Here is a 144,179-nt window from a genome sequence, read left to right as displayed (position 1 = left end):
CCTTCAAAGTATCTGCAGACAGGAGAGACAAATATATTAGCAACTCAGAGAATGGCTTCAGAAATAATCAAAGCATCACATGCAGTATCAGGAAAAATTTAGAGATGTTCTTACAGGGGCACAGACAGTGTTTTATGAGCAAATAAAAAACACACAAATATCAAAAATATTGATGTTGTGTCAAAAAGAGCTCTGCCCTGAATAAACGGATGTCATAGAATGACACCACATAATTTAGGGGCAAGCCCCTCCCCTCCACAGAGAAGCCTCTGATACAGACTTAGACCTAATTCATTCAGCACTGTTAACTGAAAGCCTTCTAGGCTTCAAGCACTGTTCAAGGTGCTGAAAATTCATTTGGGCAGAAAGTCCCTCCCCTCAGGAAGCTTGTATTCTTCTAGGAGAGACAAAAAGAAACAAATATTTACTCTAATGTGATGTAGTTAGAAAACAAACTTAGAGTTACCAAAGGGAAATGGTGGGGAGAGATAAATAAGGAGTTTATCCCTGGTGGCTCAGATGGTAAAGAATCTGCCTGTAATGCAAAAGACAGGGGTTCGATCCCTGGAATGAGAATGGCAGCCCACTCCAGAAGTCTTGCCTGGAGAATGCCATAGAGAAGCCTGGTGGACTACTGTCCATGGGGATGCAAAGAGTTGGACACGACTGAGCAGCTAACACTTTCACTTTCATATATAAAATAGATAACCAACAAGGACCTACTGTATACAGGGAACTATACTCAATGTCTTGCAATAACCTATAGTATAAAAGAACCTAAAAATTATGTATATATAATTATATAATATACACCCAATATGTGTATAACTGAATCACTTTGATATATACCTGAAACTAACATAATACTATTAATCAACTATATTTCAATAAAAAAAGAATTTAAAACATACTGTAGAGGGAAATGTTATTTTAAAATATAGCAGAGCATAGAGATAGAGTAAGGGATGCTGTTTGAAACAGTTGTCAGGGAAAGTTACTCTGGAAAGGTGATATTTAAACAAGAGAAATGATGGAGTGAGCCATGGGAGAGTTCCTATCTGGCTGACATAAACATTTCATCTCAGGACAAGAGACCTTCAGCACATCACCAAAAGGCGTTTGACTGCAGACAAGCAGTCTTAGAGAAGGCTGAAAACATCTTCAAAATGTGCCTGTGGACTGGGCTTATATTCTTGCACCTCTGCCATCATCATGACAAGAGCTTTCCCTTCGTCCTGACATGGTTGGGGCCAACCATGTAAGCCCCAGGATGGAATCACATGGAACCCACCTAGTCCTACCTGCCAGGAGAAGGACAGACCAGACCTACAGCTGGAAGCAGAGCTCAAAGCCAAACCCGGCCTCAGCTGACTCACAGATGTGCAAGCATGAAAAATAAATGACTGATGTCAATGAGTTTTGAGAGCCTCATACTCAGCACTAGCCAACTTTCATAGTATGAAGACAATGGCAAGATGGTGATAAGTCCCAAGATAAAAAACAAAAGAAGGAAGCAGAAAGGGCGGTTTTCAGTGGGAGCATGATTTATTGAAGATGACCAGAGATGGCCTCAATAAGAAAGTGACGTGGGAGCAAGACCTAAAGGAGATGAAAGAACAAGCCTCTCAGATTTCTGGAGGAAGAGGATTCAAAGAAGAGGGGGAAGCACATGGAAAGACCTTGAGGCAAGAGTGTGTCCCACTCCATCACAGAACAAGGCAGCCTGAGTGGCTGGAACAGAGTAAGTGCAGGGGACAACAGATAGAGGCGAGGTCAGGGAAGAAAGGGGTCATGTGGGGCCTCTTACGTCCCAGGTGTAAAATTTGAGCAGGGGAGTGGCCTAGTCTATCAATTCTAAGAGGATCATTTAACCCCCTTGTGCCATGAACAGGGTGTAGAGTGGACCTAGGGGAATTGGTTGGGAACCAATTACAGTAATCCAAGGGAGAAATCATGGCAGCTTGAATGAAGGCGGAAGCAGCAGAGGTAATAGGAAATGATCAGAATGTAGACACGGTTTCAATGTCAAGCTAATGAGACTGCAGTTGTCAGCAATATGGATTATGAGAGACAGACTTCAGAAACAACTCCAGCAACGCAAAGGCTGCAGCTAGCACTGACTACGATGGGGAAGACTGCAAAGAGAGTCCATATGGGAGAAGGACCTTAGCATCTTGGGTTGATGATATTAAATCTGAGTTATCCATTAGTCACCCAGTGGGAAAGAAAGGAAGGCAGTTTGACATCTGGAGTGAAGATGTCATTCCAACTGGAGAGTAATCAGCCTACGGATTAAGTTCTTTCCCATGCCAATAAAGAGCTGAGGAAAGGGAGGAGAGACCAAAATGGAAAGCTGAAATCTTCAAGAGCTGAATGGCTAGTATTTCTGCAGGCTCTTCTCTAGGCCATATGCAAATAGTTTAAATACTGCTCAGTTTAGCTCTCTTTCTCTGGCTTTGCCCTGGTCTGGGCTTCCCTTCCTCTCTGCTACACTTTGATGAGTTTCCCCCAGCCAACTGAGGCAAAGTCCAAACTCAGAGTTTATGAGACATGCACAACTCTGACTTCCAATGTCTTATTAATTAGGACTGATACACTGGGAGCTTCGTATTATATTAAGAGGAAAGAGAACACTGCCCAGCTATGTTTGGGGCTAGAAAGAGGGAAAAAGGGGTCTCTGGTTCTGTAGACCTTCCTGAAGAGGTGTTGTCTCCTCCGTCTATAGGGGTGGCATACCCTGGCTTTATTTGTTCAGAACCTATAATGGATTAGAGAGCAAGACACAAGGCAACATTGCCCTGTTTCAAAAAGTGATACTCCCAATTGAAAGATGGGGGTTGACATATACACACCAAAGGGAATGACAACCCACTCCAGTATTCTTGCCTAGAGAATTTCATGGACAGAGGAGCCTGGCAGACTACAGTCCATGGGGTCGCAAAGAGTCAGACATGACTGAGCAACTAACACTTTCACTCTCACTTTCATGTATAAAATAGATAACTAATGAGTAGGTGGTGGCTCAGCAATAAAGAATCCATCTGCCAATGCAGGAGATTCAGGTTGGATCCCTGGGTCAGAACAATTCCCTGGAGAAGGAAGTGGCAACCCACTCCAGTATTCTTGCCTGGGAAATCTCACGGACAGAGGAGCTTGGTGGGCTGCAGTGCATGGGGTCACAAAAGAGTCAGACATGACTTAGCAACTAAACAATGACTAGGTACCGTGTAGCACGGGGGGAAAAGGGAAGGTACAATCTGTGGGACATCTATTAAGTTAACCTTAAAAATGCATTCCAGTATACATTAGGTGTAGAAAAATACAGTTTGATTCCACTTATATGTGGTACCTAGAACAGTCAGATTCATGGAGTCAGAAAGTACATCGGTAGATACCAGGGGCTCCAAGGGAGGGGTATGAGGTGGGGATGGGGAGTTGTGTTTAATGGGGACAGAGTTTCAGTTAAGGAGTTGCACAAAATGTGAATGTATTTAGTGCCACTGAACTGTACAGTTAAATGTGGTTAAAATAGTACGCTTTATATTATGCAACTTTACCACAATAAAAAAAAAAGAAAAAAGTGATACTACTGTGCCCAGCTGAGACACCAAAGTTGGAGGAGAAATCTATAGAGAAAATAAAAATGACCAACCTATGGCATGAAATGAGAACTGCAAAATATATGCCCACAAGGTTGTAAAATCTCTCCAAAAACAATTGTTCAGTACCTCAAAGCAAGTTTTAAAAATTGATTCTGTTTTGCTGCCATAATCACAGATCTATTGCCAAGAAGCTTCAGCCTCATAAACTTGAAAATATTTTGTTTAGTTTTCAGACTTGGTGACCTAGTAAACAGAGACTACAGGGAACAAATGTTAAAAATTATTTATTTATTTATTTATTTGGCTGTATTGGGTGTTAGTGCATAGGTTCCTCTAGTTGGAGCACCCAGGTTTAATTGCCTCATGGCATATGAGATCTTAGTTCCCCAATTAAGGATTGAATCCACGTCCCCAGCACTGGAAGGTGGATTCTTAACCACTGGACCACTGGGAAAGTTCCACAAACACTGAAATTAAAATGATCAAAAATGGGCTACAAGCTTTGCTTTAGAAGTAGCCAGTGGACATAAACTCTATTGAGGGAATAGAAGCCACTGAGGAGATTAACTTGGAAGAGAAAGGTCACATTGAAGAAACAAGAGAAAAAGATGCTCAAGCCAGTTTTGGAATCACTGCTGAGAGGCCCCTTCACAAATCTCTAACACTGCTATAAACTGAATAGTGTGCCTATTTCCCATTCACCTTGGGATAAATAGAGACAATCTTAGAGTTTCATGGCTTTGCTCATACATTGTAACATTTCACCATTCCTAAATTATGACAAAATCCTTAAAGGCTTAAGCTAATCAGGGACTTTGCATTTCAGGTACAGGTGGGCGTAAAAATTGGTATTATCACCCAAAGATACTTTGTAACCAGGCTGCAAGATTACAGGCTCCGCATGCACTGGCCCCAGTGCAGGACGCCCAGTTAGGAAGCATCTCGGGTTTTCTTTGGGCCTTTGCCTTTAAACTAAACTAAACCCAAGTAAAGGAGATTCAGACAGCCAAGCAAGCCCAAGACTTTCACTCTCTGGCGCATCTTCTAAGGATCATTTCAGTCTCTTCCCTGGCCAACAGAGAAAGAGAAATATAAGAGGGGAAAGGCAAATAAATGTGGTTCTTGAAATCGTTCATAAAGGATGAAAAAATTTTTGAGAGGAAGAAAAAACAAACACTGGTCAGCCAGTATGTTTGTGTGGAAGGTGGAGCAGACAGAAACACAGAAATCATTTCAATAAGGAAAGAAAGATTTTTCTGAGAAAATTATTCAGTGGTGGAAAAGGCTTCTTCAAAAAGCAAAGAGCAAAACTACTGAGGGTGTGGGTTTCCCTGGTGGCTCAGTGGTAAAGAATGCAGAGGACACAGGTTCGATCCCTGATCCAGGAAGATCCCACATGCCTCGGAGCAACTAAGCCGGTGCACAACTATTGAGCCTGTGCTCTAGAGCCTGGGAGCCACAACTACTGAGCCCCCATGTCCTAGAGCCTGTGCTCCGAAACAAGAGAAGCCACCACAATGAGAAACCCGTGCAGGGCAACTAGAGAGTGTTCCCCACTCACTGCAACTAGAGGGAAAGTCCAGCAACAGTGAAGACCCAGCACAGCCCCCCCCAAAAAAAAACCTACTACTGAGGGTGTATTAATTCCTTTCTTTCTGGTTTTTAGACACAAATTCATTTAGTAAACTCTATCATGAACCAGACACTGTGCTTTCATCTATATTAAGTTGTGTCTATGTGGTTCTCGCCCCCCACTCCCACCCAGGATATATTGAACCACGTGAACTTCTATTAAGTCTTATTGCCCTGTCCTGAGCACATATATTAAACATGTCTATTGGAGGGGGAATGGCAGGCAGGGAGGAATCAGCTACAGATGGGATTTCTGCATTTGGTGAAATGATTGGGATTCGTTGAAACATTATTAATTTTAATCACATCCACCAACACAATATGGAAACTACTACTTTAAAAAAAAACACTTGAAATGATAATTTTCAAAACTTGAGTAAATGAAGGTGAAAGACCCCTTTCCCATTCCACATAGTTTGTTTAGATAGAGTTCAAACCCTGTCTGCCCAGATATCAAGGGAGAGTACTGCCTGTTGGACCACATTTGAAAATAAACAGGGCAGTATTTTGCTTCCTCCCCAGTTAATCAGATTGTCACCAAGTAGGAACCCCTGGGAAACCAGTCAGGCTTTTTTGCTCCTGTTTTCCTCTTCAAACTATGATCGAAGCCTCTGTAGCAGAAAAGGCCTCCATCACAGCCATAGAACCTCTTCCGCATCCTCCCTAGGTGATGGAGAATGAACCCCAATGAGCTCAGTAATCCATAGATTCACACCACGTGAGCATTAGAATAAGCCCTGAAGCCTTCTGTTCAGAGAGCATTAGAGAGCATGGAACTAAGACCAAGAATTGAGCATCTTTTCTTGTGCTACGGCAAAGCCTCATTTCCACACAACTTGGGCAAAGATAAATGGACCACCTGCTCTCCATGCGTAGAGCTTCCCTGGTGGCTCAGATGGTAAAGAATCTGCCTGCAATACAGGAGACTTGGGTTCAAGCCCTGGGTTAGGAAGATTCCCCTAGAGAAGGGAATGGCCACCCACTCCATGGAATTCTTGCCTGGAGAAGCCCATGGACACAGGAACCTGGTGGGCTACAGTCCATGAGGTTGCAAAGGGTTGGGCACAGCTATGCAACTAACACTTTCACTTTCCTTTCACCTTCCATTCACCCTCTGCTTCCTGACAACTTTTCCACTGTTTTCACCCGTCTCCATTTCCATCTCAGGACTTTTCCCTCTCCACGGGCACCTCTACATAGGCTGCTGAGAGCTGTCAGCACAGAACTGACTGCTATCAATAGAGTCAGGCAGTGATGAGGTGGATGTTGAAGGCGGGATGCTCTCTTGACCCCACCACCATTAGCAGCACTGGCAAGCAGGGGAATGGAAAGAGCCGTGGGTAATTGGCCAGAACTTCTATGTATCCAGCAAGCGGCCATAGGGATGTGTACGATTACTGTCCTCTGGCTTATCCCTTCATTTCCTAGCTCTACAAAATCCCCACCTCCATCTAAAAGAGTCTCCTCCCAGCCCAGCACAGAACTCATCTGCCTAAGCTAAGCCATTACTGAATTCTTTCAACTCACCCTTGGCAATCATTTTTATTTAAAATTATCTCCTGTTTCTAACCTGGTTGTTAGCCATCACTGCTGAGAGCAGACTGGCTGCTAAATGAGTTGGTCCTCACGGATCCTGTACTCCTTATGTCTCTTCCTGTGACAGAGGACTCATGAAAATGACTGCGTGCAGTGACACACAAGATGTAAGACCTCAGATCCACACCTTGATGATTCTGCCTGGCTGCATGAGTTTGGGGGTGGGCACAAAGATGTTTTTCTGTCCAATTAGTATAAGAAACATCACGAACAGCCTCCATCATTAGGCCACTTTATTCTGCCTTTTGGAGTCACCCAAACAATGGCACCCCACTCCAGTACTCTTGCCTGGAAAATCCCATGGATGGAGGAGCCCGATGGGCTGCAGTCCATGGGGTCGCACAGAGTCGGACATGACTGAGCGACTTCACTTTCATTTTTCACTTTCATGCATTGGAGAAGGCAATGGCAACCCACTCCAGTGTTCTTGCCTGGAGAATCCCAGGGATGGGGGAGCCTGGTGGGCTGCCGTCTGTGGGGTCGCACAGAGTTGGACAGGACTGAAGCAGCTTAGCAGCAGCAGCAGCAAACATTCTCAGGGCTTCCCTGATAGCTCAGCTGGTAAAAAATCCACCTGAAATGTGGGAGACCTGGGTTTGATCTCTGGGTTGGGAAGATCCGTGGAGAAGGAAAAGGTTAGCCGCTCCAGTATTCTGGCCTGGAGAATTCCATGGACTGTATAGTCCATGGGGTTGCAAAGAGTCAGACACGACTGAGTGACTTTCACTTTCACTTTTAAACTTTCTCAAAACTGGAAGATCTCAGAACACACTGTTTTGCATAATCTTCTTATTGTAGATGGGAGGAAATTTGTCTTTACAAGAGATCTTTTCAGAGATTTTGATCACTCAGGTTTTTAAAATTCCAATTGTGAATCCTCACACCCAGTTTAGAGGTGACTAATCTGGGAAGCAGAATAGAAGAATCCTGGGTTATTTTGGGGGTGCTACTTACCATAAAAGGTGAAGAAGGAGTACACACCCAGTATGAAATAAGTTGTCTCAGGCCAGATCTTATGGAAGTGGGGATTAGAAGGGATATCCTCTCCCTTCCCTTCCTAGGAGAGCAGGAGCACTGCTCATTTTTTGATACAAAAGTGGTGTCCACTCACTGTGATCTTCCCAAAGACCAGTTCGGATGAACTCATTTTCTGGCTCAAAACTTCAGTGATTCAATCCTGAAAGTGAAGGTGTTAGTCGTTCAGTCACGTCTGACTTTTTGTGACCCCATGGACTATAGCCCGCCAGGCTCCTCTGTCCGTGGAATTTTTCTGGCAAGAATACTGGAGTGGGTTTCCATTTCCTCCTCCAGGGGATCTTCCCGACCCAGGGATTAAACCCAGGTGTCCTGTATTGCAGGCAGATTCTTTACCATCTGAGCAACCAGGGAAGCTCTACATCCCAATTAACTTCCAAACTCCTTAGTCTTTGCAATCTAACCTTACGTACTCTCCCATCCCACTTCCTAGCCCATGTGTACAAACGGAACCAGCCAAACTGAACTATTCTTACTCTTCTTTCCTTTATTTAGGCTTTGTTCAAGCTGCCTGTAATGTTCTTCCTCACCTCTGGCGCATCTCTACAGGTCCACATCCCCTTGTCCTTCAAAAATAACAAGAAACAGAAACTGATTCAAAAGGAATTGATTGGAAAGATTGAAGGATATCTCATGAAAATGAAAAGGACTGACTACAATTACATCTTACAAGGGACTAGAAAAAGACACAAGAAAGCCTCAAGGAGCAGCAATTCATTTCTCTCACTCTGCCTCTTGCTCCCACCCCAGTTTTCCTTCCTCGCTAGTCACTCAGGCTCTATTTCTACTTCCTCCCATGAGTCTGCTCTGCTGCTTTCAGATTCTGCTTTTTCTAGCTTTCCATATATATTGATCAAACATGGCCTCCGAAGGCTTTTCCATGTTTCTCATCTCCAAGCCCACCAGCCAGTTAACCAGCATCCAGTTAATCCCATTCCCAATGGATGGGGAAGGAGGTGTCATTGAGTCAGCCTTCCCAATGGACTATCAGCTGTTGAACTCACCTGCCAGCACTGGCCAAGGAAGGGAGGATCATCAAGTATAATGACTGAGCTTCTGTACAAGTATACCTGTGATGCTATGAGGCAGACAGTCTCATAGCAGACTCCCTACTCTAGCTCCTTCTCAAAACCTTCTCTGATTCCGCCATCCAGTCCTCTCCTCCCTTTGAGCACCTGCATCACCTGTAGGTGACAGTTTGAGGTCCTCTCTCCTGAGATCTTTCCCTCCATGTTTCTTCTTCTATCAGATCCCTCCTCCACACCCAGACTCAGAAGCAGACCAAGCCCCGTGTAGTTACTCACCCACCTTCCCTTGGTATAGTGCCCAGAAATAGGCTGGTAGGAGTGACGGCCCCTGAGATATGAAATAATGTGAGCTGGTAAAATATATGGGGAGTGTAAGCTACTTCCTCCCAGGCTTGGATGTCACTACTTCTGGTAGCCTGTTCTAAGTTACTCTAAGAAAAAGGCACTGCAAGATTGGTGCAAGCAGACCAGGGTGGAAGAGAAAGCAGTAGCAAAACGATGTAGTTAGAGCTTAAGGCAGAATCCTAAAAGCTGTGTCCCTATTTAAGCTTCCCAAGAACTGTCCTTAATTCTGTCATTCAAAGCTTAATCTATGATCTCACAATCTTAACAAATCTTTTTTTGTTGTTTACAGAGGCCATAGTCTGCTTCTAGCCGATGAGAAGTGGGCATACACAGTTCTTTTTTTTTTAAGCTTTTTATTTTGTATTGGGCGTACAGTTGATTAACAATGTTATGATAGTTTCAGGTGCGAAGCAAAGGGACTCAGCCATACACACACATGTGTTCATTCTCCCCCAAACTCCCCCAGCCCCCATCTAGGCTGCCACATAATATTGAGGAGAGCTCCACGTGCTACACAGGAGTTCCTTGTCGGTTACCCATTTTAAATATAGCAGTGGGTACATGTCAACCCTGACTATCCCTTCCCCCATCTTTCCCCTTACACCCCCGTCCCACCCATAAAGGAAGTTTGTGACTTCATTCTCTTAAATTCCTAAACCTTTGGTATGATGCTAATTACTTTTTCCATTGAATTGTCCTTATTTGTCTGCTTGTCTTCTTTCTGCCATGAGCCTATAATATCCCTAAAGACAAGGCTTTCTAAATGTCTCCAAAGTCTCTATCACAGAACAAAAGGAAATTTTATAGTATGTTCACTAAATGAATGAATGAATGAGTGACTGATTAGAAAATGTACAGTGTCTTATTCCTATGACTGGGCGCCTCATGAATTTGGAGAATAGCTGTGAATAAAAGGAAGTGATCACTGCCTGAGTCAGTGTAGTAGAGGATGATGGTACAGTCTTCTCTCTGGTTCCTGAGTTTCCCTTGTCTGTCTCCTCCTCCAAGTCTGTGCCTGGGGAGATGCCAGGGTAAAGAGAGGTGTGGCCTTTTGCTGAATAAATCTAGCATTTGACATGCTCCTGGGAGAAATAAATGAGAGATGACCCTTTACTATGCAGAAGAGAAAGAACCTTTTTTCTGTTTGTTTTTGTTGTTGTTGTTGTTTGCTTGTTTGTTTGTTTTTAAACAGACTCCTGTGTCCATGGAATTCTCCAGGCAAGAATATTGGAATGGGTTGCCATTCCCTCCTCCAGGGGATATTTCCGACTCAGGCATCAAACCCAGGTCTCCTGCATTACAGGCAGATTCTTTACCATCTGAGCCACCAGGAAAGCCCAAACTAATTTTTATTGGAGTATAATTGCTTTACAATGTTGTGTTAGTCTCTATTGTACAGCAGAGTGAATCAGCTATACATACACATGTCTCCTCTCAGCAAGAGCGTTGCTATTTCCCCGTAGGCAGGAACATTGCCTCTTGAGAATCCCAGTCTATCGCATGCTGAGTACATGGGCTTGGTTTCAGTATGGTTCAAGATAAGCCCCAAACACAACCAACTCCTGTCCAAACACCACAGATACAATGGTTTTACCGAAGGACCTGGCCTTGTGTCCACTTGCTTCTGGAAAATTCCAAGGTCCAAGGAAAAGTGCACTGGAAATTTAAAACTGGGGGAGGAGTCCTAAAAATCCTAACTTTCAGCTTCCCACCAGCATGTGTTCCTCTTATCAAGTGTGCTCAAAACCCCATTGAAGGATTCAGATGTGTCCTTCTGGGTTGAGGAAGCTGCTTTCTCCAGACCCCTGGAGGTGCTATAGAACCTCCATGCCCGAACTCATCTGTCAGCCACCCTCATCACCCACAGAGCCCAGGCTGGCAGGGCCAAGCCACGAAGTTTAAAAGGAGCTTCACACCGCCCTTCCCCCACACCAGGCCTCTGCCCTCAGCTTGCTCTGAAACAAGTGCTCAGGCCATCTTGGGGGCACCAGTGGTGCCAGCCCCTGGCTTCCACTCAATCCCTGCCTCCCCAGACCTCAGCTGGCTTTATCTTCCCACACGCTTGGCATCTGACAAAGCTGTCTCCCTCAGGACCATTCAGCTGTGACATTTTCCCAGCGTGTCTTCTCCTTGTCAACATGACACAGGGCAGGCAGCCTTTCAAAGAGAGAGAAAGAGGCCAGAATGCACAGGCACGCGAGCACACATGGAGAAGGAAGCAGGAGAGAAAGACCTCAGTGAAAGAGCCGCCCAAATGGGAATGTGCCCTAAGTAACAACAGCTGAGCTCCGCACACCCTTCTAATGGAGAAGACAGGGCGGGTGGAACCTCTGAACACTCTTCCCCAAAGCCAGAAAGGGCCAGGAGCCATCTTGGTGGGGCTAAAACACAGCCATTCTTGGGACAAAGCTTCCACTGGCCTTAAGGCTGCTTCCCAAAGATGACGCTTCCTGCCCTCCAATTTCACACCCATGCCCCTGCCTCGCCCAGCCGAGGGGGAAGCCAGAAGGGCATGAAGGCTCTGGGGGTGGGGGACAGCATGCACAGGTGGCCCAGATGATCCAGAAATTGGATTAAGTCAGAGGAAGCAGAGATCTCAGAGTCTGAGGTAACCAGCAGAGGAGGAAGTTTCTGTCTAAGAATCTCTGGGGAAACTAGGAGAGAAAGTAGAGCCCCACTGCCCAAGGAATGAGGGTCCCAGACCAGTATTATTTGCATTTCAAAGGAAATAGCTAGCACCTGGGTTGTGGAGGTTTATAAAGTCCACCACTTACCTGTGTCTGTTCAGGTGTGTCCATGAGTCCTTAGAGTGGACTAGGGGAGGGACAGGGTAAGAAGAATCCAGAGTTAGAAGTTTAAACAGGTGAATCTGAGTCAGTTTGGCTTCCCTGGTGGCTCCAACAGTAAAGAATTTGCCTGCGATGTGGGAGGCCCACGACTGATCCCTGGGTTGGGAAGATCCCTTGGAAAAGGGAATGGCTACCCACTCCGGTATTCTTGCCTGGAGAATTCCATGGACAGAGGAGCCTGGTGGGCTACAGTCCATGGGGTTGCAATGAGTCCCATGTGACTGAGCAACTAACACTTTCAATTTCTGAGTCAGCTTGGTCACTAATCTTGGATGAACCAGTGAGTTAATCAGTCCTCAGCTGCCTCACATATAAAATATGAACCTGAGCTAGATAAACTTGATGATTCCTACCAGCTCCAATTTTTCAGGGGACACAGTCTTCCATCCCACTGTGCCCCGACCACTTGGTTTCATCCTTCCTCTGTTAAATGACTTCCATCTGCATTTTTGTTACGTTGGTGAGCAATGTCAGGGCGTCTCAATGCCCTGACATGAATCCACTGTTTCTCCCCCAACAGAGATGGAAAGTGGAAAGAACCCCTCTGCTTCGGGACCACAGAGCAGCAGGGCTGAGGCACAGACCAAGCTTAGAGCTGAAGTGGAGTAAGTCAAGTCACCGCACACAGTCATCTCCCGGGTTATCAACAAAACCAGCCCCAGACCCACGTCTGCTCTCTGAGTTCCCCACCCTGTGTCATACCATTAGCTCTCTTCCTTCTCTCATTGAGTATTTGTTTAATAGTTGCTAAGACTCAGGAATAAGGAATCAGGGAGGTAAAATTTTCAGGGATGAAAGAATGTAAGATAAAGCGCTTTGCTTCAGAATTTGCAATGGAATTGGAATCTCTCCATCTCCCACAATCGCTTTAGTAATATCTTCCTTAGCAAGTAGTGGGATTTTCCTGGAAAGCTATTAATTCAAAAACATTCTCATTAAGTGCTAACTCGATTCCAGCACTGTGCTATCCTCTGAGAATAAAATGGTGAACAAGATAAGTTCTTTATGGAATTTGTAGGCTACAAAGGGAAGACAGACCTTATAAAGTAGTAACTATACCACTTTAGATGATCAGTCACAGCTGTGGTGTGTTGTTATATTTAATAGGGGGACTGTAATGGTTCATTTTATGTGTCAGCTTGACTGGGTCATGGGGTACACAGATATTTGATTAAATTTATTTCTGGGTGTGTTTATGCAGATGTTTCTAGATGAGTTTAGCATCTGAATCTAATCCAGATTGCCTTCCCTATGGTGTGTGGTGGCTTAGATGGTAAAGAATCTGCCTGCAATGCAGGATACCCAGTTTTGATCCCTGGGTCAGAAAGATCCCCTGGAGAAGGGAATGGATACCCACTCCAGTATTCTTGCCTGGGAAATCTCATGGACAGAGGAGCCTGGCGGGTCGCAAAGAGTCAGACACAACTTAGCGACTAAACAATATCGTGCATGAGAATCATTCAATCCATTGATGACTTAGTTAGAACACAAAGGCAGAGGAAAGGAGAGTTCTTGCTCTCCTGGCTGACTGAGTTGGGACATCCATCTCTCCTGCTCCTGAATGAGGATCTACATCAGCAGTGCTCTTGGCTCTCAGGCTTCAGACTCAAACTGGAAATATACCACCAGCTTCCTGGGTCTCCTGTTCACAGACAGCAGATGTGACACTTCTCAGCCTCCATCATTATGAGATCCAACTCCTTTGAGTAAGTATCTTTCTTATACATTTGTTATTTATTTTACATACAGCTCCTACTGGTTCTGTTTCTCTGGAGAACACTGACTAATACTGCAGCACAGGGTGTCAGGAAAGTCTTCCTTTTATGCTGTTGTTCATGGACTGCAGCACACCAGGCTTGCCTGTCCTTCACTGTCTCCCAGAGTTTGCTCAAACTCATGTCCATTGAGTCTGTGATGCCATCCAACCATCTCATCCTCTGTCATCCCCTTCTCCTCCTGCCTTCAATCTTTCCGAGCATCAGGATCTTTTCCAACGAGTCAGCTCTTCACATCAGGTGGCCAAAGTATTGGAGCTTCAGCATCAATCCTTCCAATGAATATTCAGGAGTGATTTCCTTTAGGATTGACTGGTTTAATCTCCTTGCTGTCCAAGGAACTCTCAAGAGTCTTCTCCAGTACCACATTTCAAAAGCATTAGGAAAGTATTCCTTAAAAATGTAAATTTAAGCAGAGATCTACAGTGGAATGTGAGTTCGCTAGATGAAGGAGAGGGAAAGGGAAAGGGAATGAGCAAGGGAGAGGAATTAATGTGAGCAAAGGCCATGGCTACTTTGGAGAGCTGGAGGATGAGTGGCTTGGCTGGGCTGTTGAGAGCCAGGAAAATATTGATGAGAGAAAACCAGAGAAATAGACAGGGCCCAGACCATGCAGGACACTATGGTATTGTTAAGGATTCAGGACTTTATCCAGAGAGAAGTGGGGAGTCATTGACAATGTCTAAGGTCTCCAGGAGTTACAAGCATCCACCATGTTTGTTTATTTCATTGCAGAATCTAGGCCTGTCTTGGTTTGAAGCAATGCCAGATGTACTGTCTCCTGAAAAGCTCCCCTGGGCTTCTAGAAGGCACTGTGGACTTCCTCCTGTCACAGTCTGTCTTTCCACCACAGAACCCATTCACTGTGTGACAGATTGTGAATGGCAGGAAGGCGAGCTGTGAGGTCCAGCAGTGGGATTTCTCTTGACCTCTGTGGACTCCTGTCTGCTGACTGGAAAAGTCCAAGACCTCGGGTCTCTGTTTTTTTTCTCCACACCTGAGTCTGCTTCACATCCCTTGGATGCTGGGGGAATAAATACGTGAAAGGTGTGTGAGACTTTCCTGGGTGTTGAGGTTACAGCCAGTGCTCATGTAGAGGACACATGGCCACGGGGCAGCCCCGACAGCTCCCCCCAGTGGAGCCCACGAGAGCTGCCTGCTGGCCAGGGCCGTGTCTGTACGGCTGCAACCTCACTCACGCCCACAGAGAGGGCTAGGACAGTGGAACGGCTTTCCAATAAAATGTAGCACCAACTGTGTGCTGGGCACAGGAAGTGAGCAAACGGATAACTTCCCTGAGGTGCAGAGTGAATCGTGCTGAACCATAAGGCTTTCCTGGTGGCTCTGACAGTAGAGAATCCACCTGCAATGAAGTAGATCCAGCTTCGGTTGGTAAGATCCCCTGGAGAGGGGAATGGCTACCCACTCCAGTATTCTTGCCTGGGAAATCCCATGGACAGAAGAGCCTGGCAGGTTACTGTCCATGGGGTCACAAAGAGTCAGACATGACTGAGTGACTAATACTTTTTCATAGAAACCACAAATCAAAAAAAAAAAAATTTTTTTAAACAGGAATCAAATTTTCCCAGGAAGTGTGAATATATGTATACACACACACACACACACACACACACACACACACACACACACACACAGGTTTCCCAGGTGCCAAGTAGGAGACATGGGTTCCATCCCTGGGTTGGGAAGATCCCTGGAGTAGGAAATGGCAACCCACTCCAGTATTCTTGCCTGGAAATCCCACAGACAGAGGAGCCTGGTGGGCTACAGTCCAGGGGTTGCTAAGAGTCATACAGGACTCTGTGACTATACAACAAAATATATTACATATTATATATATAGATAATACATATGTATGTGAATGGATAATATATCTGGATGGATGCTACATATGGATAATACATATATATATTTGGATGGATCATATATATATATATATATGGATAATACACATATACATGGGTGGATATATGTATATAAAATACATCAGATCAGATCAGATCAGTCGCTCAGTCGTGTCCGACTCTTTGCGACCACATGAATTGCAGCACGCCAGGCCTCCCTGTCCATCACCAACTCCCGGAGTTCACTGAGACTCACGTCCATCGAGTCAGTGATGCCATCCAGCCATCTCATCCTCTGCCGTCCCCTTCTCCTCCTGCCCCCAATCCCTCCCAGCATCAGAGTCTTTTCCAATGAGTCAACTCTTCACATGAGGTGGCCAAAGTACTGGAGTTTCAGCTTTAGCATCATTCCTTCCAAAGAAATCCCAGGGCTGATCTCCTTCAGAATGGACTGGTTGGATCTAATATGTGTTAAAATTAGGCAGAATAATGGCTCTGCAGAGATGTTAACATTCTAATCCAGGGAGCCTGTGATTTTGTGTCTTCCAATACAAAAGAGACTCTGCAGATGTGAATAAGTCCAAGGACCCTGAGAGGGAAAACTTTCCCCCTGCATTGGAAGTGCAGAGTCTTAACCACTGGACCACCAGGGAAGTCCTGGAAGGCGCTGAATCTGAATGGATATGATCGGTGGCTAGAGAGAGAAGATTCAGAACTCTTAGGGCTTTTCAGACTTGGACAACCAGGGAGTAGCTCTTGACAGTCCCTAAACTGGAAAATTTAGGAGGTTGGGAAATATAAGCAGAAATTTCAGGACAAGAAAATAATTTTGGCTTAAACCTAATTTCAGATATGTGTGGGACACACAGATAAGATGACCAGGAGGAAACTGGACACTGTTGTTTGGAGCCTGGTGGGGAGCTGGGCTGGAGGCATGCATTCTGGGTGAGCATAGGGATGATTGAAACCCAGGGCTTCAGTAAGATTTCTCAGGGAGAATCCGAAGAAAAGAAGAAGGCTGAAGGCGCATCACTGGGCAAGAGTGATACTTAAAGGCAGTAGAAGGTACCATGGACTTCAGGGGTCCTGGGTCTCACCCCAGGTTAACAATTTCAATTTTACACTAGACCCAAACAAAGGTGAGAGAAGGTTAAGGTGTGCTGTGTGAGTCTATGACTGCTTCTACAACTGAAGGCTTGCCCTACATGGACTACTGTTTCCTTCCCTGGACTCAAGTGGACCGACTACTTTGGCTCCTGGCCTGCCCTGCCCTGTGTCCCAATTATAAGAGGCACTGTGCTGCTACAGTGACCACAGCTTGTACCATGTAGCTCTTTCCAACTAGGGAAGACTGATGAGACAAGGGCTATCAGTATGGATCTGGCCCTTAGCGTACAGCCTTCAAAACTTCGCATAAAATACAGTAGTTGTGTGGGAAGGGGTGGAATAGACAATGCTGGAAGACTGGGCATTTGGTGTTTAGGACCAGTAAGAACACAATGACCAAGTGTAAAATGAAGCTCTCCAGCCCCAGAACACTACAGGCCGACAGAAGAACTGGTTAAAAAGAAAAAGGGACACATGTCAGAGAGAAACAGAGTTGCCATGAGCAAGAGACTCGTGGTCACAGGAGAGGAGGAAGAGCCTTACTTAGCTGGGTATGTGCAGGGCCAGATGTCAAGTTCATCCCGCTAAACCAGAACATATTAAAGCTTCATCATGATAGACCTGACGTACAGTTGCCATGGACAGATATTTACAGACAGTCCTCACTGGTATAAATGCAGGCACACACAGACATGCAGACTCTATTTTTTAAAATAATTTCATTTATTTTTATTTTTGGCGCTGCTGGGTCTTTGCTGCTGCACGGGCTTTCCCTAGTTGAGGTGAACGTGGGCTATTCTCTAGTTGTGGTCACGGGCTTCTCGTTGCCATGACTTCTCTCGCTATGGAGCACAGGCTCTCAGTGCTCGGGCTTCAGTAGGTGCACCTCACAGCTTCAGCAGTTGTGGCTCACAGGCTCTAGAGCACAGGCTCAGTAGCTGTGGTGCCTGGGCTTAGTTTCTCTGCGTCATGTGGAATCTTCCTGATAAGACTCTATTTTTAAATCTCCATGAAGTGATGCCTCAGTTTAGAATCTTGGTGGAGATGATATCACAGGTGTGTGTAACTTGTCCAAATTCATCCAACAGTTGTAGGATTATAATCCTCATGCAATGCTGCTCCATCCACCCCACACCCAATTTTGTCTTGCAGCAACTAAGTCCAGGCTGGTGGAACACCATGAAGCAGTTCTGTTTGCTGGAATTATGCCAACGTGTGGTAAATATCTCCCCACAATGACTTTTCACTTCGCCAGCTTTTGCAGCAGAATCCTTTCTGTAGTTAACACAAGGATAAATGCAGCTCAGATAGCCCTCTCCAAAGGAACCCAAATTCTAAATTAATGAAGTCTGAATTAATGAGGTTTTATAAACATATCACAGGCACGGGGCTCACCTCTGTAAATAGCAATTGGCAATTTCATTAATTGGGGTCAGGATCTGGTCTGTACTTCTCTTGTCAAATGTAATCAGTCATGGGAAGTAGGATCTTCATTTATCATAAACCTGGTGTGCTTCTAAGTCAGAAGCTGTGTACTTGAGTTTCCCGGGAATGTAGTAACCAGTCTCAGAGATCTCTTCCTGGAATTAAAGTTCCCACCAAAACATAGGAACTTTCTTGGGCAAGTGAGTAATTATCTTTCAGGAGAGAGGATAGACAAAGAGCTCTCTGAGAGATAGATGTGCAACAGTTAGTGCCAATTTATTTTGGATATTTGCCCAAAATAAAAGATGAAAATGCGGAAGAAGTTCTCAGTAAATGTTGCAGTTGAGAACATAGGACCAGCACCTCCCTAGGAAGTGAAGTGAAAGTCACTCATTCATGTCCGCCCTCTTTGAGACTCCATGGACTATACAATCCATGGAATTCTCCAGTCCAGAATCCTGGAATGGGTAGCCTTTCCCTTCTCCAGGGGATCGTCCCAACCCAGGGACTGAACCTGGGTCTCCTGCATTGCAGGAGGATTCTTTACCATCTGAGCCACCAGAGAAGCCCTAGGAAGCTAACTATTAAATCTGACTTTGGCAATAGGAGCCTATTATGTTCAGTGGGGAACAGGATTGACCTATGGTATATCTGAGTCGATAAGTATGAGTAGGTCTAATAAATATATGTACAACTTAACTGGATATGTTCGGGGCAGACTTCAAGTTTATCCCACTACACCAGGATGCACAAATGCATCATCATGACATACCCGACAAACACTTGCCATGAACAGATCCTTACCAAAAAAATCCTTGCTGGTATCAATGGAGGCACAAACAGACATGCAGATTGTATTTTTAAATCTCCATGCAGTGTTGTATCAGTTTAGAACCTTGATTGTGGTGATAATATCACATGTGTAGGTACATGTCCAAATTCATCAAGATGTGTACATTAAATGTGTGAAGTTTTTACATACCAGTTGTACTACAAGAAAGTATACAAAGACTCTTGAGGGTTCCTTGGGCTTCCAAGAGATCAAACCAGTCAATCCTAAAGGAAATAAACTCTGAATATTCATTGGAAGTACTGACGCTGAAGCTCCAATACTTTGGCCACATGATGCAAAGAGCTGACTCATAGGAAAAGACCCTGAGGCTGGGAAAGATTGAGGTCAAAAGGAGTAGGGGGCAGAGAGGATGAGATGGTTGGATGGACATGAGTTTGAGCAAACTCTGGGAGATAGTGGAGGATAGAGGAGCCTGGCATGCTACAATCCATGGGGTTGCAAAGAGCTGGACAGGACTTAAGGACTGAACAACAATTTTATATATATATATATATATATATATATATATATATAATGCTGAGCAAACAAAAGAAAGCTGCAGAATGATGTGTACAGTGTACGACTATTTATATAAAATTTAAGACATGAAAATCAAGTCCATGTATTTTTATGACCATATATATAGTAAAAGTTTATTGTTTTTTTAATGCGGAATGATAAACACCTAACTCAGGGTGTTGGTTATTTCTAAGAAAGGAAGGAGAGAAACAAAATTAGGGAGGAGTATCCAGTGGATTTTAACTGTATTTATAACATTTTCTTTGAAATAAATCCTTCTGAGATAAAGGAAAAAAAGTGTTTGTGTGTCTGAGTATATATTTCCACACACATAATGAATGTCTCCTCGATATTCTTCAGTGGTTGAGACATACCTGTCAGAACTGAAACCTTAAAATCTATGTGCAGGCAGAAATAGAATGCCTGGTATTTACATCTCACCTGGCACTTTTCAAAGCATTTTCATCATCTTAGATATTTTAAAATCATAAGTAGGCAAGTTCTGCAGATGTCATTATCCAATCTGACAGATGAAGTACAGAGAGGTAAAACAGAAGGATGAAGATGGAGAGCTGAGTGTTTCTCGACTCACAGGAGTTTTTCCTAAGTTGCCAATAATCACAAATCTCTTCCTTCCCATACACAGCCTTCGGCATCCAAGTGCCTCCAGAGAGGAAAGCAGGCCCATGGCACTCTGAACTCCACTCTAGCCTGCCAGGCTCCTCTGTCCATGGGATTTCCCAGGCAAGAATACTGGAGTGGGTTGCCATTTCCTCCTCCAGGGGATCTTTCCCAACCCAGGGATCAAACCCATGTCTCCTATATTGGCAGGCAGACTTTTTATGTTTTTTTTTTTTAAACCACTGAACCATCTGAGAAGCCCCAGTGATTCTAATACTGGGGGCCAAATGTCTGATTGGAAGCCACAGTTGACCCTTTTCCAATAGAGCTTCAAGAACTTTAGACGTATTTTGAAAGTAAAATTGTCTCTTAAAATGCCAGTGTGTGTTGTGAAAAGGATGTTACCGTGGAAATCGAGATGAATTAGATCAGTGGAACGAGACTGAGAATTTATTTTCCACATTTGGAAAACCTGCATTTATTGAGCACCCACTGTGTGCCTCACAGCCCTGAGCTACCTGGACTATATTATAGTGGAGGGGGGAGGTATTCAAGTGAAATAAGCATGAGTCTTGCCCTCAAAGGATGTTCATGCTAAAGGAAATAGGTTCATAAATAACCGGAGAACAGATGCAGTTGCCAGAAGGAGGTAGAGTGGATCCTCTAGGTTGGAGTCTGCAACCTCCAGGCCATGGACTGGTACCTCCTCTCAGATCAGCGGCAGCATCAGATTTGAAATAAAGTGTACGATAAATATAATGCACTTGAATCATCCCCAAGCCATCGCCCCACCTCCAGTCAACGGAAAAATTGTCTTGCATGAAATCAGTCCCTGGTACCTGGCTGGGGCCTGCTGCTCCAGGGCACGGAAGTGGGTACGAGGCAGGGTCTGCATTGTGTGCACAAGAAGAAGGTAAGAGGAGAGACTGACTGGAGAAAAGGCCTCAGCAGGACCTCAGAGTGGAGCCAAGAGAGTGAAGGTCCTGGCGTTTTCTCAGTCAGATTCAGGGTCCTCTGTCAAACAGGTGAAAACTAGAGCTTTGCTGTCAACAGAGACCAAAGCCACAGACCTGGACCCCAACAAAAATGCTCTTTGAAAAGGAATAATAATAATAATATATATATTATTGTTTTATATATATTATTGTCTTTTATATATATATATATATATATATATATATATATATATATATATATATATATATATATATATATATATATATATCATTAGCATCCTCATTTTTCAGTACAGGAAAGTAAACCCAGACTGGTTAAGCCATTAACCTCATAGCACACAGCTGGCAAGTGGTAGCCCTGAGGTTCCGCCTCCCTCTGGCTCTGGAGTCTGTCCTCTGGAATGGCCGCAGACACGTATTTGGGAAGCCTGCTCAACCCATGCTGTTTGCTTTGGAATTACCAACCTGCCCAAGACAACTGGACCTGGAGTGGACAGGTCCAGTCGTGGACTCAGATCAGCCAATCAGATTCTCACCATGAAAAACAGAGTATGATTTCAGTCCCTGACTTTCCAGTTTCAATCCTAACCTATCCTGTTCTTGGATATCTGTTAGACTGTCTGTGATCCTTAAAATAGCCAGCTGCCCTTCTCAGTTGAGTGGTTTCTGTCCCCGTAATCCGATAATGCCTGTTGAAACCACATCCTCACAACATCCCCAAAGCGGATTTCTTTTCAAGATTGCCGATCATCACCTCTTAACAATGGACTCCAGTAGATCTTAAAGGCTCTTATCACAAGGAAAAAAATTGTAACTGTGGGTGATGATGGGTGTTAACTAGACTTCTGTGGCAATCATTCCACAATATATACAAATATCAAGTCTTGTTTGCACACCTGAAGCAAATATAATATTTCAACTACATCTCAATAAAAGAGATTGACTCCAGGGGCCTCTTTGTCCTGTTCTGCAACTGCAGCTTGTGCCTAATCACTCTGCCTTACCCACTCTGTCTCTCCTCTGAGCCTATATGTCATCCTGTCACTGATTTCTTAGGCTGGCTACCTCTCATCATCTATATGGCTTAAGGATCTCTACCAGGAAAGATTCCATGATTCCTTAAGGCTGGACATGCCTTCTCCTGTGCTCCAGGGGCACTTCTGCAAAGATACGTACCTCCCATATGAAAGAGATATGACCAAATATTACATCCAGGCATGCACAGTCACTAAGTCATGTCCTACTCTTTATGACACCATGGACTGTAACCTGCCAGACTCCTCTGTCCATGGGATTTCCCAGGCAAAAATACTGGAGTGGGTATCCATTCCCTTCTCCAGGGGATCTTCCCAACCCAGGGATCAAACCCATGTCTCCTGAATTGGCAAGTGGATTCTCTACCACTGCACCACCCAGGAAGTCTGGACATTACAAACGCCTGAGCAAAACTAGCAAGCTACAGAAGACGGTGGGTCATAGGCCCCTGTTATGGAAAAAGTTTAGATGTGCATGTAAGAAACATAAGCAGGTCATGTCACCGCTTGTGTGAATCTTCCACTGATGTTCAATCATATAACAAAATGCAAAGGCCAGACTAGCTTATGAGACCCTGGGGGATAGAATGCACCCATCCCTTCATCCCCACCTCTATTTATTTATTTATTTTGCCTCACTGACTCCTTCTTTTTAAAGGCTCTTTGACTCCTTAAATTAATGGAGGCATAAGGAGATTAAGGAAGTTCACTACCTGATCTCACCCCTATCCCCATATCTAGGCTTTTGATTCTTGTGCAACCAAAATGCATTGTATTATGCTTTCCTCCTAGGACAATGGACAAATGTATACTCCCCTTAGATCCACTGTTGAAATGAACAGATGGCAAGAGGTTCTTCATCAGAAGAGGATCTGCTCCTAGGTAATGTGAAACAAAAATGCCCTGCAAATTTTAAATAAGTAAAGACACCAAAAATATACATACATGTACATGCATGGATACACGGTTACAAAAATATTACAGTAGGTGTTTTGGAGCAATGGGATCTCAAGAGATGCTTATTTTCTTTCTCTACCATTTAAAGATTTTACCAAAAAAAATTTTAGCACTTTATAATAGAAAAAAAAGTGTTTTGATATTAAAGGAAAAACTGCAAGGATCTGGAGAGTGGGCAGAAGTCTGTTCATGATACTCTAACCTCTTTGTGTGGTTGAGTCCTTTCTTGTTTTATTTATGTACTGATACCTTTTAATCTCTATTCTGTACTCCTGTTCTCCCCCACAGGAAACAGCTCTAATACACTTGACATATATCTTTATATCTGGATAGAATATTGGGGTAAGTAGCCATTCCCTTCTCCAGGGGACCTTCCTGACCCAGGGATCACACTCGGGTCTCCAGCATTGCAGGCAGATTCTTTACCATCTGAACCCCCAGGGAAGCCCCTTTCACTTTTCACTTTCCTACACTTACAAAGTACACAGGGCTATTTTGTGTCAGTACATAGTTTTTATTTACAGAATTGTTTTCACATATTTATTTGTCCTAAAGATTCTATAAACTCCTCCCCACAAGGAGTGAGAATTTATATTTGGAGCTCTGTGGTCCAGTATGGCATTTGGCATAGAGGAATAACACAATAAATATTAGTAGAGCTGAACTGAAATTTTACCACCCTTTTTTCTTAAAATCTCACCTTTTCTGAGCTTCAGGAATACTTCCTTCCCCTGGCTTCCCTCCTGCTTCCCTGGTTGCCTGAAAGACTCCTCCTTTCTTCCCATCCCTTAATTATGGGCCCTACCGAAGGTCCCCTCCTTGTGTCTCTCCTGCTTTCCTTCCACCTGACCCACCACCCTCCACCTCTTCCATGCCCGTGGCTTTCATTACGATGTTAGCATAGCTGTCTCTCAAACCTTCATCTCGAGCTATCGACCCACATCCTCATCAAACAGCTGAATGTCCCACAGGCAACTCACACTCAATGTGAAAGCATGACCTTACTCACCTCGCCACTTGAGACTCTACTTTCTCCTTTGTCCCTTCTCCTAGTGCAGGCATTAGCATTCTCCAGTCCCTCCATCTTTAATAAAACGTCTCCCTTCTCTACTCTGTATATGGAATAACTCACCAGAACCTTTCATTTCTACCTAACAGCTAACACTGTCATTCATAGCCAGGAGCTTTACTTGGTCCTGAGAATACAGGGGTGAGCAAGACAGGTAAGTTTCTGATTCTTGGGAGACAGACAATAGACAGGTAAATAAGCAGTGTGTCGCAGAGTGTGGTCAGTGCTGTGAAGGAAGGAAGCAGGGTGATGTGAATAACGGGCGATGAAGGTGGTCAGGAAGGGCATCTGAGTAGGATGAGTAGGGAATCTCTCATCAAAAGACCCAGGAAGAACAAGCAATCCAGGTTCCAGAACCAACAGATGCCAAGGCTACAGGCAGAGAAGGAGCTTCCCATGTCCAAGGAGCAGCAGTGAGTGCCTCGCGGCAGGTCTTATGGAAGGGGGAGTCCTCATATTTAGATTAGATTGAGGGGGACCTGAGATAAGAACAGAAAGGGCCTTGGAGTCCACTCAAGGCATTTGTATTTTCTTCTAAATGTGATAGGAACTCAAATGGCAGCATTTAAGTAGGGCATGGAGTCTGAGCTGATTTATGCTTTTCCAAGTTCACTTTCATGGATGGGGATTAGGTGGATTATGGGGCTGGAGTACAGAAGCAAGTTCAAAGCTTTTGCATAAGGCCAGGTAAGAGACAGTGACAGCCTGAACCACAGGATGCCAGTGACCGTGGTGAGTGGTGGACCAATTTGAGACACACGTTGGAGGAGAAATTGATAGGACTTGCTGATGGACTGAATATGGAGATAGGGAGAAAGGAGGAATCCGGGGTGACTCAGGGCTTCTGGTGTAAGCAACTAGGTGGATGATAATGCTGTTTCATGAGTTGGGGACATAGAAGAAGGAACAGGGCCAGCTGGCAGTCGAGTACAGCAGGGAATGAAGAGTCTGTTTTAGACATGCTAAATTTAAGATGCCAGTGAGACATCTTGGTGGTGATGTCAAATTGACGGTTGGATACAGCAAGCTGGAGCTCCATGGGGAGAGGTCCATTTAGAAGACATCATTGTAGAGATGGTATTTATACCACAGGAGCGCACTGATGAAGGGAAGAGAACAGACAAGCCAGGAAGAGAAGAGGAAAGGAAAGAGGATGAGTCGGCAAACTTGCACGAGAAGAAGAAGGCAGTGATAACAGAAAAAATCCAGAAGAGCTTCTTATAAACTAAGAAGAGTGTTTCATGAGGAGGAAGGGGCCAAGTATGCCAAATATTACTCAAAGACCAAGAATAAGCCAGAAAACTACCCATTTGGGATGAGGAGGATAGAGACTGCAAAGTAATTTTGGCAATGCAATGCTGTGAGCCAGACTGGAGCAAACTGAATAGCAATTTGTAGGTGAAGAAGTGGAAGCAGTACATGCAGACAATACTTTGGAGAAGTTTTACTATAAACGGGGCTAGAGGTAGGGAGGAATGTCATATCAGTCGAAGCCTTGGTGGAGATAGGGAATAACAGAGCAAGACTGTATGTTGGTAGGAATGAGTATTAAAGAGGGAGAGACTGATCATGCAAGAAAAAGGAACCACAAAGAAGAAAAACCTTTCAAAAGAGCACAAGAGAGGGGAGCTCCCTGGTGGTCCAGGGGCCAAGACTCCACGTTCCCAGTAGAGAGGGCCTGAGTTTGATCCCTGGTCAGGGAACTAGATCCCACGTGCAATGAACTAAGACCCAGCACACCAGATAAATAAAAATTTTAAAAAGCAGAGGGGAGGCACTGACCTCTGACAGGGGGCAGTTTTTGCCTCCCAGGAGGAGGAAAGATGGAGACAAAGGTACCTACACAGGTAGAGATACTGACCTGCTGGCTGGGAGAAGAGGGAGCGCTCCTCCAATAGTTTCCATGTTTTAATGAAGAGTGATGGGAGATCACCAGCTCTGATGACAGTGGAAGAAGGGAAAGAGATGGGGGAGGGGGAGGAAATGCAAGCATGAAGCCCCTGCTCTTGGTTTCTCTCATTCTCTTTCAACTCCTAGCGCAGCAGTTCTATTCAGGACCTGACTGTCTCCAGCTCTACCGCCATGATGCAAATCTTCCGTCCTGGCAACCTCCTAGTCTCTAGGTCCCTTATCTGCCAATCTTTGAAAGAATCCCCCTAAAGCACAGATCTGTTGTGCCATGGGAACCTTTGATAGACTTTACTGTGTAAAGGCAATCTTGGCTCCTCATCCAGGCAGGCAGAGCGCTCCATCTTCTGGTCCAACCTCCCTTCACTTCCTTGCAGTCAGTCCATCCCTTCCTCTGTACCTGCTGCTGCACCACAGCTGCCTACTCATTACTCTCCCCAAATGCTACAAAATCTCTCACTTTTATGTTTCTGTTCAAGCTCTTTTTTCCCTCTAGACAGGCCTTGTTCCCTCTTGCAGGAGCCCTACCCATCCCTCAAGATCCAACTTATACCTCACTCATTTCAGCAAAGTCCCCAGAGCCTTCCATTAAAGGAAATTCTCACAGCTCCTTACCCCAGTAAAACGTATTATCTGGGCTTCTCTGGTGGCTCAGATGGTAAAGAATCTGCCTGCAAAGTAGGAGACCCAGGTTCAATCCTTGGGTCAGGAAGATCCCCTGGAGAAGGGAATGGCAACCTACTCCAGTATTCTTGCCTAGAGAATTCCATGGACAGAGGAGTCTGGCAGGCTACAATCCATGGGGTTGCATAGAATTGGACAAGACTGAGCGACAGACACAACTGAGCAACTCACACACACACACACATAAAAGATCAAAGTCCATTTTATAGTGTCAACATGTCTTCATGCTTGTATAATTTTCTATATGAGTGCTCACATCCGTCTCTAAGAAAGGAAGAAAGAAACAGAGGGAAGGAGGGAAGAGAAGAAGGGACCAGAGAAATAAAGAAGGGAAAGCAGAGTTGCCTCTGCTGGTTCACCTCACTGTCTTGAATCAAACCACTCAGCAGTGCTTCCCAGGACTGGCAAAGCCTTGGCCAGCCCCCAGGCTCTCTTCATTGACAAACCGCTGGTATCCTGGGCAGCCACATTCTCCCTGCTCCCCTCTGCTCCCTTGCCTACTTCCTCCCGCCTTGTGCCTCCATCTTAGAAGCCCAGCAATTGCCTGAAATCTTAAGCATCTCCACCTCTGAAAAGAGCAGTGGGAGGGAATGGAGAGAAATAGGGCAGAGAGATGAAAATGTAGTGTTGAAAAATTCATATGTTAAAGGCAGCACGTGCTCCACCCCACCCCACCCCACCACCCCACCCTCCGCGCCCCTCTCCACACGCCTCTGCATCCCATCTGATAAAATTCTGGCGCAGACCAGGCGAGGCTGGGCCAAGTCTGTCTGGGGTGACAGAGCTGTCACTGGTGAGCTGCAAGCGTCCACGTGTGTGCAGGAGGGAAAGCGGGACTTCACTTCTGGGGGCCTGGGCTGTCTACCGGGATCGGGATGCCGGGGGACGGTAAGAAGGCAGGGCTGGGAGAGATGTCCTCCCCTCCTAGAGCAAGCGCAGCCTTCCTCTCCCCATGAAGTCAGGCCTGGCGGGGGTACTGCCCTCTGCTGAGTCACGGGCCCTGTGTTTTCCCACGCCTGTATTCCTTCAGGAATCCTGAAAAGGCAGAGCACGACCCTGGGCCAGGGCGAGGGGCTGGCCTCGCTCCTCTTGATGGAACCCTGTTTGCTCCGAGTCCAGGGCGGGAGAGTTGAGGCGGCTGGGCTCTAGGTACCTGAAAAAGCCCGATCTCCGTTCGCAGCCCTGCTCTGGCACTCCCCTCGCCGAGCACTGCAGAGCTGCGGCCTAATGAATGCCGCGAGCTGAGATCGACAAGAGATGGGCTTGCGATTCCAGGCAAGAGGTCCCTGCGGAGAGGAGGCTCCGCCTGCTCGACCGCGACCCCTGGCGGCCGCCGGAGAAACTCTCCGCAGAGCTTCCGAAGCCAACGGGGCGGCTGGTCAGGAAGCCAAGGGAGGATCTTCAAGAGAAATAGGGGTAAGAAATACACGCATACACACACGGACACACACTCCGCAGATGCTGCAGGCCAGGGAGGTGGAGAATGAAAAGAAAGCCAATTTTTCTTACTTGTGATCTAAACAAGAAGGCAGGGAACAATCTGTTAGAGATGGTGGGGGCTGATGGAGGGAATGGGGCGGGGAGGAGGAAGGTGGAAATGTGAAAATCTGTTTACAGTTGGAACAGAATCTGTTTAATATGATGCTTACACAAAATAAGACGTATAAGTTTTTCCCTGCTCTGAACTCTGCTTCCTTCTTTATTTCAACTAGCAATGGGCTCTGATCCGATTTTTTTTCGTTCACACTTGCAAACCAGCTGTATTTTGGAAGAGGCATCTATTCAGGGAAATCAAACATACTTTGGCTTCCTCCAGGGAGTCTGAGTCACAGGAGCCAACACAGGACAGGAGTCAAGAGCCTGGACACTGGAGCCACAGAGTAAAGCCTGAGTGTAAGTCCAACATAGGTCACTCACTAGCTGTGTGACCTTGGGCAATTTGCTCAACCTCTCTGAACCTCCATCTCCTTGTCAAGAAAATGAAGAAGCCAGATGCTCTTCCAGGACTGTGATGACAAAGAAGGAGTCGTGCCTGTGGTTCTTCCCTCATCTCAACATTCAGGACAGAGAAGCTACCCCAAGCTGGTTCTGCCTTCTCTTCCCAGGGAAGGACCCGTTTGAGCCATAACTATGGTACACTGAGTTCAAGAACAGGCCAAGTGCCTATGAGTACAGGCAGCTGAGTCCTCCATCACTTTCCCTGACTCCCTCCCTTTCTTTCCCATCAGTTCACGCAGCCCTCAAGCCCATGCCTTGGGGGTTGGGCAGCACCCACAAAATGGTAGGTGTGTGAGCACAGGTATGTCTGGTGAGCACAGAGCTGAACCCAGCTTTCAGTGGAGCCTGATGCCTTTCTCGAGGCTCTGATCAGTGTTAGCACTGCCAACTTTGAAAGGCAGGGCACCCTGCTAGGGGCTGCATGAAGAAGAGGTTCTGTGGGAGACCCCTGCCCCTAAAGAGCATAGTCTAGTCGGAGAGGTGTGATGTCCACACAGGAGAAACCAAGCAATAAATAAGGATTATACACAGCTTGTTGTTGTTCAGTCGCTCAGTCATGTCTGATTCTTTGCAACCCCATGGACTACAGCACACCAGGCTTCCCTGCCCGTCACCAGCTCCCGGAACTTGCTCAAACTCATGTCCATTGAGTCGGTGACGCCATCCAATCATCTTGTCCTCTGTCATCCCCCTCTTCTAGCAGGTGTTAAGGGTCAAATGAAGACATCACTCAGCACTACAGGAAACCAGAGGATGGAAAATGGATTCAGATCAAAGTTGAAGGTTTTCCTGAGCCCCAAGAGCCATGAAAAGTGGTCCTGGTGCTTTGATGAAGGGGGCGGGGGGCCGAGCTCGTCCCTCTAATTCAGGATACGTCCCTAGAAGGTTGTATCAGATAATCTACCATCCGTGGTGCAGGGACATGTACAGAAAGTCCAACTCCTTGAAGTCTCCCAAAGATGCTGGACCCTCTTGCCCCAGGGGCCTCAGGGCTAACTTTGGGACATGACTCTCTTCTAAGTCTCCATGGCTGACAGTGTGCACCCTCCTGCCCCTTCTTCTAGGTGGGGAAACTGAGTTGCTGCTAAATTCCTAGGGAGAAACAAGAGGAAAGAAGATGGGAAGCCAGTTCTTCATGATTCTTTATCCATGCATTTGTCATTTCTCTTATATAATCATCCATCTATCCATTTATTCACTCAATCCTTCATTCACTGTTATATTTAGCAATTGTTATATGCCTGGCCAACCCACTCCAGTGTTCTTGCCTGGAGAATCCCAGGGACAGAGCCTGATGGGCTGCCGTCTATGGGGTCGCACAGAGTCAGACACGACTGAAGTGACTTAGCAGCAGCAGCATTTGTCTGGCACTGTGTCCCAAGCTATGAGTCCAAAATAATTACTGATTTCCTCTCCTTCTTCTACTCTAGGCAAAAGTCTGTGTTGCCCCAGTTTTTAAGAATCTCTCTCCCACCCCATCTCAGGGACCAGATGTACCATGAGATTCACATGACTCACTCCATGGCACTGGCAGGACCCTAATAAATGCAGATCCCAATGCTCTGGTCAACAGACTCTCTCATATTGAATCGAATAGTGTCGGTTTTACAGATCCAGATCCACCCACTACTTCGTGAAGGGACAAAGAATAGGACCCAATATACTGGCTTCTTCGAATCAGATACAGAGCTGTGTCCAGCTCTGGCCTCTCACTGGGTGTCTGATGCCTGACATGCCAACTGATTCTAGCCTACCCTCACAAGCCCCTGCTCCCCGGGACTGCCCACCTAGAATCATTCCAGTTGCCTTTTATCCTTGCCTGCTGCCTCTCCCTCCCACCCCCTGACTTCATGGGTTTGTGACAATCGTGCTCTTTAAACTATTTCCTGGAGGATATTTGTGTATCTTTAGTGGTGGCAGAACGCTGTATAATTATCTCCCAATTCATCAGGCTCCTTAACAGGCAAATGCCTTTTTTCCCAATAAGTTTTTCTGGCTGAGGCACCAATAGGCCTTGTTGCTACGGAAACCAGAACGGTTCTGTCTCTATTTTAATGGTATGTTGAAAGCCCTGTGTGTCTGTGCATCACACATATGGCAGCTGTTCACTTTCTCAGTTCTTTTTTTCCTTTCCTTCCTCTACCGGCCTGTCCAGCAGTTCCCCTACAGCCCATGTTTCAGAACATGTCCTCCTCATCCACAGCCCCTGCCAGACCCCTTCCTGCCTTTTCCTGTGCCTCCACCTCCCCCTCCCCTTCCATCTGGTGTTCTCAGCTGTTTAGAAAGAGATACCAGTTGGCTTGCCTGAAATCTCAGAGGGATAGAGAAGAAATGGGTAATGGTGGGACACAAAGCTTTGCAAAAACCTTTGACCAGCCAGGTGTTTCCTGCTGGAAGACTCATGGCCTCACTTGGCCACCTTCCTGGAATAGGGGGGCTTCTTCGGAGGAGGAGAGGAGATGGAAAGTTCAGCTCAGGGCAGGAGTGATGGGAGGAGCATCTTCAGAAGTACCATCTGCTGCTGCTCCTGGGTGTGGACTAACACCCTCCACCCAAGTCACCAGGCTTGGTTCAAAGACTGTTGGAGGCGGGGAGGACCCTGCTGAAATGAACTGTTTATGACTTATTCCACAAACATTTACTGGACACTTAAAATATGCCAGACACTATTTTAGGCACTGGGAATATGCCAGTGGTCCCTGTCCTCAACCAGCAAGACTAGTTTACAGATCACTGTTAAGACAACATGGTCAGTGGTGAGAGGTGATGTCATAGTGAGGGACTTAGGATCTAGAATCAGACAGACTTGACTGTCAGCCTTGGGGCAGCATCTTCAAGCTGTAACCTTGGGTAAATAACTAAACCTCTTTAAGCTTCAAGCATCTCATCCATGAATGTAGCATTCTAATTAAATTGTTTTCAATGATGCTAGAGAAGACTCTTGAGAGTCCCTTGGAGGAGCCAGGAGATCAAACCAGTCAATCCTAAAGGAAATCAGTCCTGAATATTCACCAGAAGGACTGATGCTGAAGCTGAAGCTCCAATACTTTGGCCCCACTTGATGCAAAAAGCCAACTCATTGCAAAAGACCCTGATGCTGGGAAAGATTGAAGGCAAAAAGAGTGGGGGGCGACAGAGGATAAGATGGTTGGATGGCATCAGCAGCTCAATGGACATAAGTTTGAGCAAACTCCAAGAGACAGTAAAGGGCAGGGAATCCTGGCGTGCTGCAGTCCATGGGGTTGCAAAGCGTTGGACGTGACTGAGCAACTGAACAATAAACTGATGTTGAAATGAAATAATAAGTCTATAAGAGCACATTGCCCATCACACAGCCCACCCTCAGTCTATCCTCATTACCATGGTTGTCATTGCACTATGATTACCATTGTCGAGGTGGTCAAGGGATCACGATAACATGGGAGGTGGCCCAGAAGGGGGTTGGACTAGACATTTTCTACGTAAGAAAAGTGGGAAGAGCGTTCTAGTCAACGGGACCAGGAATGCAAAGGCAGGTGCGTGGACAGCAAAGTGCTTCTGTGTGGCTGCAGAGTCAGCTACCTGCATCTGGGGACAGGGACGCAAAGGACTCGTCCTGGGCTATGAGGAGATGCATTGGTACCCTGAGGGGACTAACCCGTCATCAGCCCCCTTAGTGGAAGCGAGCAGGAGACTCTTAGGTTTAAGAGTGACACAAGCAGATAAACTGTCCAGAGGGTTTTTCCTTGTGATACACAAAAATGCCAACATTAAGGGACTCTCAAGCCTTTCCTTGCTTTAAGAGCAAGTGGTTCCAGGTGATCATGCCCAGCACCATGGATCCGTGCATCCCTTGCTCCAGCACATTCCAGGTCACCTGTCCCTGGGCATCAGGACATCAGTGCAGCAGCCCCAGCTGTGTGGCCTTGAATTAAGCACTGATACCATGGGCGGAGTACAAAAGATGACCGTAAAAGGGCGGGGATATACATAGTACCATTGACTCATTGTGCTGTGCGGTAGAAGCTAACACAACATCGCAAAGCAACTATACTCCAACAAAAATTAATTAACAAAAAACTATGACCCTGAAGTCTCTTCTAACTCTTGATAACATGCCTCTACAAAGAATTTAAAGGACTGTTAGATGCCCCTGAAGATGGAATGATTCACAAAGGACATGTGTGTGTAAAGAATAGTGTGATGAAGACATAGAACACAGATTTGTGGTTGCCAAGGGGGAGAGAGGTGAGGGAGAGGTGGAGGGGGAGTTTGGTATCAGCAGAGACAAACTATTGTATTTTAGGATGGATAAACAACAGGTCCTATTGTATAGCACAGGGAACTATATTCAATATCCTGGAATAAACCATAATGAAAAAGAACATGAAAAATGTATAAAAAATAAGGCAAGTAAGATTTTGAAAAAAGAAGAGTAGTGTGATGATTGGAGAAGCAGCATAAAGGGTGGAGCAGATTTGAGGTGTAGAAGGAATAGGCGTGATTCAGTGACGGAGAAGGTGCAAGAGAGGAAGGAGGAGAAGGGTCAGGGATAACATGGAGGCTAATTCTGTTGTGCTTGGAAGCAAGTCAAGAGTAAGACTGGATGCTCTGGGTCTGGCCTTATTAAAAGAGAAACAGCAGAACTGCAAGATCTGCTTTGAGTCACGTGGTACATCCACTCTCCGCCCTCCACACTGAGCAAGCATTCTTGAACTTTGCAATCTAAAATGATGCCAAATTTTCTTTAATCTTGAGTTCAAAGTAAGACAATAATATCTGAAAATAAGTGTCAGCATGGATCTTCAGAATCAAAAGGAGATCAGAGCTGACCAAAGGATAGGACACAGGGTCACATAACCTACCTATCCACAGCCACCCACCCTTAACAGGGCTCTGTAAGGGTTACAATGAATGCTTATATCTCTTTATTGAAGTATAGTGGATTTACAATGTTGTGCTAATTTCTAGTGCACAGCAAAGTAATTCGGATATAAATGTGATGCTATGGACTGTAGTTCACCAGGCTCCTCTCTCCATGGAATTCTCTAGACAAGAATACTGGAGTGGCTAGCCATTCCCTTCTCCAGGGGATCTTAACAACCTAGAGATTGAACCTGGGTCTCCTGCATTGCAGGCAGATATTTTACTGTCTGAGCCACCAGGGAAGCCTGTATGTACATGTATATATATATTTTTTTTCTTATCATATATAGTTATCATTTATATATGATAAATGGTTTTTTATCATTTATAGTTCATTACAGGATGTAGAATACAATTCCCTGTGCCATACGGTGCAACTTTGTTGTTCATCTACTTTATATATAGTATTTTGTATCTGCTAATCCCAAATCCTAATTAATCCTTTCCCTTTGGTAACCATAAGCTTGTTGTTTATGTCTGTGAATCTGTTTCTATTTTGCAAATAAGCTCATTTGTGTCATTTTTTAAATTCTATGTGTAAGTGACATCTTTTGGTATTTGTCTTTCTCTGACTGACTTCACTTATTATGACCATCTCCACGTCCATCCAGGTTGCTGTAAATGACATTATTTCTGAATGTTTATATTTTCAGGTGTACATTTTCTCTTAACTCACAGGGAAGGGAGTTTTTTGTTTTTTGTTTTTGTTTTTTTTAGTCCATTGACTGATTTGTATTCTGCATTCTTTCAAAACCATTATAATGAATTACTTCTGGTGATTTGGGAAGAAATGTATACACGTATTTTTTAGTGGGCTTGATGAAGCTTCAAAAGATCTATGGTACTTGTGCATTGGAAACTACACCATATGTATTTATAGAATTAATAATCAAAGCTTAAGAAACAAAGATCTATGGTAAAATTGTCCCTAAAGTGAGGAAAGGAAGCTCTACCTCGTGCAGAGCATTTGATGACACTCTCCATTTATATAATCTCATTTTGACCTCACAACATCCATCTAAGATAAATATTCTTATACCTTTTGACACATCTGGTAAATGAAGTTAAGGTCAGTTGAAAAACTTGCCAAATGGGTGAGGGAACTGTGGTCACATCCATGTTTGCCTGACTTCAAAGCCTCCAGTAGATTCACCATGGATCCTACAGAAAAGAATTAGAGGACATTTCTTGATCAATAACAGGGTTGACCCTTGATTCAAATTCACAGAAATTAACACTTTCATACCCTGGGACCCCTCCCTAGAATCTGTTTGGTCACCAAGTCACTTCACCCTGTCCTCTCATCTTCCAAATTTCCCCGGCTCCAAAATTATTTTTCTCTTTCTCTGAAGTCCAGCTTATAGCTCTAGACTCCTGTTGTTAAAAAGTAAGTGAATTGATTTAACTGATACAACAGTGTGAGAATTTGTGGACTGTCCTTGTCCTTCCCTAGTAGTATTTACTTCGTGAAATCTGATAGAATCAAATGACATCTGATGAAAGAAGTCAAAGACAGTGAAAGAAAACAAAATGATAAATTTCAAGCAGAGGAAAGGGACATATTTGGGGCCCAGTGGGGTTTTTTTAATCAGCTTTTATCAAGATATAATTGACATACAATAAGCTACCTGTATTGAAAGTGTCAATCTGATAAGTTTGGGCATATGTAGACATACACGAGGGCTTCCCATGGCTCAGTGGTAAAGAATCTGCCTGCAATGTAGGAGATCCTGATTCTATCCCAGGATCAGAAAGATACCCTGCAGGAGGGCATGGCAACCCATTCGAGTATCCTTGCCTGGAGAATCCCTTGGACAGAGGAGCCTGGCGGGCTACAATCCATAGGGTCACAAAGAGTCAGACACAACTGAATCAGCAGAGCATGCACGCACGCTGACAACCATGAACCATCACCACACTCAAGATAATAAACCTCTTTGTCATGCCCCAAAGTTTGAATTTTTAATTTCCCAAAGTCAGACCAGTTTCTAAGCAAGGTGACTTTGTGGATAAAAGTGGTTCTGGTGACCACTGCAAAGCTCAATGACATTTTTGTGAATTAAACGTAACTTCCCAACCAAGTGATTTTTAAATCTATTGACAACTGTGGAAATAATTCTGGGGAAAAAAATAAATAGGCTGTGGACCTAAATAAAAATCATGTTAGGGTCCTAATCTCCAAAAAATACATACCGTACCTGATAACATATTCTACACAAGTGCTTGTTAAGAAAATGCATTTGTACTTAACATGGGTAAACTACACGTTGGAAAATTCTAGCAGAAGTGAGTCTGCTATCCAGGCCCCACGAGCCAACCCAGCAGATGTCAGGTTAAACTCAAGATTGAGGAAGAACCTATCACTGGACTGTCCATTCCTCAAGGACAGGAGGCATGCTTATTTAACTTGGTATTCCTGACACCTGTATTTCCTAGCCCAAGCCCAGAAATGTTTGCTGGAAAGAAATGCTGAACTGTTCGTTGAGATACCTAATCAGCTTCCCTATTGGCATAGTGGATTAGAACGCGGAGAACACAGGTTCAACCCCTGGTCTGGGAAGATCCCACATGCCACAGAGCAATGAAGCCTGTACTCCACAACTGCTAAGCCCACATGCTACAAGTACTGAAGCCCAGGTGCCTAGACCCTGTGCTGCACAAGAGAAGCCACCGTAGGAAGAAGCTTATGGACCATAGCTAGACAGTAGCCCCTGCTCTCCAAAACTAGAGAAAGCCCACGTGCAGCAACAACAGCCCAGCGCAGCCAGAAACAAAATAAAGCACTGAAAGTGAAAGGGAAGTCGCTCAGTCGCGTCCGACCCCATGGACTGCAGCGACCCCATGGACTGCAGCCTACCAGGCTCCTCCATCCATGGGATTTTCCAGGCAAGAGTACTGGAGTGGGTTGCCATTTCCTTTTCCAGGGGATCTTCCCGACCCAGGGATCAAACCCAGGTCTCCCACATTACAGGTAGACACTTTACCATCTAAGCCATGAGGGAAGTCAAAGCACTGGGTACATGTCAAAACAAAAGTTGTTTTAAATGGAATGCTCTCTGGTTTCATATAGGCGTGGGGATTCTCGGTGTGGCTACTCATAGAAAACAACCCACACACACACACTCTAGAGGTGAGCTGGAAAGAAACTCCTGGGAGAAAGGCTCTTGCTAGAATCTTGGGGTTCTGTGGATTCCTCACACTCAGCACCGACTACCATCAGATACTGTGCAAGGTTACGCTTTGGTGGGAGCAACAGCCAAGGACCCAGGCAGGGAGATGGGGGCCAAATGCAGGTGGAGCATCTAACCCACCATGGGGAGTCAGGGAGGACCTCCCAAAAGCTCTGACCTCCACTCCTGGACCGAGTGCTCCCTGATTCTCACCTTGGTCATTATAGAGTTTGTAGAACATCACGCTCTACCACTTAGCTTCCTCACCTAGAGTAACAGCCCACTCCAAGAATTAATACACTGATCTTAAGAAAACCAATCTTATTCTGGAGTGAAATAGCATGTTGAACAGATGCCAGGTGAATAGCAACTTGGGATGGGACATGAGAGCTACTGAGGGGCCCAAAGTTGAATACATGGGAGGTAGGTTCCTCAGTAAAATCCTTCTGAGTTGAGTTTTTGTTATTATCAGAATGCTGACATCTGTCTTAAAATATGTTTCGAGAAAGCTTTGTGGAGAAGAAAAACAACAAAATGGAGAAAGTAAGATGATAACAAGGGAGAGAGAATAAAAAATAAGATGTGCTTAGTCGCTCAATCCTGTCTGACTCTGTGACCCTTTGGACTGTACCCCACCAGGCTCCTCTGTCCATGGGATTTCCCAGGCAAGAATCCTGGAGTGGGTGGTCATTTCCTTCTCCAAGGGATCTTCCTGACCCAGGGATCAAACTAGTGTCTCTGGTGTCTCCTTCACTGCAGGTGGATTCTTTACCCACTGAGCCATCAGGGAAGCCCAGAGAATAAGATGGTGGGTAGGATACAGAGAAGAAAGGAATCACGAGAGAGAAGAAAGCAGGTTGCAGGGTAAGGATGGAGAGAAAAGGCCAGAAAATTGCTGAGAATTAGAGAATTAAAGAGACAACAGAGATAAAAGGAAGAACCTACATTGATGAATACACATTAGGGGAAAAACAGGACAAAGAACAAAGAAACTGATGGCGTGAGTGAGCTGAGGAGGAAGCGGCAGATCTCAGGCAGCCTGGTCCTCTGCATTGCCAGGGGAGCCATCTGCTGCCTCTAAAGAAAAGTGTGGAGCTCGGAGCACAAGAGGGCTTTCACAGATCCGTGATCACATCGGCACGACCCAGAGCCCCTCTGAATATTCCTGGGGGCAAACTGCAGACAACCACTTGTGTCACAAGAGCCTGCGTGAGCCCTGCTCCTAAGGACATCCTTATCCGTCCTTCACCAGCTCCAGCATGTCCTCTGGCATTTAAGACCAGATGGCCAAGAGAGGCCAGAGGCTTCTAGAAGTCTTCCGGGGCTGGCCTCTTGACACTGCGATGAAATCTCCACCTCGGCAGGCTGTGTCCAATCCAATCAGGCCAACCTTGAGAACAAGTGCCTTGTGAAGATTTTTCAAGTGTCGCCAAGACAGGATGACTGCCTGACACTAAACTCCTCCAACTATGCAAATCATGAAATAGCAAATGTTCCCCCTTAAGAGTCTGCTTAACTTTTTTTTTTTTTCATTTACTACCTCCTTAGCCTATTTGCGGTTAGAAGACATGAAAGGCATCTCCTGAATGGTGGTGCAGTTGATTGGAGAATGCCGGTGCTGATGTAGCCATCATACTCCTCATAGCCGAGGCTGCATTCCTAAGTCATCAGTACAAATAAGAAACTAATCGCAAGAGTTGAACGATATGGCTGTGTTTGAACAGGAAGCTAATAGGACCACTGCAATTAAACAGAGCACACTAATAGAATTAACCAAATTTACCAGCTATTATGAGGTCGTTGTTGCTCAAATCTAAGAGTCTCATGGGAGAACTCAGCTCTTCAATTCCCCTTACTTCACTGCCAGGGAGTGTGTGCTGTGTGCTAAGTCGCTTCAGTCGTGGCCGACTTTTTGCAACCCTATGGACTGTAGCTGGCCAGATTCCTCTGTCCATGGGATTCTCCAGGCAAGAATACTGGAGTGGGTTACCATGTCCTCCTTCAGGGCATCTTCCCGACCCAGAGATCGAACCCTCATCTCTTATGTCTCCTGCATTAGCAGGCAGATTCTTTACCACTAGCGCCACCTGGGAAGCCAGGGAGGATGGTAAACATCAAAGATCATATGACCTGCTGAGGGTACATATAGCTGGTCATCCGTCAGAAGATGGAGTGCTCAGAGGTCAGGGTAAAGGTGATACCATTTCTGTTTAATTCCATCTCTTGCTAAGGGTGGTTAAGACAATACCCAGGGCTGCCCTTTGGAAAGGATTGTCTACCCTTTGAAAAGTCAGATGAGACCCAGGGGACCTCAGAGGAAAGGGGACAACCCCACTAGAAGAAGGCTCAGAGAGGCCTAGACAGCCAGAGACAGGACAGGATAGAACCAGACTGACCTCCACCAGAAGAGGACACGGTTCTTTCCGGTGCTTCAATAGTCCCTTGGGAGGTATTTTCTGGTAGGATGATGATAACTCCTGGGATAAGAGTAACTCAAGTTCCACCTGTTGGATTGATCATGTTTGCTCAGCAAGAGAATGTAAGAAACCAAGACCAAGCATGTCAGGATGCAGAACACAGAGGTCCCTTCAACTCTAAGAATCTCTGACTGGAGAGGAGGGACACTTGACCTCTTCCCTAGATCCCAGGGAACCAGCAAGTATCAAGTCAGAGAAGCAAAGAGCATCAGCTCAGAAACAAAAAAGACACAAGTTGAAGCCTACATACTATTGTGACTCCATGAGGAAAGTTTATTTTTTAATCAATTATTGAGTGTCTTCTATATACTTTTAAAAATTGCTTACTTTACTAAAAATAGAGTTGCCATATGACCCAGCAATACAACCACTGGGCATATACCCAGACAAGACTATAATTTGGAAAGATACATGGACCCCTCTGCTCACAACAGCACTATTCACAATAGCCAAGACATGGAAGCAACCTAAATGTCCAATAACAAATGAATGGATAAAGAAGATGTAGTATACATACACAATGGAGTACTACTCAACCATAAAAAGAATGAAATAATGACATTTCCAGCAACATGGATAGACAGAGATTATCATACTAAGTGAAGTAAGTCAGAAAGAGAAAGACAAAAACCGTATGATATCACTTAGATGTGGAATCTAAAACATAACACAAATGAGCTTATCTGTGAAACAGACTCACAGACACAGATAACAGACTTGTGGTTGCCATGGGAGAGGGTTGGGGGTGTGGGGGGATGGACTGGGAGTTTGGAATTAGCATATGCAAACCACTATACATAGAAGGGATAAACAACAAGGTCTGACTGCATGGCACAGGGAACCGTAATCCATACCCTGTGATAAATCATAACGGAAAAGAATTTTCAAAAGAATGCATAACTGAGTCACTTTGCTATATGGCAGAAAGTGATACAACATTGTAAATTACCCGTATTTCAATTAAAAATTGTTTATTGAGTGTCTGCTAAGTACTTTATATACACTATATCATTTAGTATTAGTCACTCAGTCATGTCTGACTCTTGGACTGTAGCCTGCCAGGCTCCTGTGTCCATGGGATTCTCCAGGCAAGAATACTGGAGCAGATAGCCATGCCCTCCTCCAGGGGATCTTCCTGACCCAGGGATCAAAGCCAAGTCTCCTGCAGATTCGTTGCCATCTGAGCCACAAGCTCTACAAGAAAGCTATTATTATACTTAATTGACAGGTGAGGAAACTGAGGCACCAGGAATTTAAATATCTTGTCCAAGGTCTTAAATCAGTAGGTGGCTGAGCTGGGGTTGGTGTGACTTCACAGCCCAGGACTGCCACTCTGCCTGTCTTGGAGAACATCCACAGACCATGACTGAGCCTGTCATTCGGGTCCCAGAACATCCCCAGCCCAGCCCTGGACAGCTGCACACCCTTCTGACTCTCACTAAGGGAATTTTTCCCAGTCAGGTGCATCCTGGCTGGCCAAATGAGACATGATTGGGAATAATTGTGACATGACATGGTCTGGAATGAATAGCAGATGGGACTTGAGTGCACAAAACCTGTGGGGTCCAATTTCAAGGGAAGGAAGTGTGGCCGTCTTTACGATTTCCAGCACACTCTGGCAAGAGAAGTCAGAGAGGAGGGGTGACAGCCATGGCTGATGTGGTTTGCAACAGTCAGTGCCGAAAACCATCTTCTGCCTATCCTTGTAAGTCATCCTTCCAGGCGTGACTTGCCTGGGAGCCTGGAACCAAGAGGGGTCATGTGGAAGAGGCTGAGAGATGAGGCTAGGGGGAAGGGGCCTCTCTTTGGGAAAGTTCTAACCATTATCAAAACGAACCCACAGCATTTCAGACCTTGCAGCAGGGGTTGAACTGAAAGCAGAGGAAAGGGGCAGAGCTGTGTTGAAAAGAGCATTGAATTGGGGGATCTTCTGAAGACCTGGTCCCCAGCTCCTGGGGGATAAGTCCCTTATAAGTCTAAAATATTTTTTAAATCAATCTTTATTGGAATATAGTTGCTTTACAATGTTGTGCTATTTTCTGCTGTACAGCAAAGTTAATCAGATATACATGTACATTCACCCCCTCTTTTTTGGGTTTTCTTCCCATTTAGGTCACCACAGAGCATTGAATAAGGTTCCCTGTGCTGTACAGTAGGTTCTCATTAGTTATCTACTGTATACGCTAAAATATTCTAACCTGAGCCTATTAAATACTCTGTAGAAAGGTATCCTTTCTGTAGAAATCAAAACAAAGGTACTTCTTATAAGAAATAGAGAAATACAGGGGCATAGACGGGTGTCTCGCTTGCCAGCCTGCGAGCAGAGAGGAATGGGTCTCTTCCTTTTTTTCTCCCACATATCAGACAGGCTACCTTTGGTTGCAAGTAAAAAAATGCCCTGATTCAACTGGCTTAAATATGAAATCTATTTCATAAGAAGTCCAGAAGTAGGCCAGCTCCAAAGTTGGTCACATCCTCAAAGACCGAGATTCTTTCCATCTCTTCCCTCTGCCATCTTCCAGGTGTGACTTTGTCCTCAGAAGTAGGTTCCCCAGATGGTGACAAAGATGGTTGCCGCATTTTCAGATGTCATTGCCAGACATTACAAAGTCTAGTAGAAAAATTAAAACAGTCTCTTACCCAAATACCAAAACTTTAAGAGCAAAGAGACCTTTTCCAGAAGCTCTTTCATATTTCATTTTCCAAAACTAGTCATATACCTCAGGGGTCCCCAACCCCCAGGCCATGGACCAGTACCAGTCCATGGCCTGTTGGGAACTGGACCACACAGCAGGAGGTGAGTGGCAGGTTACTGCGCAAAGCTTTATCTGTATTTACGGCCGCTCCCCATGGCTCACATTACCACCTAGCTCCTCCTCCTGTAAGATCAGCAGCAGCACTAAATTCTCACAGGAGCTCGAACCCTACTGTGAACTGTGCACATGAGGGAGCTAGGTTGTGTGATCCTTATGAGGATCATCCCCAAGCAATCCCCACCCCAGCCTCCATCCATGGAAAAATTGTCTTCCATGAAACTGGCCAAAAAGGCTGGGGACCTGTGATATACCTAATCCCAAGCAATCACAGGGAAGGAGAGTGTACCACCATGACTGACATGACTGACTCCACCTATGCAGCTGTAGAACGTGGGGAAAGGCAGAAACCTGAATGAAATCAGGGCTCCAATAGCAGTAAAGAACTGGGGGTCTCTGTGGAGTTGATCCCTATGGCAAAGATAGCTACTCGCTGCCCAATACCCATTTTCCCTTTTTTCCTTAACAATATTAAACCCTAGTGCTTAACTGAGCAGTTAGTCAACCAGAATAAAGATAACATTGGTCAGCTTTACATTTTCACCCCTCTGTGTGACCGCCATGTCATTAAATTGTGGCCAATGAGATGTTAGCAGGGGGCTGTGTTGACATTTTGAAATGTTGTTGAAATGGAGTTAAGTCAGCTGAAGAGACCTGCCAACTGTATGTGTTTGCTTTCCTCTTTCTTCCAGCCGATAACCCAAATGTGATGGCTGGATCTCCATTTGCCATTTTGTACCATGAGTCATCCCTAAGGATGGAAACAACATCCTAGGAGATGGTAAAGCAGAAAGACAGAAGGCATTGAGGTCTCTGATGACTCAACAGCCTCCATGTCTGCCCTAGACAACCCATCCGCACTTATGAGAGGGAATATATTCATGCATGTTTAAGCCATTAGTGTCTGGCCTGTTGCTTAGCACTAGTGTGATTCTTAACTGGCGCAGTAACTGGCAAGGAATAGTATACTCCATCTACATAACTACTTATATTAACCCTGTGTAAATCATAGAGATTAACTGAGTTTATTCTCTCAGTTTGAGAAGGCATGCCACATAGGATAAGGCAGTGGGAAGTCTCAGACGCAAACTAATCCAAGTACAAATCCTGGCTTTGTCACTTACAACCTGTGTGATCACTGGTAAGTGACTTCACTTCTTTGAGCTTAGTTTCACCATCTCTAAAATAGAGCTGGCTATTCTCACTTCCAAGGGTGGACCTGAAAATTCAGTAAGAAAACATTTGCAAAGCAGCTTGTAATTGCATGTGGCAGACACATAGTAAGTGGTCCTGAATGTCTTAGGAAACACTAATAGCCTCTCAAAGACTTGGAGATCACCTAGCCCAATCCTCTCATGTTTGTAGAAAAAGAAACAGCACCACAGGGATGAAATCTGGTCCCCAAAGGGTCCCTGAGGTCCCCCGCTGAAAGGCACAGCTGCCATGATTAATCACACGAAGGATGCATTCATCATTGCGTGCCCTGCATAGCATCTACATCGCTGATGGCTCTGCTGCTACAGAACTTCTCTTCAGGCCACACAGCCCAGCCTCTGACGATGATCAACAGTGAGCACCAGCCACTGAGATGGTGTTCTTTTCCTGCACTGATATCATCGGTCTCATCATGTGGTACTACTTTAATTGCAGTCCTATTTTTGGAAAAATAGATGGCTAAACATAAGCAGCTTTTTTTCTTAGCTTTTTTTTTTTTTTTTGGTTACTGAAGCAAAGTGCTCAGTAAATAAGGACTGATTTGCATGACATTTTGCATGAATAGCGATGTTGAATGGACAAGGTAACAGACTTTGAACTTTCATAGGCATTCTATCCAATATTAAATTTTTTTTTTTTTTTTTTGGTTAACTCCCAGTAGATTTCCACTGACAGTAAAATCGACCACAATTTGGGAGGCCTCTGGTGGTTACAATGGGAAAATACAAAACCAATTATAGACCTGTGTGTGTTTGCTAGCTGGGTGAGGTGAGTGCTTGTTTATGCATGGGGGTTAGAAAGATTTTCGAGGCATGGGAACTCTGGTTATGCTTGAGGTACCACCAGAGTTTTGGGCACTAACAGGGTCTTGCTGGGAGCTGAAGAGGACCCATGCCATGCATCCTCAGGGCAGAACTAGAAGAAACAACACCCACAGACCTTCAAGGGCAAGAAACCAAAGTCCAAATTAACCACAAAACTTATATTCTAGAGATAGTGATCTATTCCATCAGGGTACAAAAAAGATAGCAGATTCCACTCAAAAATAACTAAATAAAAGACTTTGGGTGTCTTTTCCACATCCACAATCAGAACCCTCCATCACTTGATAAACTTACCAGCATGACTATTCACATAACTCACCCCAGGGCCTAATTGTAGCACGTAGCCATGACAAATAACTAGGAGGGAACAAATAAAACATAATCATAATTCTACTCTGGATTTAAATAATGCTTTTCCTCCCCAGAGGTCTAAGTGTTTTCACATAGATTAGAAGGTAGAGGTGAGTATTATGACCTCCATTTGTGGAGAAAGAAATAGAGTCAGAGATGTAAGCTGTCTGTCCAGAGATTTAGAATAAAAACCTATTAGATGTGAACAATCCCTTTTGACCTTATCTACACGTAACCCCCTCATTTCTCAGATAAGGAAACTGAAGTCAGGATGGTGGCGTGACTTTGCCAAGCCTGCGTCATTGGTGGCCACACCTAACCCATGGAGCCAGAAACAAAAGTTAAGTCTCCTGACAACCTGGTAAACAAGCTGTTCCGGCTTTTTCAGGAACACAGCACCAAAACTGGGATTTCCCAACCAGCAACCCAAGAGCCGAGTCTCCTCAGGGTCACCAGGGTCTCGGTCAGAGTTGACATCTACCTCCAGAAAATCGGAAAGGACCAACCAGGTAGGGAAGTTCCTTCACCTCGAGAGTAAGCAGCAGAATAACTGAAGAGATCTCAAGGGAGCAAACATGCCCAAAATTCATATAAGGATCTCCTCTCCAGGTCACCTCGGCTTCCCAGGTGGCTCAGTGGTAAAGAATCTGCCTGCCAATGCAGGAGACGCAAGCGACTCTGGTTTGATCCCTGGATCAGGAAGATCCCCTGTAGAAGGAAAGGGCAACCAACTCCACTATGAAGAATCCCATGGACAGAGGAGCCTGGTGGGCTACAGTTCATGGGGTCGAAAAGGGTCGGACGGGACTAAGAAGCTGAGTACCCACTCCATGTTAAAACACAGCATTCAAACTTCCCACCCAACTCCATCTTTCCACCAGCCTCAGAGTCATGCACATCCCAAAAGAAGATGCTGGGATGTTACTAAGAGTGTGGGATGAGCCTGGGTGGGTGTTTGTTCTCCGGGATTCTCTTCTCTGAGGCTCTGATTCACGTGACATGGAGCCCCAGGCACCCAGCCCACGGAAAGTCCCTCCAGGATCTGGAGATCCCCGAAGACTGTGCTCTAGGGTTGCGCCGGGTGTGGCAGAGCACTGCGATGGCTGGGGCATTGCTCATGGGCTCTTGGGCTGCAGGAGGCCTGAAGAGCAGCTGTCGGGGGTGAGCCGTGCGGAGGAACGGGCCGCACGATGAGATAAGAAAAGGAGCTGTGGCACCATCTTCTTCTGTGAGGTGCTGTTCCAACAGCAGATAAGGGTTTGAGCAGAGGCTGAACCCACACAGAGCCTGGCCTCTCTCCTCTTGCCAGGGGCTGGTCCTCTTTCTCCACATGCCCTGGCTGCAGACAGTTCTTTCAGCCCCGGAGCATCTCCCTGGGATCTGGGGTAAGCTCTGTGTGCCCCTACCATCGAGGAAGGTAGAGGACTTCTCTGGCAGTCCAGTGGTTAAGACTCCATGCTTCCGACGTCGGGGACGCAGGTCCCATCCTGGTCCAGGAGCTAAGCTCTCACACACTGCCACACAGTGCTACCAATAAATTAGTTAATTCAATTTAAAAAGAATACTAGAAAAGTAAAAAAAAAAAAGGTAGAAAATACGAGTTACTCTCTGCAGCCCCCTCACCCCCACTTGTGTGTGTGTATGTGTGTGTGTGCTCAGTCGCTCAGTCGTGTGCAGCTCTTTGTGTGTGTGTGTGTGTGTGCTCAGTCGCTCAGTCGTGTGCAGCTCTTTGTGACCCCATGTGCTGTAGCCCACCAGGCTCCTCTGTCCATGGGATTTCCCAGGCACGAATACCAGCCTCACTTACAGCCTCCTTAGTCAAACCCCATTTCCTCTACTGATAAAAGAAAGAAGGGGCACTCATGAGACTGCACACCAGGGCTTCTCTCAAATCTAAATGTTCTTCCCAGGGTCCTGCATCCTCACATCAAGAATACATCCTACTTAGCAGAAATGAAGATGATAAGAAATTTCCAACTAAATCACAGTATGTTCTAAGATACACAGGCATGCATGACATCACCACTAATTCAGATACGGGGCTTCCCTGGTGGCTCAACAGTAAAGAATCCGACTGCAATGCAGTAGACCCAAGTTCAGTCTCTGGGTCAGGAAGACCCCCTGGAGGAGGAAAAAGCAACCCACTCCAGTATTCTTGCCTGGGAAATCCCATGGACAGCAGAGCCTGGTGGGCTGCAGTTCATTGGGTTGCAAAAAAGTCAGGCATGACTTAGGGACTAAACAGAAACAACAACAGCAGAAACAGAGATGATAAAGGACTTCCAGCTAAATCACAATATGTCCTAAGTTACACAGGCGTGGATGATATCATCACTAATTCAGATAATTACATAAATATTTACCACCCGAAGTCACTCTCCAGGGGAACAGAAGAGGAGGGGAAGTGCCGGGGTCCAGCCCCGGCTGATCCAGGGTATTCGAAGGAGAGACGGCATAGGCGAAGATCAGGGAACAATTGCTTAATTAAACGTTAATTAAGAATATAAAGAGTAATAGAATGAGGATAGCTCAGTGAGGAAATTCAGTGGAGAAAAGAGGCTGAAATAAGGATAGCTCAGTGAGGAAATTCAGTGGAGAAAAGAGGCTGAATAATTCAGCCAGAAGGTAAGAGAAAGAACGACATGGTGAGACCAAGTTTCGGTGAACAAGGCCCGCACTTTATTTTTCAAAGTAGTTTTTATACCTTAAGTTATGCATAGAGGATAATGGGGGAAGGGGTAGAGTCATGCAGCAAGCCAGGCTTTCTTCCTGCAAACATATCATATGCAAAAGCTTAGGTGATTTGCATCATCTTCTGGCCCGGAGGCCTGTTAACATTTTAAGACCCTTTCTTCAGAAAACTTATTTTTCTCTAAAGGTGATTGGTCAGGAGCCACCCTCCAAAAGCATTAGATAAAGTTGCATTCCTACAGAGCAAAGGTGTGGTGGGCTATAACAAGAAAAAGAATTAACTCAAGGGTCCCAGGTTACAAACATTAAAGCTACTATTTACACCAATTATATTAATCAATACACTGCCAGGGACACAGCAGGTAAGGGATATGGAAACTTAGCAGCAAACATTGGCCCAACAAGTGAAAATCCCTTCACCAATACAATTTCTAATCAATCTTTTAACTACTCAAAAGAATCTGTGTTTAGACAGTTTAGAACATCTCCTGCCTCTCACAGTTGGGAGGCTCTGAACAATCACATGTGGCCAGAAAAACCTATTCAGGCAGGCTAGAGGATTTCCAAAGGAGTTTGTAGGTTGAAACACTGTCACACCCAGGAATTATTAACTGGAACTGTAAGCTAACTCTATTTTCAGAGAGAGGTAGTGGGGGACAGCCCCCCGTAAAGTCAGAGGTGTAGGTGAAAGCACAAAGCAGAAAGTAGGCAGACTCTGGTTTTGGGGCTAGATGCTCGAGAATTTCCAGAGGGACCCCTGAGGCTCGATCCTGCCTTTGCGTATGCCGAGCCTCCTTCCTCATGACCTTTGTCATGGGCAGGGTTCCTCACGCTGGCTCCTGGCAGTGACAGAATTCCAGTTGAGCTATTCCAGATCCTGAAAGATGATGCTGTGGAAAGTGCTGCACTCAATATGCAATATGCAATATGCACTCAATATGCAATATGCCGGCTCCCGGTAGGGAAGGATGATGGTTATGAAGTTGTTTGTTGAATTTCTTTACCCCACTAGCTCAGTTTAGCTCACCCCAATTTTGTTCCCATGTTCCCCTTCCCCATGTAAGCTTCCCCAACAGGGTATTTTGTCAAACTTCTCAAGACCTGTAGACTTCGGAGGGTGCCCTTGAACTCTGAAGTTCAATGACATCCACACCTATTATGCCCCAGAATTCTACCTCCCATCCCTTCTCCATGGGCTTCCCTGGTCGCTCAGCTGGTAAAGAATCTGCCTGCAATGCAGGAGACCTGGATTTGATTCCTGGGTTGGGAAGATCCCTGGAGGGGGGCATGGCAACCTACTCCAGTATTCTTGCCTGGAGAATCCCCATGGATAAAGGAGCCTGGTGGGCTACAGTCCATGGGGTCGCAAAGAGTCAGACACGACTGAGCAACTAAGGACAGACACACACACACACACACACACACACACACACAGAGCATACCCTTTCTCCTCGTCCCCACCAAAACGGCAGCCAAGATGGGAAGAACACAGACATTGCAAAGCTCATTCTGGGTTTCTTAGGAATTTAACATCTATGTGGATAGTTCTCCAAACCCCTGCTTTTCCTTTCTTTCCCTCTTGCTGTCCACTTTTGGGCCATTTCACTGTTTGTTAACACTTCTGGTAGAGGACACGAAAAATTAGATGCAAAAATCTGATCAGTCTATTGTGCTATTTTCCAGAAGCTGAGGTGAATGATGGGTTGCAAAAGAAAGCAAAGCTATTAGCTACTGAAATCTGTAGATTTCAGTTAACCTTATTTCCTCACAGATAATTGAGAATTGACAATAAAGTTATTTTTTTTTTTTGCAAAGTTCTTCAGAAAGAAAAAAAAAATTCATTTCTGATGTGGAGTTCCTGCTGGGTTGAGATGTCGACTTCCTGCTGGGTTGATGGAGACCCATTAACAATCCACACCTGCTGGTCAGAGCTGGGAGAGGGAGCCCTCAGTCGAAGACAACCTACAGTCTCTGGGATCCCAGGGCTTCCCTGGTAGCTCAGTGCGTAAAGAATCCGCCTGCCATGCAGAAGCCCACGGAGACCGGGGTTTGATCCCTGGGTCAAGAAGATCCCCTGGGGAGGGCATGGCAACCCATTCCAGTATTCTTGCCTAGAGAATCCCATGGACAGAGGAGCCTAGTGGGTTACAGTCCATAGGGTCACAGAGAGTCGGACACAACTGTATCGACTTAATACACACAGGGAAGTGAAGTCCACCCCACCCTCCCTTCACTGTGTTCTTTGTGTCCACGTGTGCCACCACCAGTGCCATGTCATTCCAGCCTGCCAGCTCCAGGCCAGCCCTCCTGCACGGCCTTGAGGCCCCCAACCCCTTCACACAGTCAGACAGGCCTCTCACTGCCCCTGATCACACCTTACCTGCTCCAGCCTCCACTTCTTTCTTCCTTCCAGGCCCCTGCCTGAAAAGCTCAATTCCTGGGACTTCCCTGGTGGCCTAGTGGTTAAGACCCCATGCTTCCAATGCAGGGGACATGGGCTTGATCCCTGGTCAGGATATTAAGATCCCACATCTCTGCTGCTGCTGCTGCTAAATATGGGCAAAAAGTGAAGAAAAGAAAAAAGAAGAGAAAAGAAAGAAAGCTCAATTCCTTTCCCAAACTCAAGTCATCAAGGCCTGGTTCAAGCTCAAAAGCATCATGTTAACCTCAGGATCATGCCAGTCAGCACTGCTTTGAATTCTCCCCAACAACCCCATCTTCTCCTTAGATGCATACCATGGGCAAGTCCCATTGTTGTCACAGATTCAAACAGGCACCAGAAAAAAGAAGAAGAAAAAACAGGCACCCAGGACAAGGGCAGCAGCAGCCATGTGCCCAGAGGCCAGGCCCACCTGGTGCAAATCCAGCCTGCAACTTCCTCAGTCCGCCCACAAGTTAAGTCCACCTCAGTTTCCTCTTCTGTAAAATGAGACTGGAGATAGAAATCTACCTTCCAGATTTATTCTGAAACCTAAATAAGAGAAGATTATAAAGCCCTTGGCAAGGGTCAGCCAGAAAATAAGTCCTGGGTACATGGTGATTACAGCCACTGTTGGCCATGTTCCCACCACCCCAGTGTCAGCTTCTGCCAGGAGAGCCCCAGGGTTGTATGGCTTGTAGGCTTGTACCTCCCTGCCTCCTGGGATTTTAGTAAACGTCTCTTCCAGTGGGGTGGGGGGACATTAACATATTCCTCTCTCTTCGCCCCTGCAAGACACAGGCATGTGTCATGATTCAGGAGCCACTTTCAAGTCATTCCAACACTGAGCAGGGATTCCCAGGTGGTGCTGCATCACCAGTGGTAAAGAACCCGCCTGCCAGTGCAGGAGATGCAAGGGATGGTGGTTCGATCCCTGGGTCCCGAAGATCCCCTGGAGGAGAAATGGCAACCCAGCCCAGTACTCTTGCCTGGAAAATTCCATAGGCAGAGGAGGCTGGCGGGCTAGGCAAAGAGTATGGACGCGTCTGGGGCATGCAAATGAGCACAAAGTGATCCAGGACCAAACTGGTCCTGCTCCTCAAAGTTCTGTCTTTCCTTGGGAGGAGTTCGTCCCAGAAGCGGCCTCAATCTCATGCAAATAGGCTACTAGGAGACCCAGCTCATTCAGTTCTGGCATCTCCAGATGTTCCCTATCTGAACATTCTTAGATTTTGTTCCCACCTCAAAACAATTCGAATTCAATTACACCCTCTTTGAAACTGACAGTTTGTTAGAACCATTAGCACAAAGCCATGGCCACTGCTCAGTCCTCCCCTCACCCCTCCACCCTACGTTCCCATCCTCCTCCCCCAGCTCTCTCCCAAGAACCCTTCCCATTCTCCCGCACTGGACCACCCTCCCTCCTGGGTTGTGCAGGCAGCGCCACCTCCTGGACTCAGGCTCAGCTGCACCTTCTCCTTCCAATGGCACAGGTCAGAGGTCAAGAGCTGGTCTGGACATCCCTCATATGTGGAATCTAAAAAGAAATGATGCAAATAAGCTTACTTGTAAAACGGAAAGAGACTCAGAGACTTGGATAATGAACTTATGGCTTCTTGCATTTAAGATGGATAGCCAACAAGGACTTACTGTGCAGCGCAGGGAACTCTGCTCAATATTATGTGGCAGCCTGGATGGAAAGGGAGTTTGGGGGAGAATGGATACATGTATATGTTTGGCTGAGTCCCTTGGCTGTTTACTTGAAACTATCATGACGTAGTTAACTGGTTATACTCCAATACAAAATAAAATTTTTTAAATATGAAATAAAACAATATTTTAAAAAGATCTGGCCTGGAATAAATGAGTCTTCTCCCTCCTGCTAGCCCTCCATTAAGTGGACAGTTCAGCTGCAGTTTTGCAAGAATTCATATTTTCTATTTAAAAAGCAACAAGAAACATATTGCAAGAGAAGAATGAAAGGCCACATATAAACAAGTCCTATAAATTAGGGAAAAGCGGTTCCATTTTAGACAGTCTTTTACCTTAAAAATGTGAAGTGTTAGTGATGACTACACATTTACATTTCTCTTTTCATATCTTTTTCTTTTATGCAACCTCCCGTGGGAAAGTATCAGCTTCATAATCTGACGTTATGATACACCATTTGCCTTAGGATAAGAATAATTATTGGGAGAAGGACATGGCAACCCACTCCAATATTCTTGCCTGGAGAATCCCTTGGACAGAAGAGCCTGAGGGACTACAGTCCATGGAGTTACAAAGAGTCGGACATGACCAAAGCCTCTTTGCATGCACACAGAAATAATTTAGTCTAGAGATGCTTCCTAAGAAAAAGACAAAAGGACATAAACCCCTCTAGCGATGTCTAGAAGTAGGCTTGGGTTCCTCCCTTAACAGTAAAGCCTTGTTAGTATGGGGGAAAAAAAAAAATCTTATACACAATGTCTCCTTCTTTCCACCAGGTCTCAAGAAAAAATCCAGGATGGTTTCCTAGCTACCCTGTTAAACCACAGTTTCTATTTAAGAGTCCGTCACCTTAGGGGTAGGCAAGGTCTTTTTTTCTGAAAAGAGGATTACTAGTTGCAGTTTTCCTCTCAGTGGTGTTGAATTTATTATTTGTAATGTATCATGCTTTGTGAATAAGTAATTATATTATTTGCAATTTTAAATTATCAGAATTGATGACAGTAGTAGCTGTTACTGAGCACTTGCTAAAGTATTTTATTCTAAAATCCATATATGTCTTGAGTGGATACTAAGTCCCTTCAGTTGTATCTGACTCTGTACGACCCTACGGGCTGTAGCCTGCCAGGTGCCTCTGTCCACGGGATTTCCCAGGCAAGAATACTGGTGTGGGTTGCCATTTCCTTCTCCAGGGGACCTTCCAGACCCAGGGATCAAACCCGCATCTCTTACATCTCTAGCATTGGCAGGTGGGTTCTTTACCACCAGCGCCACCTGGGAAGCCCATGTATGTCTTGGCTTATTTAAATCTTGCAACTCTTCACTGTGGTGGTACTATCACCTTAAAAACAGGAAAACTGAGAGGAAGACTTAATGGCCCTAAGTCCCACACAGCCAGGATCTGAACCCAGCCGTCTAGCTCCAGAGTTTAACCATCACCACATTCTGCTTTATACCAGATCAGCGAGGTGTGTCCAAGGTGACACACTACTGAACTTTCCAGGAAAAAAGAAGGGGCCGTTCTAACTCCATAGCTCTTTCTTGCCCTCTACTTTTCTAATCCATTCACCCATCTATCCATCCATAATCCTTATCCTAATCCTAAATACATTAGTTAAATACGTGAAAATATCCAGGAGATGGTGATAGACAGGGAGGCCTGGCGTGCTGCAATTCACGGGGTCGCAAAGAATCGGACATGACTGAGCGACTGAACTGAACTGAACTGATAGACAGCAAGGGAAAGAAAGACAGAAGGAGAATGTGAAGCAAGGGACAGAAGACAGACAGACAACAGATGAGATTCTGACCCAGGGCCCTTAATCTGGAACATATGTGATTCACGGATCTCTAAGATTGTATGCAAATACACAATGTATGTGCATATTTCTGGAGAAAGAGTCCTTCGCTTTCTGAAGCTCCTCAGAAGTGACCATGTCCCAGAGAAGATTAGGAGCTACTAGTTGGAGAAAAAACAAAATGGTGCACACACCAGGCCTGTTTCCTGTTCTTTCACGTGGGACCATCCCCTAAACCAAGGGTCCCCAACCTTCAGGATCTAACGCCTGACGGTCTGAGGTGGAGCTGATGTACTAATAATTGAAATAAAGTGCACGATAAATGTGATATACTGGAATCATCCCGAAACCTTCCCCCCACCCAGGTCCATGCAAAAATTGTCTTTCACTGAACCGGTTCCTGGTGCCAAAAATGTTGGGGATCACTGCCCTAGACAATCTAAACTCTCCCTCTCGGTCAAAAAGTGAAGGAAGACAAAAAAGAAGCTTATATTATCAAGAGACAGGAAGACTGTCTTAAGAACTCATCAACAATGTTCTTAGCTACTTCCAATGGTTAATCCAGTAGAGATAAATTTAAACATAAGAAAGAAAGAGGAATCAATGTTTACTAAGGAGCTACTCTATGCTTTTGTTGTGTAGTCACCATCATGTCCAACCCTTTTGCAACCCCACGGACTGTAACCCACCAGGCCCCTCTATCTGTGAGACTTCCCAGGTAAGAACGCTTGAGTGGGTTGCCATTTCCTTCTCCAGGTGACCTTCCTGACCCAGGGATCGAACCCATGTCTCCTGCTTGGCAGGCAGATTCTTTGCCATCTGAGTCCTGGAAGCCCAGGCACTTGATTTTTCTACCAACACTATGTTGTAGGTGTCATTATTATTGTTCTCACATGATTAGTGTTAAAAGGCTTTGAGAATATGCAAATCATATCCAAGTCCAGGCAATCAGCAAGGGGCTGCCACATGAACCAAAGGCAAATCTTTCCGAAGTTATAACCCTGGATGCTTTCCCCTGGTTCTTTATGCCCAGGAAGGCAGGAAGGGTTAACCACTGAATGCATCTCTAAGAACCTCAGCAGATCTTTTCAGGATCTGTCAAAATGAATATGGGTGTGTGTGTACATGCGTTCTTATGACAAGGTGGCCGTAATATCTCTGATGCAACAGATATTCAGAACTTAAATAACTTAAGGCTGTTATTGCTTCTAGCATCTGAGTCCTTCCATTAAAGTATCACCTGATTCCATAAACTATGCTAAGCAGCTCCCCATGTTAGGCCCTAGGTAGGCCTAGCGTGTCATCTTGTAACACCCCTTTCAATAGACCCCACAGTCCCTGCCCTCAGAAGGTTCAATGTCTAACCAAGTCCACAGCCATGTGACCAAATCATTACAATACTGTGGAATTCGAATTCGAACATAAGAATGTGCTGGGTTCAGTGGCAAAATAGAAAGGGAGTAAGATGTTTAGGCTAGACCTTAAAGAATTAGGAGGAGTTCACAGGCAAACAGTGGATGTGTCAATTTGGCTGGGCCTTGGTCCCCAGATGTGTGGTCGGACATTTTCTGGATGTTTCTGAGAGGATGTTTTAGATGAGATTAACATTTTAAATCACTGGACCTTGAGTAAAGCAGATTGTCCTCCAAAATGCAGTCGGTCTCATCCAATAAAATGAATACTTGAATAGAATAAAAAATTGATTTTCCTGAACAAAAGGGAATTCCTGCCTGCAGATGACCTGCAGACTTGAACTGCAGCATCAGCTCTTCACCTTGCAGATATAGGGCATGCCCACCTCCTTCCATAAACATAGGCGCCAATTCTTTAAAATAAATAAACTATTATATATAGAAGACAGACAACAAGGTCTTCTATATAGCAGAGAACTATTCAGTATCCTGTGACAAACCATAATGGAAAAGAATGCGGAGAAGAATATATATATATGTGTGTGTATATATATATATATATATAACTGAATTACTTTGCTATACAGCTGAAATTAACATTGTAAATCAACTATACCTCAATAAACTTTAAAAACAACCACTCTTGTAAAAATAAATAAATGAGAGAGGAAGGGAGAAATATGTATATATTTCAGTATATACATATATTTTGTTTCCATTGGTTGCGTTTCCCTGGAGAACCCTGATTAGTACACAGTGTGAGTAGGGATATTCTGGCAGAAGGAACAGCATGTGCCAAGGCACGAAGGCAGGAAGCTGCATTTGGCAGCCCTGGGCACCCACAGTAGTTCAATCCATTTTTGTTTTTTGGTTTTTACATGGTTGAATCTTTAATGCATATTGCTAAGTGAGTGAAGCCCGTCTAGATGGGATACATACTGTATGATTCCAACTTCATGACAGTCTGGAAAAGGTAAAATCAAAACCCTAATGTAAGCTATGAACTTCAATTAATAATAAAGTATCAGTATCAGCTCATCAATTATAACAAATGTACCACATTAATGCAAGATGTATGTGAAGTGAGGAAGGGATTTGTTGGAATCTCTATACTTTTGACATGACTTTTCTGTAAACCTAAAACTGCTTTAAAATATTCTATTAAAATTAAAAAACAATCAGAAAAACTATACTTTCTTGAAATTATCGACCTCTGTGTGTGCTGCATGCTCAGTCTCTCAGTTATGTTCAACTCTTTGCAACCCTATGGACTATGGCCCACCAGGCTCCTCTGTCCATGGAATTTTCCAGCAAGAATACTGGAGTGGGTTGCCATTTCCTACTCCAGGGGATCTTCCTGACCCAGGGGTCAAAGCTGCATTTCCTGCATTGGCAGGGGGATTCTTTACCACTGAGCCACCCAGGAGATTAGTTGACCTCTACGGCCATCATTCCCCTAACCCATTAGTGAAGAACCTCTAAGCTTCCTTCCTTGTCAGTCAGTGTATTTAATCCTGTTTTGAGGCACAGTCTTACTGATTGACTTGATCACTCTACGCTTTGCTCCCTCAAACTAGATTCTAGGAATTTGATCTTTTTAGTCTGATCATCCTAGTGCTTTTGAAACTGAATACATTGCTCAGATTTCCCTAAAATAATGCTTCTCAAGGAACAGTTGGAAGATTGATCAATTGGAACGAGCACAAATTTTATCCGTCACCTTGGCAGAGGCACATACAACTACCACTGCCAGGAACAAGATGTTCTCTGGACATCGTAGTCTTTTTGCCACAATTTTAGCATCAATGCCCCTTGAGGAAAATCTGTATCAGTCAAGATTCTCCAGAAAATAGAACCAACAGGATGTATGCAGTTTGAGTCCTGAGGCAGTCTTCTGGCAGAATTCCTTCTTGCCCACCATTAAGAGACCCATGGAGACAGTGAGATGAGTCACAATCATATCTTGTCAGAGAGTCTCTTTAAAGGTATCCAGGGACTTCCCTGGTGGTCCAGTTGCTAAGAATCTGCCTTGCCCTGTAGGGGACGCTCGTTTGATCCCTGGTTGGGGAACTAAGATCCCACATGCTACAGAGAAACTAAGCCTGCATGTCACAAGTGCTGAGTCCACACGCGCCAACTAGCGAGTCTATGCAAAACATCCCGGAAGCGGCAATTAAGACCCAACACAGCCAAATGAATGATATAAATAAATATTCTTTAAAAAGGTATCTGAATGTGTGCTTGTACTGTGAGTGAGATTGAAGAAGCTCATGAAACCCTTGAAAATGTTTGTAAAATTGTGAATGCGTGTACAAATATCCAGAGAAAGGATTACAGCTTTTATCATATCTTCAGTCTACACTCAACCCCATCCAAAGAAAATAGATACACAGGATTAAGAAGCTTTAACCGTGTATAGAATCATGTCATCTGCAAACAGTGAGAGTTTTAATTCTTCTTCTCTGATTTGGATTCTTTTTATTTCTTTTCATTCTCTGATTGCAATCGCTAGGACTTCCAAAGCTATGTTGAATAGTAATGGTGAGAATGGGCACCCTTGTCTTATTCCCGATCTTAGAGGAAATGCTTTCAGTTTTTCACCATTGCTGTGGATTTGTCATATATACTTCAAATAATTTTTTTTTAAGAAACTTTAACCAGCAAAAGATCATTTAGTTATATTATAAAAAGACAGACCAGAACTACAGCTCTGTGACCCAGGTAACTTGACATACATGTTCAGTGACGTTCCAGAAATAATAACTTGTGAAAATGGATTCCTAGATTGCTACAGCTTCATTCTTTTTGTTGGAGTCTGTCTCCTCTTGAAGCATTTGGCCAGATGAACACGTTTCTTTTCCCTGCCATGGCAGCATCAGGATCAAGGACCAAGCATTAGCAGACTTGCATTCAACCTGGTCTTGGCTCTGACACTCACCTGCTGTGTTTCTGACAGTTCTTTCCATTGCCCTGAGCCTTGCTACATCGCAAGTGTTGGGTTAGATAATCTCTCTAAGGTCCTACCTGACTCTCAGGTATTGTCAGCAGTGATTCTGAATTACTGTCATCTGCATGTTGCTGGCATTGCTTCAGGCTGCTCTTCAATTCTCTGGACAGGTGACATCTTAGGTCTTCCTTCTACCTGCCCCTCTAATAAAGCTAGACAGCCATGCCGATTAGCAAAAGCCATGCAAATTATTTTGACTGGGAAAGAAATGCTACTCTGCAAAAAGAAGAATTTTAATATAACTCAAAATTATGAACCACAGAATGTAGCCCAGGATTCTTGAGGCTGTGAATACTCACTGCTATTACAGGAGCCATCACTGAATGATCAGGAGTAGCGAAAGACCAGTGCCAATCTTGCAGGATACTTTGAAAAGTGTTCTGATTATTATTTTTATTTCATATGGCCCATTAAGTCTGTTCAAAAGAGTCCTCCACAAGAGGTGAACCGTAATGATTTTTACTAGCTGTTCCACATCTCATACATGAGCTTTATTTCACAATCAAGAAATCAGTTGCTACAATGAAAGCTATGGTTTGAGGCAATGGAAAAAAAAAAAAAAAAAAGTTAGATTAGGAGTTCTGAGACCTGAGTCATGATCCCAGTTCATCCATTAAATAGCTATGGACACAACTCCATGTACAATGACCAGCATGAATCCGATATCTTTCTCTCCTATTTAACTGGCAGTTCCTTGGGGTCAGAGGCCTTATCTCATCTAAACTCATCTCTGTACCCTGGCTTCTGGCACAGTATCTGTTACTTTGCAGGCATTTAGTAAACTTGCTGGCTGAGTGATAGAGAGAACAACAGATGAGCGAATAAAGTTGCACTTTCTTTAGGGCTCAATTTTCTTATCTATATAATATCTGCCACATAAGGGTGTCTGGAAAATCCAGGGAAACACTCTATGTAAAGCCTCATCCTGCCCTGGTATCAGAAGAGACAAGATCATCCGAGAAAACCAGTCTCTGCTGATGGACTCGTGGTTGATTACAAACCATGGTGTTGAGGTGTTAACCCTCCCAGAGGATGTCGGAATTTTTGAACTTTGTTCCAAAAGAGTCGTGAAGCTTGTATTTTCACATTCTCAGGTTGAAGGAGACATCTGAGGACAAATGTCTCCCATTCCCACCAATTACTCCATGGTGGACACCACCCTCTACCATCTTATCTCCGGATCCTGCATCATACTATTTTTTAAAAAGATTTTTTTCATGTGGACCATTTTTTAAATCTTTATTGAATTTTCAGGTGGCTCTAATGGTAAAGAACCAGCCTGCCAATGTAGAAGATAAAAGAGCTGCAAGTTCAGTCTCTGGGAGGGGAAGATACCCTGGAGAAGGGCATGGCAACCCACTCCAGTATTTTAACCTGGAGAATCCCATGGACAGAGGAGCTTGAAGGGCTACAGTCCATAGGGTTGCAACTAAAACTTTTTACAGAAAGTGATCCCGTCTGCTGGAGAACACATGTAAGTTGCAGAAATGACCTCTCTGGGGTGAATTCTCTGCAACTGCCACCTCAACCATTGCCAGTAGTGCTTAGCATGTCTCTGAATGCACCTCCCCATCTCTCCCCAAGGGCATCTTTGAATACAGATGAAAGTGTTCTGCATCACTTCCATTTTTCTGGGTGCATAGTTTGTACACATTTTTAACTATAGATTCATTCTCTCAGTGTTTTCATTCCATTCAAAGCAACTCTGTGACAGTGCATCATTTAATGTATTTTGGAGAATGACAGGCAGTATATTTTAGACCAAAGAATTTAGCTTGAAGGAGGGGCGGAGTGGCTAAGGGGGTGGAAGGAAGGGATGTGTCATTTCACTGACTTTGTAGAGGCCAGCTTAGCAGGTGACAGTGCAAAGTCAATTTTGGGGAAAAAAAGAAAAAAAGCAACTTTCTGATAGGCCTTGTCTGAACTCTTGTGGTGGGCATTTTGGTTGCCTCTCGACATCCTCTCAAAAATATCTATTCCAGGGATTTCCCTGGTGGTCCAGTGGTTAAGCCTGCCAGGGGGCACGGGTTCAATCCCTGGTCTGGGAAGATTCCACATGCTGTGGGGCAACGAAGCCCATGTGCCACAAAAAGAGAAGCCACCACAGCGAGAGGCTTGTGCACTGCTACTAGAATGTAGCCCCTGCTCATTGCAGCTAGGAAAAAAAAAAAACAACCCTCAAGTAGCAACAAAAACCCAACACAGTCAATAAATAAAAAAATGTTTAAGGTGCCAGTTTTTAAAAATTGCCAAAGAGGCCATCTGAAAGAACATTATACATACATACACATACACACACACACATATACACACACATATGTATATTTCAACCCCTTCCCTATTCCAACTGTGAAACACTCAGGGATTTTGGTTGAATACACCCAACTCTCGGCTATAAGGGTTAGCCTTGATTGGAGCCATTCACAGTGCCTGACTCAGTAATGGGCAATGAGTTGAGGTATTAAGTCAATTAGCACATGTCAATCCCCTGATCAATCAATTCTAGCACATGTCACCTTGGGCAGAAGATTAGAGGTAGTTTTAAAATAATAATAATAGAATAAACAAAAGGAAGCTACAGGACACTCCTTCCCTCTAGCCCTGGAGGAAGCTTTGGTCTCTTTGCTGCTGGGAGTCATTCCTTCATTCATTCTTCCCTCCAGCCTTGTTGTTTATTTTTTTCAATGACTTTTTACTTTATATTGGGGTTTAGCCAATTAGTAAAGTTGTGACAGTTTCAGGTGAACAGGGACTCACCTGATACATACAGGTGAGTATGTATGTAGTGAAGGGACTCAGTGATACATACAGAGGTATCCATTCTCCCCCAGACACCACCTCCTAACCAGGCTGCCATGTAACACTGACCAGAGTTCCCTTTCTATAGGGTAGGTCCTTGTTTGTTATCCATTTTAAATATATCCAGCCTTGTTTTATCAGTGATCTGTGTCTCAAGCACAGTTCAGTTCTAAGTGTTGGAGATATTGTGTCTTCAATCTCACAATCCAATGAAAGTGGCAGAAAATAAAGAAACATATACATTCATTGTATATTGTCAAGTGAGAAGGTCTTGGAAGAAAGAAATAAAGCAAGGTAAGAAAACAGAAAGTTATGGGGTGTGATACTTAAGTAATTTAAGAGAGATACAACCAAAGAAACTGAGAGCATGGGGGATTAGCCTGAGCTGAGTAATACAGGAGGAAACATTTGGAAAAGCCAGAGAGAAAATAGGAAAAAGAGATTGAACGTGCAAGACATTTTGAAAATAAGTCCATTACTTCATGACAGATTAGATGTGGGAGTTTAAAAAGAAAGATGAATCAAAAATTATTTAAAGGCAGTATTTTTAAAGCTGCCATTCATATATCTTTAGTGGATCATTGCCGGGGTCCAGCCCCCGTGGATCCAGGGAATCCAAATCGGGACAGCGTTGGTGACCAGAAAACAATAGATCAATTAAGCGTTAATTAAAGATATAAAGAGTGGTTAAATAGGGATAGCTCAGCAGGAAAATTCAGTGGAGAAAAAAGGCTGAATAACTTGGTTTACATGGAAAACCAATAAAATTTCAAGACAAGAAATTTGCGTCACTTACGTAGGCCACAGGCGTCCTTCCATTCTGCCGAAGGAAAGGAGACACTAAGGCCTCCCCGGTCAGATCTTAGAAGCCCAAGCATAATTAGTAGGTTTGACGAGCCTCCACGCTCCAGATGGGAATTCAGCCAGAAAGTGAGAGAAAGAATGACATGGGGAGACCAGTCTTTCTAGGAACTGATCCCATTCTTTATTTTCCAGGGTCTGCTTTTATACACAGAGATGTAATACAAAAGTCACGCGGGGTCAGCAGTCCTGACTTTATCAAAATCAGGTGCTTCATACAAATGTATACAAAGGTCTTAGGGGTGTTACATCATCTTCTGGCCAGGGGGCCTGCTAACAATTTATGACCCTCTCCTTGTGACAGCAGTCAGTCAACCAGAACACTTACTTCTCCAGGGGTGATTATTCTTAAAACAGATGCCACCTTCTGAAGGTACCAGATAAAGTTACATTCCTATAGGGTGAGGGTGCAGTGGGTTTTAATTAAGGAAAGAATTTGCTTAGCCTAAAGTCTAACATGATTAATATCAAAGGTTAATACTTATTTCTTCTATATATTCATTAATGTGTATAAGGGCAGGGGATGTGGAAACTTAGCAGCAAACATAGGCTCAACAAATGAAAAACCCTTCACCAATACAATTTCTAATCAGCCCACTATACTACACTAATAATATCCTAACTTCTCAAAAGAATCTGTTTTTAGAAGGTTTAAAGCACCTCGTGCGTCTCACGGTTGGGAGGCTGTGAACAATCACATGTGGCCGGACAAACCTGTCAGCCAGGCTAAAGAACCTTCAGAGGAGTTTGTAGGTTGAAACACTCCTGTCACGCCCAGGAATTATTATTAACTGGAGCTCTGAGTTAAGTCTTTTTCAGAGAGAGGTGGTGGGGGACAGCCCCCCCATAAAGTCAGAGGTGTAGGTGAGAGCACAAAGCAGTAACATAGGCAGACTCTGGTTTTGGAAGTAGATGCTCAAGAATTTCCAGGGGGACTCCTGAGGCTCGATCCCACCTTTGCGTATGCCGAGCCTCCTTCCTCATGACCTTTGCCATGGGCAGAGTTCCTCACGCTGGCTCCCAGAAGATCATAAAATCAATTTAATGGGTCACAACCAGATTTTTTTAATGGAGTAGATTAGAATAAAATAGATTAGAAAGAAACACACATAGTAAGGGTAAGTACTATTTTATGAAATTTTGTTTCAGTTGTATGTGTGTGTATGTGTGTGTTACATGTGAATGTATAACAGTCATGATGTAAAACGTATTTCTTACAGTGGATACGTTAATAAAAAAAATAAAACAATTGAGTTAGAGGTTTTTAACCTGCATCAATGTAAGATTCCGGTATCTTAAAAAAAAAAAAATAGACATTAACAAATGCCAGTGGCTTTGAAGATGAAAATTTTGAGTTTAAGGTTTCAGCTGAATATCTAAATAGAAAGGTGCAAAGGCAGTTGAAAAAGTGAGTCTAGTCAGGGGAAATATCAAGGCTAGAGATGGGAATTTGGGATTTCTTGCAGAGAAATTATATTTGAAAATGTAACAATAAATAAGGTTACTAGAGGAAAAAGTATAGGAAACAGGGGAAATGTCAAGGATAAAGCCTTAGGCAATGACAGCATTTGGAGAAAAAGGGTGGGAAGAGAAAGCTACAAAAGTGTTAGAGAAGGAACAACCAGAGAGTCAAGGAAAACCAAGAGATGAAAGACCAGGAGAGCGAAGAGAGAACAGAATCTTAATCATGTCCAATGTTCTGAAGGGTCCAGGAGGAAGACGTGAATTAAGAAAAGGCTGCTGGATGTACCACATAGCAACTTGCAGAATATTGATGGTTTTCAAGAGAACTCTTCTGCCAAGTGATGGAACTACAAGCCCGGGTGATTAGAAGACAGAATGTTTTGTAGCAAAGGGAAGCATATGGCTTCAATTTCCAGCTTCATCAGATGTTTCCAAGGAACAGATCTCAGAGTCATGGTCACACACTTATTTTGAGCCCTGCTGCTAAGTCACTTCAGTCGTGTCCGACTCTGTGCGACCCCATAGACAGCAGCCCACCAGGCTCCACCTCCCCTGGGATTCTCCAGGCAAGAGTACTGGAGTGGGTTGCCATTGCCTTCTCCGATTTTGAGCCCTTCTCCGATTTTGAGTTTCTTGAAGAACCTCAAATTTTTCCTCCAGGTGATGATCATCAACAACATCAAACAAGCTCCGTGGGCTCACAATAAGTGTGTCTCAGTCAAGGGATATGATTTTGATATGATTAATATTAGTGGAGAAGTCCTGAACCTCCAGAGGGTCTCCCATTTCCTGCAGCCCTAGATCCATCCTGGGAATGCAAGGGGAATTTATCTTTGCCAAGAGACTGCTGTTTTGCTTGGGAAATTCTCAAGTGGGACTTGTGGTCATGCAAAAGTGTACTTCAGTCCCCAAACTGGGTGAAGGGATTAAGATCATGAAGACCCAAGGCATCTACATAGCAAGAGTGGAAGGTTTGTCTACCTTGAGTGCAGAAACCGTCCTGCTGTTTCCTTATTCTTGGCTTCCTCGGAACTCAGAGATTGACCCTGTGGTCCAGGATGGTGGAGGAGGCGGGGAAATGGGAGATGAGAGAGAGGAGTATATAAATGAGGGAAGTGTGGGGCTCCAGCAAGACTGTGGAGGCTGAGGACTAAGGAGAAAAACAGCCCGTTGGAATCTGTGGATCAAGAGAGTGGCCAGTGATGGGCTAGAGATGAGCATACCAAGTGAAGTAAGTCAGAAAGAGAAAGACAAATACCATGTGATGTCACCTATATGTGGAATCTAAGTGAAAGTGACAGTGTCAGCCGTTCAGTCGTGTCCGACTCCTTGCAACACCCTGGACTGTGGCCCGCCAGGATCCTCTGGCCATGGGATTCTCCAGGCAAGAATACTGGAGTGGGCACCATTCCCTTCTCCAGCGGATCTCCCCTACCCAGGGATTGAAACTGGCTCTCCTGCATTGCAGGCAGATTCTTTACTGTCTGAGCCACCAGGGAAGCTAGACTATTACACAAATGCACTTGTCTACAGCACAGAAACAGACTTGAGAGAGCACAGAGACCAGACTTGTGGTCCCCAAGGTGGGAGAGGGATGGACTGGGACTTTCAGGCTGGCAGGTACAAACTCCTTTATATAGGAGGGATAACAACAAGGTCCTATTATATAGCACTAGAGACTATATTCAATAATCTATAGTAAACCGTAAGGGAAAAGCTATGGAAAAGAATACACATGTGTATGACTGAATCACTTTGCTGTACAGCAGAAATTAACACAGCATTGTAAATCAACCACACTTCAATCAAATTTTAGAGAGAGGCCGATGAATTCTAGCAGCAGCAGTGTCTCCTACTCAGTTTCACACTGTTCTTCCCAAAGCTATAATTTTCCTATAACCTAAAGTCTTCAGTAAAGTTTCTTCACAGTTACAACCTATCACTAGTAATAACTAACATTTATTGAGGGCTTACATTGTGCCAGCTGCTCTTCTAAGGGTTCCACATATTATTAAGCCATTAATCCTCATGGCAACTCTGGAAGGAACTATTATTATCATCCTCATTTCACTGAGAAAGAAATCCAGGTACAGAAAGGTGACATTACTTGCTTAAGACCATCAACCAGCAAGAGTCAGAGCCTGAATTTCAACTCCTGAAGTCTGACTAGAGAGCTACTTTCTGATCTTTGTTTAGAGTCATGTTTGCCTGGGAAATAAATAAAGGGAGGGTCTGTGATGCCATTTTGGGAAGGAATGTACCAGACATGTTGGTGCACCATGGAGACATAGAAATGAGTTGGCAGAGAAATCCGGGCTGATTTAGATGCAAGAGCTTGGCAATGACATTAGGAAAATATAAGCAATTCCTGGAGAAAGGGGGTACAGTGAATTGGGAGATTGGGGTTGACATACACTACTGATACTATATACAAAGTGGATAACTCATGAGAACCTACTGTATAGCTCAGGGAACTCTGCTCAAAGCTCTGTGCTGACCTAAATGGGAAGGAAATCCAAAAAAGAGGGTATATATGTATACATGTAGCTGATTCACTTTGCTGTGCAGTAGAAACTAATGCAACATTGGAAAGCAACTATACTCCAACAAAAATTAATTTAATTAAAAAAAAAAACAGACAAAAAAGCAATTCCTGGGAACCTCAGAACCCCTCGGGAAGGATGCTGAGCTCCCGCAGTACGTGAACAAGGACTTTCTCTGGAGGAATCTGCAGGTGGAACGGATGAGTACCCCCCGTCCCGCCCCATGAACTGTGATGACCCCGGCATCATGTCTGTCACAGGGCTCAGACGCTCAGTAATGGGTTGCTATGTATGTTAAGTCTTCCTGCCATTCTTGGAGCCTCTTTCTAAGATCCCTTGAAGAACAATCCAGATTTTCACTCAATTACTACGATTCAGCTCCTCTTCACTGTCGATAACTGGCAGGTCAGCAAGATGGCTCTGAGATGTGATGACTCCTTTTCTATCAGCATTACTTCTCAGGCATCTTCGCAGCCTCCTAAGATGCTTTACATTCTGCAAAAATAATTATATGTCTACAGAGATAAATCAACCAGGACAAAATCAGTTTTGCCCCATTAAAAAAGAAGATTCATGTAAATATGACTTTTGATCAAGGGAACTGAAAGCGGGTGGAAGGAGAGGAAGTTTGTATGAGCAGTGAATGGTCAATTCAGCAGAGGTGAAGTGTGGTGGACCTAAACAAAATGGGACAGAATAATATGTCTTCACTGCCTGTGTGTCTGTGGAGGAGGAATGCCAATGAGAAACTTCGGTGTGGAAAGTGAAGATAACTGCCTTCCCCCCAACCCAGAAGGAAAATAAACTGCTTATCAGGCAGGGTGAGTCTATGGTATATGGTCAGCCTTATTAGCATATCTTAATTGGAATTAGACTGTCATCACAGGACACATTGTACGTTAGAAACTTAGGAGACAACATAGTTCATTTAAATTCCAAATGCACATCTCCTTTCCTACCTATTTCTTGAGTGTTTTCCTTTCGCTTTTCCTTTTCCCCACTTTATTCATCTTCCTTCTTCCATCTACAATCACACTCTCACTGTTTTTGTTCACTGTTCTAATCCCTTCCTTTCTACCATTATATCTGTGATGTATTTCTGCAATTACCAGAAACCACTGCTTCATGTCTCTCCCTTCTCCGTTTTCTATTGCTTTTCTTTTATCTCTCCTTCCCATTATTCATCCTCATTCATCTTTCTGTTTGTCTTCCCTGCTTTCTCCCCTCTCTCTCCCTCTTTTCCTATCTACCCATCTGTCACTCATTCACTCAAGCTCAAGCTGACATAGGTATTAATTTATAATTTAAAAAAATTCTCTGCTGGTGACAAGTTCTATTCATGGAGCTTATACATGGGATGGAGGGTGGCGTAAGAGTGAACGCATCCCACAGCCATTGCTCTAAGATGCAAATGTTTTCTTTCTTTTTCTTTTCTTGGCTACACTGGGTCTCTGTTGTTGCACTTTGTTGCTGCACTGTGAACTTTCTGGGGCTACTCTTTATTTTGGTGCCCAGGCTTCTTATCGCAGTGGCTTCTCTTGTTGCAGAGCACAGGCTCTAGGCTGACAGGCTCAGTAGTTGTGAAGCACAGGTCTAGTTGCTCCACGACATGTGGGATCTTCCTGGGATCAAACCTGTGTCCCCTGCATTATCTTTAGAACAGGGCTGAGAGGATCACACCACTGAATACACATTTGGCTAAGACAGCGTCTTAAGGAAGACATTCTTTACCTTCAAAATGCAGCACACTGGCTCTAGAATCACAGCCTCATCTAACTGTGCTTGCATTGCTCTGCAGTTGGCTAGCTCATTGCAGCAAGTGCTTGGCGGGTATCCTTGATCCTGAACGCAGAGGAGAGTCGTGAAAGCTATTGAACTTGGCTCCTCTACAACCTAGGAGCGAGCAGCCCCAGTTACTCCAGGACCCACAGCAGTACTGGTGGGTGGCGTGTTTGAAAGAGACTTTCAAATAAAGCAGAATAACCATACACCATACAACTGTTTCTCTCATAGACTCAATCTGGCTGTAAGAAGAATGTGCTGAGACATGAAGCATTTGGCAGGGAATACAGAAATGCTATAAATGGAGGTTTCTGCTTGATCCTCCTGGGTGGTGGTCTAAACTCCAGAGCCATGCCCAGGAGCTTGTGTCTGCTGGGAACAGGGTATTAGTTATACACTGTCTTATGGGTAGAGAGTGGGGCTGTTGGAATAACATCCACAAGTTTGCATAAGCATGAAAGATCTGACCCAGGGTGGGTCTTCGGGAGCATTTACATCGTGGTGAACTTGAGGATGCCAAGTTCCAGCTAGTGCCCTCCAGGATCTCTGGACCTTGGCCCAAAGATGATTTTCAGGGTCTCCAACAGATCACTACTAAGTGAAATTTCTCCTGAACAGACACAGAGAAGCTTAACTGGCCTTTAAAGTACTTAAGATCCAAGATTGATTTAGGATTATTTAAAAGCAAAAACAAGGGACTGTGGAAGCCTGCCTTAAACCCACCAGACTCCAATTTCTCTAAAATCGACACTCAAGTATTTAGTTGATGGGGCTTCCCCGGTGGTGCTAGTGGTAAAGGACCCAGTGCTTGCCAATGCAGGAGACACAAGAGATACAAGTTCGATCCCTGGATGGGGAAGATCCCCTGGAGGAGGAAATGACAACCCACTCCAGTATTCTTGCCTGGAGAATCCTGTGGATATAGGAGCCTGGCAGGCTGCAGTCCATAGGGTCGCAAAGAGTTGGACATGACTAAGCTACTTAGCACACGCACATTTAGTTGACATGGCTATAAGTCATAGGGCTAAGTATTTATGTCTCACGTATTACATCACATGGGGCAAGTGGTTGTATATAGTATTTGTTGTTCAGTAGCTCAGACTCTGTGAGACCCCATAGACTGTTGCATGTCAGGCTTCCCTGTCCTTCGCCATCTCCCAGAGTTTGCTCAAACTCATGTCCATTGAGTCAATGATCCCATATGACCATCTCATCCTCTGTTGCCTCTATGGTTGGCCCCTTTACTCCTCAGTAGGACATGCCCATGAGAAAGTGTATTTCTCCACCCAGAAATGGAGACAGAGCCCAAATACTGGCTCAGTGGCTCCCAACAGTCTCTCCAGATGGTCTGGGTCTCCCATTGAGGTTGTGTTGTTGGGACCTGGCCTGATATTACCCTGTGTATGGAACCTAACAGTGGGTATTCCACAACTAGCCTCCTGCTGCTCCCTTATGAACAAGAAGAGGATCTTGTGCATAGAAATTAGGAATGTCAGCAATCAGAACAGTAGGAAGGCTGTTGTCTGAGTCCAGAAAAATGTCCTAAGAGCCAAGAAAAATGATAGAAGGCCATGCACCATATGATGCTGGTCTTGGAGTGTACAGATCCCAAATATATAACATCACATTTGATTTTTTTCTAAGATAATTGGCATTTTTCTGAAAAACAAAAAGTTCAGTTTTGTTGATGTGTTTCAATGACTTCATTAGAAGCCTAATTTGTTGGTGATATTGGAAATCAGATATTTCCAAGTTTCAAGTGAGAAAACTGAAACAAAGGTCATTAGGAGACACCACAAAGTGACTCAGGGAAAAGATAAACTTACGTATCTGGTTACTGACTCTCCAGGACTGTGTTGTGTTCATTGGATATTCCTGAGTCTTTTGTCTAAACATTAGTTGAGAGATTATACCATAACAAAGTCTTGTCCATCTCAAGTACTTGTAATATAAAGCTACCTTGGGATACGAAGTGAAGAAATATGAAACTCAGTTAAATTTGGGGAAAGATAGAGTGTTGCAGAAATGCAGTTTCCCATACATATGTGATCAATACCCTAGTAATATCACCTTTTACATTTCTCCTTTATTTTGGCTCCTCAGAGGATAGAAGACAGTATACCCAGATCTTCACCTCCCTCCTTTCAATAGAAAGAAGGGGATTCAGAAATGATTGTGTTCATCACTCCCTTAAGGAGGCAGGGCTCACAAGACCCCAGAGGAGACTCGACTTAAGGTGCAGGGTGACTGCGTATACCAGATTGCCCAAGGCACTTCTGTCTTCAAATATCCTGTTCCAATATCAGCATATGTGCCCTCTTACTTCTTAGACCAGCCTGGCCAGGCTCCAGAAGACATGGAACCCAGTCTCAGCGTTTATATTCATCTACACATTAAGCAAGTGTCTTTGACCAACTATGCCCATCGGTGTAATCGGCAAAGCAAACACCATCTCTGCACTAAAGGAACTTAGAAAAGTGGCAAAGACAAATCTGTAAAAAAAAATCATACCAATTATAAGGCATAATGTAGTTGTGATGATGGAAACATGAATAGTGGTGTATGGGCACCATGGATTTCAACACGAGGGTAGGAGTGATCAGTTCATGGGAGCCAGCATTTGAACTGGCTTTGAGGCGTGTGGGATTAACCTGGCAGGTGAACATGAAGGGAGAGCATTTCCAATGGGGAGAACAACGTGAAAGTCAATGAAGTAGAAGAGTGTTTTTGGAGAAAAGTCAAGGTACCATACACATGAGAATGTATATGAGAGGAAGCAAATGAGTAGAAGAGACTGTAACTGGAAAGGCAGATTGTGCTCAGACTTTGAAGTACCTGGGACGCCAGGCTGAGGTAATGAGACTTCATTCTTCATACAATAGAGAATCATTAAGTGTTTTCTAAGCAGACTAACGGCGCGTAACACAATCAGAACTTTAGAAAAGAGATAGGAGGAGAATGCGAAAGGGAGATCAATTTAAGGGTGATCTCTGCAATGGCCACCAGGGGGCACACTCACACTGACAATTTGGGACAGAAAAGCAGCAGGCCCAGGGTGGGAACAGGAGCCAAGAACTGGAGCAGAACACAGATGGGAAAGGGTGAAGGCGAGTAGGGTAATCTAGGGGGAACTTGGAGCTAGAGGCATGGAATTTTATCATTTTAGGCAACTTGAGATGGATTTGTTATATGGGCAAGAGATAATGGAAAATCACATTTATGGAATTCCTAATACATATCACTATTGGAGAAGGGAATGGCAACCCACTCCAGTATTCTTGCCCGGAAAACTCCATGGACAGAGGAATCTGGAGGTCTATAGTCCATGGGGTTACAAAGAGTCGGACACGACTGAGCGACTAACACTCAACAACAACACACCCCTAGAGAAGGAAATGGCAACCCACTCCAGATTCTTGCCTGGGAAATCCCATGGGTAGAGGAGCCTGGTGGGCTACAGTGCATGGGGTCACAAAGAGTCGGACACGACTGAGCCACTTTCACTTCGATACATACCAGAGACAGTTGCTAGGTGCTTTACTTTATATATATACATATACAATTTTTATTATTTCTTGGCTGCACCAAGCAACATGCAGGATATTTGTTCCCCAACCAGGGATCAAACCCAGGCCCCCTCTGTGGAAGCACGGAGTCCCAGCCACCGGACCACCAGGGAAGTCCTGGTTGGTGCTTTTCTACTATTTCTAATCTATACATGATTTCTTGGAGAAGGCAATGGCACCCCACTCCAGTACTCTTGCCGGGAAAATCCCATGAACAGAGGAGCCTGGTGGGCTGCGGTCCATGGGGTCGAAAGAGTCGGACACGAGTGAGCGACTTCACTTTCACTTTTCACTTTCATGCATTGGAGAAGGGATTGGCAATCCACTCCAGTGTTCTTGCCTGGAGAATCCCAGGGACAGGGGAGCCTGATGGCCTGCCGTCCATAGGGTCGAATAGAGTCGGACACGACTGAAGTGACTTAGCAGCATATTTCTACATGATGACTACATATAGTCTCATTTTATAGCCAGTAAGTCTATCTGAAAAGTTCATTCACTGAGACAGTTATTGAGCATCAACACTATGTCAAGCACTCTTCAAAGCCCTTGGGATTCACTAAGTGAACGAGATAACCCCGTCTCTCAGGAGGCATATGTGACATGGCGGGAGTGGGTGTCAAAAAAGCAAGTGAACAAATGAACGAAGTGATTCAGAGAGTGAGAATTGCTATCCGGATAATAGCCTGGTAGTGTGATCGAGTCCAGCAGAGAAGCACTTCCTATAAACAGGTTGATAAATGAAATCCTCTCTGTGCAGGGGCCATTGAGCTGAAATCTGAATGGTGAGAATGAACCAAGAAGCGAAGACCTTCCAGGAAAAGAGGATTCCAGGCAGGGAGAACAGCAAGGGCCAAAGATCCCATGGAGGGAATAAACTTAACATTGTCCTGGGACAAAAAGGCCTGAATACGCGCTGGGTGTGTTGAGAAGGGGTAGATTGGTAGCTGAACTGGAGATGTAGGTGGTAGACCAATCCCAAAAGGTCCTATAGGCTATTATAAGGAATTTGAATTTTATTTAAACTTATAAGAAGTGTCCGGGCCGATACTGAACATTTGCAGGGCTCAGGACAAGACTTTATTTATTTATTTTTGTCTGCACTGCGTCTTTGTTGCTGTGTGTGGGCTTTCTCTAGTTGTAGCAAGCAGGGATTACTCTTTAGTGGCAGTAGGTGGGCTTCTCACCATGGTTCACGGGCTCTAGAGCACAGGCTCAGTAGCTGTGGCACATAGGCTTAGTTGCCCTGAGACACTGTGGAATCTTCCCAGAGGAGGGATCGAACCCATGTCCCGTGTATTGACAGGCAGATTCATCATCACTGAACGACCAGAGAAGACCTGGACAAGGGATTAAGGGGAAGCCTCAAGCTTGCCAAATTTCTCTTCCACTCTGCTCCATCCTGCGCCATAAGTGGTTTCACAGACATGTGTGTGTAGACACCCTTTACCCCACGTGTAAGCTCTGTCATCTGTCCCCTCAAACAGACATCCCTTGCTCACCCCTCAAGCCAAGAGTCCAGGTGATCCATCCTCGGGAGGATAAACCTGGGGATGGGGAGGATGCATCCAGGAAGGACGCTTAGGTCTCTTTGGGCAGAAAGCCCCTCACACCCAAAGCGTGGTCTGGGAGGAGTCAGGCTGCAGGCAAGAATGTCCTCTCGGCCCCTTGGACTCCCCAGAACAGAGCCCTCTAGAATTTCAGGACCCAAGACACAGGCCCAGGTTGTCCAAGTCTAAAGGGAGATTACTCAGGTCTGTGTGACTTTAATTCCCAGCCGCTTTTCACTAAGCATGTTTACCATGTTAGTGGGATCTCCTCTGATACTCGGGTTCACTAAATCTAACGTGCCCAGACATCCCACAAGCACAGGAAGTTAAATGGTGGTGAGCTGGACATTCTGGGCCAACACCTAGGTCTTTACAAGCTTCTGGCCCAAATTACAAACTGGCAAAAAAAAAAATCTATGTAGGAACATAGGTATTACTCAGCCCAAAAGTGTTGACAGCTTTCAGTTTTTCAGGGTTTTCAAACCCTCAAAAATTCTTTTTTATATCCTACATTGTGAACTCATAGACGTCCTTGCTAATTAACACTCCCAGGAATCCTCTCCCTAAAAGTGACTTAGTAGGGGTCTCCTTCAAACCATCAGCCCCACCACTTGCCTCCACCCTGGCACAGATACCACACCACAAAGTCTTTTCTTCATCCATATCCACTGTTAGAGTTCTAATACCTGCAAAGAGACATCTCTACTAACACGTAGTGGGCAGCTGAATGCCAGTAAAAACTGGTTGACTACGTGAGGAAGCTAAGACACTTCCGGCTGTCAGCAACAGAGGGCGTTGCTCCATCACAGTGACCCCTGAGTTCAGTCTGCAGGGCAAACTTCATCCGCAAGACTTACATCAGACTATTCTGTGAGAAGTGGAGATCAGAGTCTTGATTGACCAATAGGTGAGGAAAGTATATTAGTTGCCTACTGCTGTGTAACAAGCTAGTGACCCAAAACAGTGATACTTACAATTTCACGTAATTTCTGAGGGTCAGGAATCTGGAAGTAGCCAGGGTGGGTGGTTCTGGCTCAAGGTCTTTCATAAGGCTGTGGTCCAGATTTTAGCCAGAGTTGCTATCAGGTTAGACTGGGGCTGCTTGTAAAATGGCTCACTCATTCACTTGACTGGTGAGGTGAGGCTGAATGTGGGTGGGAGGATTCGTCACTATGCGGAGCCTTCACTGGCCTGTTGGAGGGCCCTTATGACCTGGAAGATTGTTATTAAACTACATAAAGCTCCATCTCTGGGTGGAAGAGAAAAAGCACAGATGGTCCTGTGGGAGTTCAGGTTGGGTAGAAGAAAAGGTAAGTGAAATGAACCCACCAGATACCTGTCAATACTTGGGCAAGTTACTTAACATCTCTGCCACCGTTTACTTATCTGACACATCGAGCTCATGCTGCTGCTGCTGCTGCTGCTAAGTCACTTCAGTCGTGTCTGACTCTGTGCGACCCCATAGACGGCAGCCCACCAGGCTCCCCCGTCCCTATATGCTTAGTAACACATGCGTGCTCAGTATGTGTCCGACCGCAATGCCATGGACTATAGCCCACCAGGCTCCTCTGTCCATGGAATTTTCCAGGCAACAATACTGGAGTGGGTTGCCACTTCCTCCTCCAGGGGATCTTCCCAATCCAGGGATTGAACTCGAGTTTCTTTTACCTTCTAAATTGGCAGGCAGATTTTTTTTACCACTGTGCCACCTGGGAAGCCCCCATATACTTAGTAGGGTTGTTTTAAGGTTGGAATGGATTGACATCGAAAAATCCATAGAATGATGCCTAGCATATAGTATATGTCGTGTGTCTTACAAATAAATCAGTAAATCAGTCAGCAAATCCATCAATAAATCAATAATACTGATAACCCTTCGTATTTTTATTCTTGTCTGAGTAATCCTCTAATCCGAGTTCTACTGGGAAATTGCCTCTGCTCTTTGTCCCCATCAGTTTTTTATCTGAAAGTTCCAGGAGGATAGAGTTGTCAAGATTGCTATATAGGACAACTAGCAATCGTTGTAAATATCTCTCATGAACTTGGAATGATTTGCTGGCATGTCTGTATTCTGTCTTCATTGTGAGCTTTCACAGAAGCTCTGTTTTCTTTTCCATGCTCCCTGTGCTTTGTACAACATCCAGCTCACAAATAAATGGACACACCCATATGACATTAATAATGCTATTTTTGATGATGATGATATAAAGGCTTCCAGAATCACCAAGAGGCCTCCTGGAACGTCTTTCCACAGGCGAGGCTGCAACATCATGTCTGGGTGGACCCTTCTCCTGCTGCGGGAGTGCTATTTTTAACTTGGGAGGGTAGATGACTGGCTATTTCCAAAGGGTGGTTGAGAACACGGTGGCCATGACCCTTTAGAATTGGAGGTGGTGGGGGAATGTACATAATGAGGAAAACTATGTCCCTTTTTCTGGCTTTGTTCTTTGCCACTGTCCTGTCTGATTCCAGTTCCCTCATATTGCCTTCTTTCAGGTCAAAAATTTTAAAAAAGAAAAATAGAAACAGAAAAAAATGTTTTTGAATGGGGCATCCATAGTAATGAAAAGGCACATTTTTTTAATTACATCAGAAAGCCTGCTAAGGGGCTGAGAGCTTTGGGAATCTGGCGATATAACTAAAGCAGGTTAAGATTTAGCTATTCTGCAGTAAAACCACATTTTTACTTAATATCATTTAAAACAAAATACCAGTTTTACAAAATGAAAGGAACTACCACAGAGTATTGGAATGATCTTGTGAGACTTTCATGTAATTTTTAATTGGTTTGGCTGTTTCCTAATTCATTAATTAAAAGGATTATAGGAACATGACCATGCTATATCTACCGTCTTTTTTTCCTAAGTAAAATTGAATATCTTTTGTAATAAAGTTGAACTGATGGTTCTCCTCTCCCACTCCCCCCAAAAATATATATATTTCTCCGAAATGACCTTGATCTAACCCTTTCTATAAACTAGATCCAGCTGCAGCTAGAGTATGTCTAATAGAGCGCGAGCAGGGTGGTGATGTTTTGACATAAGAACCCTGGTGTCCCTAGTGGCTCGCGGTGGGAAATTTGCCAGTCTTCAACATCTGATTCCTCTCTGCAGGCAGCCTTCCTTTCTGCTGAAGTGGTGTAAGACCTGCAAATTAGAACACTAAGTCTTTCCCTGACATCTAGTGTCAATGTGTGAAATAACAGACCAGGAACCAGCCACACTTGAGAATGAAGATACTCATCACGGAGCACTCCTTAAGGGTTGGCTCTTGGCCCCAGCCCTGAAGGATCCATCAAGAAGCAGCTGGCAGCTTCACACCTCACAGGTAGCCCTAAGACAGAAGGATCGAGGTGGGATCCAAAACATGGAATGCATTAATTTCCTTCTTGTGAAATATGCCTGACTGACCCAAGACTGACATAGCATCCTTTGGGTTTACTTATCTTCTGGCTGGAAAAAAAAAAATCAGAAATCATGGCTTCTGTCTTCATAAACTGTTTTCTTATTGCAGGTCATTTTATTCTGAGTCCTCTCCAACTCATTCTCTACCTTCACCTGACCTTTTTACTCTTAATTTCTCTGCTATATGGAATTTTTACACAATGTACAATATAGGTCAACGGATGTCAATGGAGAAAAAGATGGGTGGGAGTAGTTTCTGACTTCTGTTTCTTGACACTTGCTATCTAGCACCAGGAATGATGTACTGCATTTTTTAGCAGAGGGATCATTGGCCCCTTATGTTTTAGTTCTTCAGCCTCCTTGGCTGATGACATCATTGATGTAATAGAGAAGGTATCATCTCTGCTCTGAAAATGACTGCCAGGACCATTCTGTCAAAAATGCTGCAGGACCCAAGGCTCCTGTACTGCAGTGACCATAAGGAAATTAGAATCATCTGGGAAATAGACACAGCCAGTTTGGGGAGCAGGGAAAGAGGGAAGCTTCCTGAGAATCAAAACCAACATCAGGAGTAGAATGAGAGGCTGTGAGTAACTAGTCCGTGCCCTCCTCCAGGCAGCCTACTGAAATCACTTCAGTACAGTTGACATGTGATCACGGGTCTCTTTAGATTACATGAAACTCAGTAACCCATAACAGACTTCAACAATATTCCCTGCCAGGAAACCCCCTGCAAATATAGCCTGTATCCCTGACGCTTCAATGGAAGTCTATTTCTCCTTCATCTTAAGTTAAAATTCTTTCATCCCTTCTCTTGTTTAATCTGTCCAATGAATATTTATTCAGTGTCTTCTTCTATATGAGCCAGGCAATGTGGTGGACTTCAGGCAAACAATGGAACAAAAAGTCATTGAACAAGCACTCCAGATACTTACAGTCAAGGGCGGCGATGGAGGGGTGGGGGTGGGGAGGGTTGGGAGGAAGTTGGGGAGAAATACCTGGGTTAATTAGATCATGTGTCAGTAGTTTTTATGATCTGGCCCCAACTCAGCCCCTCAAACTATTATTTCTCAGTTTCACAGCCCAGAGATCTCTAAGGCTCTCCTGGTTGCTATTTACAAATTTTGCTCACTTTCTGTCTCTAAATAATCATGATCAAATCTGGTAGGAGGCTCCACCAGCTTCTGGGCTCTGTCTATAGGTTGGACAGGTGAGCCCACGGTCCATAGGCAGGCAGCGTGGGTAGGGGGACAGGTTAGGCAAGAACTCCAACCCCCTCCCTCTGAGTTACAATGTTCCTGCCTGATGGGGAATAGGGTTGGGTCTATTCTCTCTGCAGTCTTGACTCTGATTGTTCTAGAAGTTACCCAATAGCTACTTCAGGTAAATATCCCTACACACCTGTGTGATGGGCCGCAAGAAGCCTCCTCCAATGACATCTCGTACACTTCTCCTGGTGATCAGCCTGATCTGCATCTATGACGCAGCGTGTTGCCTTCATGCATGTAAATAATAAATTCTTTAGCCTTTCAAAAAAAAAAAAAACAGCAAATTTCCTAACAGCAGCCTTGTTGCCGCAAATTTCAAGAAGCTAATTCCAAAAATGGGAGGGGGATGCAAGGAATATAAATAAGGAAAAGATAGGAAAATCAAAAAAAACTAAAGGTCAACAACTGTCCCCAGAAAACAGCAAAAATATCTTTGAAGACTGATTTTTTTTTTCTTTATTATTTTTCAGAGATGAGACTTCAAGTGAGTATATGTAAGTCTCTCACTTGGACGAACATGGTAAATTTGTCTAAAATATGGTGAAAATTGTGCTGACCTCATTGGAAGAAATACCTTTTTTAAAATCCCTCTGTATTTCAAATTTAGTGGCTCCAGAATGTATGTTTGTGAGCCAAATGGCACAGAGAAAGACGCCCTTGAAACTCAGAATAGGAAATTCTTATGGTTTTTTTTTTAAGCACAATTAGTTCTTTTTATTTTAGTTTAATCCATTTTGCAATCCAAAGGCTTTCCTTCAACAAAACAAATGATGCTAGCCATCATTAGAAAAGCTAGAGAAAGTAGAGAAGAAAAGACAGATATTAAGTTGAAGTACATGCCACTTTTTTAATTGTCCTGATGGATAGCCCCATATGTTTAGGGCATACATGGCAAAAATAGAAACTCAGATCCTCGGGGAGAGAGGAAATGTATAAACAACTAAAGTTCAAGCAGTGTGATTTGAGAACCAGCATCTGTCCCTCTTGTCCAGAGCTTCTCATAATTTACTACAGAGTAAACAGCAAGTATCGATTTCTGCCCTTCAGCTTCTTGATCTGCCATTTATCACTGTTCACCTCCCAGAGACTCGATGCCAGAAAAGCACTGTTCATCGGGTCTTTTCATAACAGCATATTAAAAGCTACAGAAAAAGCAGAGTTCAATTAGCTTCATGTCACGATGCCTTCCCCAGCCAGTAAGCATTCAGGGTCAACCTAAAGCCAGTTTTTCTCCTCCTGAACCACTTTTTCTATTTTTTTTTAATTTTTTTATTTCTTTCTTTATTTTTGGTTGCACTGCATGACATGCAGGATCTTAGTTCCCCCACTGGGGATGGAACCCACGCCACCTGCATTGGGAGCACGGAGTCTTAACCACTGGGCCACCAGGGAAATCTCACCTCCTAGACCATTTTAAAAGAGAAGATTCTTGGAGAAGCTCTTGTAACTAGCTCCAGTATATTTCTATTTTTTAATCCATATATTTCTTTTTGCTCAAGCTTCTCAGTATTATGAGACTTTCTAGGCCGACTCTGAAGAGCTTTCTTGAGAGGATAACTAAACTTTATATGAAAACATAGTAGCAACCCCCCCCCCACTCCTTAACTAAAAGCGTTTCAAAGATGTCCCACTTTGCTCAAAGGGCCAAGATCCATTATCATCTATACACTGTGTCCAGTTCTCACGAAACTCATTTAACCAAAGATTTAGTAGAATCAAAGTTATAGAAAGAGGGTGGAAAAAGCATCAGATAAAACTTGCCTCAGAAAGTTAAATGTCTAAACCTAAAGTCAGAAAGGAGTTTCTTATGCAAAAATTTCAAAGGACTGGTAGAGGCTCCCTGGAACTCCAAATGAAGGATGTTTGAGGGCTGGCCCAAGCCCCACAGACAAGAGTGATGTAATTCACTACTATATATAAAATAAATAACTAACAAGGACCCACTCGGGGCTTCCCTGGTGACTCAGCCAGTAAAGAATCTGCCTGCAGTGCAGAAGACAAGGGTTTGATCCCTGGGTCAGGCAGATCCCCTGGAGAAGGGAATTGCAATCCACTCCAGTATTCCTGCCTGGAGAATCCCATGGACAGAGGAGCCTGGCGGGCTACAGTCCATGGGATCACAAAGAATCAGACATGACTGAGAGACAGCAGAAGAAATTCTACTCAATACTCTGTAATGACTCATATGGGAATAGAATCCTAAAAGATGGGTGTATGTATAACTGATTCACTTTGCTGTACAGCAGAAACTAACACGACATTGTAAATCAACTATACTCCAATAAAAAAATTAATTTAAAAACATTTGAAAATAGACATAGTCAAACAGAGAGATATCTAGTCTTTTCTCTCTTCCAGAGAGATTTATACCATTCCCCCCAGAAGTGTATAAGAAGTCTGGCCACTCCATTTCCTTACCGGCATCTGAAAACGTTGTTTTTATCATTTTACCAGCCCTGTGTGAGTTGAATAGTATCATTTATGGTTTTACTGATTGTTTCCTCGCCAAATAAAAAATACTGAACTCCACCCCACCACCCCCTCACCAAAAGAAAAAGGGCGTTGTGATTAATTGGTAGTGTCTGCCAAGAGTAGGGCAAAATGTTGACTCTGGTCTAAATTACCCAAGATGGGGCACTTTTTCATCCCTTAAGTTTGCTCCCGATCTTCCTCCCTTTTGCATTCTAGTTCTATCTTTCCCTTATCCCTTATAAATCCTTTGTAAAGACCTTTCAGAATCATGCCCCACCTTAGTCTTCTCGTCCCGAGACATCAAAAAACCTTTTCCTCTTTCATCCTGGTACCTATTTTCCAACCCTTTAATCATCTTTGTTGCATGTCCCTACAGTCACACCAAACTCTTCACATCCCTTTGAACCGTGGTGACCGATGCTGAACACAGTCCTCTAATTCAGACTATAATCTGACTAATTCAGAATATAGGGAAACTATTGCACTCATTCGCACATTTCTCCATACATCCTAGTATCTCGTGGGCTTGTTCATCATATCACCAGATTCCTGTTCACGCCAGGTTCCTGTTGCCTGTGTCTAGGCATCATTCTGGATCCCCCATTGGTGAGATGGAAGTTCAGAGGCTTAACAGCAAAGTACTTTTTCCCAAGTAGTTTGTCTCCATTTTGAGGATAACAGTATTTGGACAAAAGTAAAAGATGTCTTTAAAAAGGAAAAACGACCAGCACTTCTAAAACAAAAACAGATGTTAAACATGTCCAAAGGGAAAGTTTGTAAAAGGTAACATTTCTGATAAGCAAATTTAAGCAAATCGGATATTTTAACAAGAAGTTTTGTAGGATGCCAAATTAAAACTCCGAGCGTGCCCTGGATCCATGCCCTGTTCTCTTGTCATCCTTCCATGATTACCCCATCTCAGTGGCCTTGTTATCCCACGGAGTAACATTGGAGCTAACACAAACAAAAAAATGACACTAATTTGAGGAAGCTAAATGTGGCCATAAAATCATTTAAAAGTAAAATTTTAAGGGAGGGACAGCTGAATTAAGAAGTGTCCCCCGCCCCAAGCAAGTTGATCCAGAATTGACAACCGTGCCCAGAAAAATATGCATGCTCCCCAGAGTTTTCTAGAACCTCTTTAGCATTGAAAGGGTGTGTGTGTGTGTGTGTGCACGCACGCACTCAGTCGTGTCTGACTCTTTGTGACCCAGTGAAGTCAAGAGCTTCCTAAATGGCCAGCTTGTTCCTTATACTTTTCAAGTCCAGATCTGAGTTTATCATCTTCTCCCTCAAATTAATTCTTCTTCCAGCTTTTCTGTTTCATTAACAGCATGGCCAGTTTCCCAAAGTCCAGCCTTGTGACATCAGAATAATCTTTATTGGCTTCTCCTTGAATTCCTGCTAAGTCACTGGGTGACTAAGTCATGTCTTCTGCCTAAATCTCTTCCATCCCCACCCATCCACTCTGTCCAGTTTCTTCAGTTGTATCTCTTTCATCAACCACGGCACCCATCTTTCCCCATCGTCTTTCTTTTGCTTTGGAACCCACTCAACCATCTGCCAAAGCCATCCTCTCAAAGCACACTCCAATTATGTCATGCCCCCCACCAAAAAAAAAAAAATTAATTACTTCCCATGATCCCACACAGTTTCAAATTCCTAACTCAGAGTTGGCCCCTTTTGTAACAGAAACCCCAATCTACCTTTCCAAATAAGTCACTTGTTCCAGCCAGCTTTCCCATCCCCATGCTTTTTTCAGCCCATCCTTCTGAACTAGCTTCCCTCTTTCTCCCATAAGTACAACTTCCAAAATTTTACCTGCCCTTCAAATTCATCTCAGATGCTCCTCAGAGGCATGAGCCCACAGAGCACAGGTGGGTGAGGGTCAGAGCAGATTTCTCTAAGACAGTCTAAAAGGATGTGTTATATAGGAAATCCATGGATGGCTCCAGGGGAATTTGTCAGTGTCCTAAATTTCATGGAAAAAAAAAAAAGTATGCACATTTTGTAGAGATGGGTTTTTTAAATCAAATTTAATGACCCCAAGAAGGTTTTTAAACACCCACCTAGGGGCATCTTTGGGCATCCCTGGTGGCTCAGATGGTAAAGAACCCACCTGCAGTGCAGGAGACCTGAGTTTGATCCCTGGGTCAGGAAGAGCCCCTGAAGAAGGGAATAGCTACCCACCCTAGTATTCTTGCCTGGAGAATTCCATGGACAGAAGAGCCCGACAGGCTTGAGTCCATGGAGTCACACAGAGTCAGACACGACAGAGCAACTAACACGCAAGAGCCTATATCCCCACTTCCTTCTCAGTATTAATCACACAACGCCTGCATTGGAACAACTTGTCCAGTTCTCCTTAGATGGGGTCTGTAACCCATCACGTTACCCCCCAGCACCTCTCCTGGCATCTCTCACACAATTATATTAAACATCTGCTAATTGCCAGGCAGAGTGCTACATGCTGACAGTAATAAATGATAGGTGGATTCCCTGCCCTCGAAAGGAAGCCGTGCAGTTAAACCCACAATTAAAATGGTTCGTGAAAAACATTCTGACGGAATATGCACAGGGTATTATGAAGACATTGACAAAGGGCATCCCAGTAGGGCCTGGGGTTTGCCTGGCCACTCTTCCAGAGATGAGGAATATGCTGAGTCTTAAGGAATCCGAAGGAAGCAGGGAAAAGGGAAGAGCATGGGGAAAGACTCCCCACAGTGTGGAGTAAGTAGTATGTTTTAGTTCCAGGATAGAATGAGGTTGGGGAGGAAAGGTGGTGATGGACGGGTTCTGAATTTTATCATGAACAACGTGAAGGCACCAAGGAAGGATTAAAAGCAGGGGAATAAGCAATCATCTTTGCAACAGAGTGGAAAATGAGTTAGAGCCGTGAATTCTTAAGAGACTTTTCAGCTACTTTAAATAAGTACTATTAAAGGTCTAAACCAATATCACAGCAAAATGGTTAGCAATAAAGGGAAAGAGTCTAGAAATATTTAGGAGTTAAAATCAACAAGATGCAGTTACTAATTGGATGTAAAAAATGAGGGCGAAGGCGGCATCATGAATGGTACTCGGGTTTCTAGCATCTAAAGGCATCTAAGCGATGGGTGGTTGTTTCCTGAGACTAGGGACACACGAAGGGGAGGAACATACTGGGTTCTGTTGAATTCTTGGTGCTTATGGGACTGGAGCCAGAAAACTGGTCTGAGTCAAGATGCAGATTTTGAAATCATTACAAGATCAGTGGTGATTCATTGTATGAATTTTAATTAAGTCCTCATACAGAATACAGAGATAAAAGGAACAGGGGGTCAAGAAAAACCAACTAACCAAACAAAAAAAGATTGTTCACTGGACTAGAGCATCTAAAGGATCCATTGACCCATAAGAGACCAATTGTTTCAGAATGAGGGGAAAAGCAGATTGGCTTGAGTGAGGCTGTCAAAAGTGAGTGAGGAGTCAGGCTGGAAAACCAGTGCCCTTAGACCAGGTGAGAAGGCCTTTCCCAGGCCAGTGTATTATGGCTCTGTCTGCCCCTCCCCTAGCCACATGTCTATGTTGACAAAAAGTCCTTGAACTTGGAGTTAAAGGAGCACTCCCAGTGGAGCCCACACTCTCCTTCCAGATTATATCTGATTATTCAGGACCCCAAGTTCCCGCCCAAAAGTCCCCAAGCTCACTTGTAGCCTCCCTCCCCTGTGCTTCTTCTCAAGTCCACTCCATACAGAGGCCAGACCATGTCACGAGTGTGCAGGCTCTTGGCCCAAGAACTGGCTGAGGGGTGGCCTTTTGCACGATAGAGAAGAGAGGAAAGCTGGACTTGGATGTGTGGGCCAGGGTCTCCACAGTCAAGCACTCAAGGACCCTCAGGATGATGGATGGAGTCATAAGTCAGGGGTAAGGAAGGCAGGCTGGGAAGCAGAGACCAAGCACCAAGCCTCCTCTGCAAAACCATGTTCTACCCCAGAACCTCAAGGACTCTGACAATTCTAAACCTCATCCTGACTTTCTAGACATATATTTACCAAGGTAGAACCATAGAATACACTCTTTATTTAGCAGCTCGTTAACTTGGACCTTCCCTAGTGGCTCAGACGGTAAAGCATCTGCCCGCAGTGCGGGAGACCCGGGTTCAGTTCCTGGGTTGGGAAGATCCCCTGCAGAAGGAAATGGCAATCCACTCCAGCACTCTTGCCTGGAAAATCCCATGGATGGAGTAGCCTGATAGGCTACAGTCCATGGGGTTGCAAAGAGTCAGACACGACTGAGCGACTTCACTTTAACTTGATGCGTAACGTTTAAATATTTAGACATGGGAATTCTCTGGCAATCCAGTGGTTAAGCCTGCACATTCTCACTGCCAAGGGCAATTCAATCCCTAGTTGAGTAACTAAGATCCCACAAGCCGCAAAGCACAGCTAAATAAATATTCAGGCAAGGTGTGCAGACATCCATTTCTACTCTCACTTGGGGCCCCACAGACAGCAAGAGGTAAAGTATTAGGGTAGAAAAGAGTGTTTCGTTTTCTTTTGCTTACAACAAGATAAAATTAAACATATTTTATCCACAAGAGAACATTTCCAGTAAAGAGAGGGAGAGAGGTTGGAAAAACGGGAAGAAGGGATGTGCCAAAAAGTATCCTTAAGGAATTAAGATAGCATGAAATTCAAAAACTAGAGGTAGGAATGGGAAGGTTCAAGGAAAGGTCATGGGAATGAGTGGCTGAAATGAAGTTAAGAGTTGTCTGCATTAAGGGTTGTCTGCATTTAGCACTATTCACAAAAGACAGGACATAGACAAATGGATAAAAAGATGTGGTACATATATACAATGGAATATTATTCACCCATAAAAGGAATGAAATTGCATTATTTGCATAGACATGAATGGACCTAGAAACTGTCATACTGAGTGAAGCAAGTCAGAAAGAGAAAAATGAATATCATACATTAATGTATACATGTGAAATCTAGGCGGCTGCGACGGAGCACAAGTGTGGCTGAGAGGAGCTAACCCATGCCCGAGGTCAGGGGTAGCAGCTGCGCTTTGCTAGAGCAGCCGTGAAGAGAGACCCCACATCCAAGGTAAGTGAAACCCAAGTAAGACAGTAGGCACTGAGAGAGGGGATCAGAGGGCAGACAGACTGAAACCACAATCACAGACAACAGGCCAATCTGATCACATGGACCACAGCTTTGTCTAACTCAATGAAACTAAGCCATGCCGTGTGGGGCCACCCAAGACAGATGGGTCATGGTGGAGAGGTCTGACAGAATGTGGTCCACTGGAGAAGGGAATGGCAAACCACTTCAGTATTCTTGCCTTGAGAACCCCATGAGCAGTATGAAAAGGCAAAGAGATAGGACACTGAAAGATGAACTCCCCGGGTTGGTAGGTGCCCAATATGCTACTGGAGATCAGTGGAGAAATAACTCCAGAAAGAATGAAGGGATGGAGCCAAAGCAAAAACAACACCCAGTTGTGAATGGGACCGGTGATAGAAGCAAGGTTCAATGCTGTAAAGAGCAATATTGCATAGGAACCTGGAATGTTAGGTCCATGAATCAAGGCAAATTGGAAGTGGTCAAATAGGAGATGACAAGAGTGAACACTGACATTCTAGGAATCAGTGAACTAAGATGGACGGGAATGGGTGAATTTAACTCAGATGACCGTTATATCTACTACTGTGGGCAGGAATCCCTTAGATGAAATGGAGTAGCCATCATAGTCAATAAAAGAGTCTGAAATGCAGTACTTGGATGCAATCTCAAAAACGACAGAATGATCTCTGTTCATTTCCAAGGCAAACCATTCAATATCACAGTAATCCAAGTCTATGCCCCAACCAGTAACACTGAAGAAGCTGAAGTTGAACAGTTCTCTGAAGACCTACAAGACCTTCTAGAACTAACACCCAAAAAAGATGTCCTTTTCATTATAGGGGACTGGAACGCAAAAGTAGGAAGTCAAGAAACACCTGGAGTAACAGGCAAATTTGGCCTTGCAATACAGAATGAAGCAGGGCAAAGGCTAATTAGAGTTTTGCCAAGAGAACACACTGGTCATAGCAAACACCCTCTTCCAACAACACAAAAGAAGACTCTACACATGGACATCACCAGATGGTCAACACCAAAATCAGATTGATTATATTCTTTGCAGCCAAAGATGGAGAAGCTCTATACAGTCAGCAAAAACAAGACCAGGAGCTGACTGTGGCTCAGATCATGAACTCCTTATTGCCAAATTCAGACTGAAATTGAAGAAAGTGGAGAAAAACCACTAGACCAATCAGGTATGACCTAAATCAAATCCCTTATGACAATACAGTGGAAGTGAGAAATAGATTTAAGGGACTAGATCTGATAGAGTGCCTGATGAACTATGGTTGGAGGTTCATGACATTGTACAGGAGACAGGAATCAAGACCATCCCCAAGAAAAAGAAATGCAAAAAAGCAAAATGGCTGTCTGAGGAGGGCTTACAAACAGCTGTGAAATGAAGGGAAGTGAAAAGCAAAGGAGAAAAGGAAAGATATACCCATTTGAATGCAGAGTTCCAAAGAATAGCAAGGAGAGATAAGAAAGCCTTCCTCAGCGATCAATGCAAAGAAATAGAGGAAAACAATAGAATGGGAAAGATTAGAGATCTCGTCAAGAAAATTAGAGATACCAAGGGAACATTTCATGCAAAGATGGGCTCAATAAAGGACAGAAATGGTAGGGACATAATAGAAGCAGAAAATATTAAGAAGAGGTGGCAAGAATACACAGAAGAACTGTACAAAAAAAATCTTCACGACCCAGACAATCACAATGGTGTGATCACTCACCTAGAGCCAGACATCCTGGAATGTGAAGTCAAATCGGCCTTAGGAAGCATCAGTATGAACAAAGCTAGTGGAGGTGATGGAATTCCAGTGGAGCTATTTCAAATCTTGAAAGATGAATCTGTGAAAGTGCTGCACTCAATATGCCAGCAAATTTGGAAAACTCAGCAGTGGCCACAGGACTGGAAAAGGTCAGTTTTCATTCCAATCCCAAAGAAAGGCAATGCCAAAGAATGTTCAAACTACCGCACAATTGCACTCATCTCACACACTAGTAAAGTAATGCTCAAAATTCTTCAAGCCAGGCTTCAGCAATACGTGAACCGTGAACTTCCTGATGTTCAAGCTGGTTTTAGAAAAGGCAGAGGAACAAGAGATCAAATTGCCAACATTCGCTGGATCATCTAAAAAGCAAGAGAGTTCCGAAAAAAACACATCTATTTCTGCTTTATTGACTATGCCAAAGCCTTTGACTGTGTGGATCACAATAAACTGAGGAAAATTCTGAAACAGATGGGCATACTAGACCACCTGACCTGCCTCTTGAGAAACCTGTATACAGGTCAGGAAGCAACAGTTAGAACTGGACATGGAACAACAGATTGGTTCCAAATTGGGAAAGGAGCACATCAAGGCTGTATATTGTCACCCTGCTTATTTAACTTATATGCAGAGTACATCATGAGAAATTCTGGGCTGGAAGAAGCACAAGCTGGAATCAAGATTGCCGGGAGAAATATCAATAACCTCAGATACAGAGATGACACCACCCTTATGGCAGAAATTGAAAAGAACCTCTTGACGAAAGTGAAAGAGGAGAGTGAAAAAGTTGGCTTAAAGCTCAGCATTCAGAAAATGAAGATCATGACATCCCATCACTTCATGGCAAATAGATGGGGAAACAGTGGAAACAGTGTCAGACTTTATTTTGGGGGGCTCCAAAATCACTGCAGATGGTGATAGCAGCCATGAAATTAAAAGACGCTTACTCCATGGAAGGAAAGTTATGACCAACCTAGATAGCATATTAAAAAGCAGAGACATTACTTTGCCAACAAAGGTCCATCTAGTCAAGGCTATGGTTTTTCCGGTGGTCATGTATGGATGTGAGAGTTGGACTATAAAGAAAGCTGAGCACCGAAGAATTGATGCTTTTGAACTGTGTTGTTGGAGAAGACTCTTGAGAGTCCCTTGGACTGCAACCAGTCCATCCTAAAGGAGATCAGTCCTGGGTGTTCATTGGAAGGACTGATGTTGAAGCTGAAACTCCAATACTTTGACCACGTGATGCGAAGAGCTGACTCATTTGAAAAGACCCTAATGCTGGGAAAGATTGAGGGCAGAAGGAAAAGGGCATGACAGAGGATGAGATGGTTGGATGGCATCACTGACTCGATGGACATGGGTTTGGGTGGACTCCGGGAGTTAGTGATGGACAGGGAGGCCTGGCATGCTGCGGTTCAAGGGATCGCAAAGAGTCGGACAGGACTGAGTGAATGAACTGAACTGAACTGTGAAATCTAGAAAAATGGTGTATATGATCTTATTTGCAAAACAGAAATAGAGACACAGACACTGAGAACAAATGTGTGGCTACCAAGGGGGCAAGTGGGTTAGGAGATTGGAATTGACATATATACACTGTTTATACTAAATATAAAATACATAACTAAAGAGAACCTACTGTACACCTCAGAGGTCTCTACTCGGTGCTCTGTGGTGACTTAAATGGGAAGGAAATCCAACAAAGAGGGGATACACATATACATAATGCTGATTCACGTCACTGTACGGTAGAAACTAATAGAACATTGTAAAGCAACTGTGTGTGTGCAGTTGTGTCCAACTCTCTGCGACTCCAAGGAGTATAGCCCACCTCTGTCCATGGGATTCTCCTGGAGCGGGTAGCCATTCTCTTCTCCAGGGGATCTTCCTGACCCAGGGATCAAACCAGGGTCTCCTGCATTGTAGGTGGATTCTTTTATTTTATTGTATTGTATTTTATTTGATTTTTAAACTTTACATAATTGTATTAGTTTTGCCAAATATCAAAATGAATCCGCCACAGGTATACATGTGTTCCCCATCCTGAACCCTCCTCCCTCCTCCCTCCCCATACCATCCCTCTGGGTCGTCCCAGTGCACCAGCCCAAAGCATCCAGTATCGTGCATCGAACCTGGACTGGCATCTCATTTCATACATGATATTTTACATGTTTCAATGCCATTCTCCCAAATCTTCCCACCCTCTCCCTCTCCCATAGAGTCCATAAGACTGTTCTATACATCAGTGTCTCTTTTGCTGTCTCGTACACAGTGTTATTGTTACCATCTTTCTAAATTCCATATATATGCGTTATTATACTGTATTGGTGTTTTTCTTTCTGGCTTACTTCACTCTGTATAATAGGCTCCAGTTTCATCCACCTGATTAGAACTGATGCAAATGTTTTCTTTTTAATGGCTGGATTCTTTACCATCTGAGCCACCAGAGAAGCCCTGTAAAGCAACTATACTCTACTAAAAATTAATTTTTTTATTTTTTTATCTTATAGTGATTGATTTATTACTTTTTTAAATATAAATTTATTTATTTTAATTGAAGGCTAATTACTTTACAATACTGTAGTGGTTTTGCCATACATGGATCTACCATGGATGTACATGTGTTCCCCATCCTGAACCCCTCTCCCACCTCCCTCCCCATCCCATCCCTCTGGGTCAACCCAGTGCAGTTGTCTGCATTGATCTTTTAGCTGGCCTTCCAGGAGCTCTGACAAACTTTAAATATAATGAGAGGTAAAGAATGTTAATTAGTATGGAGAAAGAAATTAGTAAAGTCAGTTCAAGCATGCCATGTTGAAGTGAGTTTGACAACTTGGTTTATGGAAGCAAATCTATATTTAAATATTATTGCCAGAATGATTTTAACTTTTTAAAAACAAGATGACCAAATGTCAGCTTCATTTGTGTAATCGATCACACTCATAAACCCAGTGCTATAATTCTCCAACTGATTTTGCAAGGCCTAGTTACCTCAAGAGCTCTTGCAAATTGTGTTCAAATACTCAAAACAGGTTTACTTTTGATTCATCTTCAAAATTATAGATATGTGTGCCCTTTGTAATTATTTTATGAGATCGAGGGAAAGTTGTGAAATCAAACTAAAATAGTAAGATTTCATGATTTCCAAAAGCCTGTCAATTATTGTACCAAGGAATAGGAATCATTCTAATGTTCCTAGGTAAACTGGATTTAAGCTATTGATATGCTAATAAACATGGGGAAATTAAGATTGATTCTAAATCTTGCAGTTGCAGAATAGAACAAGCAGTCCCAAGTTTAAGAACCTCCAGTTTAAAAAATTATATATTTGAAGCCAGTCAGAGTCATGCTACCTACCACTTTCTCCTATATTCAGTGGCAAATTCTGACATGACCAGGGAAGAGTGACTCCCAGGCAGCCATGCCCCCTTGGCGATTGACTCCTATTCATTTCCCATCTCTGCCTCTATCAGATACACTCCTGTTGCAATGAAGGGTCTGGAGGGGCAACAGAGGGGTCCAGGTTTCAAAATCTGACTAAGTCATTTCCATTGAAGATAACAATAATAGTTAAATCATTATTAGACTTATTTTCCAGGCTAGACTTACAAAAGTCATTTTAGCCCATATCATAAGTAAGATCATTTTAAATTATCTCTATGGACCATATGCTGTGAGTTCCAGACAATCAGCTTAGGAAGATAACTTTTGGAACCAACACACATAGGCCTCTAAGTGGCTATCAATAATCAATGCAATTTGATTAATTTAATTTAAAATATGTCAAAGTCTTATTTTCAGCTTTCATTGTGGGGTTTTTCTGTGTGTGCTTTACTCTGTGTAGTGATTTCATCCAAGGCCACCAGGGACTAAAAGATGACCTACTCCACATTGCAAGCACTCATCATATTGGTGTCACCATGAAACTGGGGTGTGCAGCATCAACTCTGCCTTCCACTCTTGATTCCAGGCCTCACTGCACCCAGAAAGCCTCAAAGCTTTCCTTCTGTCATACAGGTACATCCTAGGTTGTGCAATGAATGTGTTCGTGCAAATGTATGTGATACACACCTTTGCAAATTGCTTTATATGTTAAAGACACATTAGTGGAGTTGGCTATTTCAAAGAAAATTAGCAAGTGTCTCATTTCTTAATATCATAAGCCATTCTAATTCAAGATAATAACCTCTAATAGTTTGTGAAGTTCCTTTTTTTTTTTTTTTTTTGCTTAAAAGGCTTAATGAAAGCAAGATGAAAGTATAGTAACATTCAGTTTTCTGAAAGAGTTATTGTATAAATGCCTAATGCATAGGAAGTAGCTTATTATATTGGATAAATGCCAAGTTGTCCAAATCAAACTGATTGACAACTTAATTAGGGGAAAATGTCATACATTTTTAGAAAGAAAACACCCACACAGTATAGGGAATCAGAATCTGTTTTTATATGCCTAGAGCTATAAACATTTGTATCAAAATATTTACAATTATAGTATATGAAATATCAATCTATTAAAGAAGAAGCCAAATACAGTACTAGAACAACCCACCAATGTAATGCAAATTACATGAGACATAAATGGCACAGAAACAAAAGACCAGGGAATACATGGTTCACTCCAGTCATAGTTTAACTTTTTAACACAACGCTAGTATCTCTTTTGGATATACCTGATATGCAAATCTGCCTCTGCACTCAAGACAGCCTTCTATAATCGCATGATCATTAAATCATAATTAAAAAGTTCATCGTCCCACATTTTTTTGCTTCCCAACCCATTTACCCCTAGTCCAGATAATTTGGTGGCCCACCCTCCACATTCCCCTAACCAGAATGAACATAAAGAAATAAACTTAGTAATAATCCTTTTATATAAATACCAGCAATTGTGGCATAACAGCTCCCCAAAAGGAAAACTATATAAGAAATGGAATGAAGGGGGAGCTGGAAGAAGAAAAGTAGGCAAGATGTCTCAGATTCTCCCTCGGGTAGATCTTCTCAAATTGATAAAGGAAGTGTCTTCCACCAAAACAAACAAACAATCCCTTTAGCCAGAATCTGAGATGGCTTAAACATAGCTGCGCCAGGCCAGAGCAATGACTGCTTAACCAGGATTACCATACTAATACCATACTTCTAAGTCCTACAAAGAAACACTCTTGCGGCAACAGAGAAGCTCAGTGACCATCGGACTGGGCACCACAAGAGTTTTTAGGGGTTTTTGCTTTTCCCTTAAAGAAAATATCTGCCCATCACCTATATTTTTATTTCTCTCACAGAAATTTTCTTATTTTCCTGGAAGTACAGACACTCTGTTCTTACTGTGACTGAAATCTAGTATGCTTAATACTTGACAATTGTATAGCACCTTTCACCCAAGGATGTGTGGTTTGGTTTGCATGTGTTTTAAGAAGCTTCCAAAATTGCCTTGCCTCATCCGTATTGTGGGACAGGCAGGACCTCTGATAGGCGACCCCTTCAGCTCATAAAGCTAGAGCCATCTCTGAGCCTAGGAGTTTTGATCCCCACCTTGGCTAATTAGATAAAACTTCCTCAAAAGGGTATAATTTAGGGGAAGAGTAACAGATTGAGTTGCAAGGATCTATGTCCATCTCTCTCACATCTTATACAACATGATTGCACAGAGAGAGGTTCCTAATAACATAACCCTGATATAATCCTGCTGTAGGACTGCCCCCTTTTCCCATAATTTGTGTGGTGCTCCCACCACTGAATTGCTTGTTTGTGGCTTTACAGAAATTCCAGAGTGCTGCCTTGGCTTTAAGCGAGAGACCAAGCAAAGTCCACGGCAAGAGGTCTCCACAAGGGACAGCTGTGTGAGGCCTGGTCTGAGTTGTGACCACGCCCCAGGCCTTCCACTGTGAAAATTTCTTTCTCAGTTTAGCTAAGCCACCAACTTGGCCTTAATCACTATGTCTCTTCTTCCCATTTTGTCACAAATACCACAGAGTTAAATCTCTGCTTAACAAAGAGGGATCCTGGCACACTGGCCAAAGTCCTCCCTCGAGCCCTTCACATGGTGATGTTTTGCTCTGGGTCAGAAGGGCAGGATGGCTTCCAGGCTTGGCTTATTCCACACAAAAACAATATCTGCCCTGGCCGGAACTTGTACCGCTGTGATAACTGGGTGCAGTGAGTCTGAAGACTGAATTCACCCTCGGAAGTGGAGCCAGTGATGTGGCAGCTGCTGGGGCCCCAGGCAGTGTGTGTAACGGAGAACAGCTGGAGGCCAAGCCACATCCAGGGAGCACCCGTCCCAGCCAACGGCTTTCTCCCAGGGCAGGGGCTGGACAGTACAGGACCCCCTCCATCATGTTTGGGTTTCAGCCCCTCCCCCCTTCCATCCCCTCCCCCCCATCCCTCTCCTGGTTTTTCCTGCTTAGCAACTTCCACTCCCCTCCCAAATTCAAGGGCTCCCTCCTCCCCACCCCCCAGGTCCCCAGTAAATGTGTTCAGCCTTATTTCTTTCTCAGGACCAGATAAAGGATGCCGATGATGAAGCTGAAGCAGAAGCAGATCCAGGTCAGGATGAAGGAATAGCCGTGGTGACTCGGCTCGTAGTTGTTTATAGAGCCGTTGGCATAGTGATGAGTGTAGATGGAGGCCCCCACCATGACGCACAGCCCTGCAGTGGGGAGAAATGATTCACTGTTGGTTTGGTTTCTTAACATTCAAAGCGAGAAAAAGATTTATAACTTTAGAAAGATCCTATGTTCCTCGTGGGCGATGGGAAAATGAAATCTGAAATTTGGCCCCCAGCGGTGGTTCTGTTGATTGGCCCCGAACCAGGCTTGATGGTTATGTTGCTGTACCATTGGTGTTTGAGTTCTCACACCTGCACTGGTTTGTGTGGCTGTGAAGTAAAACACAGCTTCTCTGGTCTTCCCCACCTCCTCTCCACTGGCTTTCCCATCTAGACCCCAGCACACAAGGACAGGCTGCCCTTGGGGGATGCAAAAGAATACACCTTCCATCAAACTGTGTGGTGTATTGGGAGAGAGGGAATGGCCATCAGCAATTTCATCTATCTAAGGACTCCCACATCTCCTGCCCCTTCAACTGTCTTGTATACAAGCTCTGGCTTCCCAGGTAGCTCAGTGGTAAAGAATCCACCTGCCAATGCAGGAGACACAGGTTCAATCTTTGGGTCAAGAAGATGCCCTGGAGGAGGAAATGGCAACCCACTCCAGTATTCTTGTCTGGAAAATCCCATGGGCAGAGGAGCCTGGCAGGCTACAGTCCATGGGGTCACAGAGTCGGACACAACTGAGTGACTGAGCACGAACCCATACAAGCACTACAGCTGGGCAGACCCCGGCTCCTTGGTGTCTGCCCAGGAGCCCCAGGTTTAAACAGTGAAGCTGATGAGGGTTCTTATTTCAAGTAGCTATCAGGGGTTCTCCCCAGGAGCACAAATAACCAAGCCAGTAAATTGTACAAGGCAGTTTCACTGCTCCTAGTGCTCAGCTGTTCAAGCCACTGAGAGCCCCCAGGGTAAGATCTACAGGAAAGCTTTTTCTGAGTAAGCTGATACTCACAGCACACCAGCATGGTGGCCCCGGAGAGGAAGAAGCGGTTGCCTTTCTCCATGGTGAAGAGCTGGAACACGAAGACCACGAGGGAGATGACGGAGAAGATGATAGACAGGATCATGAAGGCCTGCACAGCCTTGAGGGCATCTGTGGACAGAGGGCAGGGGGAGTGAGGATGTCAGGCTACCCAGTCCCCAAGGGGCTGGCCATTCCTCAAGGGCACTGGGTACAATATCTTGGCACGTACCTTCACCAGCGTAGGAAAGGTTGTCACCACAGCCATCAATGGTACAGTTTTTCCAAAGACCTACTGATCCTGTTCCCAAATCTGACACCACCCAGACCTGAAATCAAAAAGACATAAAGGAACTCTTCTCAGTACTCTGTTAGGTGGGAAAAGAATCTGAAAAGGAGTGGATATATGTATATGTATAGCTGATTAGCTCTGCTGTACACCTCAAGCTAACACAACATGGTAAATCAACTACAGTCCAATTTAAAAAAAAAAGAAATTTAAAAAACTGTTTAAAAACTAACTCCCTGGCTTGAAAGAAAAAGAAACAATCATCAACTTGTGTCTAGACTAAATCTTATGGAAGATGCCATATTTAGCCATAAACACGGCTAAGAAGCTCATTTCTAGGTGGAAATAATGTCTTGCTAAAACTGAAGTCGCAGAGGTCCCAAGAAAAAAAGAGAAAGAAGAATGTACGACCGAGGAGAAGTTACCTCACTCTCTGGACTTCACATCTCTCATTACTTAAAAAAGAAAGACGTAATTCAACCATTGGGTTTTTGGGTTTTTTTTTTTTAAATCATTCTAAGGCTCTAAGAAACGGAAACCCTGCGTGAGGAAATTGATTTTAAAGATGTACAATTCATACACCCTACCAAGACTGTTTCCAATAAAGGGCCTGGCAAAGAAGGTGAAAAAAGTTAAGGAAAAAATGATCAACTGGAAAAAAAGGAAGAAACATAAAGGCAGCAAAGAAAACAGCCTTGAGACTGGGAGATCAATAAGCCACGTTCATCCAAATAGAAGGATAAACCTTGATTGCCACAACATGAAAAGTAATTTCATAATAACATAGTCCAGTCAGAGCTATCCTGTGGGGGTAGCTGAAAGTAGAAAAACGACCCAATATGTATTCACCGAGGCTCACCACAGTGCCAGCGCCCCCTCCTTCCAGGCCCAAGAGAAACAGTTATCCTTCTGGGATGAAAAGCAAACGCCCAGCCCTGTCCACACAGAGTGTCTGTTCAAATGCAGGTTACTGGAAAAGCAGGGCCAGGATGTCCAATCGCCTGCCTGTTCTTGACTTAATAAGCAGCTGTGTGTTCAGCCCCATGTTAGAGGCTGATAATTCAGATTTCAGCACTGGGCATCCATTAAAACAGTTTGAAGCCATTTACTGGACCTGGTAAACTGAGAGACTCGGTGGTGGGGGAGGGGGTTGTACAGAACACTAAATTCAAGTTTGGAGGAGTCCACACGGCGAGGGGTCTGTCATCACAGTGATGTCTCACTGATTCTTGTTTATAATCGTACCCACCGATGCTGGTAAAACTCTTCTCTCTGAAATTTAAAACCCATTATCCTTCAACTGTAACAAGGACCCACAGAGATTCCGGGATCATATCTGTTTATCTAGTGATGCATGGCCTTGGTTTTTAGGTCCAAGGAGTTGTCTTGTTTTTGTTTTTTCCGAGAAAAGCAAACTGGACTCTGCAAACTACCACTAGAGGTCAGAGTAGCCCCAGATTCAGAGAGCAGAGCCTATGGCTTACTCTGTATTTTTAGTCTTTTTTTTTTTTTTTCAGTTAATTCAGGCAAACGTGGTTAATCTTGCATAATTCCACTCTCACATGCTACTCTCTGCTCAAAACTTGTATTTGTTGGTCGGACCACCAAAGCGTCTCATCATCTCACTCCCATTTCTCCTTCTAATCAAGGTTCGCAGAAGGAAGTTTGGCCTGCCGCGTGGTGTCTTCATTACGTCCTGAACAAAGCCTGTCCCTCCCACCTGTACTCCCTGGCTGGGCACACCTCCTGGAATGCTTCCCAAGTTCCTTTCACTCTGCATCTCTAGCAGAGAGAAACCCCACCCATCTACCCATCCTCCAAGCTCCACCTCCCCTGAGAAGCCTCACTGTATTCTCCAACCTGGCGAGATCATTCATTTAGACACTTGTTATTAATATTTAGTTGTTTGAAGTGCAAGTATGTGTTTAATTTTTTCCACAACTAAGCTGTAAATTCACAATGGCTTAAACATCTTTTGTAGCACTTTGTGTAAATATTCAAATAACTTCCAAATGAATGAATGAACAGAAGAACAGGACTCACGTTGGCAATGGTAGAAACGAATAACATGATGACGGTGGCAATGTGGACCACAAAGATACTCGCCAGTAACACCAGCATCTTGGCTTTTCTATGGCTTGAGGGTGAAGAGAGCTCTGAAAAGAAAGGAGAACACGAAAGACAAAGAAGAGGTTACTCTCATTCAATGCGTTATTTCAGCTTTCCCAGGTGGGTGGGTTCTCTGCTGAAATCAAGAGGAGTTACAGTAAAAATCATCATGATTCCATAAATTCCTGCCAACACCTAATTAGTTAGCCCAGTTCCCCAAGTGCCTGTTCATCTGTTTACATAGATCTAAACAGAAAGAAAATTCTACCTCAGATATTTATATATTCATCCCTCTAATACAGCCTGTTTCAAAACAGGAAAAATTTTATGGTAACTGTTATTATTTTGTTTGCATTGTACAGGTCAAAAGTAGGATTTTGGTTTTTTAAAGGCCTTTCACAGCTGTCATTTCAGGTCTCTATGCAACAATGTCATATAAATTTGCATTTTCCATTAGGGAAGTTGTCCACACTTCTATCAAACTGCTCACCCAGCGATTTTAATTGAAGCGGATGCCTTCCTAAGACTGGCAGCTATTACTCAATGCCCAGAGACCAAATGGGCTACTAATTTGATCCCGTATGAAATATAAAATGTGAGAGCCACAACTTCCACTATAATAATGCTGTTGGATATTCAATAGTTATAACAACCCAATTACAGTTTAATGGTCTGATCATCTACCAGTGGAATATTTAAGACTTGTGTTGCACCTGAGTCTTTGGGCTACATCATGGCAGGGACTCTGCTTTTGGTCTGGGGGCAGAGGGTTATATTTCCTACGACTCAGTATGACAGTTCTGAGGGCTGGATGCAGCGGGAGGGATCAAACGTGCCTTTGGCTTGTGTGTGACATTTACCCAAATGCCAATCCTTCTGGACTCAGTACAGCCCATCAGCAGATGCATCCATCACACGGTGGATGGGAGGATGGGGAACTAACAGATTAAGAATGTGCATGGGTAAATGGAAGCATTCAGTCATCATCTCAGCAGAAGTGAAGAGGGGAGCCCATGGATCATCAAGCCTAGAATAGAGGAAGTGTGAAGGATGCATGAGGGGGTGGCCACTTTGATTGATGACAGTGGCAGGAATGCTTTGTCACACCCAAGACAGTTAAGAGGCGGTGCAGGCTTGCTGGAACTTCAGAAGGAAAGGGCTCATGTTACTCACACCCTAGGGAGGGTTGGATGTGTGGCTGTCCCCTCCCAGGGAGGAGATGGCTGTGCACATCCAGTAACTGTGTCCCATTTCTCTCTCTCTCCCTCCACCTCATTTAATTAAAGCTTTGAGCTTGAGTCCCTTCCACTTCAGACAGGGTACTTATTGGAGAGCGTGGATACGACCATTGCAACACTTCCAGTGCTTTTGATCTGTCCCTTTCCTCATCAGGCACTCCAAATCCAGAATGATCTACTGTACCCTGGTGGGGGGAAGGAGGAGGTTGCTGTTGACAAGCCAAGAATGAAAGGCAGACACTGGCCTCCACTGCCCACCCTGACCCATTCCAACCGCTCCCACCCTCCTTCGCCATCTAAGCACTTCCCTACCACCCAGACTCTTTCTGTAGAAATTTCTCCAATTGCGAATGATCAAAATGATGATGTTTACTGCTTGGCTTCAGGGCAGAGCTTAGAGCTTTCGTGCCTGTTATTCATAATCTCCCCATACATTCCGGTGCATTTTTGCTTTTCTCAGATCCTTGCACACCTCCTAAATCACACCTCCTCAATTTTCTGCTTGACTTTAATGCACAGTGAAAGGAGATTTTTGAATTAGACACAGGTCGAGTTAGAATCACATAAAGTTGTTGGACCTCCAGGTGTCAGTTCCCTCCTATGGATGGTTGGGGTTGCAATGCTCATCGTACAGTGTTACATTTAATCCTAGACGGAGAATTCCCAACACAGTGCTTGGGCTTGGCAGATACTAATGGGGTTACTGTTACTGTTATTGTTATTGCTATTATATGAAACTGAGCGGCAACTGAGTCATCCATTCACCAGGCTGCCCCATGTGAAACAGTAGGATACCTGCTGTTGGGGTCACAGGGCAGTGTGAATAAAATCATTTTGCTCCCCTTAGAAATTATCTCTACACCTAATCCTTGCTTCTTGCAGGGAGGGACCACTAAGGACCACCCTTGGGGATGAAGAGGAGAAACTGACTCTTCCCATCCCTGTGTTGGTCACCCTCCCCACTCCCCCCAGACTCACACCATCACTAGATCCTGATCTCGCCCCTTACAGGGAAGGGAACAGGCCTGAATTAATTCTCTGAATGCAGGAAATTAAAACATTATATAACGAGATTGTGCTTAATCCTCCTTGGGCTATAGAAATGACTTTTTTTTTTTTTTTCCTTTGCTTTTAATTGACAAACATCCTGCTCCTAATAGGGGTTGAGGGGCCAGAGACGGAATATAGTACACCAAGCAAGGCCTCCTATATGAGGTCAAGGAGAATGTTAGGAGTTTCCTCTCTGACACACTGCTGGGGATCCAGCAGAATTCTCTGTTTCCTTAGACTGCTCTGTAACCCTCCAGTGTTGAGCCTGATTCTTTTTGCCCCTGCTCACACTCTCCATTTTGATCATTTGAACATTCATGCTTTCCAAATACCCTGCTCATCCCCCTTGGCTAGTCTACTGCCTCACCACCACCTCCGTCACTCCACATACACGAGTTTTCCTGCCCACCAGTTCTCACTTCTTATCTAAAACCACAGCCCCACCTGATCACTATTCCCCTGTGAGGTTCAGGCAGGAGTGGGTGAGGAGATCAAGCAAGATAGCAATTTTCTTTCAGGGTATTTAGATTTCTGTAATCGCACCATGGTTTTTCCAATAGCCACATATGGATGTGAGAGTTGGAACATAAAGAAAGCTGAACACTGAAGAACTGATGCTTTTGAACTGTGGTGTTGGAGAAGACTCTTGAGAGTCCCTTGGACAGCAAGGAGATCAAACCAGTCAATCTTAAAGGAAATCAGTCCTGAATATTCATTGGAAGGACTGATGCTGAAGCTGAAGTTCCAATACTTTGGCCACCTGATGCAAAGAACTGACTCATTGGAAAAGACCCTGATGCTGGGACAGATTGAAGGCAGGAGGAGAAGGGGATGACAGAAGACAAGATGGTTAGATGTTATCCCCCACTTGATGGACATGAGTTTGAGTAAGCTCCAAGAGTTGGTGACAGACAGGGAAGCCTGGCAAGCTGCAGTCCATGGGGTCGCAGAGAGTCAGATATGACTGAGAGACTGAACTGAACTGAATCACACTATATCTTTCCACCAAAAAAAGGAGCAAAATACCTTGAATTAGCAAGTGTTCTTAGTGCACAGAACACACAATTTTATCTGCTTTTGGCTGTTGTATCCAGCCAGAAGTAGAAGCTGTTTACTGGAGCTATCACATAACACAGGTAGTAGCTTCTCCATCTTTTCATTGCCTGAAATCTGTCAGGTTTTATTGGGATCATCCATTGCCAGCTTAGAAGGGCTTCCTTGAATTTCAGTAGCCCTCCCCAACACATTTGGAAGCAGAATGAACTACCTTCTTAAATGTCTATCCCTATACTATAGGTTGCCCCCTCCCAGCAGAGAAACTCCAAGATAGGAAGATGGGAGGTAATTCTTAAGATCTTTAGGGACCAGCATGTGTGTGTGCTCAGTCGTGTCTGACTCTTTGTGATCCTATGGACTGTAGCCCGCCAGGCTCCTCTGTCCATGGGAATTCTCCAGGCAAACGTACTGAAATGGGTTGCCCTTTCCTCCTCCAAGGGATCTTCCCAACTGGAGAATGGAACTCTTGCATCTCCTGCATTGGCAGGTAGATTCTTTACCATTGAGCCGCCTGGGAAGTCCACATACTTAACAGGTGAGGGGAGACCTATCAAATTGGAGAGCAGTTTGGGTAGAAATAATAGAGGACCCAGTGCTCTTGAGACATCTACCCACCCATCACATGCAGGGCCACTTTCTGAGAGCCTCATTCCCTGCCCTCGTGTGAATCTTGCTTCATATGAAAGTACTGAAAAGAGACCACTTCCGAGCATTTATATCTTTGGAAGTATTGGCTGCTACAACTTTCTGTCCTGGCAGTAGGTTTCACTAAAGCTGTCATTGATTTCTCTCTCTGAGCTCTTCAAAATGCTATGGACACATCTGCGTGTTGCTCTACTGGTGACAACAATTGACAACAATACTCATAAAACATAACTGTTCTTGAGTAATAATTATCAAAGATTGCAATTGTATATTTAGAAATTAAAGGATTATAATTTTACAGCATTTGAAATGAAGCATTTTAGGGAAGTTCAAGAGGGAGGGGACATATGTATACCTATGGCTGATTCATGTTGATGAATGGCAGAAATGAACACAATATTATAAAGCAATTATGCTTCCATTAAAAATAAATAAATTTTTTAAGAATGAAAAAGAATGCTATTTACGGCCCTTTCCAGTGGAAAGCAGATACTTTGTCCTAGCTGGGGAGCTCCAACCAGACTGCAATGGAAAACTGCATGGCATTTCTGAAGATCTAAGAGACACACCTACCCCCTCATAGAGCATAGACGCTCAGGGCAGTCCCAAAGCTCGTCATGTTGCTGTTGGGGCTTCCATAACAACATTTTTTGTGGTGCTTGGAGTTGGACCCAGGCCACCAGAGCTACTGAATCCACAGCATTCTCAAGGGATAGGATGTCCACTGACTGTTCTATGCAGGGTGCCAGGAACAGGTCTCCCCACCTGGCACTGGAAGCAGGGTACGATCCCCGCTTTATCCTCACCACCCCCCAACAGACATGGGACAGGGTTGGTCAGGACTCCATGGGGCTGGGTGGGAAACTGAGAAAAGTATTGGAGGCATGAATGCTGACTCTAGCAGAGAAGTGACTGTCAAGAAAAATGGAGGTTAGCCACTTAGAGCTACATACAGGCTCTAGTTATCCCTTTCCTGTTCCTCTCTCTGCCCTAATCGACAGGCCCGCCAGTTCTCTTTCCTCCACCGCCATCCTTGTTTCTGACCACACTTCCCCTTTCCTTCCCACATCGCTCAGACCACACTAGGGCAGCGGTCTCTTTACACTCCTGTCCCTGATACAAGCGTCACAGCCACTGACCATTCCAGATCTGGATGAAGATCTTTGCTAATAGGATATTCATTGCAGTTAGTGAAACTGAACCTGAAGATTATGATTGCTGGTGACTGGAGCTGTAAATGCCCAACTGATGTGGGCGAAGGGCTGACGGCCCTCTCTAGCTGGCTCCATCCACTTCAATATTTATTGGTTTCTTATCTCCTCCCACAAAATGAAAGAAGCAAAAGAACAAAGCCCTGAGGCTGCCTTCTATTGCTTCTTCACCCTTTGCAGGCAACCTAACACCTTTAGGGTGGTCTGACCATGAGAAGGGCTTCCCTTGTGACACAGTGGCAAAGAATCCGCCTGCAGTGCAGAAGACACAAGAATTGCGGGTTTGATCCCTGGGTCAGGAAGATCCCCTGGAGGAGAGCATGGCAACCCACTCCAGTATTCTTGTCTAGAGAACTCCATGGACAGAGGAGCCTGGTGTAGGGACAGAGGACCCTACAGTCCATAGGGTCGCACAGAGTTGGACATGACTGAAGCGACTTAGCACACATGCACAACCATGAGAAATTAATCAGATCTCTGTGGACACCTTTCCTTTTCTGATGGGTAACTCATAGCAGAGACATTGAGAATCATCAACTTCTCGTCTGGACAGTTGAGATGTTGGTAATCTGGCTGCATGATCACTAAGCCAGGGGTCAGATTGCTGACTGATAACTTCTTCCAAACCCTGGAGTGTGTTTATTGAGCAGCCACCACAGTCTGAGGGAAGCAGGGCCTTCGAGCAGTCTGAGGAACAGTAATTGGGAGCAATACAACCGAACAGAGCCCCAAGACCTACTTCTCCAGCAAAGGAAGTGATGGAAATCCTGGGCTTGAGTCACTGAAGAACTAGCCAGAGACTGGGGGTGTCACATGATCAGAAACAGTGAGTCGGGGGCTTGTGTGAGTGATGGGTGTGGGGGAGTCCCACAGAGTTCGAATGTCTGTGATTCACTCGGAGTGGGTGAGAGTCTCCCAGACAAAGGCAAAGTGGAAGCATCCTCGACCAGATGGCACAAGATAACTTTCTGAGAAGCACGTGGATCTGTCTCGAGAGCCAGAAGACAGTTTAGTCATTTCCCTGGCAGCCAAGACAGCCCAGACTCTTCTGGGGAGACAGGAGCAATAGTGACCAGCTGCCAAAGTCCACACTGCTCCTTCCTCTCATCCCAGTTTTACTGCTGAAAATAACAGTCAGGTCATGCATGCTTCCTCCGGTACTTACCTCCCTCGCATCTTTACTTTTCACTCCCACTGTCATTGTCTAGCTCGGGACCACCCGCCTCTCCATGATCCTCTTTCTGATCCTCCCTCTTAAGTATATCCTCAGTACCACTGGGTTATCTGACCAAGTCACTCCTCAGATCCTCCAAACACACCACCACCCCACCACCAATCAGGAAAGGGGCTCCACACTGGCCCTGGGAATCCTAGGAATTTTAAATCCTAGGATTAAAAACAAAAATTTTTTAAAGGTCTGTTTTTATAGCCTTCCTCCAGTTAACTATAACATTGTTTTCAAGGAAGTTTAAATTCTGCCTCCTCTAGGAAGCCTTCCCTGATACAGAGGTCAAAAGTAGTCATTTTTCTCCTGTTATTAAAATCATTAGTGGTAGCCCACCTGGTAACAGAATTATTTGTGGAAATGTTTGGCTCCCCAACCCCCAAGATTCTAAGTTTCTGAAAGGAAAATCTTGTCTATGACATGTGCCAAGTATCTGTTCAGCCACCAAATAAAAGAATCAAGAAAGGCAATATTTTCTTCCCTGTAGAAAAACAATGAATGTCAAGATAACTGAAGTCTTCATAATAAACAACAGAATTCTTGAGAGAAAATGATCCCCCCCAAACTTTTTTTTATCTAGGTGAAATTTAGTCCTGTGTTATTTTTAGAAATTATTTCTGTACCCTGATGCTGGGAAATATTGAGGGCAGGAGGAGAAGCGAATGACAGAGGATGAGATGGTTGGATGGCATCACTGACTCAATGGACATGAGTATGAGCAAACTCCAGGAGATAGTGAAGGACAGGGAAGCCTGGTGAGCTGCAGTCTATGGGGTTGCAAAGGGTCGGACACAACTCAGAGACTGAACAACAGTAGGTATTGAACATCTTACTATATGCAAACTCTGAGAATATTTCCTGAGTATCTTTGACATTTGAATATGCAGGATTATATGTGTGTTTGTTTCCTCTTATTCAAGAAGAAACAGGTAAATGCAAATAAAAAATTTTAAACTTCTAAGTACTATTTTATCTACAAATTTGACTTTCCTATCTACTTCTTTCAATTACAGAAACTCTGGACTGAAAGGAGGCTTTAAAATCCCTCCCCAGAACATGAAACTCATCTACAAATCTATAACCAGGAACTACCTAAATCATGCTTAAACTTCTCTGCTGCTGCTATTGCTGCTGCTAAGTCGCTTCAGTCATGTCCGACTCTGTTCGACCCTATGGACTGCAGCCCACCAGGCCTCTCCATCCATGGGATTCTCCAGGCAAGAACACTGGAGTGGGTTGCCATTTCCTTCTCCAATGAATGAAAATGGAAAGTGAAAGAAGTCACTCAGTCGTGTCCGACTCTCCACGACGCTATGGACTGCAGGCTACTAGGCTCCTCCATCCATGGGACCCTCCAGGCAAGAGTAAGTCATGGGTAACTCACTACTTACAAAAACTTCCCCACTCTTTCATCAGAAAAGTCCTGACAATGCATTAGAGGTAGCTGTTGGCAATGACTACCTCCATCTTACTCCTGCCCTTTGTCTAATGCTTCCTTAACAGCATTTTTCTGAAGTGGTCACTTTGCCAGCAGAACTTCCAGGTTATCAGAATATTAGCCAGAGATCCCCCGATCTCAAGTAAATCATAACACAGTCCTGAGATGACCCGACTGCCAGACAGACTCTGTCTTTTTGTCCATTGGTGCTTTCAGTGAAATTCCCATCTCCTCTGGATAACTGCAGACTTTGAAGAACGCTTCCTCAGACCAAGACACAAGGCTTTCTCGGAGGCACAAGATGAAAGGCAGAGACACTCCCAGTCGTACGATCTCCATGAGTCAGCCCACATCTGACCATCCTCCTTGGCGTCACACCCAGAACTGCAGCTGTGCTTCTCCTAGGAACACGGCATAGGGTGGTGGCACTGATGTCTTTCTGTCCTCTATGCGTCGGGATCATTTTGCTCTTGTTGGTTTGTTTTGATGTGTTTATTTCCCACTGAGGATCATGTGGGTTGGCAAAATGAATATCCACTGAACGCAAAAGCAGAAGAGGAAATACTGTCTTTGGGGAGCAGCCGTAGAGGATGTATCCGCAGGAGGAAAAGGCTGGGATTAAAGACGGGCTCAGTGAATGAGACCTTGGATGAGGTTTTCTGACCATTGTTCTTGTTGTTTTATATCAAGTGTACTTTTCCATTCTAAATATTGTTTTTACGTGAGGGTGGGGGAGGGGGGCCGTTAATTTCTCCATGGGAAATATGTGGAGAGAAAGAATCCTAAAACACCATCTCCTCCTGCTTCTGGACATCTGGATGTTTGGTATGGCAAGAAAGAACTTTGGGCTGTAATTCACTGCGTACACTCATACTGGGGTCTGTTTTCTTTAAAATGCAGGGCAGTTGTGTTTTGTTTTTTTTTTTTTTTTTTTTTTTATGACCAGAAGAAACATCAGCAGTCAAGCAGCAAAAGCAACAGGAATTTACATGCTCCAAAGAAAACAACTATTTTGTTTTTCATCATCCAGGAGGTGAGGGAACTGCACCTCCCACCTGTGAACAGGGTATATTATAGAAAGGGTGGTGCTTATCTGGCCCTAGTATAGATTGACATGATTCTCACACAGTTAGAGATAAGGAACTGGGGGTGGGGGTAGTGGGACAAGCATGTTATTTAGGGGGGACCAAAAGCAAGAAAGAAAAAGAGCACCTCTTTGAAAACCAGGTTCTCATAAAAAATTCTGACTCTGCTGACTTTGGGAAAATGACGTATCCTCTCTGGACAGTAGCTCCTGGAGAGACAGAGTATTGAGTAGTAAAAAAAAAAAGCATGAATTTTGGGTGCGACTCCTGACTGCACTCCTTTTTTAAAAAAGTTCAGATTCATTGGGTATAGTTAGCACATGAAATTGTAAGCTGTTTCAAGCATACATCGTGGTGACCCCAGCCCCTTTTAACTATCATCTGCACACCTCACAGCCTTAGCGTGAGGATCAAAGGGCTCGTGCCTGATACACAGCAAAGGCTGCACAGCTGCTGGTTATTCTTTTTGTTCGTTTATGGATAAGGAGAAACTCAGCCCAGTGAAATGTGCTTGAAACTTCTCAGGCAGAGTCCGAGGGCCAGCAAATCTGCTAAAAGCAAACAAGCAGCTTGCATCTTGTTTTGGCAAATGTTCCCACAGAGAATAACCTCTCTCTCTCTCTCTGGTTTCCCCTTGTCCTCTTTTGTGTCCGGGGAGGGGCTGGGGCTGGGTGACATCTGCCAAGGCCCAGGCCAGACCTGGGTGGGGTGACCGAGGCCAGCCGCCGCCCCCAGACCGCAGCTGGTCAGGCCATCAGGCGATGTCCCCAGGGCAAGGATGGAACCTTCGCTGTCTTCTGCTGCTGACAAAAGAGGAGTGTTTTGGCGGCCAGACCGTCTCCGAGGGAGAGACTGCCAAGATAATAACTAGGGTTCTGGAAGAAACGCAAGGTGTGGCCCGGCCCGGGTGGAGGTTGGGGGGTGGGGGGGGCGGGGGTGCTTGGGCGGGTCTGACAGTAGGTGGCGGCAACAGGCTTCAACCAGCAACAGGCTTCAACCAGCAGGCTGTAGTCTGGGAGGTAGTGGGGCCCCCAGGGACAGACGCGGGTGTAGCCAGGGGCACCCCGGTGCCTGGCATGGGCTGTGGGCTTGTGGCTCTTTCTGCAGGCAGTTGGTTGTTTAGAGGCTTAGCAGGGTTGAAGTTACTCGGTCCAGTTCCTTGACAAAAGTGGGAAAGCGAGTCCCCAGAGTGAAAACAGAATCGGGATGAAGCCCACTCCCTCGCATCTTCCGGGCCAGGCTTTCCCCACTGCAGCACAGCTTCTCTTTCCTACTTGCGGCAGAATTCTAGAACTTCTACCAGATCTATTGCTTTATTCTGCCTCTCCAACCCCTCCTAGTTAATCAGAGGGTCAGCACAGACTCTCCAAAGTGATGCCACTGGAAATAAACAAAGGGCCTTTGGAGGGTCGCTGCTTCTTCCTACTGACTTGCTGAGAAGGTCCACCAGCAGAACCAGCCCAGGCCAAAACAGCCCACCCTGCTAGCACTCCTGGCCCCAGAGGAGCTTCAAACATTCCACCCCGGCCCCCACCCACAGCACAAGGCCCCCTCCCCCGCAGCGAAGCACAGCCAGCCAAGGCAAGCTTGAGGTCTCAGCTTCGTTAGAGTGTGGACACACCTGGCTGGCCTGACCTCTGCAACCTCTCCCCAGCTCCCGGTATCCAGCCTCCCAGGCAGGGTTCTTTGATTATTTGAAAGAAGACATCAAAGTATCAGGGACCTCATTCTGCTGTCAGTCCTGACCTGACCCTTCTGGAAAGGGAAAAAAAAAAAGTGTCCCCAGGGAAAGATGACCACTGCACAAGTAATCCACAGAAATTCTAACATTGCCTCCTTAACAACAGAAGGTTCTTCACAGATGGGAAAGAAGAGGTGAGACAAAGAACAAAATTCTTGGCCCCAAGGACTATCCTGACATTGAGAGTGGGTGGTCCCCAAATCAGAGGAGGGAGTCAGGGGTACAGCATCGTCACACTTCTGCCCTCTTCTTTCACCCTCTCCCTGCTTCCTCTTTCCAGTTTCTCTCTCTTCTTGTTGTTCAGTTGCTAAGTTCTGTCCTACTCTTTGAGACTCCATGAACAGCAGCACACCAGGCTTCCCTGTCCTTCACCATCTCCCAGAGTTTGCTCAAATTCAAGTCCATTGTGTCGGTGATGCCGCTCAACCATCTCATCCTCTGTTGCCCCCTTTTCCTCCTGCCCTCAATCTTTCCCAGCATCAGAATCTTTTCCAATGAGTCAGTTCTTTGAATCAGGTGACCAAAGTATGAGAGCTTCAGCTTCAGCATCAGTCCTTCCAATGAATATTCAGGACTGATTTCCTTTAAGATTGACTGGTTTGATCTCCTTGCAGTCCAAGGGGCTCTCACGAGTCTCCAGCACCACAGTTTGAAAGCATCAATTCTTCTCCCTCTTCTAGGCCTTTCCATCTGCCCCCCTCTCTCAGCCAGCATACAGGCCTAAGAAACCTCGGGAAGTCCCTTTGCTCCCCACCCCTTTCCTCCTGGCACCTCCCCTTTCCTCCCCGAAGCCCAGCTTCCCATCCACTCCCATCCACACCATTTGGCCACACCCTCCTTGAAAAGAGGGTGAGGCTCCTTTCCCAGAACCACCTTTGTGTCTCTGTCTCTGGAGTCTGGTCTGGGTTCATGTTGTCAATGTCCCCACAAAGCTTCGCTAACCAGGCACTGCTCAGGTTTCATAAATCAAACTTCTTTCTTTGCTTCCGAGAGCTGGGTGAATGCTCACTGCTACCCAGCGGTAAAGCCTGCAGACGCCTATACTTGGAGAATCTCTAAGCGGATGAAGCAGAGGAGTCCACCTGGGTCCTCCATCCTCCTGTTTCCATGCAGACATGTTACATCATTTCACTTTCCTACCAGTGTTTATGGATTAAACTTGCTGTTGGCATAACCCACAGGACTTCTCCAAACAGGAACTATCGGATCTTAGAACGATAGGGTCTCGGGGCCACAAGGGTCCATGGAAACCACCAAGCTCTGTTCCCTCTGTTGAGAAGGCAAATGTTCTGCCCACATCACATGGCAGATTCAGGACAAGACCAAGCGCCTCAAGCCTCCTATTTTAGCCATCTTGCACCTACCAGAGGGTTCCAGCCACCAATTTCAACCCAAGCCTAGTGGGTTCTCAATTTTAATTACCCCGTTGGAAGACAGAATTCATGAAACAGGCCTGGGAAATATGAAAACTGCCACATCCTCAGTAAGGCCAGGGGCACCAGTAGAGGGGTCCAATTTAGTTCCAGAGAAATGCCATTTCCACAGCAGAGAAGGAAAGAAAGAAAGTGAAGTCGTTCAGTCATGTCCAACTCTCTGCGACCCCATGGACTGTAGTCCACCAGGCTCCTCCATCCATGGGATTCTCCAGGCAAGAATTGTGGAGTGGATTACGATTTCCTTCTCCAGGGGATCTTCCCGACCCAGGGATCAAACCCGGGTCTCCTGCATTGCAGGCTTTAACCTCTGAGCCACCAGGGAAGCCCACAGAGAAGGAAAGGTGGATCCAAATGTTGTGATTAAAATGAAGAGAGAGAAGCAGCAATGCCCACATGGGCTTCTGTTTTCATCTTTGTGGTTCAGTTTCAGCGGATTTCCCAGTTAAACTGAGAGAAATGACTTGTAACAGAAGTGTAACTTAGCGTGGTTTTGCAACATGTGTGTATGGGGTATAGGGTATTGGGAATCCAAACAAACTCCTAATTAGAAGCGTATTTCAGCTCCCTTGGTTACTAAATAGGAATCCAGGGTCATCTGGGCAGAACTGAAAGGAGTATGGGAAAAGGGAAGTTTATGGTCAGAAAATTCCAGTTCTACACTACTTAAGGATTATGAGCCCTTTCCAAGGAGCTGGACATCCAGATGGCCTGCCGGCAATTAGACCGAGGTTATGTTGACTGGCAGCCTGTTGCTGTACTTACCATTACAGGAAGTAACAGTGGCAAGGCGTGGGCTCCACGAACTATGGACTAAGTTAAGGGACCAGCCCCACAAGGCCAAGTTAGAAGCCTGTGTTTCTGGCATTGCATTGATTTAACCATGACCTCGTGGTTGTCACCGGGTGTCCCTCTGAGTACATATATCTGAGAGTCCCAGGTGGCTCTGAGCTTTTGTGCTAGGCAGCTATGTATGCAGTCAGTTCAAGAATAAACCACACACCTTGTTTAGAAAAAGAGACCTCAGAATCAGATCACCTGGGTAGGGAGGAGTATGTACACAGCCTCAAAACTTCAACAAGGTTCCCTGCTCCTTCCAAATCTTAGGTAGTCATAATAATAATAACAGCAGCACAGATCTATCAAGTTTTATCCATCAAATACTAAATAAGAGTCGAGTGTTTAGAAGATAAGGAACATTGGATGGATCAACAGCAACAGCAAAAATGGAATAGATATTTTCAGGACTAGAGAACTTGGAAGAAAGTATAGACGTTATAGAGAAGCCAATTTTGCCGGATGTAAGAAACTCTAGCGATGAGAGTTGTCCAGTGAAGCGGGGTGGGTGTGGAAGTACCCTCTAAGGTGCCAAGTCCCTTCTCTGGAAATTTTAGGGAAGCATAAAACACTCATCCATCCAAGGTGGTATGAAAAATAAGATTTCTACATATGGCAGGAGAATGAATGGGTTGACCTCCAAGATCTGTACCAAACTCAATGCACAAATCAAGGATGACACGTAACTATATTTGCCCTGTGCCTTTTTCTGAGGCCGTTTTTCAGATATATTCCCTATCTGATGCTGAGGCGCCTACAGAAAAGCCATTTTGGTTCATCTCTCAGTCTTCTGAGGCACTGGCTGCTTTCTCTCCACTGGTCCCAGTGGGTCTGGGTACCAGCTGAAACTCCCAGAGCCACGCAGACCAAGCAAAGATGGTCTGCATCCCCAGGGTGGGCTCTATGGGGCTCCTTCCCTCGATCCCCCGGAGTCTGGATGTCTATGGGAACTGGACGGGCCAAGTCTGGCCTAGGAGGGGAGCAGGAAGAGAGGAGACAGCCCCAGTCTTTTCTGTGGTCTGCAGAAGGGACGTCTCTTCCCCTCCTGGGAGGGAGCCACTGTCTGCCCTAGGATGTGATCTGCCTTGGGTTGGTGCTCTAGGGCCTCCTGCCAACTCCCAGGACAGTTTCGTACCCTCGAACAATGTAAAATCCAGGGTGTCTTCAGACCAGGACGCCAGACCAGACATCCTGCCGGTCTGCCCCAAACCCCTGCCCCAGTCCTCAGAGTCTGGGGTGGAATTCAATCCACCCCCCGAGGGTGGGAGACAGTAGCAGGAAAAAAAGGAAAAAACTCCCGGTCCAGTCTTGTTGAGCATACATAGCTGAAATCCAGAAAAACCCCCATAGCCAAGGAACTCTTTCACTACTTGTTGGAGGAAGATGGGAAAGCGGGAATAAGAACAGCATTTTTAAAATTGCCCTCAAACTCCAGGCAGTAACGCACAGCACGCTTTTCTCTGCATAAAACTCCAGCGTAAAGTGACACCGTACAAATAGTGAGACTCAGGACAGTTTATGTGCCCACAGATGTCACTGTTTTCTGTTTCCTGACTGGTTAAATCTTTCTTACTAGCTTTAGCCTGCACAGACTCAAAGATTTGTTTCTAGCTTCTCAGGATACCATTAATGACAATGGCCTCCCCAATCCACGTCGATGTAATCTAGAAATAATCAAAATTTCAAGCGAAGGTGGGAGTCCCCTGCACCTTAAAAAATTGCCCTTGTACTAACTGAATCATCCCCTGGAGGGCAATTTTAGCAGGCACCTTGCCTGTATCCAGGCTGATTATGTTTGAATCTTCTCTTCCAATGAACCACATTTATAAAGAAAAAACTTAATTTCATCAGGCAAGCTGCATCCTGTCCTTCTCCTCGTCTTGTGTGCAGAGTAGGGTGGTGGGGCAGGGAGATACCCCAGTATCTATGTTGAAATGGGCCACACCTCAACCAACCAACATGCTAACCTTGAAAAGAAAAAGCAAATAAAAATCACCCTTCTTCCTTTTCCAGATCCTTTCATGATTAGCACAAGTGTTTGCGTTTGTACGGCATGTTTTGGAAAGAGTGAGAAGTTGAATGTTCCAAAACAATGCAGGAGGAAAAAAACACCTCACATCTACCTAAGAAATAAAAATCATTTTAACATTTCTGATAGGCTGTCTTTTTGCTCTGCACCGAACTTGGCTGCTTCTGGGATAAAAGCACAAAGCGATGCAGTATTTTGTTTTATTTTTAATAAGAACAGATGAAGTTCCCCCAGCCCCACCCTGCCCTCCAAACCCAACTTTTCCCTGAGACCCCACCCTCCACATCTGACCGTGGGAGAGAGCTCTGACATCCACATCAGGCACCAGAAGCCCCTCCTGCGTTACATTTCAAACACCACTTAAAGAGAGAAAGTTTCCTCTTTCTCCCTCCCTCTCTCCCTCTAACGGTTTTCTTTAAACAAGCCCACCCTGCTCTCCTCCTATCCCGTGGAAAGAAAAAAAAAAAAAAAAACATTTACACTTATACAAAAGTGAATGAACAAGCTAAAGGACAGCCCCATAAAAGCCACCAGGAAAATAAACTGAAAAGCAGAAGCTACCCACCCTCACCCCGAAAAGACAGGCAAACAGAGAAACAATTCAAGTCCTGAGCAATTTAAATCACAACAGAGCAATTGACAAAGTCTGGCAAGCAGCCCAAGTGCTGTCCGGTTTCAAAGGTACGTCGGGTTTCCTCCAGAAAAAAAATGCTATCCTCTCGTGTTCCAAAAGTCCCTGCTCCCAGCACACTTTCAGAACAAGAACCCCGTTCCTGCAAGACATAATCACCACCCAGACGGACTGATTGCCCCAACCCCGGGGCCCCCGTCAAACTAGATTTTACTGAACCTTAAGGGAAAGAGTTGTATCAATGCCCACTTTTAGCTAAAAAGCTTGAAGGACACAATTCAAGGAGTCCTAGAAAAATAGCACAGGAAATAAGAAAAAGCTTCAGTGAGGTCAGAAGGAGGAGAGCAGTGGGAAGCAAGGAAAGTTCTCTGGTCTGCCCGGCAGTGTCGGGAACTGTCCTACCTGAGGGTCCGGTGACCAGCCGAGGCGCCCTGAGTGGCAGGAGCTGGTGGCAGGCGTCCGCTCTCCTGGAGGTTTGTGAACACAGTGAGCAGAGGGCTGGCCTCCCGAGGTTATAAGTTTCCTGAGCTGGTGTGCTGGGGTGTGTGATGGGCGGTTTCTTTTTACTGTTTTAAAGGAGTTTCTATGAATCAGTCCTGCTTAAAAAAAAAAAAGTGTTGGTAAGTAAGCTACGCCCTGCTCAGTTGGCAGTCAGTCAAGACAGGCTGGGAGGGAGCCATCAATTCAGAGAAGCCAGTTTAGGCTCCCTGTGACTCAGACACACAGACCACAGTGGAAAAAGGAGTGACATGGCTTCAAATAAGCAACAGGAGTCACACAAATAGATCTGTTTACTGAAGCCCATTCCTCCTCACCATAAAGGAGAGTGGGTTGCCATGGATACAAGTAAAACACAGGTGATCAGCCCACACTTTTATCTGGTGGGGGCAGGAACAGGGGGACTGTAGTGCCCTGCCCACTGACATCCCAGCTAATCATCCCACAAGTGTGCCATTATTCCTCTCCCACCAAACACATCCACAGCTGCTCACGGTCAGGAATGATCAGGTTGACTTCTGATTACTTCCCTGCCTGACCCTGGGCACTCTCCTGGGGATGGGCAGGGGTGAAAAAATGAACACACCAGAAGGCCTCGGAAACCTGCCTCTGAATGAAGGGGGGCTGGCTGAACAGCCTTGTAATTAGGCTCCAGGAATGCCCAGCCAGGCTTCTCACGTTCACAGTAGTCTGGAGGAAGTCGTCTAGTTCAGGACTTTGCTCTCTGATCTCTAAGAAATAATCACCTGGACCTTGCTCCACAATTGAGCGCCTCGGGCATAATTGTCCCAGCCATCTCCCTGTCCCACTCCTCTCTCGCTCAGCACCAGAGCCGGGAGGGGCCTTTAGAAGTCATGTCACCCCAAAGCCAGGCATCCACTGGAGCCCAGAGTCTGGCTGCTGTCCACTTAGCTATGTGACTGTATGCCTCAATTTCCTGGGGCGTTAAGTGTGGTAGACAGTACCTCTCTTCGAGTTATGGTGAGAAATACATGTAGAGAGCTTATCACATGCTAGGCACCTAATAAGCCCTTGATAAATATTAACTAGAATGAGTATTTTACTGAAGATGGAACCCAGGCCCAGAGAGGTGAAGTAACTGATCCAAGGAGAACAGAAAATTAGCAGGAGCAGCTGAGTCACAGGTCAGCCACACCCAAGCAACTCCAGTTCTGCTGTTCTCTACTGTATCATGACAACTTATTTCAATTCAAACTATCCTTCTAGAGTTTACTGATCCAGCCTATATATTTGAACATAGCCATGCACTAGCATACTGTTCAGAGCACAGGGTCGCAGATACGAGCAAGATCTCTGTCATCGTGGAATTTATATTCCATAAAAGAATAGAGTAGGGACTGATGGTTGTTCAACTAAATGCCAATGAAACGAGGTGGTAAAATCGTAGGTGGATTTTAGGTTTCTTCTGGGATGCATTTCTGTATTTTCCAAATCTTCTGCCATGAACCCACATTACTTTGGTTTTTAAGAAAAGATATATTTTTTTAATATTTAGAAGGGAATATTATCTGACATGACTGATGAAGAAAAAACACAAATGCACACACACTTACTCCACCACTCATCTGATAATAAAAATGCCTCTGTGAGAAACTCAGTGGTTCAAGAGCAGCCTAACTCTAGGGAGCAGGGGTGTCTGATGAAGAGATCTGGAGATTCTCACGGGCTGTAAGGGCAGAATGAAGGCACAGCATCCCCGAGCTGCAGTTTGTCAGGCCGCCCCACCTGCAGGCCTTCCCCCCACAGTTCTGGGGCTTGCCTTTCAGCTCCAAGGCTTTCTGCCAGTTTCAAAATCTCCCATGCCCCAGCGGCACGCGAAAGGGGGCTGGGTCCAGGAGCAGAGTCCAGGGATGCTGAGGAAGGGGTATGTGGTCTGCTTGCATTTTTTTAGAAAGAAATCTGGGGCTGGGGAATAGTGGGTTGGGGAGGGAACCATCTCCCTCCTGCCTCCCTCTAACAGTAAACAAAGGGGAAAAAAATTAGAAACTTGTCTTACGGTGCTTGAGCAGAGGAGTCATTTGGTCCTTCTGGACTCTTGGATTCCCATACTTGTTCTGCAAAGGAGAGTCAGTGGATTGAGAAAGCAGCTCTAGGGACTTTCTCCGTGGTCCAGTGGTTAAGATTCCTCCTTTCACTGCAGGAGGCATGGGTTCGATCAGATCCCACATACCGCAGGGTGCAGCCAGAAAGAAAAAGAAAGGACTTCTGAGGACAGAACTCAGAAAACAGTTCTAGTTTTCCTCTCCCACCACCTGGCGGTGGGAGGCAGAGGGGTGGATCAGGAAATGACAGCTGTCCTGCAATTCAACCTTAAAATGAACCCGTGTCATAGCTTCCAAGTAGGCCTGGTGAATCTCACATTCCTTTGTACTTTGGGAGACGTTCAGAGCTTGGAGAGAAAATGTTAAATGCTTTGATCTCAATACATACACACACACAGTGGTGGTGTAAATACCATTGTCTTTGGGATCCAGTGAGAAGAGTGCTTCCAGGATCCTAAAGATACCAAAATCTGTGATGCTCAAGTCTAAGATAGAAAATGGCATTCAGTTCAGTTCAGTTGCTCAGTCATGTCCAACTCTTTGCACACCCATGGACTGCAGCACGCCAGGTTTCCCTGTCCATCACCAACTCCTGGAGCTTGTTCAAACTCATGTCCATCAAGCTTTTGATGCCATTCAACCATCTCATCCTCTGTCATCCCCTTCTCATCCTGCCTTCAATCTTTCCCAGCATCAGGGTCTTTTCCAATGAGTTAGTTCTTCGCATCAGGTGGCCAAAGTATTGGAGTTTCAGCTTCAGTATCAGTACTTCCTTTAAGAAAGGTTGATGTCCTTTAAGATTGACTGGCTTATTTCCTTGCAGTCCAAGGGACTCTCAAGAGTCCTCCAACACCACAGTTCAGAAGCATCAGTTCTTTGGCACCCAGCTTTCTTTATGGTCCAACTCTCATATCCATACATGACTCCTGGAAAAACCATAGCTTTGACTAGATGGATCTTTGTCAACAAAGTAATGTCTCTGCTTTTTAATATGTTGTCTAGGTTTGTCACAGCTTTTCTTACAAGGAACAAGCATCTTTTAATTTCATGGCTGCAGTCACCATCTGCAGTGGTTTTGGAGACCAGAAAAAAAGTCTGTCACTGTTTCCATTGTTTCCCCATAGACTTGCCATGAAATGATGGGACCAGAGGCCATGATCTTTGTTTCCTGAATGTTGAGTTTTTGCATATATTCTGTGAACATCTTCACATATACTTCAAATCATCTTTAGTTTGCTTATAATACCTGTGTTGTGTGCTATGCTATGTCGCTTCAGTTGTGTCCAACTCTTTGCAATCCTGTAGACTGTAGTATTCCAGGCTCCTCTGTCCATGGGATTCTCCAGGCCAGAACACTGGAGTGGGTTTCCATGCCCTCCTCCAGGGAATCTTCCTGAGCCAGGGATCAAACCTGCATCTCTTACATCCCCTGCATTGGCAGGCAGGTTCAATACCTACTGCAACGTAAATGCTAAGTCAGTCATTGTAAATACAAGTAAATGCTACCTAAACAGTTGCCAGCAAACAGCAAGTTCAAGTTTTCCTTTATGGAACTTTCTGGAATTTTTCATTTTTCTGAGTATTTTCGATCTGCGGTTGGTTGAATCCATGGAGGTGGAACCCTCAGATATTTCTAAAAGACGAATGCCAATCGAAGATTTCTGTTGTTCAGTTGCTCAGTCTTCGAGACCCCATGGACTGCAGCATGCCGGGCTTCCCTGTCTAGCGATTTCTAAAGGCTTGGAATTAACCCTTGCTGTGTCAGTGAGCTCTCTTTATAAATTTATCAAGTCCGGGCAGGAAACTGGATCTGTCCCAGTGGAGGCTCCAGCTTAATCTGCCTCTGGATGTGATGAAAATAGTCAGCTTGATTCTCTTCCTGGCCATGAGCTGGACAGCTTTGAGACTGCAGACGGTAAAGGGGTATAGAACCATGTGGGGCTGAAGGATGCCACTCTGTCTGCCACACAGTTTCAAATCATTCAGGGTGATCTGCCTGTCTGCTCTCAGTTCCCATTTCCCCCACTTGGCTTAGACACACTGGTTTTCCACATGGGTAAAGAACTGGGCAATGTTTCGTTTGACCTCAGTAAAGCCCTGGGAAGGAATGTCCCCTCTTGCCCATTTGCCACACCATTGTGCTCACACGCAGGAATACATCCCCTCCTCCTCTGAAGCAACAGGCATCCGCTTCTGGCTCGATGCCATCTGGGGCAGATTTTCAAGTATGAACTGGCATAAATACTTTAAATGGATGTGTAAATTCAGGGCTTTTCAGGACAAGATACAAGGATAGATCATCTAAGTTAGGTCTGGCCCCTTGTTGCTCTCAGAAAAGAAAACTCATAAGAGCTTGAACTTGCTCAGTTAGCCAAAAAGAATCTCAGACATGTTCCCCAAAGCTATTATAGTGGTAAAGAATCTACCTGCCAATGAAGGAGACGTAGGAGGCAAGGGTTCAATCCCTAAGTTGGGAAGATCCCCTGGAGAAGGAGTGGCAACCCACTCCAGTATTCTTGCCTGGAAATCCCGTGGACAGAGGAGCCTGGCACGCTACAGTCCATGGGACCACAAAGAGTCGGAAGCGACTGAACACAAACAAAGCTATTATGTGTGCGGGGAGTGTCTGATGTTCATGTTAGCAAACAGTGTTTGAAAGGTAAATAGAAGTAAATGAAAGTTATATTGTTGCTGTTGTTCAGTCGCTCAGTCATGTCCGGCTCTGCAATCCCATGGACAGAAGCATGCCAAGCTCCCCTGTCCTCCATTATCTGTTGGGGTTTACTTGGATTCATGTCCACTGAGTTGGTGAAGCTATCTTCTCCTTTTGCCTTCAATCCTTCCCCCAAAAAAGTTGTATAGTATCTTCCAAAGTCAAATGAACGTTGCTCCTTGCCACTCTGGTTTAAAATTTTAGGATTTACCAAAAATGTCATATTCCTCCCTCTTCCTTTCTTTCTGCTATGCTTCTGCCTTCATTCCTTCCACCCACTCTTTCCTTCCTGTTCTTATTGTTTACTTTCCTATATTCCTCTCAGTGAAATATTTGAATATGATTTCATGAAATGAGAGGTCTCTAGGTACCCCCTGCATCTTCCCCTTTTTTGTCTCTGAGCAAGCTTATCCTGAAACTACTTTTGAAAGATTAAACTGATGAAACTCCAAGAACTTCCAAGAGTACAGGCTCTTGGCTGAGTACTTCTCAGCTGCGTGGAAAGTCTTGCTAGCAAAGTGGTATGATGCAGGTATTAATAGTTATAGAATAGGGAGGGCTGTGTTGACAATGACATCTGAACTTCACCGGGGAAGTGAGCCGACCCCACCACCTTGGACAGCTGTTATTGTTGCTGAGTTGTTAAATCATGTCCGACTCTTTGCAACCCCATGGATTGTAGTCCTCCAGGCTCCTCTGTCCATTGGATTTCCCAGGCAAGAATACTGGAGTGGATTACCATTGCCTTCTCCAAGGGATCTTCCTGACCCAAGGATTGAACCCTTGGCTCCTGTCACATCCCCTGCATGGCAGGCAGATTCTTCACCACTGAGCCACCTGGGAAAGTGAATAATTACAATTACCAGACTGTTATAAATCACTGTGATCTATTCTTCAGGATGTGCACGGATGGTCAGAATGGCTAAAAGAATAGATCTCCTGATCTGTGGCTGCTTGGTTACAGATTCATAACCAGAGAATAACAAGCATACAAATAAGCAGTTGTGATCAAAATAAAAAAGTGCAAAGATTCTGCCTTTTTCCAACTAAGGCCAATGGTAGTCCATTCTGGGAGGTAAATAGTAAAGGTATGTCACCTTCACCACTTGGCCTCTCATGAATACATTATCCCTACTGCTTAATGGACCATTTCAGGTAAAGATTGAATATTTATAAGGAATTAGAGATTTGACTATCTCTCCCTTTGCCTTGAAGGCAGCAAGCCCAGAGGGTGAAGGCTGACCACATAGCCTGTGTTCCATTAAAGTCAACCAAGTGTCCAATCCCCAAGTAAAGGAATCTCACGTCCTCCTTCAAGATTTACCCCTTGAACTCCAATACTGGTCAGAGCAAACCTGCTTGCTAAACCCCCAGCACTGTGAGAAAAGCAGTTAGAATGTATCTTTGAATTTTCCTGAAGAAAACTGTCAGAGGAGGGGGTATAAAGCTGGACAGTCCAGCCTGAAAGTCTTAGAATGTATTTCCCCCTGGGATTCTGTGGTCAGCAGAGCACACAAGACTTCAGGACCTTCTTGAAATGATCTTTGAGACCAAGCTATAACTCTTTCAGAGACCCAGATCACTTCTTGGTGGGAAAAAAAAAAAATACTAAGTGAAGAGACTCACTCCAACAAAGGTCCATCTAGACAAAACTATGGCTTTTCCAGTAGTCATGTACGGACATGAGAGTTGGATCATAAAGAAAGCTGAGCACCGAAGAATTGATGCTTTTGAACTATGGTGTTTGAGAAGATTCTTGAGAGTCTCTTGGGCTGCAAGGAAATCAAACCAGTCAATCTTAAAGGAAATCAACCCCGAATATTCATTGGAAGGACTGATGCTGAACCTGAAGCTCCAGTACTTACTTACCTGATGCCAAGAGGCAACTCATTGAAAAAGACCCTGATGCTGAGAAAGATTGAAGACAGGAGGAGAAGGGGACAACAGAGGATGAGGTGGTTGGATGGCATCACCGACTCAGTGGGCATGAGTTTGAGCAAGCTCCAGAAGTTGGAGATGGACAGGGAAGCCTGGCATGGTGCAGTCCATGGGGTCACAAACAATCGGACACAACTGATCGACTGAACAACAACAAAAGTGACTCAATAATTCAGCCTCACTGGAAATTCTTTCTGGTTAAATTTCAGGAGAATTGCTTAGGATAATAGTTTTAACTGTTAAGTCTTGCAGGACTAAAGAGATTTCTTTCAAACCCTTATGACTCGCACACACGCACACACACACATACACAAGGTGATCTGCTCCTCCAAACGTACGGACGCCAGGGCCACCTGACTCTTTGTGGGTGGTATGTAAGAAGTGTCTCAAGGATCTGGAGCCTGGCAGAGCTTGTGGCCACAGAATTCACAGCCATTCTTCCTTAGCAGAGCTAGGTAAATGCTGACAAACACACAGAGCTCCTTTTCCAGACCCTTTGCTGATCATCCCCACCTTGGTTTCAACTATGCTTCATCCAAATTCCGGGGCTATCCTGTGCAATTTATTCCATTTCATCTTTCTACTTATAAATTCACTTTAACCATTCTGGTCTGTGACCCAGCATCTTAATTACAGTTGGGGGATACCTACATCTCTTCTGCCACCCATTGGTGATTCTTTGTAGAGTGGTCACATCCACAGACTCAAACCAAATACCCTCAGTCTTCCTAATTTTTTACTCTTAAATGGAGGTTTATCTCAATGTTATGGGGACCTCTTAATCTACCCATGGTCATAACAATTTCCATTTGAAAATCCATCATGCCCTCCCGAAAGTTTTTTTTTTTTTCTGGATGGTGTGCTGGGAAGCACTCGCTGAGTTTTGAGGGGAGAGCAACTCCAAACCAGCCAGATGTGGGGACATTCACTGTCTGCCTCCTGCAGCCCTCACAGGATCCATGACAGCAAGGAGGATGTCCGATTTAATCAGCTTCTCTGATTATAAAAAACATGATTTCTGAACAAAATTCCAACAGTGCATGAAAATGTAAATAAGAAAGTTAGAAGTCATCCAAAACCTCACTCTGAGATAATTATTACAAAGACTCCTTTTTGTCCATTCATACACATATGTGGGCTTCCCCAGTGGCTCAGCGGTACAGAATCTGCCTGTAATGCAGGAGACGTAGGTTCTACCCCTGGACTGGGGACATTTTCTGGAAGATGGCATGGCAAACCACACCAGTATTCTTGCCTGGAGAATCCCATGGACAGAGGAGCCTGGTGGGCTATAGCCCATAGGGTCACAAAGAGTCAGACATGACTGAGCGAATGAGCACACGCACACACACACATACACGTACGTATATAAAATTTTACCCAGGGTGATGTATATGTTGCATTGACGCCTGCTATTGTCACACAATAGAAAGTCAACAGAGGTGACCTTCTAGCTAAGCCCCACAGCTTCCCATGTCAATAAATGTAGATACACATAATTGTTTATTGTTTTAGTGCGGTATAGTCATCACAATAAGTCCCCTACACAGAAGCCCTCAAGTTGTGAACTTTCAAAGATGCAAGTGTGAGTTCGCGTGTCCAGTCCCGTAAGTTAGTTCATGCGTCTGGCGCACGTTGCCATATGCATGCATCCTCACAAGTGGTGGTGCTTTTGTGTGCTGTACAGTACAGTATAGAGTGGGGCTTCCCCGGCAGCTCAGATGGTAAAAAGTCCTGCTGCAGTGCAGGAGACCTAGGGTTCGATCCCTGGGTCAGGAAGATCTCTTGGAGGAGGGCATGGCAATCCACTCCAGTGTTCTTGCCTGGAGAATCCCATGGACAGAGGAGCCTTGTGGGCAATAGTCCATTAGGTCACGAAGAGTCAGACATGATTGAGCAATGGAGTACGGGAGCGCACGTGCACACACACACACACACACACACACACAGTGTAGAGTCAGGAGTACAGTATCTTAAGCCCAGGATGTCCAGAAGCAAGCATAAAAGTAGTGCTGATATAGCTGGTACTACTGTACTTTTCAAGGTACTATACTGTAAGCTTAAAAGTGTTTTCTTTATTTTTTGTGCTTGTTCTGTATGTATTGTGTGAAAAGTAGTATAAAATTATCACTGTACAGTACTATGTAGCCGATTGTGTTCATTGAGTACCTAAGCTAACCTTGCTGGACTTAACGAACAAATTGAACTCTCTCAGAATGGAATTTGTTTGTAGGTAGGGGACTTACCTTATTTGTAATGCCTACAAAATATTCCATCACATGCCTTCTATTATGGAGTATTTAAACAATTCCCTATTAATGGATAAGTGGATATTTATGTTGCTTTGATTTTTCTGTAACTAGAAAGCAGTACTGTGATAAAACTCTTTGAACATAGCACATCTCTACATGGAATGTCATATTTGCCATCTTATTAACTATTCTGTCCCTCATTCAATGGACAGGCATGTAGGATTGATTTCATCCCTCACAGCAGTGCATGCAGACGTAGAAAATGTCTTAAAGCTCTCTGGATCCTGTTCCTCATGATTCGGAGGGCACCTGTGAGGCTCAATATCTTATGGCCCCTTTCCCAACTCTAAAAGCTCGTGCAAGGCATGTATGAATGGATGCCAACCAGCTCTCTCTGGCCTCTGCCTTCTCTTTTTATCCCATAAACAATGATGGACCATTCATATTGTTGTTCTTCTGATCTTTCATCTAAGAAAATGGAGCCAAATCAGGCCGCCCAACCCTAATGATCTAAAGCTGGGGGGCTGCCAGGAATTTGAGATTTAAAATATTCTGTGGCTCTGGCTACCTCTCACTCGTGTTCTCAGCTGGAGGACACCCATTTCCCAAAATTCCAGGCTCATGGCATCACCTCACCCATTTTATGCCTTCATCCCCAGTTTCAGGGTGTGACCCCTGTTAGACACACAGGCTACAGCACACACAGTTCTAGAGGGGCCACGGGAGGTGAGCCAGTGATCTGTCTCCGACCAACTTCTAGCTCGTTGTCTCTGGGTACCATGGGGTGCCCTCAGCAAACTGGGAGCAGGGAGACAGACCAGTCTGTGCTGCGGGAGCCCTTGCCAAGGGATTTCCAGCCTTAGCCCAGAAGTAATAAAATGCAAGATCCCTGATCTGGTGGCAAGGTGACAGCTGCATGGCTTCCTCAGCCCAGGGCTGGCTGACTGGTGAACAAGGCAGTGTTCGCCGGACACTGGCTGTTGGGCTGTCTTCGGCCGGTGGAGGGGGAGCCCTGGGGCAACTTTGAGGATTCAGGTCCAAGACAGTTGTGGACTCCAGAAAAGAGGCCTGCTGAAGATAACAACAGTCAAAAACTTACATTTGCATAGCGTCTTCTAAATATACTTTCCTTGCATTTAACATCTTCCTTTTCTCATGTTATTTAAAGGGTGAAATTGAGGCTCAGAGGCCTAATAGCTTGATGAAGACCACAGAACCATTAAGGAATAGCACTGGGGTCTCTTAGGTGTTTATTTGTTTTGGGCTGTGTTGGGTCTTTGTTGCTGCACGAGCTTTCTCTAGTTGTGGAGGGTGGGGTACTCTCCAGCCGCAGTGCATGGGCTTCTCATTGAGGTGGCCTCTCTTGTGGAGCAGGAGCTTAGTTGTTCTGCAACATGTGAGATCTTCCTAGACCAGGGATTGAACCCATGTCTCCTGCATTGGCAGGTGGATTTTTATCCACTCTACCACCAGGAAGTCCAGGTCTGTGGTTTTTTTTTTTTCTTTCAACTGTTTGTTAACTATTACTGTTTTTCTTTCCCCTATGTTGTTGAGTTTTTTGTGGCTCTTGGAAGCTATAAAGGGTCTGCTACAGATCTAGGATGGTCCAAAAAGCTGTAGAATTTCCAGACACATGAGATGGTTTTGAGCTACTTCAATTGGACACTGTCCAAATTAGAGCTTTATAGACACTCACAGAGCAGCTGTGACTCCAAGAGGTCTCTAAATTCAAGTTCTCTGGGTGAGGAACTCCCTCAGCACAAATGACTCTTGCAGGCTTATCTTGGCGATCCTGGGCCTACGTTGCCTGCCCTGTGATCTGGTGGGGGTCAGCCTCCCCAGGGACCTTTGCCTGAGTATCCTGCTTTACCAAATTCACATCAATGAACCAGCTCAAGCTTGGGTTCCAGGCATGCTTTGGACTACCTGGAGACCTACCCTTCATCCCCCTAGAAAAGACTCTTCGTTGAGGGCAAAGAATGAAAGACTAAGGTCTTTATCACAGAAGGTACATCTGATGGATTGGTCCATGGGAGGGTTTAAAGACACAGTTAAGGACTTCTCTGGTGGCTCAGTGGTAAAGAATCTGCTTGCCAATTCAGGAGATGCGAGTTCGATCCCTGATCTGGGAAGATCCCACGTGCCGCAGAGCAACTAAGCCCTCACACCTCAGCTACTGAGCCTGTGCTCTAGAAACTGAGAGCCACAACTACAGAAGCCCGCATGCCCTAGAGCCTGTGCTCCACAACAGAAGAAGCCACTGCACGGAGAAGTCCAAGCACTGCAACTGGAGAGTAGTCCTGGCTCACCACAACTAGAGAAAGTCTGTGCAGCAGCAAAGACCTAGCACCGCCAAAAATAAATAAATACAGTATTTTTTTTTAAATAAAGACACCGTTAAATTGTCTTCTCAAAAGAGCATAATCGTTTTCAGAGTATTTTGAGGAGCGGCCTTCTAGTTATGGTCCACGAAAAGGCTGTAACCTTAATATTTAGAGCTTGGGCAAAGTACTTAAGGTTCTTTTGGGAACTGTGGCACTCCAGCTGCTTGGGTAAGAAGCCTGGCACACTGCTGACAATCCATGGTCAAGGATTGGAGAGTCTCAGATGAGGGAGAACACAGCCTCCCTCTTGAGAAAGAGCTGGAGGGAACATTCTCCTGGCTGGGAGGTGCCCATCCATCTATGCACACCCTCAGAGAGCAACAGAGAAATCATCGAGAGCGAAACCATTTAGGCTTCAGCGGAGTCACGCTGCATGAGCACAGAAGTCCTTCTCTGTTCATGGATGCATTCCAAGCACCTAGGACAGTTCCTGGAACAGTTATTGTTTTTTCAGTTGATAAATCGTGTCTGACTCTTTGCGACACCATGGACTGTAGCATGCCAGGCTTCCCTGCCCTTCACTATCTCCCAGAGTTTCCTCAAACTGATGTCCATGGAGTCAGTGATGTTATCTAACCATCTCATCCTCTGCCACCCAATAATTATTTGCTGAATTAACACAGAAGGTGCCTGATAATTATTTGCTGAATAAATGAAACGAAACCTTGCCTGCATTTTGAAAAAGAATGTGGGGTGAGCAGAGGAAGGATGTAGAGTGAATAACAGCACAGAGAATTTTCCCCTTAAACATTTGAATTTAAAACCCTACAATAATAATTGTTGTTTGTTTAGTTGCTTAGTTGTGTCCAACTCTACAACCCCATGGACAGTAGCCTGCTAGGCTCCTCTGTCCATGAGATTTCCCAGTCCAGTCAAGAATACTGGAGTGGGTTGCTATTTCCTTCTCCAGGGCATCTTTTCAACCCAAGGATCAAACCCGAATCTCCTGCATTGGCAAGCTGATTCTTTACTGCTGAGCCACCAGGGAAGCACAATAATATCTAAAAGAAACCAGATCATTCACCACAACAGCAATGAGCAAACTGAAAAAAGAAAAAAAACAAAACAAAACAAGCCCAGGTTCCTTTTACAAATATTGCAACACCTAAGGTGAATAGCTAGAGGGAAGGGAGGAGGGGAACCCCTGGATGACACCGGTCACGTCAGCATCTTTGGTACTCTCGGCCATGTACCCACTTGTACTGACCATTTTAGCAAAGGGCAAGGGAAAACATGATGCAAGAAAGGTATGTGTCATATGTCTGGACTTTCCGCTGTCACTAAGCAAAAAACAACAGAGAGAGGATCAGATCACAGAGGAGACGGGCTGTAGATAAGCTTCAGTTCAGACACATTCCAAATCAGACTCACTATCTCTCTTGTACGTGCATGTCTCTGGTTTCCTTTATCAGCAGAGCCAGCCCAACATCTCGCTTTCTAAAACCGGGAGAGGTGCCCCTCCGAGTCCACAAGTCCCTGTGCACCCTTCCCTCCAATAGGCCTCTTCTCTAAATTCCAGCTCCTCTCAGCAAGGTCCTGAATGTCTTAGTCCTTGCTGTATCTCAACTCCCAACACAATATCTTGCATCTGTTAGATTTGTTGTTGTTCAGTCATTCATGTCTGTCTCTTTGTGACCCCAAGGACTGTAGCCCACCAGGCTTCCCTGTCCTTCACTATCTCCCAGGGATTGCTCAAACTCATGTCCATTCAGTCAGTGATGCCATCCGATCGTCTCATCCTCTGTTGCTCCCTTCTTCTCCTGCCCCCAATGTTTCCCAGCATCAAGGTCTTTTCCAATGAGTTGGCTCTTCATATCAGGTGGTCAAAGTATTAGAGCTTCAGCTTCACCTTCACCTTCAGTCTAGTGAAGTGAAGTGAAATCGCTCAGTTGTGTCCAACTCTTTGCAACCCCATGAACTGTAGCCCACCAGGCTCCTCCATCCATGGGATTTTCCAGGCAAGAGTACTGGAGTGGGTTGCCATTTCCTTCAGTCTAGTAGACAATCAATATCTAATTGTCCCCAAGTTAAATGAATTAATGGGTCCATCATTTGCCCAGTCAACCTGGAGTCCTCCTTTCAGCCTCTACATCCAAACTCAGCAGGTTCTTCATTTAAAAAAAATATTTATGTACTGTATTTATTTGGCTGCACCAAGTCTCAGTTGCAGCACTGAGGATCTTCGGCCTTCATTGAGGCAGGCAGGATCTTATTTTTTTTTCAGCTGCAGCGTGTGAACTCTTAGTGGAGGCATATAGGATCTAGTTCACTGGCCAGGGACCAAATCCAGGCCCCCTGCATTGGGAAGCCAGAGTCTTAGCCACTGGACCACCAAGGAAGTCCCCAAACTCACCAGGTTCTATTTAAGTGAATTTTAAAGTAAATATTTCAGGTCCGCCTCCTCTTTACATCCCCCGCTGTGGTCTTTGCTCAGGCCTCTTACTCTGTCTCGACTAGCACAGTGGTCTCCCGATACTGGTTTCCTTGTCTCTACAAGATCTGTGTTACAAGCCAGCCTCCACACCAGAGGTCACGAACTAACAGCACACGTACACAGTTTATTTGGCCCAGAAATTGTTCTAAAAACAATCCTCACCTTTAAAATCAGAAAATGTCTAATAAGACGGTGGTTTTCCAAGGTCTCTTTAAAATTCACAGGGAAAGGCAGCAAAGGGCCTAGATGAGCTGGAAAGAGCTGGAGGTGTGAAGCCTGCCACTCTCGGTGGGGAGGGGCCATCCCTTCCCCCTTTAGGCCTGATCTTTTGGTTTTAGGGGGCTGGTCTCCTGTAGGCATGGATATTTTCAGCCCCTGCTGTGTCCTGCCATCAGTTATCGGTGTGGAAAACAAATCAGATCACATGGCTGCAATTTAACTTTATCTGCAAGATAAAATCATGCATGCAAGACCCATCACACACTGGCCCAGCCCACCTTTCAAGCTTGGGCCCTCCTCAAACCCACTCCCCTCTTCAAGGGTGCTGGTCCTGTTTTCTGAGACTGTGTTCAAGCTCTGTTGTTTAGTTTGAGTACCTGGCCCTGTACTGCAGTGATCGAAAGAACATGGTGGAATCAAACTGCTAAAGGGCAAACCCTCCCTAAGCCTTCACTTCCTCAAATGAGGATGATACCAGTTGATACTTCGTGGTTTTATTGGGAGGAGCAAAGAAATAATATCTGTAAATCTCTTCACACAGGGCCTGGTGACTAGCCAAGGTTTAGCAAGTGATACCCATGGTGTTATTGTTGCTGTCCAGCCCTTCTTGCCCTGAAGAAATGCTGTTTAACCTCTGTAGCCAGTTCAAATGTCAATTTCTCGGTGAAGCCTTCCTCATCCCTCCATCCCACCCTAGCAGTGTGAGTAATCCCTGCCCATGAGCCAGGAGGCTCTATGCGTACCTCTAGGACGGCATATGCCATGCCATCTCACCTTTGACTGCACAGTACCCACCCCCTCTGGGTACCACTCACTCCCTAAGGGCCAGGATGGGCATCCTCTAACACCCAGTGCCTAGACCCTGTAGGTGTTCCTGTTTCCTGAATGAGTTGAGTTGGACATGAACAAAAAGCAGCCAGAGAGCCAAGCCATTTTTTTTTTCCCAAAAGATCACCAGGTGATGCCACTGTACCTGAATTCAGTCCATAAAAGACAATAAAAAGGAAAAAGATAAATTCAGAGTATTAACAGTAAGCTGCATCACTTAGTTGTATGACTTTCGCTTCTCTGAGCCTTGGTTTTCTCATCTGTGAGATGGAGATAATGCCCTTCCCACCTCAGAGGAATAGATGAGGGTCTAATATGGGTAATGGGCTTCCCAGGTGGCACTAGTGATAAAGAACCCCCCTGCCAATGCAGGAGACATAAGAGATGTGGGTTCGACCCCTGGGTTGGGAGGATCACCTGCAGAAGGGCATGGCAACCCACTCCAGTATTCTTACCTGGAGAACCCCATGGACAGAGGAGCCTGGAGAGCTATAGTCCCTAGAGTCACAAAGAGTCGGACATGACTGAAACGACTTAGCACACACACAATATGGTAACACAAGTGACAGCATTTTACAGGGTATAAATCCTTCCATCCAATGCCCAACACAATCTGAACCCTTATTCAATGACAAGACCTGGAGGGTACAAGAATGAACTTCTTAAAGAACCTGGATTATTAACCAACAGTTAGTTATAAAGTGTGGGTGTGGGTAGGAAAGGGAAGAATTAGCTCTTCCAACAAATACCAAAAATCTACAATGGGACTTCACCGAGAGCACTGGGCTTGGTTTGAAGCCCAGCTTTGTCACTCTGAAGGCCTCTGAGCAGTTCTTCATCTTTCTGAGCCTCAGCTTCTTCACTTCTAAAGTGAAGAGAACCAAAGCCATCCCAGAAGGTTGAGAGGAAGAGAAAGACATGACCTATGTGGAAACTTTGAACAGAACTGCCACTGTCTCAATCATGTCTGTAGACTTAGACTCTATTGGTGATGATCAAAGGGTATTTGGTATAAGAACACTAGAAATACCAATTTGAATTTAAGGATAATGCTAATAACACTAACACGAAGGCTTAGTATGTGTTTTCTGATTTGGGACAGAGGGAACTTGAGTGTTTAAGGCTCTCTACCCAAATCAAACCTGCCCAAAGCACAGCCCTGGTCCTGGTCACTCACCCGGATCTCGGCAGTCACTCCCTATCTTGTGTCCTCTCCCCATCTTGTCATCCCTCCCCACTAAAGGTGCACTGCTCTGATTCTTCTCTGCTTTTCTGAGTGACTGTCCAGGGCCACCACGTCTCTCCTCTATGGAAAGGCATTTCATGGCACCCCACTGTTGTTGCTAAGGTACAACACAAACCCACTACTCAGGCGGCACACAAGGCCTTTTGTATCTGATCATATCTCGGTCTTCAAGCCTCACATCCCAGCCACATGGTCCCTTTGATGTCCCATCTGGATGAAATGCTTCTTCCCTCAGACCTGCTCTTTGAGACTCAGCTCAGTCATCAACTTCCCCAGGTAGATACCCTCTGCCCCAGTGAGGATTTGGTATCCCTCCTGAGAGCTCCCGCAGCTTCCAAGCACACCGGTCTTAACACTCATCACAGGGGGATACAATACCCATTTACTGGTCAGTCTCCTCCTTTGCAAGATCCTGGATGACAAGAATGGTCTTTCGTGTTTGAATCTTCACTCATTACCTGGGAATTTCCTGCTAGTCCAGTGCCTTGGACTCTGCACTTTCATGACAAGGGGCATGGGTTTGATCCCTGGTTGGGGAACTGAGATTGCACATGCCAGAAGAAAAAATATGAGTCCTCACTAATTATCAACCATGCCTAAGCATAGCTGGTGTTCTATTATTATTATTTTTGCATTTTAATTGAAGCACAGTTAATTTACAGTTCCATGTTAGTTTCAAGTATACAGCAAAGTGATTCAGTTTTACACATATGGATCTATTCTTTTTCAGATAAGTTTTCCACTATAGCTTATTATACAATAGTAAGTTTAGTGCCTTGTGCTATACAGTAGGTCCTTGTTGTTCATCTACTTTATACACAGTAGTGTGTATATGCTAATCCCAAACTCCTAATTTATCTCTCCTCTCACCCAGTGCTGTATTATTTTTATAGAAGAAAACTTGCTTATAAGTGAATGGAAGATTGAAAATGTACTACAGATATGTTCATCTCCCTGCCCTCTTTAAAAAAAAAAAAAAAGAAATCACTCATCTCCTGTCTAAAAATTCACTTTTACAGACATAAAGAAGTCAAAACTGAAGCAATGGTAGATGGTAAGGCTGTATAGCATTCTGCTCGAGCACGCAGACGTTGGCATCTGAGGCTACTTACCCTCAGGCCTGCCTATATTGTGTAACCTCTTAAAAGCTCAGTTTCCTTCTCTGCAAAACAAATATAATAAGAGCACACGCTTCATAAAGTTTTTATGAGAATAAAACAAGATAGTGCAAGCAAAGCACGATGCCTAACACATAATAAGTGCTCAATAAGTGTTAAAAAGAAATGATGGGTTAAGCAGTCCTAGTAACGGCCTTGTCGATCAATGAATCAGCAAGTAATTGAATGCCTGTCAGACAGACCTGTGTGAAGCCAAGAGGGGCCCTGGTGCCATGATGATACAGGATGTCTGGATGATGCTTGGGAGGGACATGTGCAAAGCCTCAGACATGCCTGTCCCCTGGAGACCAGGCCTCAGTGGTGAGCACGCATGTTGGCAAAGTGGCTTAAACATTCAGGGAGCCCCAGTTGGGAGGTTTTCCTACCACCCAGAAAGTCACCGTCTCCACCAGACCCCTCGGACTTTTCCTTTGCTCTGAAACACTCTCTTCTCCCCGAGCTTTATTTATGAACCCTCCCAGTGCTGTCTGCCCTTCTTTTTTTTTCTTTCTTTAGTTATTTATTGGCCAAACCATGAGACATGAGGGATCTTAGTTCCCCCACCCAGGGATCAAACCCGTACCCCGTACAGTGGAAGTGAGGAGTCTTAATCACTGCAGCACCAGGGAAGTCCCTCTGCCCTTCTTGACTCCCTTACTAGGGCTTCCTTCAGGCCTTCTCCAGGCCAGTTTTAAGTGCTTGAAACTTCTCAGGCTGTCCTAGTTGGGTTTATCAGGTTTTTATCATGTGGCTTTCGAACATTCACATGGGTGAACTGTCAAGATCAGGAAGAGAGAGGAAGAGACACTGCTTGGCGAGACCAAACTGCCAAGGCCAGCCCCCCCAGGCCTCATCCTGAGGGACCCTCCCGGAGAAGGACTGATAGGCGATCACTGAGTCTGCGATGCCGGTGAAGCAGCACCTGTCAAGGCTTCCAGGAGCTCGCCGCCCCATGGCTGATGTCCCGTCTACCTGCTCCCTGCCTTTTCTCATTAGCAGTGGAGTCAAGGCCCTCAAAATGCTTTCCTCCCTGAGGACCCAGATCAGACTGTGCAACCCAACCACACACTCCCCCACCCTCACCCCCAGTGTCCACTGTCAACAGTGCATCATTTATCCTCTCATTGTCCCCACTTAGTCACTCACGCCAGGCTGAGTGCTCTCCACTGACTACTGTTAACATCCTTCAGACTTATGACAAGATTCCACAACAACCGTACAGAGCCCATCTCTTTATTTCACATAGTCTTGCGATTTCATGACACTAATAATAATGGAACTTTATGTATATCTCTTATAACAGCTATGTTTAAAAAAAAAAAAAAGCTGGTATTCCCAATTTCAAGATGAGGAAACTGAGACTCAGAGAAGGAAGTATCATGTCTGGATTAGGAACTGGTTGAGCAAGACTTGAACCCATGTCCCCAAGGCTGAGAACAAAGCCTGTGCTCTTCTGCCCACACCACCACCCCAGTGAGCATCCCTAGAGCAGGGGACGCTCCCACACCCGTACAGCCTTCCAGCCTCAGATGTCAGGATGGGCACTCCAGGACATCCCTGGTAAATTTCTAGATCCTGATGTATCTATCCAAAGGGTGTAATTATGCAATATAATCGTTTTTCTTTAAAGTATTGCTTTATATTGTCGTGTTGGGTTCTGCATTACAATAATGTGAATCAGCGTATGTGTTCTCTTCAGCACCTCCAATCTTTCTTTGCGAAAATATTTATTCAACTTACCTATTTTGCTGCACCAGCCTTACCGATAGCTGTGGCATGCGGTATCTTTGATGTTTGTTGTGCCTGTGGGTTCTTTATTGACTTATTTTTTAGTCGCATCATTCAGGATCTTTTAGTTGTGGCTTGTGAACTTAGTTGCGGCATCTAGTTCCCTGACCAGAGATCGAACCTGGGTCCCCTGCATTGGGAATGGAACCACCAGGGAGGTTCCGACATGTCATATTTTTCCTTGCTACTTTTTCTCCTAAGCAATTACCCTCTCCAGCATGTTATATATCCTTACTTATTTCTCCTCGTTATTGCCTTTTTAGCCCATCAGCTCTCTGAGGGCAGGGGTTTATGATTTTTTTTCACAACATTCTCCAGGGAATGCCAAGTTTGAGTGCTTGGCATGTTTTGTTTCCAGTTGACTGCAGTTGAGTTAGTTCTTTCTCTATTAAAGTCCCCAAAGATAGCAAAACAGGTTTTGTAAATCTTCTGAATGCCCACAACTCTTTGGGAGGTGCCAGGCAGATAGATGTTATTTTAAAACCCACTTGCCTGATTGACTGAGTAACAGATTAACACAAGTAAGGACCATAAGCCCTCTATGGAGGGACATAGATTTTTTTCAGCATTGTGAATTTACCTCTGTTAAGAGAATTTTAAGGGCGTCTCAGGTGGCTCAGTGGTAAAGAATCCACCTACTAACACAGGAGATGAGGGTTCAATCCCTGGGTCAGGAAGATCCCCTGGCAGAGAAAATAGCAATCCACTCCAGTATTCTTCCCTGGAGAATCCCATGAACAGAGGAGCCTGGTGGGGTACAGTCCATGGGGTCACAAAGAGTCAGACAAGACTGAGCGACTGAGCACGCTCGGAGGGTTTAACTCACATACCAGCAACATACCAGTTGGAGGTGGGGTGTAAAAACTGATTTCTCATTTATTCCCCAAGATTAACCGCCAGCAAATCTTTTGTTCCTTCTCAAAGTAGTTTGCTGTCCTCCCAGCCTTGGAAGACCACTGGGTCCCCATGACACCTGTCACTCGGACAGCTCCCTAAGGCCAAGTAGGCTTCAGTAAATTGTACAAATTTTTGTACCTGGCTGGTCCAGGGGGGATGCATTTTCCTCAAACCATAGCAGGAGGGGCCAACTCAGAGGGCAGAGAGGTCTTGCCCCAGCCTCGCCTTCTCAAGCCGGGGAGCCAGGGGGTCTGCACGTGGACTGGCTGCGCCACAGGGGATGGCAGTTTTCCATGACTGTGTCACCTGCTGTGTGTCTGTGTGTGCCCGTGCAGGGCAAGCTGGCTCTGCCTGATTCACTGCCCCCCACCCCGCCCCCCGCACCACCAAGATGGGCTGGCCCCTGGGGGAGCACCACGGTGTTGCAATCCTATGGGAGGGACCAGTCTTGACCTTTATACGAGAATTCACAAGGTGCCGAGTCAGAGGACTAGCTCCATCTGCCACCACCCAAATCAGGCCACTAGTGGCAGTGGGCAGACAATGAAATCATCTTTTTTTCTGGCTCTGGTGGTTACTATTTTTAACCGTGTTGAATGGCCAGGAAGACCCTGGGGGAAGATAACCAGAGCTGCAAACACCAAGCCCAGGTATTAGTTTCCTGTTTGACAGAGGAGAGCTGTGTTGGGTGTGTGGGGAGGGCTGTTAAGTCTATCACAGTTTAAATTTTTTGCAGCACTTTAAGAGGAAAACTTCAGCTCTGCCCAAGCTCAGCCCTCATAGCAAAACTTCTATTGCCGAGGGTGAGGAGGTTGATGAGCCAGAGTAAGAAGAAGGAGGAAGAGACAAAATGGGAAAATATTAAGCTTTAGTGAAACAGGATGTACTTAAAATTCTCCTTGTCTGTTGGCTGTGCAAAAATTGGCCTTTCTATGGGTGTGGGAGCCTCTGCGATTTCATACATATTTATAGTATTGGGCAAATTTGTGAACACAAGTCCAACAATGTATTTTCAATGAAGCTAGATGAAATGCATTCCTAATCCATGGGAAAGTTCTTAATTTTTTTTTTTTTTTTTGGTTATAATATGGTGTGGAGAAACGATGCTGGCTGAAGGGTCACAGAGAATCACATGGTGTGAAGCTGGCACGAGTCTGGATGGGAAGCTGGGTGTCCCCAGCCAGAGTGGGGCTCCCCAGAAAAGATCCAACCATTCACACAGGCCTGATCATCCCCGGATCTTGGAGCCCCCAGGAGCAGGGTATGACTCCAGGAACCCCCCCACCCCTACCCCATCCTCGACCTGAATCCCTCCATCCAGATTAGCCTCACTGCAAAATAACTCTCTGTCCACCAAAAGTCTCCAAGAGTCAGATCTTTCTAGACTCAGAATGCCGAAATCATGAGTTCAAACCTTACATTCTGCTTCCTCTGATCTTCCCATAATTTTACAGAAGTTTCTGTGACTGAACCTTAAGACTTACATTATTCTCTAAATAAGATAAGGGCCTGGCTGAACTTCACTAACCCACTTAAATTCTGTATGTACAGCTTCTTTACAGATCTGACCTGGCCTGGGTTTCTTCGTTTATAAAAAAAGGATACTGGACTAAAGTGTTTTCCAACTCAAAAATTCAGAAAAGATTCGGCCAAAATACACTCAATATCACTCCGCCATAGCTTTTTTTTTTTCCCCCTTTTTGCTGAGTCCTGCTAATTCTTTCTCTTTCTCACTTCCTGTTTTGAGGTCTTTTCCTCCATTCCAAGGTTATCATCGCTGCTTCATCCTTTAAACTTCTTCAATTCAGTTCAGTAGCTCTTTTGTGACCCCATGGACTGCAGCATGCCAGGCTTCCCTGTCCATCACCACCTCCCGGAGCTTGCTCAAACTCATGTCTATTGCTAGACGTGATAACATGTGTAGTATTTTTTTTTTTTTTAATTAAATGATACCACGTGTAGCTGGTGAGAATAACTAGCTTCAAAAACCATTTTGTACCTGATTTGGGAACTGTGTATGGCTTCTTCCTCCTTTAACCCTGTGGTGCTGGAGACTTTTGAGAATCCCTTGGACTGCAAAGAGATGAAACAAGTCAATTGTAAAGGAAATCAGTCCTCAATATTCACTGGAAGGACTGATGCTGAAGTTGAAATTCCAATACTTTGGCCACCTTATGCAAAGAACTGACTCATTCGAAAAGACCCTGATCCTGGGAAAGATTGAAGGCAGGAGGATAAGGGGACAACAGAGGATGAAATGGTGGGATGGCATCACTGACTCAATGGACATGAGTTTGAGCAAGCTCCGGGAGTTGGTGATGGACAGGGAGGCCTGATGTGTTGCAGTCCATGGGGTCACAGTCAGACACAACTGAGCAACTGAACAGAACTCCTTAACCCAATCATCACCTGCTTCAGCACAAACAGCCCTACAGGTCTAGTCTGCTACTTTCTTATCCAGCCCTTCATGCACCTCGGACATTCCCACCCCTTGGCCTGAACAATAACATTTCCATGTAGCTTCCCCTTCTCTCTGAACCATTCTTTGTCCATGCTTCCTTCAAACCTTGGCCTGGAGACCAACACCCATTCATCCCCTTCAGTGTTTCTTCATACTCTTTTCTTTGCCATTTTGATGGCATACTTCATGTCATTCTCTACTGGCTTCATGTTTATTTACTGACCTTCTCTCTAAAGAAAAGTATAAGACCCTGCCTGCCATTTCTTCTGTACAAGTTAAATGTTGAAATGTCACAGCCTCTCCTTTCTCTGCTTGGTATCCAGTGCCATCCATGGCATATAGATGCTCGATAGTATTGTTGGATGATGGTTAGTGGTGAAAGAACCCAGCTGATCTTGAACTCTCAACTAATTCAACAGCAATTAGACTCACTCCATTCTGCTAACTACACGTGCTCCATCGCAATGAAGTTGCTTATCCAGGGTTGGGAGTGCAAACAAGTCTCGTGTCCTGAGCCCAGGGCTTGGAACTGGATGCCAGGTTAGTGAAGGCTAAGCTCTCATCATGTTCTGCTGATGACTTATTCCTCAACTGTGACCTCTCTCAGTTTTTATTCTTATCTCTGCAAATTAGGGGTCAGATGACCAGGCCAAGAAATCCTATGATGAAAGACTCTCCACAAAGGTATCATTTCATTTCTGTAAATATGATACTCTCTGTAGAGTCGACCAGTAAAGCAGTTTATATGGAGTGATAAGGATTCCAAGATGTTTGCTCATGTTTCCTGAGCAAACTTCACATTTAACCTGAAGAACAAGAGACTTCAGTCTCTCTCTCTCTTATATCACTCCCATCATTGGCAAAAAAAAAAAAAAAAATTGCCCAGAAGGAAGATCCTGGAAGGGTATGGCCTTCTCTCCTTGGTTTGCAGTTAATAAATGATGAAAAATCACAGGAGTCGTGGGTTTGATCCCTGGGGCAGGAAGATCCCCTGGAGCAGGGCATGGCAACCCATTCCAGTAGTCTTGCCTGGAGAATCCCATGGACATAGGAGCCTGGTGGACAATAGTCCTTAGGGTTGCAAAGAGTCAGACACTACTAGTGACTTAGCACGCACACACAAAGGCTGATAAGGCACTTTCCTAAAAGTTTGTTTTGAAGGCTGAAAAAAAAAAAAAAAAAAACCTTTCCTCAAGTCTTTTTGGATTCAATCTCCTTGATGCCATGAGAAAGGTTTCCTGTGCATCCTCCAGAAATACCAATTCTCACAATAAGACTTCAGAGTTAGACTGTGACTTTCAGCTTTGGGGCTTCTGTCAGAGGACTGTGTGACCCTCTCAGGACTGTCAGCAGAGTCATCCACGGCAAAGCCTGCAAACTTATCACTGGGAAAAATGACATCGCCAGAGCCTCACAGTATTATTTGTGCAGCCTCGAGTACTCTGTGGAAGGAGGCAGGATAAAGCTGTAAACCTACACTAGACCATGCTTCTCTAGACTTACACAGACTTGTTCTCCAGAGGCCGAGAGGGATCCGTGTCAAGGGTGTCAGAGGGTATGTACAAGGAAATAAACTGGATGGGGAAGCGGTTTGTATTTTCTTGCAATAGAAAGCACCATTTTGGTACAAGTTCTAGAAAGAATATCTGCATTTTCAATTGTTTGATGAAATGAACTTCCAGCCCTTGTTCCTGTGCATCTCACTCAGTCTTTGTTCTGTCGTTCAGGACCTGCCAGCTCAAGACTCTGCGTCCCCAAGAGCAGGGTCATGAACCTAGAAGGAATCTCCTCCATCAGGTTCAGCTGCAGACTTAAATCCATCCACCAAACTAAAGGGCGGTGACAGGTTCACACACCTATGGCCAAAGTCATTCTAGTGGAAACATCTAATGTGTAACCTGAAGTCTTCCTTCCAGTGTAGAGAGGGTGATTTCCAACCTTTCAGGCTATAACACTCTTCTCCTTCCTTTCACTTTATTACTATGAGACCTATAAACATTATTGTTTTTATTAATACACTGAATTGAAACAGATGGGTTTGGCCATTTGAGAATTTCTTGAAATAACAGAAGACCTCTTGGGGTACCCAGAACTAGAACTAAAAGTCCTTGGAGAAGAGGCTCTGCAGTCACATGAACCAAGTTTCATCTGATTTCCAGCTGCAGGGACTTGAGCAAGGCATTCAGCCACTCTGAGCCTCAGTTTCCTCGATCTGTAAAATGGGGAGAACACCATCTAGCTGGTTGGGTTGTTAGTAGCAATAAATATGATAAACATGAGTCAATTTCTTGACACATAGTTATATAGTAAATGATAGATTTAACTCAATGTAATAGGGAAGAGCAAATCTGACTTCAGATTGGCTCTGTTTCTTTTACTTTACTCTTTGTGTTCCATGACTTAGAATATTGCCTTAGCCTGAAATGTACAGGAAAGCCCATTCTGAAGGCTCTCACCTTTCAGGGTAAAACAGTTTTCCATTCACATAGAGATTAAAAGTTGCAGAACAGAGAATAACATTTGTCCAGTTGGAGGTTTATAGGAACATTATGACATGACCCACATAGACAGCTGTAAGAACAAAGAATTCCGACACCGAGAAGTTTGCAAAAACCAACAACACACCGCTTCTTCACCTGGTCTTTAAGAATGTTTTGCTGGAACGCTTTGGGGGTTTTCAGGGTTTAAGAACATGAGCCACCACTCTCCTTGTATGGTCCTGCAACAAACACCTCTCTTCTCCAGACTCTGATATTTTGGTTTGCTTGGCCTCACTGTGCATCAGGCACCTGAGAGTGTGTTCAGTAACACCAGTGCATTAAAGTCAGAGGAATAGACGCCATAGCAGGCAGGGGAGAAAACTCGTGGATGGCGAACAGTTTATTCCTGCGGCATTTCTCTAGCTTAGGTCACCAAAGGATTAGAATTGACACTATGCGAGGCTAGAGTTAAGCATGACAGATAGGTGAAAAGAAAGGAGGAGAACAAGTAAACAGAAAGGTACATTCCAAATGAAATCACACAGGTGGAAGCCAAGGACAAGGGCAGGCTTTTGAGCCTTAGTCACCACTGAGGAGTGATGGGCTGGGATTCTCTCTCCAGCAGGGGTGGAAGTTCTGATAGGAGAAAAGCCTTATCCTACCTCCCTGAACAGGCCTGCTCGAACCAGGGTAGTAAGCAAACCCAAATGCCATCACTCCTGGAGCAGACGTGTGACTCTGTGCAAAGCCCAGAAATAGAAGGTGGAAAAGCTTGATAATCCAAAGCTTGAGCAAAATGCAGTGATTAAGGACCCACAGGGCAGTATTTGGGGGCAAGGTAGGCTACTTGTAACACCAGGCTTTCTAGAATCTTTCTAAAATAACAATGAATACAACCAGCTTACAAGAACTTTTGACCAACAGGGCCACCCAAAATGCCAAACAGAAATCTATCCAATTCAGAAGCATGAAATACATAAGTTGGTGATTAAAAGCCAGGATGAAGTGTAAACATTTTCTGAACCACACAGTGAACTTAGCCTAGCTTTTTATTTGCCTAGGCCTGAAGCCAATTCTAAGTGGGTTTACATATAAAAACTTAAAGATGTACATTTTAGTGAACCAGGATAGAATCAATTTTATAAAACTGGACAAGGTACTAATTGGAATATCACATTACCCTTAGAATCAAATATAAAACAAATAGTAGCTTGAGAATTTAACTCAACTTAGACTAAAACACAGAAAATAGGGCTTCCCTGGTGACTCAGTGTTAAAGACTCCACCTGCCAATGCAGGAGACACAGGTTCAATTCCGGAGAAGGCAATGGCAACCCACTCCAGTACTCTTGCCTGGAAAATCCCATGGATGGAGGAGCCTGGTAGGCTGCAGTCCATCAGGTGGTGAAGAGTCAGACACGACTGAGTGACTTCACTTTCACTTTTCACTTTCATGCATTGGAGAAGGAAATGGCAACCCACTCCAGTGTTCTTGCCTGGAGAATCCCAGGGATGAGGGACCCTGATTGGCTGCCGTCTATGGGATCGCACAGAGTTGGACACGAATGAAACGACTTAGCAGCAGCAGCAGCAGCAGCAGGTTCAATTCCTGGTCTGGGAAGATTTCACATGCCACGGAGCAGCTAAGCCTACATGTCACAACGATTGAGCTTACGCTCTAGAGCCCTGGAACCACAACTATTGAGCCCATGCTCTGCAACTACTGAAGCCCACGAGCCCCAGAGCCCATGCTCTGCAATAAGAGAAGCCACCACAATGGGAAAACTGAGTACCATAACTAGAGAGTAGCCCCTGCTCTTCACAACTAGAGAAAAGCCAGTGCAGCAAAGAAGGCCCAGCACAGCCAAAAAATACATAAATAAAATGAAGGAAATAAAGCATTTGCCACTAGCCAACAATGATGATGATGATGATAATAATGATACCGTTACAGAACCAAACTTGGGTCCACTTCCTGTGCACCGTAAAGTCAACCTACTGACAATGGGTTGCGGTGAAGGAAAGTGCGTGGTTAATACAGGTACAAGTAAGGAGTCCAGGACACCTAGTGCTTAAAAGATGCGGACTTGCCAAAGGGTTTCAGGGAAAGGTTTATAAAGACAGGATGAGGGAGGGGGGTTGTGAGGCATGTGATCAGTTTGTGGACATGCTTCTGATTGGTTTGGTGGTGAGGTAATTGGGAGTCCGCATCTTCAGCCTTCTGGTTCCAACTTATGTGCTTGTGGGCAGCATATAGTTAACTTCTTCCATCTGGTGGGAGTTTCAGTTTCTGCAACAGCTCAAAGAACATGACTCAGAATGTCACCTATAGTCCTTGAAGGAGAACTAATGGTCCTTCACTTTGTTGAATGGCTTAACTATTATTATCTTGTCTTGCTCGACTGTTTTCCTTTCTTCCTGCGTTTCCTCAGTTCTCAGATTAAATTTATTCTTTTTTGTAAAGTTTCTCTAAAGACAAAAGGCAGACAGAGGATATTGGTAGGGGTCTATTCTGGAAAGGCCTCATAGGGCCCTGATCGGTTACAGTCCTATACTTCCTGGTACTTGATTCCCAAAGTAATGACATTTATCTCTGTACCCAGGGTGCACCACTCCTAACTTTACTCTGCAATGACCTCAGTACCTTGTAACTGGATAATCTAACCTCTGACTGATGTGGGCTTTGAAAAATGTGTTGGGCTGCAGACCCAGGGAAGATTAGATACCACATAGGAAAACAGATTAACTAATAAACTAATTAACTCTTTTTTAAATTTCTTTGAATATTTTATTATTTTTTAATTTAATTTTTATCTTATATTGGAGTATAGTTGATTTACAATATTGTGCTAATTTCAGGTGTAAAGCAAAGTGAATCAGCTATACATATACATATATCCATTCTTTTTTCAGATTCTTTTCCTATATAGGTTATTGCAAAGTATTAAGTAGAGTTCCCTGTGCTATATAAGGTAAGGTAAGTCACTTCAGTAGTGTCCGACTCTGTGCAACCCCAGAGACGGCAGCCCACCAGGCTCCCCCGTCCCTGGGATTCTCCAGGCAAGAACACTGGAGTGGGTTGCCATTTCCTTCTCCAATGCATGAAAGTGAAAAGTGAAAGTGAAGTAGCTCAGTCGTGTCCAACTCTTCTCGACCCCATGGACTGCAGCCTACCAGGCTCCTCTGTCCATGGGATTTTCCAGGCAAGAGTACTGGAGTGGGTTGCCATTGCCTTCTCCAGTGCTATATAGTAGGCCCTTATTGATTATCTATTTTACATATAGTAGTATGTTTATGGGAGAAGGCAATGGCAACCCACTCCAGTACTCTTGCCTGGAAAATCCCATGGGCAGAGGAGCCTGGTGGGCTGCAGTCCATGGGGTTGCTAAGAGTCGGACAAGACTGAGTGACTTCACTTTCACTTTCATGCATTGGAGAAGGAAATGGCAACCCAATCCAGTGTTCTTGCCTAGAGAATCCTAGGGACGGGGGAGCCTGGTGGGCTGCCATCTCTGGGGTCGCACAGAGTCGGACACGACTGAAGTGACTTAGCAGCAGCAGCACCAGTGTGTTTATGGCAATTATCTTTTTCAACTGAGCATTCATTATGTTATTAGCATATTGGCCAGAGATTGTGACTGTGTGTGTGTGTGTGTGTATGTGTGTGTGTAATCAGTATGTAGGCATTGTTACATGTGCACATGTTTTAATAATATACATAATTAACAACTTAAATGTACTCATTTTGTTGGAATGTATTCTTTGGATTCTGGGACCCCTTAGAAGGAAATAGAAACATGGATCCCACTAGTGGGACCAGCGCAGAGTGAGTTATTTGTGTTGCTGAAACATATTGGGAAGGGTAAGAGGGAATGCATGGCCAAGAGTGACAGGACCTCAGGAACTTGAGGATGGTCCTTACATGGAAGGAGAGGAAGGCTTGGGAGAGTGGCAGGGCAGGGTGCGGGAGTGGTGTGCAGAGAAACAACAGCACACCAGGAGCAGTGATCCGGCACATCTTCCAGGAGAAGGGAAAGATGCTGACCAAGGGAAATAAAGGGGGTTTATTCCCTGCAGCCAGGAGTTGGACAATGACTCTGGCTTTCACCGATTCAATGGACATGAATTGGAGCAAACTCCAGGAGATGGTGAAGGGCAGGGGAGCCCGGCATGCTGCAGTCCATGGGGTCACAGAGTTGGACATGACTTAGCAACTGAAGAACAACAACTGGCTTTCAGAGACATGACAAACCATGATGACTCGGTGCACAAGATCTCTGTTTTCTGTGCAGACTTACTCATCTGAGAAAGAGGGGATGTCCCAGCCCTGGTGAAAAAAACAAGGTGAGGCCAGAGAAAACGAGCTGCTGATTCAGACTGTGGGGGAAGGAAGGACCAGGCAGTTTCTGGCTCCTTCTTCCGCATTCCAGCCTTGGGTTCCCTTTTGCCCTGTGCAAGACTCTAGGTGCCTGGCCTGCCCTGCAGCCTCACGTGGAAAACTCCTCTGTGGGGCAGATCAGATTCATTCAGCGATCTGAAGGCACAACAGCGTCTCAGTTTTCTCTCCAGCAGCACAGTATGAGGTGTGGCCTCCACACGAACCGCAGATTGGAAATGTCAGCTCACGTGGGAACAGGCACCTCAAATTCGTCTGGTCCTGCGTTGCAGAGTTGAGCTTGGATTCCGTTCCCCCTCATCTCTTTCCTCTTCCCCCTGTCCTACTTTCTCTCGTGGCTGCTAGTGGTTTTTCCATTTCATCCTGCAGACATGTGAGGCCACTCGCTCCCCAAACCGACTCTCCCACACATCTGGAAGAGCCGTGTCCACATCTGGACTCCATCCTCATCTGGGAGATCTCTTTTCGACATTCTTTTCTTTGAAACTCAATCCGTGTAACCTCTTGCTCCAAGGGCCTTTGAACCACTGGAATCGTTTGCACAGGCTCGGGAAGAAGGCTTTAGATGCAGCTCTACGTGGTGGAATTTGTGATTCAAACCAAATCCAACATGATGCTTCTGATGGCTTTTCTTTTTTCTCCATAGTAATTAGTTTTTCTTAGCTTCATGCTGAAAAGGGCTGAAAGTCTAGTCTGGGAGTGAGATGCTGGGCGATTAGAAGGGTAAGTAGAGTTTAGCAGCTCTGTGACCTTGAATGCGATAGTCATTCCCTCATCCATAAAACGGAGGCTTACTATTTAAAATGAGATTAATAACCCCAATTTGCTACCCACTAGGATTCTGCAAGGATGAGGTGGGAGAACGAATCTGAGCATGCATGGTCGGGGGAACCTGGGAAAGATCATTGCGGATGAAGAAAGGAGAGACTGTGCTTTTGCACATGGACTTCTCCATAAATCCATAGAAGAGCCCAGTTCTATGGCTCTGTGATGCTCCACTGACCAGGGAAAGGCAGGATTCTGTGGGACACCAGTCCCATTGTCAGCCAGGTGCCTTCATTCTAACCCAACTGACAGCGGAGTATCTGATCCAAGTCTCAAACTTAATGTGCACACAAACGACCCAGCCATTCTGACAAAACGCAGATTCTGGCTCACAGGTCTGGGGTGGGGCTGAGGTTTGCATTTCTAACAAGCTCTCAGGTGATTCCTCTGCTGCGAGTCCCCAGGTCAAATTTTGAATGACATGGTAATAAGGAGGTGGATCCCCAACCCTCAAATGCCACCTCTACTAACAAGTGAGTTTGTCATTTTTGCAGAGTCAAGGTCAGGAGAAGCCTGGAGGGAAATGAACACATTCCTGAAATGCACAAAGATCTGTTCAGCTCAATTTTGATCCTCTCTGCCAGAAGGCTAGGAACCATATGGCCTCTTGGGTGTGAAGGGAAAGCTACCTACTTCACACCACTCCCTGCCTTCAAATATTTCCCCTCCTGAGTCAGGTTCATGCCTAGAGGAGAGAATGCCACAGCCATGGATGGCTGCCTTTGACCTTCAGCATGTTGCTCAACTCCCAGAGTTCCTTACCTGGGCACTTCCAACCAAACTTTTTTGCCCCTGAGCTATGTTGCCTAGCAACCAGAGGCAGGAGAAAGACAAGGAGGTAGGTAAGAAGTCAGGGAGGAAATCGTGGTAACTGGGGAGACAGGGCTGAAACCATCTGAGAGCTACTAGCCACACAGACACCCACACCCAGCACGTGGAATGTTAATTAGCCTCAGAGGGAGGGCACCCCTGGGTGTGAACCTAGAAAGCAGGAGGCCAGAAGTTTACAAACATTCATTCTTTCCATTAAATTATTTTAAAGCTATTAATAATAAAAGAAGGAGGAAGAAAAAATCCTACTTCTTAGATGTGTTGGCAAGACAGGAGGAAAAAACTGAAAAACTGCTTATAAAAACCAGGGGAACCATTCAAGGGTGTGGAGGGGGTGCAGAGAAGTTGGTAAAAATCCCATATGAAAAACTAAAACATGGCTTTAATAGTAGCCAAAAAATACTTTATAGGAAGGTCTAAAAAGCTGAACTGAGACGCCGCCCAGGCGTGGGCTTCTAGCGGTTCCCGGGGGAGGAGGGGCTGCAATTCCACGAGGCCACCCCGCTGCCCTCAACGCGAGGTCCATCAGAGCATCCCGGGGCGGGGACCATCCAACCAGAGAGAGGGCGCTGAACCGCAGACAGCAGCAGGCCCGGGCGGCAGCTAACGTGGCAGGGGGACTTTTGATTCCAGTCACTGGTATGCAACTTCAGTTTCCTCCCAGGATGAAAGCCTTCGTTCAGACCCGTAGACGGTTGCACCCGGCGCTGCTCTCGTCCTCCATCCTCCGGCTTCCTGCCTTCCCATACTCAGCGCCCGTTTCACATCGGCAATAAGGATGCGCCTCCTAGAACACAGATGGAATCACGCGGCTCAAAAACTTTTCATCGTTCTGTTGCCAACAAAGGAAATTCCAATCTATTTAGCGTGGCATTCGATGCTTTTCACAGCCCTGCCCTGGTCTACTTTTCCAGAGTCATCTCCAACTTCTCCTACTTGCCCCCAGCCATCCTCCAGTTCAGTCCCTT

General features: G+C 44.8%; 1 protein-coding gene across 1 annotated transcript; it reads right to left on the bottom strand.

Annotated features, from left to right (window-relative positions):
• Window positions 1-90,638: 90,638 nt before the first annotated feature.
• EMP1 (epithelial membrane protein 1) lies at window positions 90,639-112,359 on the bottom strand. The gene is made up of 5 exons (XM_027541388.1): window positions 112,204-112,359; window positions 96,117-96,229; window positions 94,017-94,113; window positions 93,776-93,916; window positions 90,639-92,862 (listed from the first exon to the last, which is right to left on the bottom strand). Exons 2-5 carry the CDS (start codon window positions 96,192-96,194, stop codon window positions 92,696-92,698), a joined length of 483 nt encoding a protein of 160 aa, XP_027397189.1. The 5' UTR covers window positions 96,195-96,229; window positions 112,204-112,359; the 3' UTR covers window positions 90,639-92,695.
• Window positions 112,360-144,179: the final 31,820 nt, after the last annotated feature.

This window comes from Bos indicus x Bos taurus, chromosome 5 (assembly GCF_003369695.1).
Source record: "Bos indicus x Bos taurus breed Angus x Brahman F1 hybrid chromosome 5, Bos_hybrid_MaternalHap_v2.0, whole genome shotgun sequence".
Taxonomy (NCBI): domain Eukaryota; kingdom Metazoa; phylum Chordata; class Mammalia; order Artiodactyla; family Bovidae; genus Bos; species Bos indicus x Bos taurus.
The sequence above is the reverse complement of the archived record's forward strand: the minus strand, read 5'-3'. Positions and strand labels throughout refer to the sequence as shown.

Coding starts and splice junctions, on each gene's coding strand:
- EMP1 (XM_027541388.1), bottom strand. CDS start 96,194: ATGCTGGTGTTACTGGCGAGTATCTTTGTGGTCCACATTGCCACCGTC. Junction 94,114..96,116: donor TCGTTTCTACCATTGCCAAC/GTGAGTCCTGTT, acceptor TTTTGATTTCAG/GTCTGGGTGGTGTCAGATTT. Junction 92,863..93,775: donor GGCCACCATGCTGGTGTGCT/GTGAGTATCAGC, acceptor TCCCCACTGCAG/GGCTGTGCGTCATGGTGGGG.